This window comes from Eulemur rufifrons, chromosome 16 (genome assembly GCF_041146395.1).
Source record: "Eulemur rufifrons isolate Redbay chromosome 16, OSU_ERuf_1, whole genome shotgun sequence".
NCBI classification, from domain to species: Eukaryota; Metazoa; Chordata; class Mammalia; order Primates; family Lemuridae; genus Eulemur; species Eulemur rufifrons.
This window is the reverse complement of record NC_090998.1, coordinates 21,205,925-21,350,103: the sequence shown is the minus strand read 5'-3', so window position 1 is coordinate 21,350,103 and position 144,179 is coordinate 21,205,925.

Below are 144,179 nucleotides of genomic sequence, written 5' to 3'. Positions count from 1 at the left end.
ACAGGTTTGCTGAGAGTCTGACACCCTTAAAGATCTGAATAAAAACATTTCCCTGAGGGCTGTTATCAACACGTCCACCTTGCCAGCCAGGCTTCCTTTCTCCCTCCCATAATCTGTTCACCAAAAACAAAAAACAAACAAACAAAAATCCTTGTTTTGTCATTTTCCAAGCCCCTCCATTATTCAAAAGAAGACCCCTGTACCTCCTTGGGGAGCGGCTGGCAGTGCTGTGTGGCTCAGTTCTCAGGGTCAGTTCTCCTTATGGCATAATGAATTTTTTGGGGGGCTGGGGGGGGTCCTGAGATTTTTATTTTTCCTTTACAAAGTAAATATAAAAAAGGAAATAATAAAAATAAGAGTGGAATTGGAGAGAAAAGACAATAGAGAATATCGACAAGGCCAGAATGTGAATCTGATTATTTGAAAAAATTAATAAAAACAATGGACCTTAGCAAGATTTGTCGGGTTGATAATCTTGTCTGTTCTTGGTTCTTAGTATGCTCTTGGCCAAAGAATGACGAGACACACCAAAAACAGGGCAAGCATGAAACGAAGTTTATTGAGGAAGGGCAAGATAGGTTTACAGAGCAAGAGCAAAATGGAGGCTTATAGAGTAAACAAGATACATTTGCCACAGAAGGATGAATCGCCCTCTCTGTTGTAACAAAAGGGGCTCTGATTATGGTCTAGGGTCTTGTTTTATAGTATCTGGATTAGGCTCTCCTCTTGGTTCAGACATTACCACTGAACCACTTTGATGGACAGTTAAGGACATGATAATTATTGTGCCTGGGCTGCCTGGCCTATGGGCTGGGGAATTCCCTGCATTCTTTCGCAGATTAGCAGGGGTTCCTCCTTCCCTTAGGTGTGGCAGTTGCTTGGGGTGGGATTAAAGTGAGGCAGCACTAAAATGGGGTGCCTGCCCTTCTCCTTCTTCCCAGGTGGGGCAATTGCTCAAGACAGCACTAAGGCAAGGCACCCACCTTTGTCCCTATGAAAGCCAGAATCCCTATCTACTTAACAGATTAACTATGAAAAATAAGAAAATATTAGAAATAAAACATGGAACATTACCATAGATTCTGAAGATATTAAATAGATGCTGATAAAACGCTATGAACAACTTAATGCCAAAAAGTGCTATTGTTTAGGAAAAATGGACAATTTCCCTGAAAGATGAAAATTACCAAAACTGACTAAGATAAAATATAAAATATAAGTAGTATTTTATTAAAGAAATGGAATTCGTAATTAAACACTTTCCCACATAGGAAATTCCAGGTCCCTATGGTTTCCTTGGTTATTTTTATCATTAAAGAAGAAATGTTACCAATTGTAAACAAATTCCTTTAGAAAATAGTGGAGGCAGGAATAATTCCAATACATTTTTTTGAGGCCAGTATAACTCTAATTGAAAAATTGGCCAAGATATAGGAAAAAAAAATTATAGACCAATATTTCCCATGAAAAAAGATGAAAAAAATTTAACCAAAATTTTAACAAAATGAATTTATCAATATATACAGAGATAATACACTATGATCAATTTGAGTGTATCCCAGGAATCCAGGATCAATTTAGCATCTGAAAATCAATATATTTAACCACGTTAACAAATTAAATAGAAAAAAAATTATCTTGATAGAAGCACAAGAAAACACTTAACAAAATTCGATATCCATTCATAAAATTATCAGCAAATTAAGAAAAGAAGACAACTCCTATCGTATTTAGACTATGTTAAGAATACTGCAATTCAATAACAAAAAGGCAAACAACCCAAGAAAAAAATTTGTGAAAGATTTAAACAGACACCTGAGAAAAGAATATACGCAAATGGCTAATAAGCACATGAAAGGTGCTTAATATCTTTACTCATCAAGACATTGCAAATTAAATATATCTTGAGATATCTACCAACATACCTACCAGAATGGCAAGTTATCAAATCAAAAAGAGTGAAAACACCAAATTTTTCAGAGAATATAGAACAGCTGGAACTCACATATGTTGGAAATGTAAAATGGTACCATTTTAGAAAACTGTCAGTTTCTAAAAAAGTTAAATACCCATCTACCCTATGATTCAGCAATTTTATTCCTAGATATAGATTCAAGGGAAATGAAAATACTGTCCACAATAAGCTTTGTACAGAAAAGTTCACAACAGCTTTATTCATCATAGCCAAAAAACTAGAAACAGGCTGGGTGAGGTACCTCATGCCTATAATCCTAGCACTCTGGGAGGCCGAGGCGGGAGGATCGCTTGAGGTCAGGAGTTTGAGACCAGCCTGAGCAAGAGCGAGACGCCGTCTCTACTGAAAAATAGAAAAAAATTAGCCGGACAACTAAAAATAGAAAAAATTAGCTAGGTGTGGTGGCACACACCTGTAGTCCCAGCTACTCGGAAGGCTGAGGCAGGGGAATGGTTTGAGCCCAGGAGTTTGAGGTTGCTGTGAGCTAGGCTGACACCACGGTAAACGCAGTTAATGAGGTTTCTACGAAAATTTTCCACAGAAATTTCTACCAAAATTCTGATCATGATGACGTAAGTAATCTCTAAGAAGTTTTGGACTTTCTCTTTTCCCTTTCTTCCTCCAAGCCCTCACCAGACTTGCCCTTAATGTTCCATTCACAGCAATATAGGCTTTTTTTCCCTGCTCCTCTAAACTCTTCCAGCCTCTGCTCATTACCCTGTTACGAAACCACTTCTGCATTTTCAGGTATTTTTTATAGCTACATCCCACTCTCTGGTACCAATTTTCTGTCTTAGTTTGTTTTGTGTTGCTCTAATAGAGTATCACAGACTGGGTAATTTATAACGAAGAAAAATTTATTGGTTCATGGTTCTGGAGCCTGGCAAATCCAAGATCAAGGTGTCAGCATCTGGAGAGAGCATTCTTACTGCCATTCCTCCATGGAGGAAGGGCAAAGAGAAGATGAGAGAGAGAGAGAGAGAGAGAAAGAGAGAGAGAGGGAGGGAGAAAGAGGTGGAGTTCAGCCTTTTATATCAAGCCCACTCCTGCAACAATAGCCTTAATCCATTCATAAGGGTGAAGTCCTCATGGCCTAATCACTTCTTAAAAATCCTACCTCTTAACATTGTTACATTGGAGATTAAGTTTCCAACACACGTTTTTTGGGGGACACATGCAAACCATAGCAATATACATTCATGAAAACTGAATTATACACTTAGGATCTGAGTATTCATTATATGTAATTTGTGCATCAATTTAAAAAATGATAATAACATTATTTACCTTATGAAAGTCACTGTTCTAAGTGTTATTAGTGAGATACCATTACAGAGAATAGAAAAGATCCTTGGTTTTGATAAACAAATAAATCAAATAAAAAGGTCACTACTGAGCATTAAGAAATAAAATAACTGGGATGGTGAATGGTATTCATTTTGATATAATAGACCCCTGGGAAGGTAATGTTTTAGCTGAATTCTGGAGAATGACAAGAAATAATCCATGGAATGTGTTGGGTAAAGCACTTTTTAGGCAGAGACTCTAAAGTGGTTGGGGTATGTCAAAAAAAGGAAAGAGGTCAGGGTATCAGCAATATACTGAGATAGAAAGTGGTATGAAATTATGGAGAGCTAGGCAGGCATCAGATTAATAGGTCCGTTTAGGCTACAATAAAAAGTGTAGATTTTAATCAACATAGCCAGCACTTCTGCTTCTGATGGAATGGCAAGTACTAGATTTACTTTTTTAACTTAAGCAACTATACTACCAAGAAACATACATGAAACAATAGTTTTCAGCATTAGATAATAGGCAAAACAAGACTATACTTCCTGAAAAAGTAGGAAAAAGGAAATAAGCCCTATAATTTTCCATTGCAAGAAACAGAAATTAACACAGTCCCTGTTAGTCTTGCCAAGTAAGAGACAGAAATTGGAGTTTGGGGACACCAAAGTGGATGGAATATTTTTGGCATAGAATATCAAAAAGGAGCGGGCTACACTAAGAGAAAGCAGCATGGACTATAAGAGAGAGATTCTGCAAACCTTTAGTTGTGTACTAATATACATTTTTTTCAAGAGTTCGTGGACTATTCACTAAAATAGACAACATATGGCGAGGGAAAATTGTCTTAGGTCAAGTCAATTGTTTGACCCACCAGAAAGCAGTAGGTCAAACAATTTCTGGAACTCATAATGCACAGGACACAGTGTAGAGTCCTCTGAAGAACAATATCTTAGGTAAAGGGCCGAAATTGGCCCAAGATTAAGGCTGCTTTGGAATCACTTTAACAAAGCTTGAAAGCAAGCCTCAGAAGTATCAAACTTATTCCAAGTAAATTAAGTGAATACCATGAAAAATTCCAATCTATGTAAAGAACAATAGTAAAATCCAGTACCTTTTAAATAAAAATATTTAGCATCCAATAAAAAATAGCTAGATAGGCAAAGAGACCAGAAATTACAAACCATTGTCAGGCAGAAAATCAATAAATAGAAATTCAGAAATAACAGAGATAAAAGGACTTGGCAAAAAAACAAAAAAATTAAAACACTGACTATACATATGCTAAATCAACTCAAGTTGGAAGAGAAAATAAATTAATATGATGAGGATGGAAATGTAAAATGTAATAAAAAACTAAATGGAATGTCTAGAATTAAAATAATATATTTCAAATAAAAAATGAACTACATGGATTTAATAGCAGATTAAGTGCTTCAGAAGAAAATATCTGTGAATTTGAAAACATAAGAATAAAAAAAAATTTGCCAAAATGAAGCACAGAGAGATAAGGACTCAACAAATGAACAGATCATCATGAACTATAGTACATCAAAGTGGAGTGAGAAAGGGGAGAATGGGGAGAAACAAAAAAGAAGAAATATATTAAAAATTTTCCAAATTTGAAAAAAACTATAAGCCTCAGATAAAGAAAACTAATTAAACCCAAGTAACGAAAACCACATAAATAAAAATCATAATAAAATTGCTGAAAACCAGGGATTGAGTAAAAAGTTGTAAAGCAGCCAACTAAAACAATATAATTGTCCAAATGATCAAAGATAAGAATGACAGATTTCTTCTCATGATGTATGCAAGGTAGAAGAAAATAAATAAAGTACTGAAAGACAAAAAGTCAGTCTACAATTTGATACTCAGTGAAATATCTTTCACAACTTAAGGGTAAATAATGACTTTTTTAAGAAAAAAGAAACTGAGGTAATTCATAGCCAGAAGATTTAAACTAGAGATATTTTAAAGGAAGTTCTTCATGAAAAAGGAAATATTAACAAACAGATGGAAACTTGGATTTCACAAAGAAATTATAAACACTATAATAGAAAGTATGTAGAAAATTAGAAGAAAAAATTTTAGGCACAAAAACCTCTTGAAAAGATAATTTATTGTTTAAACTAAAATCAATAACAATGTGTATGGCTTCAATAGCATAGGTAAGTTAATACATGACAAACACACACACACACTTCCCCTCAAAACAAAAACCAGAAGTGAAAATATGAAAGTACATATGAAATGGTATAATATTTGAAAGTATATTGTCATATTAAAAACATTAAACCTAAACCCAAGAACAATAACTAAAATATAAGTAAATTAAAAAAAAGAGTTTATCTGGTAAACCAATGATGGAGGTAAAATGGTATCAGAAAGAAAAACTCAACTGAAAAGAAAGAAGAAAAGGGAAATAAAGAACAGATGGCACAAATAGAAAACAAATAACAATATGATAGAATTAAACCTATAATATTATTAATTAAATTACATTTTAATAATCTAAACACTATACTAACACAATACAGCATAGATTGTCTGATTGGATTAAAAAAAGCAAGACCCAACTATATGCTGTCTTTAAGAAACCAATATTAAATATCAAAACACAGGTAAGAAGGAAAATGATGGAGAAAGATATACTATGCTAGCACTAATTTTAAAAAAAAGCTTAGAAGGGCTATGTTAATAGCAGACAAAATAAATTGCAAGACAAAGATTATTTTCAGGGTTAAAGAGGAGCATTCCATTATAATAAAGAAACCATTTATCAAAAGAATGAAAATATGGTAGATATGTATTCACCAAACAACAGAGCTTAAGCACATAGAAAGACAGAACTAATAACAAATAAAATAAAAAAGAAAAACAAAGAAATCCAAAATAATAGTTGGGAATTTCAACATGCTTATCTTAGTATGTGATAGAACAATTACATAGAATATCAGTAATGGTAAGAAAACTGGAACAACACTTTAAAATACCCTAAACAAACGTATATTTATAGACCAATCTATCCAAAAACAGCAGAATATACATTCTTTTCAAGTGTTCATGGATTATTCACTAAAATAGACAGCATGTGGGCAATATAACATGCCCCAATAAATTTAAAAGTATGTCCAGTAACCATAACAGAATTAAACCTGAAATTAATAACAGAAAAATATCTGTAAAATCCTCACATATTTAGAAATTTAAAAAAGTATTTTTAAACAACTCAAAGATGAAATCATAAGTGAAATTAGAAGTATTGTACTAAATGAAAATAAAAACACAATCTATTAAATTTTTTGTATGCAGCATGGAAGGAATTTTATAACATTAAATGCTCATATTTTTAAAATAATTATATAAGCTAGAAACAAGAAAGAGTTAGACAACTTAGGGCAGAAACCTTGAAGGATACAACTATCAAAGCTCACTCAGGAAGAATTAGATCACCTAAATAGTCCCTACATCTATTGAATTTGTAATTATAAATCTCACGAAAAATTATAGGCTCAAATGGCTTTACTGTTGAGTTCTACTAAATATTTAAGGAAGAATTAATACCAATTTTATACAAACTCTTTCAGAAAATAGAAGAGCAGGGATCATTTGCCAGTACATTTTATGATGCCAGGATTATCCTGATGGAATAACCAGGGGGAGAATCACATGAAAGGAAACTATAGAAAAAGAACCCTTATGAACATAGATGCAAAAATCTGTAACACACGTTTAATCAATTGAATACAGCAATACATGTTAAAGGATTCAACACAATTGAGTTGGGTTTAACTAAAAAAATGCAAGCTTGATTTAACATCTAGAAATCACTTAATGCAACCCACCTAATAGCAAACTAAAAACAAAACACCAAAAATAAAAACTCAGTTAGATAAGAAAAATGCATTAGACAAAACACAGTATCTATTCACATTAGAGATTCTCTGCATACTAGGAATAGAAGGGCACTTCTTTGACCTAATAAAGAGCATCTAAAGAAAACCGGCTATCATCATACTTAATTAGGAAAGATCGAATATTATCCTTTCACAACTGAAAAAAAAATGGCAAGAAAAATCATTTACCACCTAAAGATGCTGGAAATGAGAAAACAGCTTTATTTTTGAACCCAGCAAGTTGTGGCTTATTTGTATTATATCTAAGAGGTTTTTGCTTTGTTTGTTTTGTTTTGTTTGTGTGTGTGTATTTTTTCTCCTCTTTCTCCACTCTCATTTTATTATAGGCAGCTAGAGAAGCTAGGAAGAAGCAACTTCAACATTCTGCCTGGAAACTTCTTTAGCTAAATCGTCTAGTTCATTAGATACATTTCTATTTTTCATATTAGTGCAAGCAACAGTGTTGCTAAAATATCTGCTGCTATGTAGCAGGTGTCTTTCCTTCAATTTCCAATAACTTTTTCCTCACTTTCCTTTAATCCCTCACCAACAGCCTCCTCAAGGCCCTTCTAGCATCTGCCTACAGTTCCTTCCTAAAGCCAATGCCACATGCTTCAGTTATTGTTACAATTGCACTCCAGTTTCAGGTGGTAAAATCTTTTTAGTTATCTACTGTTTTGTTGTCCAATTTATTTCAAGTAATCAATTATTCCAAATATAATTGTGTAAAATAATATTTATCATCATCATCATCATGATTTCATGGCTTTGGGGTTAACTGAACTAAGCTAGGTATGTCTTACTAAGATTTCTCATGTAAATGAAATCAGACAGTGGCTGGGACTGGAGTCATCTCAGAGACTTCACACATAGGTCTAGTTTGTTGATACTAACTGTCAGGTGGGACCTCAGCGGGGATTATTGACCAAGAAACTTTACCTGACCTCTCCATGTGATCTGGCCTTCACAGCATAGAGGGTAGTTTTTAAGAACAAGAGTTCCAAACAGAGCCACAAGGAATCTGTACCACCCTGTCTATAGTAGCCTAGGAAATCATGCAGTGTCACTCCTTTCTGCATTCCAGTTTTTAGAAGCAAGTCTCTTAAGGCCCTCATATTCAGGGGGAGAGGAATTAGGATCCATCTCTCTCTTTTTTTTTTTTTTATTTCAGCTTATTATGGGGGTACAAAAGTTCAGGTTATATATATTGCCCATGTACCACCCATTCCCCCGAGTCTGAGCTTCAAGCGTGTCCATTCCCCAGACAGTGGGCATCGCACTCATCACGTAGGTGTCTCTTGATAGAAGGAGTATGACAGAGTTTGAGGGCAGTTTTAAAACAACCACTCTCCAGCATAAATTAGAAAGGTTGCAACTGAAAAACAGTACTGGGAACCTGAACATTACACATATGCTCCTTCATCTACTGCTACAAACCTGGGATCCAGAAAGAACTGAGGACAATACTACAGTAGAGGGGGCACCATAAGGACTTCCTCATGGCTCCAGTTCCTATGCCAGCTCCAGTTTACATCTGTGTACTATCTGGCTCCCTACATCCTATATCTGTCTTTTCCCATCCTCACTGTCATAAGTCCTCACAACAAATCTCTGCTATAATCTCCGTGCCCCTTGGTCCTTGAATAGGAGAAATTAAAGCATCTCCAGTTCTGGGGCTTTACATTAAGTTTGCCCTCTTTCTGGCCCCTCTCTGATCCTGAATATTTATGTCCCTGTTTCCCAGTGTCTAGGCCCAGCTTTGTACCTTGGCTACAGGAATGAGGTCCTTGTCTTCCCTCTCATTTCTTGCCTGTTTTCCTGCCTCCCAGCCCCAGTTGTTGTAAAGACAAAAGTCTCCATCTGACTCCACCTGAGTCCCGTGCCTGGGACTCTGTTTGCTACCACCGACATGCCTTGGTCCTGTGCTCTGCCCATCTGCCAGGGAGCCCCTACGGCTCACCTCTGGCCCTTCTATATGCCAAGCACCTGCCTGCCTGGACCTTCAGCTTCTACCTGTTGCCAAACTCCCTGAACAGCAGATTCTGCCATCATTTTGGACTTCCCCAGCTGCTGGGACCTCCTCCAAAAGACTGTTTATTCTCCAGGTCTGGCCTTTTCCCACCATATTCCTAGTTCTGATGTGTACCAGAGAGCATTTGACTTTCTCTCTGGCTGCCACTGCCTTCTTGTCACACCTATGATCCATGTCCAGTGAGATCTATGGAAGCACCTAGAAAAAAAATATTCATTGTGTCAGAATCAGTCTGACGTCACTCCTTCTGTTAAAAACTGATATGCAATTAGTTCTATTTAGCCATCATACAACGTGTACATATTTCAAGACATCATCGTGTACATGATACATATATACAATTTTTACTTGTCAATTAAAAACATTAATTAATTAACTAATTAAAAAATGTATATGGTCTCCAACTGCACCACTTCCTCTATTGTTTAATCTCTAAGAAAATTGTCTGCTCTGACCTTCCTTGACTGGTCCTTGGTCTTCCTCTCCTTTGGCTCGCTCTTGTCCACCAAGACCTGCAAACGCCATGCATATGGCCTAATGCCCTGGATTTCAAATCCTGGTTTATCTCACAGTTTAGTAGTTATCTGGTCCTCAACACTCGGATTTCAACATGTGTACTCAGCTTTCTGGTCCCTGCCTAGCCAGTCCTACTAGCTGTCACTTCTAGTTGGGTTTTCTTATTACAGCTGGAGAAGGGAGGAGCAAGTGAAATTAATTTGCTTCTATAATATAAACTCTGTTTATGTTCTTTGTATATAATTTAGATTTAACATGCATAATAGAAAATAAAACATTCACTAAATTTTCCTTGACTCCATTCCACTTAAGGGAAGCTTGAGAATTTGATTCTAGATTTATTATATGTTACGTTTTTTTTTTTTCCTAAGACTGCTCAAAACTGGCATGAATTCTTGATGGGGGGAATAATATAGTTAGCATGTTTATAAATTAACAGTCAAGGAGGTGTACAAACCTGAAATTATTCCCACAGGAAGCAAGTTGCTGGCTCTGACATCTTCTCTTTCTTAGCATGCCAGAAACAGATGTTGACAGTTCTCTCATTTGGGGAATATATCCAGAAGGATGAATATTACCCTTGAGAAACACAATATACTGTACATGACTTCTTCTAAGCAAAGAAGTAGTTTATTTAAGCTTAGAGAAAGTACATACTGACAACCTGTGCAAAGAAAGGAAAGAATGCCATAAAGCAATCTAAAAGCTTAGCCAGGACTCAACTTCATGGAAGTTTTCTAGGCCAGTTGAAAGGGGGAATTGATATAATGCTTAGAGGGCCGCAGATGGAATCAGACCTAAGAGACCAAAGTTCTTTCCACACAAAGCCAGTATTCTCTTGAAAGTAAAAAATATCAGTCATCCAGCTGGCTGTTTTGCCCACGTTTCACAAAGAAATCCAATTTCCTTTAACAAATTAAAAAACTATAATTAACCTGTTTTCACTTAAATCAAAAGGTATTTACCAGGAACTTCTCGTATATGAAACATTTTATAGGCTATGTTTGCAGATATGCATAAAAATGGTATATGACCGTTCCTATTTTCAAGGATTTCAAAATATAAATTGCTAGATTGTGAAAAATAAGTCTGAAAAATAAGAAGTCTGAAAAATGAAACTAGTTTGGCTAATTTGTCTACTGCTGCCAGAAAATCTAGCCTACATTTTAATTATAAGGCATTCTTAGAATAGATAGCTTTTTTTTTCTTTTAATGTAGCATTCTGATTTTGCTGGGGGTTGGATATCTGACACGCGACTCACAGAAATGTGTCTGCGTTGTTGAATGAATGGAACCATATACATATTGGGAAAGAAATGAAACAGCTCAGAGATTCCAATAGATGGGGACAGGGCCGAAGCCGCCAGAGCCCAGTGGTATGCAGCAATCAGAGATGGGACGACTCCCTTTGAACAAAAATGTCACGCTGACCTGGTGGAGGAGATGGCAGGATGCAAACCCTGCAAGTGGTATCTGGCAGCTGCTCTCAAAAGGACAGAGTCAATGTATAATCAGGGTGACCTGAAACCGCCAATCACACACCACTGTCTTCAGGGACACAAGGCTCCTGCGTTTTCAAATATGCAATACTGCCCTTCTCTGCTCATCAAGCAGGAGAAACTTGGGCATCCTGGTGTCAGTGGGCATCTTCACATAACCACTTCAGGGCCGCTGAGCTGCTGGTCTGTGTGGCTTTGATGCCTGTGGACAGAACCCTACCTGGCATTTGGTCTTGACATTTGATAGTCATTAAGGCATGTGTCATATTTGTTCCAAATATATCATATATTGCAAGTTTAAAACCCTATTCTGACCAGTAGTTTTGACAACTTTATTGCTTTACAGAGAATTCACTGAGTTAAGAATAGGATCTGCTTAATATTTGCAACTGCCAATGACTTAGTTAAGGGTCACCTCAGAGTCAATATTGTTGATTGCGCTTGTCAAAATATCTGAAAAAAGGAAAACCTTATTTCATAAAATCTTGGATATGGTTTAACTGAGTAATTCTGTTTCTGTGAATCTGTTGAGGAAATAAACATGATGTAGCAAAAATTATGTAAAAAGTTGTTTGTGAAAATTATTTATAATAGTAAAAAATTACATGAAATGTAAATGGTTATATAAATGAGGAGTACTGTATGAGGAAAGTTTTAAAAATAAGAATCATATTTTCAGAAAGATTCTCGCAGTATAATGTTAAACTATAAAAGCAGATCACAAACTTGTATTCATTCAACAAATATTTATTGAACGCCCACCGACTAGCATCGTTCTAGGTCTAAGAGTGTGATACCAGGGGCAAAACCAACCAACCAAACAAAACCCCCAAAACCTCTTCTGTTGTGAAGCTTAGATTCCCCAAGGAATGTAATATTTTTTATAATGTTCTTTCAATTCAATAAACAAACAGGAAAAATAAGCAAGCATAGAGAAAAAGCAAAAGGAACAGTAGCGGATACTCCATCCACATCCCTCAGGTCTTACCACCATTTTTGTGCACACACCCGGTGTGCTTTCCCTCCCCAAACCAGCACCTGCGTCTCCACTGAGAGGCTGCTCTCAGGCTGGCTGCAGAGCCTGCTTTGCCAGAAGTGCCTGGGAATGTACGTGCCCCCGGGGCAGCCTTTAACCAATGATTTATGGAAATGCGGCATAAAGACTCCATCTCCCTTTCCCCTACCGGGACATCTCTCTTTGTCTCCTATGGATCAAGCCAGAGTTACCCTCTGTATGACCTTGTTCGCTATCATACCTTTGCTGCTAGGAAGTCAAACTAAGGCTAACATAGGAACCAAGATGGCACACTAATAATAAGCATAGCTTACCTTTATGGAGTGGCTCTTACGTTTCAGATTTTAACATAAATTATCTCCCTTAATTTTCACAGCAATCCTTTGAGATAAGTATTATTATTATCCTTACAGTATAGATGGATGTAAGGCTGTGAGTGTTTTCTTTTTCTTCCTTATATTTTTATGTTCTCTCCAATTTTCTATCAAGATATGTATTACTTTCACAAGCATAGGTCCCACAAGCACTCGCTTTCTGGAAGGCTGGCTTTAGTAGCTGCAGTGGAGTGTGTTCTTCTGGCTTTAGAACATTACTACACTTACATTTGAATGCAATTCTTTGTCAATCAACAAATGGTGAAATGAACATGTCATCATCAAGAATGTCTCTTAATCTCTGTCAATAAATTTCCTATGGAAATGAGCAGAAATTTAAGGATTTCTGCTATTGCTTTTGAAATTTGCTTCATTATCTGGGAGTTTTTGTTCAGTCTAATTGAATCTTCCATAGCCACTGTATTTAAAAATATTATCTTTTTACTATTCTTCTAATTTTCCCTCAAATATCCAAATTTAGTTCCTTAACTTACAATAATGAATTGCTCTTGTCTTAATGCCACACTTGCATTCAGGTTTAACATTTTCTAAGACAATTGCATTTTCATAAGAATTTTACTAAGCCAACCTCCATTTGTCAAAACTCATTACAGATTACCTTCTAACCATAATCTCTTTTGCTCTTTACCCCTTCCGTTGGGCCAAAAGGCAGAAAGGCCTACAAGTGATGCTGAACCACTGATATGTTAGTATGTGTGGCTTATCTGTACTGACTTACAATAAGAACACAGTCAGCTAGGAAAGTGGTTCTCTACGTTATTTCACAGTAGAAGTGCTGGACTTGGACCAGAGCAACTTTCTTCTCATTAGTGCCATACTTTGTATGGGTAGAAGTTCCTAAAGATCCATGTTATTTGGATTTTGGTTACATAAGACAGAAACCTAACTCTAAATAGTTTAAGCAAAAGGATTTTTTAAAGACTGGTGAAATTTAAGGAAGACCAAACCAAAGGGATAAGAGGGATGTGTCTGGGCCTCAGGAATGCACCTTGACCAGGAAGGAAATCTACAATGACATATCCAACATTCCTAAAAGCAGTGTTGGCTTGGTATATGGCATTTTCTTTTAACATATCTATGTCTTTATTTTTATTATTTTTTTTTATTTTTTTTATTTTTATTTTTTTATTTTTATTTTTTTTGAGACAGAGTCTCACTCTGTTGCCCAGGCTAGAGTGAGTGCCGTGGCGTCAGCCTAGCTCACAGCAACCTCAAACTCCTGAGCTCAAGCGATCCTCCTGTCTCAGCCTCCCGAGTAGCTGGGACTACAGGCATGAGCCACCATGCCCGGCTAATTTTTTCTATATATATTTTTAGCTGTCCATATAATTTCTTTCTATTTTTAGTAGAGATGGGGTCTCGCTCTTGCTCAGGCTGGTCTCGAACTCCTGAGCTCAAACGATCCGCCCACCTCGGCCTCCCAGAGTGCTAGGATTACAGGCGTGAGCCACCGCGCCCGGCCTTTATTTTTAAAGTGTATTTCTTATAGGTAATGTATAGTTTGGCCTTACTTTATTATCCATTAAACAATTCCTTCTTTCTCTTTTTTTTCTTTTTCTTTTTTTTGAGACAGTGTCTCACTCTGTTGCCCCGGGCAGAGTGCAGTGACATCATCACAGCTCACTGCAACCTCAAACTCCTGGGCTTAAACAATCCTCCTGCCTTAGCCTCCCAAGTAGCTGGGACTACAGGAGCATGCCACTATGTCCAGTTAATTTTCCTATTTTTAGTAGAGACAGGGTCTCGTTCTTGCTCAGGCTGGTCTTGAACTCCTGACCTCAAGCGATCCGCCCACCTTGGTCTCCCAAAGTGCTAGGATTAGAGGCATGAGCCACTGTATCTGGCCAATTCCTTCTTTTTAACGGTAGAGTTTACACTGTATATATTTAACCTAATATCAAATTGGCTGGTTTATAAATCTGCCTTTCTGCTTTTTCTTTTTTTCCAATCTGTTCTTTGTTACTTTTTTCTTTTTTTCCTGTCCCCCATTTTTTAATTAATTATTTTTAGGGTTCCATTATATTTTCTCTATTTTCTTAATTTCTATGTCATTTTGGCTTATTGCCAGTGACTTCTTCTGAGTTTACAATATATATCTTTAACTTATCACAGTCAACATTTTTAAGAATATTTAATACCATTTCAGAAACAAACCTTAAGTACTTTCATTTTGTACCTCTCATCTTTTGTGCTATTTTGGTCATATAGTTGACATCTAGGGGTGTTACAAACCCCAAAACACATTATTATTTTTGTTTTATGTAGTCATTTATTTTTTTAAAACATTGAAATTGAGAAACATCTCTTTTGTATTTATTCACATATTTATCAATTCTAGCCTTCTTCATATCTTTTTGTTGATTTAATTTTCCATCTGGTTGCATTTTCCTTCAGCATGAAGAATTTCCTTGAACATTTCTTTGAATGCAGATCTGCTGGCAATCAATTCTCTCAATTTTCTTTTTTTTTTTTTTGAGTGAAAATTTATGTATTTTACCTTCATTTTTGAAAGACATTTTTACTGGATATATAATTTCAGGTTCATGAATTTTTTCTTACATAGTAAAATTGCTGTTCTATTGTCCTCTGGCTTGCATTGTTTTCAGGGTTAAATTAACAATCATTCTTGCCTTTGTTGATCTGTATGCAAGGTATTTGTTTCCTCTGATTTCTATCATAATTTTCTTAGTGTCATTGGTGGTTACATCAGTCTGATTCTGACATCCTTTGGGATGGTTTTCTTTATGTTTATCCTGCTTGGTATTTGCTGACATCTAGAATCTGTTGGTTTATAGTTTTTATCAAAATTGAAAACTTTTCAGGTATCATTTCTCCAAATATTTTTTATAGCCTCTGTTTACCACTTTTAAAGATACAGTTACATGTATATTAGGCTATTTACTATTGTTCCATAGGTCACTGATTTCTGTTTGTGCTGTGTGTGTTTGTGTGTGTATGCACACCTGCCTTTTTTCTTTTTCCCTGTGCTTCAGTTGGATAGTTTCTAATGATATGTGTTCAAGTTCATTGTTCTTTCCCTCTATTCAATTTATTGTTAAGGCCCTCAATAAATCTTTAATTCTCAGTTTTGTATATTTCAACTCCAGAATTCCCATTTGGTAGTTTTTATTGCTTTAATTTAACCTCTTAGATATATTTTTCTTTAAATTGTTAAGCATAATTATATTGGCTGTTTTAAAGTTCTTGTCGCTTAATACCATTATTTCTGTCTCACCTTTGACATTTCTGGACCTGTTTCTATTTATTTATTTATTTATTTATCTTTTAGTTAACGTACACATTTTCCTGCTTCCTTGTATGTATAGAAATTTTAAAATTTTGTTTAGTGTCTTAATTTTTTTAAATTTTTTTTTTGCTTTAAAATGTATTGAAGTTTATTTTGGCAAATGGTTAAGTTACATTTAGATCAGCTTAATCATCTGAGGCTTGTGTGTAAGCTTTGCCAGAATGACTCTAGTGTAGTTTTCACTGTCGGGGTAGTTTAGCCGTATGAGTAAGGAGTGACATTCTGGTGTCTCTGCTGAAGGCCTTGGGTGTTCAGGAGGGTCTCTTCAATTTGGCTTGTGAGAACACAAGCTGCTATTGTCTGCTTGGGTTCCACCTCCTTTCACCATGGTCTGGAAGTTCTTCCAAGCAAAACTTTAACACCTTGTTTGTTTTTCTATTCTCAAGGATCAGAATCTTGTTCTGCCTGTTGTCTAATTTTTGCAAACTGAAGTTTTCTAAATATTGTTCCATTTTCTAGTTGTATATGATGAGAGGCTGTCTGGTGTCAGTTACTCCAGTGTGGCCTAAGGCAGAAGTCCCACTACTGTAAGGTTTTTCAGCAAGGGAAAAATATGATTAAGTATAGTAATGTCATTTAGGAAGATCACTATAGCAGAAATTTTGACTATAGATTGAAAGAGGTTAGAATGAGGAAGGAGTATTAATTAAGAAATATACTGGCCGGGCGCGGTGGCTCATGCCTGTAATCCTGGCACTCTGGTAGGCTGAGGCCGGAGGATTGCTTGAGCTCAGGAGTTCGAGACCAGCCTGAGCAAGAGCGAGACCCCATCTCTACTAAAGATAGAAAGAAATTAGCCAAACAACTAAAAATAGAAAAAATTAGCCCGCCATGGTGGTGCGTGTCTGTAGTCCCAGCTACCTGGGAGGCTGAGGCAGGAGGATTGCTTGAGCCCAGGAGTTTGAGGTTGCTGTGAGCTAGGCTGATGCCACAGCACTCTAGCCCAGGCAACAGAGTGAGACTCTGTCTCAAAGAAACAAAACAAAACAAAACAAAACCAAAAAAAAAAAAAAAAAAACCAAATATCATTAATCAAGGAAAGAAATGATCTAAGGCATCAAAAACCAGAAAAAGATCGAAAATCAGAGGTTCAAAGTCAGCAATGGTGAGGGGGCTTCAAAATGTTGACTAGAGACGTTGGACAACAGTTCTCCCTAGAAAGAAGAACCAAAATTATGACTAGATAATCATACTTCAAACAGAATATCAAGGAGAGAACACTAAACCCCGACAGAGAACTCAAGGGAAGAACTTGAGTCACAGAAAAAGAAGAAAGCAAGAGGCCTACCTGGCTGAGATCGGGTAGGAGCCTGTGGGGACTTAATGTTGCAAGGAAGGGGTAAGTGGGAGTGTTTTGACAGTCTTCATCCCTGCTGCAGACTGCCAGGATCCAAACTGTGGGAGAGCTCTCCTGCCTTCATGAACCCCGACACTAGCATGGGCAGTGATTTGGAGACCCTTGAGGGCATTGCACCAGACTGGGAACTCAGGCTGGGTCACTCACTCTCCCCCCATACTCAAGCAGCTGCAGTGGGGTGCCATTGTGGGAGCACAGCCATCAGGGGACTGTATCCTACTCTGGGAACAAAAGCCCTTGTGTCTCTACATCCTGGGAGTTCCTGCTAACACTCCCCAGTGCCCGCTTGGAGGGCTGCAGCAACACAATGCTAGCTGGACCCCAAGGAGCTGCAGATTCCCAGTTATCTAGCCCTCAGGGAGTGCTGCTCCTGGAGGAAAGGAGAGTATGGTGCACGAAAAAGGCCAGCTCTGGGACAAAGGGAACTAAAGTGCATGCTTTCCAGAGATGGAGAGTTCCTTGCTTGAGACTGTGAAAGTGACTCTGTTTACATCAGGGGCACAAATTCTGTGCTCAGCTCTGCAAGCAAAGAGTGAAACCCCCTCCTGCCAGCTGAGCAGCCCCTGTGCCTCAGCCCAGGTATAGAGAAGGAGACCTCTCCCCCTCTCTACACACCGCTGCAGGCACAGCCACTACTGCCACAGGAAGTTGGTGCAGGCGAGCAAGAGAGCTGCCTTTCTCAGGCTGTGAATCTCTCTCAGGCTGTGAGTGATGGCTGAGACCTCACTGGTAATATGGCCTCTGGTCCCAGGCTAAAAGGAAAGGTTCCTCCACCCTGGATCCTCCACCCCTGCCCGCTGCATCTCTCTCTCTCTCTCTCTTGCTCTCTGCAGCAGAGAACAGGAGAGCCTGACAGCTCCCTTGTTCGGGGCTCCGAAGGGTGACTGCCTTCAGCAGTGGCATGGACTCTGTGTTGGACATTGCAGGTGAAGAGTGAAATCTCCTCCCACTGGCCAAGCGGCCTCTGTGCCCACTTGGGCTCACAAGCAAAGAGTGAGACTCCTTTGTCCCCTCCACACACCTCTGCAGGTACAGCCTCTCCTACTGTCCCAGGAGACTGGGGTGAGTAAGCTGGAAGACAGCCTATCTGGGGCTGTGAGAGGCAACTGCAATCCCACTGGCGGTGTGGCCTCTGGGCCGGGCTGCTGCTCCCTCTCCGCATGGAGATGCAGTACTGCTTATGCAGAAAGTAGGAGGGCCTGAAAGCTGAGTGTTTTTGGCTGTGGGTGCAGACTTTGCACTCCAACCACTGCCAACCACCACAGGGGTTTAGTGTCGAGCCACTGGGCTGGCATCTCCTATGGCCCTGGGCTATATTGCAGCCTAGAAGCAACCTGCAGAGTCTAACATAACTGAATATCTTGAATGCCAGAACAGGGGAATAAGGGGGAGGCAGATCCTATTCTTCCCTGTCAAGGTCTGGCACTGGGGCTTCCTTTCCCTCCCCATGCAGAGACCTCAGTGTGGCATCGATGCCCATGGCCGAACTATTTTGCTAGGGACCTGAGGACCCCCCACTACCTCTGTCAGGGCTGATGTTTGCTCCTGCCACTGGCAAGCCTGAGTGCAGGCTTCCCCAGTCCAGCTCCACCCATCTTTGCCACTGTTTCCTAGACTGAGGGTGGGACCCAGGCCCTTGAGTGCTCCAGGGCTCAACCCACCAACAGGGACAATAAAGCACTACTCAGCATTAACAAATGTCAAGCATACTCTGACTTGGGGGGAAAGGCGGTACATGGGCAATGTATGTAACCTGCAATTCTGTATCCCCCATAACAATAAGATGAAATAAAAAAAAAAAAAAGTCAAGCATAAACTCCACTGCTATCACCACAGTTGGCTTTTACTTGTAAACACCACCTACTAGACTGGAGGTCAACTTGTACAGTCCATTACAATATCCGCTGACACAAGTGTACAGCACTTGGGAATGAGACAAGCTTCCTGCAATCATAAATGACCTCTGCAATCACCACACCACCCTGGCCACCCAGGAGGCCATGAGCCTACTTACCTGCCAAGTACACCACCACTAGAACAAGCATTTGAGACAGCCACCACATTAAGGCTATTTTTGACCAAGGAAATCATACAGTCTTTGCCAATGAATGCACCCAGAAGCAAAGCCAAATGGCCTTACTCAATATACATCATAGTCATATCCTGAATAATAATAATAAAAGTTCTGCCCAAATGATAGTAAATTAGAAAGTAAGAATAGGTGACCATTTCTCCAGATGTCAAGAAATCTGCATAATAATGCTGGACATATGAGAAAGCAAGATGTTTAACACTCTCAAAAGAACACAGTAATTATCTAATAACGAATCCTAACCCAAAAGAAATATTCAAAATGTCAGAAAAAGAATTCAAAATATTGATTTTAAACAATCTCAATGAGTTTCAAGGGAAATCTGAAAACTGATAAAAAGAAATCAGAAAATCAATTCAAAATATAAATGAGAAATTTACCAAGGAGATAGAGATCTTAAAAAAAAACCCAAGCATAACTTCTAGAAATGAAAACATTCATTGAAGGAATTACAAAATACAGTTGAAAGCTTCAACAATAGACTAGATCAAGCAGAAGAGAGACTCTCAGAACTTGAAGATGGACCTTTTGAATTTATTTAAACAGACAAAAATAAAGTAAAAAGAATAAAAAGAATAAACAAAGGCTTTGAGAAGTGTGAAACTACATAAAGTGACCAAATTTAAAAATCATTGGTATTTTCAAGGGAAAAGAAAAATCTAAAAAGTTTAGAAAATTTATTTAAGAAAATAATTGACAAAACTTCCCTAGTCTAGCAAGAGATGTGGACATCCAGATAACAAGAGGCCCAATGAACACCAGGAAAATACACTGTAAGACAGACTTCACCATAACATATAGTCATCAGACAGTTTGAAGTCAAGGAAAAATTCTAAAATCAGTAAGAGAAAAGTGTTTAGTCACCTATAAAGGAAACTCCATCAGACTAACAATGGATTTCTCAGCAGAAACCTTATAAACCATAAAAGATTGGGATGCTATTTCCAAGGTGACTAAAAAGAAGACTTCCGACCACAAATTTTATATTCTGCCAGAGTAAGCTTCATAAATGAACAGGAAATAAAGTCTTTCCCAGACAAGTAAATGTTGAGGGAATTTGTCACCAAACAGCCCTATAAGAGCTCAAAAAGTTCTAAACATAGAAAGAAAAGGTCAATATTTGCCATCATAAAAACACAAAAGTATAAAACTCACAGGTCTTATAAAACAATTACACAAAAGAGGAGGAGAAAGCAATCAAGTGGCAACATAAAAGAATTCCACCAAACCACAAGACCAACAGACAGAAAAAATAAGAAACAAGAATCCAGAAAACAACTAGATAACAATTAACATTGTAACAGGAAAAAAACCTCACATATCTATATTAACTTTGAACATAAGTGGGTTATATGCTCCACTTAAAAGATATAGATTGGTTAAATGGATAAAAAAACATAAACTATATGCTGCTTACAAGAAATGCCTTACTGATAAGGATACTTATAGACTGATGGTAAAGGGATGACCCACACAAATGGAAGCCAAAAGAGAGTGGGAGTAGCTATACTTATATCAGATAAAACAGATTTTAAATAAAAAAGAGTAAAAAAAGATGAAGAAGGGCATTATATAATGACAAAGAGATCACTTCAACAAGAGAATATAACAATCCTAAATACATATGCACCCAACCTTTGAGCACCTAGATTCATAAAACAAATATTACTAGACCTAAAGAAAGAGATGAAGAGCAATATAATAATAGTGTGGGGCTTTAACAGCCCACTTACAACATTAGACAGATCATCAAGATAGAAAAAGAAAAAAGAAATACTGGACTTAAATTGGACTTTAGACCAAATGTATGTAACAGATATGTGCAGAATATTCTACCCACAACTATAGAATATACATTCTCATTAGCACATGGAACATTCTCCAAGATAGACCATATGTTAGGCCACAAAACAAGTCTCAATAAATTAAAAAAAATCAAAAGCATATCAAGTATCTTCTCTGATCATAGCAGAATAAAACTAGGAATCAATAACAAGAAGAACTTTCAAAACTATAGCAATACATGGAAATTAGACAGTAGTCTTCTGAATGAAGTTTGGGTCAACAATGAAATTAAGATGAAAATTTAAAAAATTTTGAAACAAATGAAATTGGAGACACAACTTACCAAAATCTCTGGGACACAGCAAAAACAGTGGTAAGAGGGAAATTTCTAGCACTAAATGCCTACATTAAAAAGGAAGAAAGACCACAAATTAACAACCTAATGCCATACCTCAAGGAATTAGAAAAACAAGGACAAACCAAACCCAAAGCTAGCAGAAGAAAAGAAATAGCAAAGATCAGATAGAACTAAGTGAAATTGAAACCCCAAAAAACAATATGAAGGAGCAACAAAGTGAAAAGTTGGTTCTTTGAAAAGATAAACAAAATTGATAAACCACTAACTAGACTAACCAAGAAAAGAAAGGAGAGGAGCCAAAGAAACATAATCAGAAATGACAAAGGAGACATTACAATTGATACCACAGAAATACGAAAGATTATCAGAGACTATTATGAATAACTATAGGCTCACAAACTAGAAAACCTAGAGGAAATGGATGAATTCCTGAAAACATACCATCTCCGAAGACTGGTGAAAGAAATTGAACCAGGAAATTGAACCAGGAAGAAATTGAACTCCTGAATAAACCAATAACAAGCAGTGACATTGACTCAGTAAGATAAAATCTCCCAACCAAAGACAGCTCATGACCAGAAGGATTCACAGTTAAATTCTGCCAGACATACCAAGAATAACTGGTACCAATCATCCTGAAATTGTTCCAAAAGACCTAGAAGGAGAGAATCCTCCCTGATTAATTCTATGAAGCCAGTATTAGCCTGATACCAAAGCCAGCAAAGGATGCAACAAAAAAAGAAAACAGACCAATATAGCTAATGAACACAGATGCAAAAATCCTCAGCAAAATACTAGCAAACCAAACATCATATCAAAAAGATAATATACCATGGTCAAGTGAGTTTTATTTCAGGAGTGGTTCAACATATGCAAATCAATAAATGTGATTCATTACATAAACAGTATTAAGGAAAAAAACTTTATTATCATCTCAATAGATGCAGAAAGAGCATTGATAAAATGTCACATCCCTTCATGATAAAAATCCTCAATAAACCAGGCATGGAAGGAACATACCTCAAAACAATAAAAGCCATATATGACAAACTCACAGCCAATACCATACTGAGTGAGGAAAAGTTGAAAACAATCCCTCTAAGAACTGGAACAATCAAGGAGGCAATCTCATTTACAATAGCTAAAAAAATAAAATAAAATAAAATAAAATACTTAGGAATATATTTAACCAAAGAGGTGAAAGATCTCTATAAGGAAAACTATAAAATACTGATGAAATAAATTGTATATGGCACAAACAAATGGAAAAATATTGTATGCTCAAGGATTGGAAGAATTAATATCATTGAAATGATCATATTGCCCAGAGCAATCTATAGATTCAATGCAATTCCTATCAAAATGCCAATGTCATTTTTCACAGAATTGGAAAAAAACAATGCTAAAATTCATATGGAACCAAAAAAAAAAAAAAAAAAAGTCAGAACAGGCAAAGCATTCCTAAGCAAAAAAAACAAAGCTGAAGACATCATAGTACCTTACCTCAAATTATATTACAAGGCTATGGTAATCAAAGCAACATGGTACTGATATAAAAATAGACACAAATATCAATGGAACAGATTAGACAACCCAGAAATAAAGCCACATATCTACAGCCAACTGATCTTTGACAAGACAATGCAAATATACACTGGGAAAAAAACACCTTTTTCAATAAATGGTGCTGGTAAAATTGGATAGCTATATGCAGAAGAATGAAACTGGACCCCTATCTCTCACCATATGCAAAAATTAACTCAAGATGGATTAAAGACTTAAATGTAAGACCTGAAACTATTAAAATACTGGAAGAAAACCAATAAAAAACTCTTCTGGACATTGATGTAGGCAAAGAATTCATAACTAAGTCCCCCAAAGCACAGGTAACAATAACAGAAATAGACAAATGGGACTTAAACTAAAAAGCTTCTGCATAGAAGAAGACAACCTGAAGAATGGGGGAAAATATTTACAAACTATGCATCTGACAGCAGACTGATATCCAGAATTTACAAGAAATTCAATCAACTCGACAACAAAAAACAAATAATTTCATTAAAATTGGGCAAAGAACATGAATAGAGATTTTTCAAAAGAAGATACACAAACAACCAATAAGCACATGAAAAAAGGCTCAACAGGACTAATCATCAGAGAAATGTAAATTAAAACCACAGTGAGATATTATTTTACACCAGTCAGAATGGCTATTATTAAAAATTCAAAAAAAAAAACAAACAAAAAATGATGTTGGCAAGGATGCAAAGAAAAAGGAACACTTTATACATTGTTGGTGGGAATGTAAATTAGTGCAATCACTATGGAAAACAGCATAGAAATTTCTCAAAAAGGTAAAAATAGAACTAGCATTTGATCCAACAATTGCACTACTGGGTATCTACCCAGAGGAAAAATAATCATTATAACAAAAAGATACCTGTACTCATATGTTCATTGCAGCACTATTCACTCAATAGCAAAGATATGGAATCAACCTAAATCTGTTAACCAATGACTGAATGAAGAAAATGTGGTGTGTGAATACTATTCAGCCATACAAAAGACTAAATCATATCCTTTGCAGCAACATGGATAGAACTGGAGGCCATGATCTTCAGTGAAACAACTCAGAAACAGAAAGTCAAATACCACATCTTCTCATTTGTAAGTGGGAGCTAAATAATATGTACACAGGGATGTAGAGCGTAGAATAATAGACATTGGAGACTCAGAAGGGTGGGTGCCTGGGAGGGGGTGAGGGATGAAAAATTACGTAATGGGTACCATGTACATTGTTTGGGTGATGGTTACACTAAAAGCTCATATTTCACCACTACACAATATATCCATGTAACAAAAATGCACTTGTACCACTTAAATTTATACAAATTAAAAAAAAGTCTTCAATGTTTTAGGTAATTATTCATTAAATCCCTCTATTAATAAATATTTGCCCACTATATAATCCATTTTTTTATTTATCTATTCAATCAACAATCACTTACTGACTACCTGTTATGTGCTAAGCTCTGTGATACACATGAGAAAGGCTGTCTGCCCCACAATGGGAACTCCGTAGACCAGTGCTATCCAATAGATAGCTTCCTTCAGTGGTCGAAATAGTAGCCACTGTCCACAAGTGGATAGTAGAACTGAGGAACCATGTTTTTAATTTTACTTAATTTTAATAAATTAAAATTTAATTCAAATAAAAGCCTAACATGTGAATAGCTAGTGACAACAACACTGGACATTGCAGTTCTTGAGGGATCCTAATACACACACAGACACGCACAATTATTAACTAAATCTATTAGTACTAAATGTAGGGGTTTTTAAGTTCCTATCAGGGAGTACCTAACCCTTTTGAGATTAAGAAGGAAGGGGAGAACATAAGGAAGTTGTTTATATTTTAGCCAATTTTTGCAAGAAAACAATAAATACTACAGAACGGTAGCAGAGAATGTGTGTTCTTGGCACAGGGAAAGGATTTGGAGAACTGGAAGTAGTATTTTTTAGGCCAGAGCACAAGCTATTTATGAGGAAATAATGAAATGGAAACTAAAGGTACCTGGGAAGGATATATAAAGCTGGTTATGCTATAATGTTTGAACTTTTTGTAGGATGCTATTAACCAGAATGATAAGACAATTTTTGATGTTTTATATTTAGCTTGAAGATAGACATGTTTAAGAGGCTATCAGAACTTATCTAGAGCTTAGAAAAGGCTTAGGCAGAGATATAACTTAAAGAGAATGGGTCCAAAATAAAGGAAAGAGGGCCAGGAAAGAGGGAAACCTTCATCTGGGCTGATTTTATGACTTATCAAGTACCCTAAGAAATTATTTTTCTTTGACAAGAATCATTTGAAGACCTAGATCTTTTATGCTATGACTCAGAAATGCTAAGTGAAAGTTTCTGAATCCGCATAAGCCTAACTCAAAAGTAACTTCATAGGTCAGAGTTCAGGTAGGGGTCCCTGGCTCATGGGGAAGTGGGGACGGTGGGAGGGACATTATCCTTCTTGACAGTTGAGTCCTTCTTCCCATGCTCTGACTGGGGGCTGGTATGCAGGACTGGCAGATAGACCTATCAACACTGTGCAGCCTTGGCATAGATGTTCCCGGTGGACTGCAGCAGGGGTGATGTGCTAAAAGAAGGGATTCAGAGGAAAAGCTCTTATTCCAAAGGTGGATTCTCCATGTCTTCGACACTATTACTAGGTTACTTTCATTGGGATTGTAAAACAACTTTATATAGGTCATCTAGGAGAAGTGAGCTTTCAGGGTGTTGTCTTAGAAGCTAAAAATAAAATTAGATTAGTAATTAGTGAAGTGGGCATAATTGCTTACCTTTGGCTGTAATCATTTCCCAAAGTGGTTTTTCTCTTGATTTGACTTTCCCTTGCATTATATTCCCTTGTTGAAAGAAAATATGCATTCTGTATTCCCTACAAAGGCAATTTTAAGGGAAGTACAGTAAACATAAACTAATGTAATGATGGGCTACATAAAAGATCTGTTTTCATGAAATAAAGTACTAAAAATACTCCTCATAGTAACAATGCAAAGTAGTAATATTGTAGATCTAAACAATTCCAAGCTATTATTTTATTTTGCAAGATGTTGTTGGCAGAATCTAGTCTCAATAATTACTTTTTTAAGAAGAGGAAAGAAACCAATGTAATGCACTCCAATGCAGACTCTAAAAATATCAGAGAACCAAGTATACAGGGATCAGCCTATTAATAGCTTGAAACACTGTCAGTTGGTGGGATGGGACACATTTTTTTTTTTTTAAGATTGTGAGCCAAAAATCTAGATTTTACTTGCTGAGATATATACTTTGAATCTGTAGCACGCTTAAAGGTGAGAAAAGGCTGTAAGTGATTAAAACCCCTTGTTTCGCAACACCCTGTAGGAGACATTACTTCTTCCAAGAGATGTTACAAATACTCTCAGAAATCCTCAGATGCTGATTGATTCAATTATAATTAATTTAAGATCAGACGTATAATACAGCACTTTTGCAAGATTGATAAGAATCATACTCAAACCAAATTATGATTTACACTATAATTCCAAAGATGTATGAATCCTTGAACTAAGCATTAGCACCAGTTGTCCAAATATAGTATGAAATGGGATGAAATTTCAACAAATATGACACAATTCTGAGGAGGCCCTTTCAGCTGCTGTAGATATTGGTTTAACTGGCACCTTCTATATTTTATTCAGACCCACTATACATTCAGGGTAACTATTTAAAGAAAGACCATTTCCTTGATACTATTTTTCATTATAAAATTGAAAAACTCCAAACCCCATGAATCTGACATTGAGTAAGATGATTAGAAGGCCTTTATGTTTATGAAGAGAAGTTGAGTGACTTAATAGAAGAGTAGGTGAGAGTCAGGTGTCTGTACCAGAAAGGGAAGTCTATTGGCAATCTGTCCTTGGATGCTTTGGGGAAAAGGCACTGAAGTATGTAATAACTCAGCAAGTTTCTATAGAGAGTTCTATAGCAAGTGTACATTCATGCATTCCTTTCCTTTAACTCCTAACAACACATATTTTTTCATTTTTATTGAGCTATAGTTTACATAAAGTGTATAAATCTTACTGGTACAACTCAATGAAGTTTTGCATATGTATTTATCCACATATCAACCACCCAAATCAAGATATAGAGTATATCTGGAATCTTAGCCAACTTTCATAGGCCTCTGCCCAGTTGATAAACCCCATTATTCTGACATCTAGTACCCTAGATTTGTTTAATATGTTTTTAAATTTTATTTGATGAAATAATGTGTGATAGAATGGCTAGCATCTTGATTTTGTTCACTCAACAAAAGGCCTATGAGATTCACAGTTGGTGCATGTACTCATTAATTTTCACTGTTGTATAGTATTACATTGTATAAATATAGCATAATTTATCTATTGTATTTTTAATGGACATTTGGGTTTTTTCCAGATTTTTACATCATTAATAATACTGCTATAAACATTCTTATACATATCTTTTGGTGAACATAAACACATATTTTTCTGGGATACATAGCTAGGAGTGGAATTTTTGGGATGTAGAGCAGCATATATTTAGTTTTAGCAGATACTGTCAAATAATTTTCTGAAGTGGCTGTACCAACTTACACTCCCAGCAGTAATGTATGAAGGTCCCTGTTATTTCACATTCTCGCTTAATACTTGGTATTGTCAGTTCTAATTTTTTAATTTTAGCTCTTCTGGTTTAGGTGTAGTGGTATCTTACTATAATTTTGATTTGCATTTCTCTGCTGGGTAATAATGATGAACATCTTTTTTTTTTTTTTTTTTGAGACAGAATCTTGCTCTGTTGCCCTGGCTAGGGTGCTGTGGCATCAGCCTAGTGCACAGCAACCTCAAACTCCTGGGCTTAAGCAATCCTTCTGCCTCAGCCCCCCAAGTAGCTGGGACTACAAGCATGCGCCAGCATGCCTGGCTAATTTTTTCTATATATTTTTAGTTGTCCGGCTAATTTCTGTCTATTTTTAGTAGAGACGGGGTCTCGCTCTTGCTCAGGCTGGTCTTGAACTCCTGACCTCAAGCGATCCACCCGCCTCGGCCTCCCAGAGTGCTAGCATTACAGGCGTGAGCCACCGCGCCTGGCCAGCGATGAACATCTTTGCATGTGCTTACTGTCTACTTAGATATCTTCTTTTGCAAAGTCCCAGTTCACATCTTTTGCCATATTTTTAAATAAGGAAAACTTTAAAAAGTCACTGACCAAAAAAGAAAAGATTGATAAAATATTTTTATTAAAATTATGAACTTCTTTTCATTAAAGACAATGTTAAGAGACTAAAGACACAAGTCAAGTAAAAGAAGAAATGTGTATATTTGGAATCTGATTAGGGGTAAACATTTTTTCACTTTCCATAGATGATGAAGACAAGGGCTGAATGTGTTACTTTCCCAGAGCTGCACATGGCCCTTCGCATAGAGTATGTGCTAAAAGAATATCTGTAAATGAATGCATGGATGCTCAAGTGAATGAATGAATGGGAGGACCCTATTTAAAAGCATATAGGTTAACAACATCTGATGCACTATTTGCTTTTCCTAAAGTTAAGAGGAAGATCAATCTCAGCAAGAACAGGGACTCTGAGTGTGACTCAATACCAATGTGAAAGCTGGCCCAGTGAAAACTGGTCCTTAGAGCTGATGTACAAATTCCAGTTGAGTGATGTCTGTCCCCATAGTCATCTTTTATTGATGGCCTGGGTCATAAGTGATATGGCCATGGCACTGTGGCAGTGGGTAGAGACTGCTTGAGGGCCTCCTGGTCTCCTGGAAAGAGAGTAATACTGATTTCTGAATACCTGGACATTGCCACGAATGGGCAGCAAATAAATAACTTCTAATTTTTGGTTTCAGTTTCCCCAGTTGTAAAATAAAAAGGATCATCTATGGGCTCTCTGAACTCTACTTGCTATGACATTTTGTCCCTGGAGAGCCTAGAGAAAACAGCTTTTATGGCAGAAACAGTACTAGTCATCCCCAGAGGTCAAGATGACCTGAACAATGTATTTTCCCCAAGTCCCAGAAGGCTCACTTTCCCTTTATACTTGATCCAAAAAGGCAGTCTTTTAAGTTGTCCCAGCACCTAACTACTCTCTTCTGTAGGCTGAGATGAAAAAAATTCCAGACTTCTTTGGAAAGGGAGCTTAAACCCAAAACAACAATGCTCCTTGGATACAAGTAACATTTTCTTCTAGAAATAGAAAATGTCCTCTAGCTTAGTTATAATTTCTACAATCTGTTCTGCCAATTTTTTTTTTTTTTTTTTTTTTTGGTTTGTAGAACTGCTATTCAGAGTTCTTTTGGCCGAAATGAAAATCTAACTTGTTTCTATTAGCCTGATAATTTTCATGGGATGGCCCATTTAAGAACTGATGAAGAGTTCTCATTATAAAGGAGCTAACTCTAATCATTCACTTATTTAAAAACTATCTATGGGCTATCTTCTATTTAAAAGAAAAATATTGAAATAGTTCATCATTCTACCAACATTTTGTCCTTTCTCACTTGAAAATAAATCTTTATTTTCATCTTAAAGAGCAATTATCCAAGTACACATGATGTGTAATAGAGCATGTTAGTTAATTTAACTCTAAAAATCTTAGCTCCTCTATTATCACTCACCAAATTTAGTAGTAGAGGAGATCCACTGGCCTGTATGATAAACCAATTTAGTCTCTCTGCAAGAAAACCGGAAAGATATATGAATGACATGCCAGTAACCAATCAAAACCAAGATATTAATAGTAACATCCTGGCCTATAAAAAAGCGCATTTGTGTAATGGACTTAAAATGTGACTGACAGCAATCAAAATAACTCCATCATGAGAAGGGAAGTGGGGGAGTTGATGCCCACCAAAATGAAAAAAAGTGCTCAAAATTTGTGTTATGCTTGATGATAATCTTAAATTTAAAAAAAAAAAAAAAACCTTTTGCATGCTTGTGTAAGCTCCCAGGAAAGGATGCCACAGTGAAATAAGAGCGTACTTCAAATTGTTCATGGAAAAATTGAGTTAAAATATAAAAATAAAAAATATAAACTTTATTTCTCATCATAAGCTTTGTCAAGGTCAAGACACTTTTGTAAGCAATGATACCAGCGATTTAGTCTATTCTAAAAGAACTGAGGGTCCTGGAAATTTAACCTTGTCCATGCAATCTTTTTCACACTATTAACTGAAGAAAAAATGGGTGCCCGTTAAAGATTTTGTAAGAGTAGAAAACAAAAGGAAGTCAGGAGGAGCCAAATCAGAACTGTAAGGCGGAGGCCTAATGATTTTCCATTGAAACTCTCACAAAATTGCCCTTGTTCAGTGAGAGGAATGAACAGGAGCATTGTCATGGTGGAAAAGGACTCTCTGATGAAAGCTTCTTAGGCTTTTTTTGCTAAAGCTTTGGCTATCTCAAAACACTGTCATAATAAACAGCTATTATCATTCTTTGGCCTTCCAGAGAGTCAACAAGCAAAATACCCTGAGCATTCAAAAAAGCTGTTGCCATGACCTTTTCTCTTGACAGGTCTACTTTTCTTTGACTGGACCACATCCGCCCCTTGGTGGCCAGTGCTATGATTGTGCCTTGTCTTCAGGGTCTTGCTGGTAAAGCCATGTTCCATCTCCTGTTATGATTCTTCAAAGAAATGCTTCCGGATCTTGATTCTACATGTTTAAAATGTAATTGAAAGCTCTACTCTTGTCTGCAGCTGATCTGGGCACAATGGTTATGGTACCCATTGGATGGAAAGTTTGCTCAATTTTAATTTTTCAGTCAGAATTGGGTATGCTGAGCCAATTGAAATGTCTATGATGTTGGCTATTGTTTGCGGTGTTAACCATTGGTCCTCTTCAGTTAGAACAGGAAAAAGATGAATTTTTTCCTTGCAAATTGATGTGCATGGGCTGCTATAACGGGCTTCACCTTTAACATTGTCTCATCCCATCTTAAAATGAGTTATCTATTTGTAAACAGCTGATTTCTTTGGGGCATTGTTCCCATAAACTTATTAGAAAGCATTAATGATTTCACTATTCTTCCACTCAAGCTTTACTATAAATTTGATATTTGTTCTTGCTTCAATTTTCAAACTGATGCCATATGCATCTTAGTCTCAAACTAGATCCTCTTTGGACATGTTCATAACAAGTTAATGTAAGTTTATTTTGGTGCAAAAAGAAATTTTGAATACCATGTTTAGTTTTTTTCATAATATGCATCTTCCATGAACTTTTTGAGGACCTCCTAGTACGCTTGTCATGTGACATCATCCTTATACCCATATTATGATAATCATGGTAGATAATATTTGCCAGTAACTGAACCAAGTACTTTGTAATGCATTGTTATTCTCAAACCATCCAATTTTATAGGTACTATATTGTCACCACTTTATAAATGAAGATGCTGAGGCACAGAAGAGTTAAGAAATTTACTGAACACTGAGAGGGAATAAATGTCTAGATTAAGGAACACAAACGGTCCAGTCCTTAACTATTTCGTCTATGCCACTTTTGGAGAGATGCCAAGAGGCTCTATGGTGCACTCAAAATGGCTGCAAACTCTTTGCTGTATGGACTCTAATCTCCCTCCTCTAGAATCTGGGGGGCGGGGGGGCTTGGTAACTTTCTCGATCAATAGAATGTGGTGAAAATGACATTCTGGAACTTCTGAGGTCAGGCAACAGAAAGTCATGCAGTTTCATTCTCTAGACTCTCCCTCTCGGAACCCAGCTGGCCTGCTCTGAGAAGCCCAAGCCACATGGAGTGGCCATGCTCTGGCAACATCCCCAGCTCAGCTGCCAGATGATGGCCAGTGTCAACTGTGAGACATTTGAGTGAGCCATCTAAGACATCTAGCTTAGTTGAGCCTCCAGATGACCGCAGTCCTGGCTGCAACGGCATGACACATCCCCAGGCAAGAACCACCAAACTGAGCAGACAGCTCGCAGAACCATGAGAGATAACAAAAACATTTCTTTGGTGCCACAAAGTATTACAGAGCAAAAGATAAATGAAAGAGCTCTGTATTTACAGATGAGTTGTATTTTTAAAAAAACACTTATAAATTGACTATTTGAAACTCACAACACATCTCCCCATAGTAACAGTGTTATAAATAAGTTGTAAGCTTTCTAGACCAGGTCACAAAAGTCTATTTAACTCACAATGTAGCTGAAATTTGCAATGAAAATAGTAACAAACAATATTGTTACAAGACTAGTAATTAAACAAAACAGATTAAACATGTGAGAAAAATTAGTATGAAGTAGGCTCTTAAAAATTTACGCTAAATGTATTGTGTTTGAGGGGAATTTAATTATAAGAGAGAGATGATTCCCTCTTGCAGCTTCTGATAGGTATCGTTCAAGACCTCGATAAATGGATGGCATCTCCCTGTATTAAGCCTAATTCCTCTATAAATTTATGGTTTTTCTCAAATCCAAATCAACCATAATTAGGGGAATAAAAGAGGCTGTGTATTAAACATAAGAAGAGAGACCAAAGGGGATTTTGTTATTGTTGTTCAATAACAATGGGAGACAAAAGAGAAGAATGGGCATTAAGGGAATATAGTGGGTGTTTATAGTTTTTGTCACATAGCATCCAGTTACCCTTTCCCAGAAAAAAGTACCCTGACTTTCCTTTGAGAATCATCTTTCCCTCCACTCTAAGCCCAGATCACATGGTTGTCAAGGGCATCACATTCACCTTCTGGGGCACCTGATGGGAGCTAGTATCAGCCTCTTACCCACCCGTGACCTGCAAAAGTGGTTGAGTCAAAGTGGGGCCAGGTCAGGCCAGGAAAGCAGGCCCAGCATGAAAAGGAAGCCATGAGATTGTGAATTCTGCAGCTCCTGCAGCCATCAGGGAATGGAGAAGGAGAGCCCAAGAAAGCGAACAGTACAAAGAGGGGAACAGAACCTAATCAAGCCAAGACACAGGGAGATTCGTGTTTGGTGACAGTGAGATTCTGCGTCAAGCAGTACCTAAAAGGATGCCCTGCCCCTGGCCTTTTAGTTCATCAATTCCATTTGGCTTAAGCCGGTTTAGGTTGGGTTGTCTGACACTTGCACCTGAACATGTTCTAACTCATTGTATTATTCAAGGCAAATACTGCCTGCTGCTGAGAGACAGCCCTCCCAAATTCACTGGCTTTGCAGGAGACATTTCCCATTCACGTCTAATGCCAGTTGGTGGGAGGACTCTGCTCTGGGCAGTCCTTCAAAGACTCTGGTTTTGTTTTTATGTTGTGTGGTGAGACTCTTCTGGGTCGTTGTGGTTTTCTCCATTCAGGTGGGAGATGGATAAAGAGAATGAGGTTTAACTGGTTTGTATAGGCCAGGCCTGGAAGCGTCCATATCACTTTCATTCATATTCCATTGGTCAGAACTCAGTCCCACCAAACTGCAGGAAAGACTAGAAATTACAATCCAGTTGTGTACCAGGAAGTGGAGGAAAATACACACTTACAGGCACTCACAGTATCTGCCACAGTCTAACCTTCTGGTCACAAGGTATCTTTCAGCTCCCTTCTGCTCATACACTAAACATGCTCATCCCCCTGCAAAAGACGGCAGCCACTGCATGCAGCCCGGGACCTCCTAGTGATGCTCTCAGTTACCTCTGTCAAGCCTGAACACGGCTGGCTACATTCATCTGCTGACTGGGAACTAAAAAGACAAGTACTCTGGCGTCTCCTCCTCCACCCAAACCCAGTTTATAAGGTGGAAAAGAGGCAGGAAAACAACAATGAAAATTCCCATTCGAAGACAGAAAGGATGGGAAACATTTTTAAACCCTGCGGGGCACATATTTGAAGGTCTCTGCCCTCTGGATAGGACAATTTCTTTGATTAGACTCTGGTTCTGCTCTTTAGGAAGGACTCTCATGTTAGTTTTTCTTCCCATGGCCTCTAGATGCACCTTCCATAAGTTTTTCCTTGTCTCTCATCCTCCGCAGTCACGAGGGAGGCTATTGAGCAGGGTACCTGGGGGAGGATGCCCTGGTCAGTATGTCACCAGAAAGCAGATGGTGGGCTCAAATGAGGATCATTTAAGGGGATTTACTTACAAAGGACTATGTACAGAGGGGTCGGAAGGGGAAGAAAAGCAACAAGGGCAATGCAACCCCCACGCTTAGTCACTGTGGAGCTTTTTAGACCGGTAGGGTATGAGAGAAGAGAGTGATTCCCGCAATCTGGAAAAAGAGTCTCATAGAGCAGGCCATTCTGCAAGAAGCGGTAGAAGCCCTTGCGGCAGTTGCACATCCAGCCTAAGACAACCTTGCAGCTCGGGAACCAGGGCAATAAGCACCTGACCTCTCTCTCCCCCTCCCTCCAGGCTCCTGCTGGCAGGGCACTTATGCCCAGGCTGCCGTCCTTCTCTTTTCTTCTTCCTCTTCCTTCTCTCACCGTATATTGCTCTAGAAGCGCGTGTAAGAACCAGGAAAGAGGCATGTTATAGGATGATGGAGCACAGGGCCATTCTACTTTTAATTCCAAAAAAATATTATAGATTAATCTTAGAGTAAAGAGATTGTCTAAATATAAAATACTAAAAAATGAATTCAAAGGGAAAAACAGATGTAATATTCCAGGACTTGACTATGGGATGAAAATATGGTGTGAAGCTAAGTGTTCACATGGAGAAGCTGAGAGTTTTCAGACAGGGCCTTTGTTTTGGAGATACACTGAATGGGCCACCAACTGATTGTTTTAATCCTGCTTCTCTTTTGTTAGCTACATACACATACTTCAGGTCACACCTAACCTCTCACAAAAAAGACATAGATTGTGATTCATCTACTTCCAATTAGCATATTTATTTCTGCTAGCTGAAACACTTCTGACACCCTGTGAAAAGGAAATTCTTGAAAAATCTTTGCACATAGCAAGTCTGTCCACTTGGAAACACATTTGCGTACTTCATATTTTTATATGTTTTTCAATTTAAAGTGCTTTACACATATAGTTTCAATTAATCTTCCCAACACTGTAGTGTTATTGGTGTCATTTCCATTTGCACTAAAATGAAAGTGAGGTTTTGAGCGGTTATGTTACCAACCCAAGGGTCTGGAAGGGGGTTGAAGATACAGGCCTCCCCTGTACTTTCATATAATGGTATCAAACTTTATTGTAAGCAGCACAAACCTGTCTCATTGTCCAGAATGCATGATGCCTCTTAAGATACAGAAATGTCCTTAGAATTAGGATAGCAGCCTGCCCCAGCCCACGCAATCAGCATTAGAGTTGCTAACATTTGCCTGTCTTAATTCTTACTTCTGTGGATGCTGCTAGACATGCTTCTTGGTCTTCCTGTCAGCCAGCAAAGAAACAAATCACATTGTCACTTCTTTAGTGCCATGCACATGGTATTCTTTCAGTAAACGCCATTAAATTGAGCTTAAAATTCCCATGGAAAAGTTAGTGCAGAGCAAGAATTTTGCAAAGAGCATCTCTCTCTCTCTCTCCGGCTCTGTCTCTGTCTCTGTCTCTCTCCCTCTCTTGCTTACACTTATCCTAATTATTGAACCCCTCAAAAAATTTTATCCTCCTTTATTGTATAAAGGATAGTCCAAAAATGTTAGCTTTATATTTAATACTCGTTCAAACCTTTCTTTCCAGCTTTAATTTTTACCCTTTCTAGGAACATCTTCTGCTCTAGCCAAATGTCTTCCAACCATACCATACACATCCTTCACTCCCGGACTTTGCTAATTGCATGCTTCTTGCAGGAACGTACTCTCCCTCTGAATTCTACCAGAATGCCTCGATCTCTCCATGGACCGGGGACAGTTACCATGTTCTCTCCTTGTATCAGTCAGAGTTCAGCCCAGGAAACAGAAACCACCCCGGATATTTTGAGCATAAAAGGGATTCAATTCAAGGAAATAGTTGGAAGAGATGGAAGATCAGGAGATTGTCACTCATCCATTGATTGTAAGGTCACACCATTTTAGTTGCAATCCAGGAGTAATAGCCTCTTACAGTCACCAAACTGGTGACTATACATTCAAAAGCAAAGTAAAGACTGATTAAATCAATGAATAAATGACATTAACCTTTTGCGGACTAATTATGCACCAGTGGATTTGAGAGACTATCTAAGTTTGATTCTTTATGTTTAAAAATATTTTAATAACAAAAGTAATATATTATAGATTGAGAAAATATTCGAACAATGTGGAAATTTATAATTTAAGGACCTCCCCATTGAAGTCCACACCCCTGGGGTAACCACTGTGCACAGTGGCTTTCCAGCTTTCAAACCTTTTTAAGGGAATATACTACAAATACACACCCCCCCATACATACACACACACATATAGTACTTTTCCCCTAAATGGGATCATATTTTAAACATGACATTGACAACTGGATTTTTTACATAATTACATATGACTTCTGTCTGTTTCACCATACATTTTAAGGGCAGTGTAGTATTCTGTTCTGTGTGGTACTTTACATTCAATTTCTCATTTTTGGTATTATAATTTATATTTGCATAACATCTTCAGATTCGTCACCTCATGCTCAAAAATATTTGTTCTACAACTTTATGCTCTATTCATTAAAAAAAGAAGGAATCGACAGTCACTTTTCACATTAGTACTCTATATAAACATGACCTAAGAACCCAGAGGGGCTTACTAGTGTGGTCTGAATTTGTTGGTGTTTTAAAACATCTTTTTGAGTGACTCAATCAGTGGGAGAGCAAATGGAAATAAGGATTCAATTTGTTTCTGTTTCTGCTGTGATCCCAGTGAGTTTCTGAGTACCAGTGATGAGGGTAGATTGAATTAGGCAGCCTTAAGTTTGACTAGGAGGACTAAATTTCCCCTGGTGACTTCATCTGAGCTGTGACACTTTCCCTGATTTCATAGGGAACTCCTTGGGGGCTGAAAGAGAGTTGAAAAGCTGGCTTAGTGTTTGTGAAAGTAAATCTACTTTATGAGGCAGCTAGATGGGGGAGGGGAATGTTATTTTAACACCTCTCCTCCTCAGTGCTAGAGTGGAATGCTCAAGGTCCCTGCCTCTTTTTGTACTATTTAAGCACAAACTTATTTTCTACCAGGAAGACACATCTCCCATAGAAATGACTATTCCTTATATTGCTGTATCCTGTACCAGAGATACTTAAGGTCCTCCCATGGTTCAGATGCAAAGTACCCAATCGTCTACTCAGTAGTACCATGTGACCCTCTCTTAAATACCCTGGTGTTTAATTTCAAGCTATCCAACATGGCTTGAAATTTATACCATTAGAGGAGGCAAAAGCCCTAAAAGCCTTTTGTCACACTTTTAACACGCTGACTGCCACACTAGAAAAAAATTTTTTTTTCCTTGGGGCCACGGTATTTTATTGAAGAAACAGAATAAAAAACTTTGAAATCCTTTCTAATTTAATGAAAAATTTGTTATTCTGTATTGTTTTCTGTGCCTGAGTTATATGCAACTTGAAAAATAGCTCACACAGCTCCCGAGGTAGAGATGTGTGAGTTACATATGCTTCAGGAGGCCCCGGGCTCAAAACTATCCTGAGTTAAATACAACTCACATGTCAGTTACTGTGTTAAAACACACCTGGGATAGAGGAAGGGGCTCTCTTTATCTCCTCTAGCTTCTTCCCATTGGTCCTATAGCATGCAGCACTGCGACACTGGCCCGCCCTCCCAGGCTGTAGTTCTCAATGAAGTTTTCCCAGTGAGATCAATTATCCAAAAGTCCTATTCCTGCCTGCATACATGTGAGACTTCTCATCAACATTCTCACTGTGGCAAATGTCCACACCCAAACATTTGAAGAGCCCGGAAAGGGATTTGTCAAATGGGCACACAAACTATTCTGCCATCGTCAGTCACCAGATACTTCGAGCTGCTCTCTCCGGCCCCCATGTCCTTACTTGACGTCCACTTCCTGGAAGCTGCTTGGTGGTCACCCCTGCTGAAGGAATGAAGTGTGAGAACTCTGCTGAGCTGCCCCCCGGGTGTTACCTCCTGACCAGCCAACACTCACAAGGAGACATCTGGGTAGCAATGTTCTCAACAAATTTGAGCTTGGGACATTAAGAAACATTATATCTAGAAGGACATAGAAGCTTTCTGGAAATATAACATAACTCTTTCCTATTCTGTCCCCATCTCTTGTCCTTCTTTCTAGGGGCTACAACCCAGTCCCAAGGGCTAGGAATGGAAAGAATATCATATCACTCACTTCATTTTCTTAATCTGTCCCCTCTCTCTAACCCCTCACCCCAAATCAAAATTAAACAGAAAAACCTCCTACCTTCTCTTTTAGCAAATAATAGAAGCCCCCATGCCTTAGAACTCCTTCATATTTTTATTCATCCATTTAATTAGCAAGGCAACAAGTGACAGACAAGCCACAGAATGGCACACCAGACAAAGACATGGTCCTCTAGGTTTAGATTTGGGTGGAGATTTGAGTGGAGGAAGAAAGTTCTATTCCCCAACCCTGCATGTAGAAGCCTCCAAATCCAAATTATGGCTCAGCCAAGACCTCCACTTATACCAGTTTTTCAGAGTACTTAATTTTCGCTAAGGAAAACGCAGAGTCTGACCTAATGAGATGAGCTTCAGCACAGAGAGGTATTGAAACATTGAAAGGAAAACAGAAAATTCAGTGTGGCCAATGATTATCAGAGAATATTCCAGGCCCTTTACCTGGGAGCAAGGGCCAGACAAATGAAGTGAGTGAATATCAAAAGAAGGGAGAGAGGAAAGACAAACTCTGGTGGCAGCTTTGACGATGGCTTCACAATCCCTAAGATTACATGTGCACGTGTGTGCACATGCGTATCCATGTGTTACATCTGTGTTGGAAATGGCAGAATTGTGTGTGAAACACTTGTCTCTGTAGCAACCTCGCGACATCTCAGGGGGACAGGACTTGAATTGTTTCACTTTGACTAAATGTGCAGAAGAGAAAGCTGCCTGGCGAATACTGTATTACACACAGCGGTGAGGACGGGCTCTGCAGAAAGGTAGGACGTGTGATAGATGGGCGAAGCCCCGGTGGCGTTTGGCCAGCTCGCGATAAGTACGTGGCACATCTGCAGCATCACCAAGCGGTCTCTGATTTAGCAAAAGCATCATAAAGATATTCGGTGTCATAAAAGTAACACTTTATTTAACCTTCCTGTACAAACTTTAGGAGCATTAATCTGTCACAGTAGGCTCTGTCTTGTACATGTAAATGGATAAGACTCTGTAATCAAATCCTAAATGTGTATTTGCAGCAATACGGCTTTTCAGAAGACTGTGTGATGGGAAGCAACAGACGGAGCAGGGGACAATTAAAGAGAGAGCACCGTGCTCGGCGAGACCTTTCACTCCCTGAATGGAGTTTCCCGGGACTGCGCTGATTTCTGAATTTTCCTGTTTATTTACCAGCCAGCACAACTTTATTGGGATCCCACAAGGCCTCTCCTACTCTATCACCTGCAAAGGAGACTCATTTAGACAGAGAGAAACCTTGCAAGGATGTGATTCCAGGGGCATTCTAATTTCCTTTCAACACCAGTTCCAATTACGGGTGGCAGCTCTGTGTTCAAAATAGTTTGAGTCTGAGAACAGTCCTAAAGAGAAAACGCTTTGTGATTCTTAGACTTGAAAAGGGCAGGCCTCGGCTACAGGTCTTGGGATTTCCGCTCAGTGCTGTTCCCACCCAGATTGTCCCAGAGAGGCATTTGCAGGGGCTGCCAGGCCCGTTGGATATTTGCCAGTCTGTTTGGAGCTTATGATTTATTGGGACTTAAATTTCAGTGACCAGAAACAAATTCCTCTTGACCAAACCCAGAAATCTTAGATTGCTTGTGTATAAAATATTCATTGTCAAGGGTTGGGGTAGAGAAGGAAGGAGAAGCTTTAGTTTTGACTTCAGCTCAGAAGAACCAGGATACATTAAATGATATTGATGTGAATAATATCAGCACATTTTCTTCTTAAAAATCTTTGCAAGATTTGCATATGTATTTATTGTGCAAAGCATATGCATCTTGCCTGGAATATATTTCATTGTGTAGCATATGGTTCCTTTCAGCAAAGGATCTTAAATGACTTTAACAGAAAGAATTCCTCCTTTCATTCACTCCCAGAGAGTAAGGTGCTATTTAAGAGGCAATAACTCTTTCCTAAGGGCTCCACTTAGGCCCTTAGTAACCAACTTGTAAGTTGCACGCCCATCAGTGTTTCTTCCTTCACTCTCTCTTGTCAGAGCAGGCGGGGCTTAGCTGCCCTGGGCAACCCAGGCTGTGCAGATCCATAATAGAAAGCAGAAATGTCTCTTGCTCACAGTCTAGATGTGGGGTTCCTGAAGGAAAATCCAGAGGAATTATAACCTAGGACAGCACCGTCCAATAGAACTATAATGTGAGCCACAAATGTGAGCAACATATGTAACTTCAAATTTTCTAGTACCTACATTAAAAAGGGTAGAAAGAAACCGGGGTAGTTAATTTTAATAATATGCTTCCTGCAACCCACTATATTAAAGATATTATAATTTTAACATATAATCCAAATAAAAGTTATTAATGACATATTTTACATACCTTATTTTGGAGTGAGTCTTCCAAATCCAGCACATATTATATTCTTATAGCACATCCTGGTTTGGACCAGCTATACTTCAAGTTCTCAGGAGCCACGTGACTGGTGGCTGCTCTATGGTATAGCCTGGTTCTAGGGAGGAGGCTAAGGGTGAACCAGAGAATTATACCCTAGTGAATATTATTGTGTAGACCAAGAGGCAGGTATCAGGGACTGCAATGATGATGATGATGATGATAGCTTACACTTACTTTTTATTTTTTCTACTATTTTCTACTTCTATTACTATTGTGGGCTATTTGAATGTTTTACATGTATTTATTCAATTCTCAAAAAAACACTAACTAGTAGGCAACATTATTGTTTCCTTTTATAGATGAGGCGCACACATAGATGTTGAAAGAATGTGGAAGAGCCTTGCGGATGAGAGCGAGGAGCAGCAGATGGCGACAACACGTGAACAGGGGCACGGTCTAAATTCAGCAGGTGAATAGCTCTGTGTTTTCACGCACTCTTAGTGTTGAGCTGGTTGAAGGTTAGGGCCATTGCATCAGCTCTGCTCCACCACATGCCCCCCGAGCCACTGTAATTTTAATGCATCTCCCTAGGCATAAGGTTTAGAATTTACTGCCATAAAAGGTAAGTTGGTAGACAAATCAAAGATAAAAAGTGTTAAGAGCAAGTTTACACAAATGAAGAAAAAAGTATATTTGGAGATAATATCCTCCATTCTCGGTCTTAAATGTAAATATTCTGTGACAATCTGTGCCAAGGCCACCAGTGGGCAACTTTCTCACATACACCGTGATGCGAGTTATGGCTCCTGGAGTTGTGCCCCAAGCAACACTGCCCTGGGCTCATCTCCAGGCTGTTCCAGTCTGGGAAAATAAAGATTACTCCGAATGAGTAAGGCATAGACCCCCGTGGTCCCCTGTAGCGGGAAGACAGAATCTGTGCCATCTAGTTCTAATACAATGTGGTAGGAGTGTATCTAAGACCTGCAAGCAGCAGAAAAGAAGTCGGGGAGAAAGTTGGGGAGAAGGCTCAGTGTTGGGAGCCAGGCGGGCAGGAGTTGACAAAGAACAGCAGTTCTTAGGGGGCCGAGGGGTTCTCCCTGAGGCAAAGTGGGAGAGGCATCCCAGAGATGCTGTCTGTCCTCCTTCTTCATCTTATACATGGTGCTGACGGCACACCAGCACCTTAAAACTGAGCAACATGAACACACATCCAGTCAAAAACTGAGTCATTTGGCATTAACAACATGTTCACGTGCTAAAACATGCCTGACCGACACCACTCTTTTGCACACCAAATATAATGTATATTCACTCTAAGAAACAATGAGAAGTGGTAAACTTTCTCTTCTTCTTTCAACAGCAGCACCCTGGCCTCACACCCAGCATTCTGTGCAGCTTATACCTGGGGAAGATTAGAAAGGTCATGTGACATCAGTCCAGCCCACACATTGGAAGTCTGCAAATTGCAGACTGTTAATCCTGCAAAATTAATTGAGATGGGAACACTGACCTGGGAGAAGGTGTTTTGTTGTTTTTGCAATGCCATTTTGAGATATGACGTGAATATCCCAAAGTACACATTTAAGAATGTGAATTGGAAACTCAACAGAGAAGAAGGCAGAGAAACAGGTTGAGTGGAGGAAAGGGAAAAGACAGCATGCTATTCTTTAAGACGTGACTCTTAGCACTTCTGTTTCCTTCCCAGAAAGCACTGAGTGTTGATAACAATTGTGAAGACTCTGAGTCCTTGCAATATTTTGGAGATTATTTTGCAAAGCAAACTTTAGTCATGTAAAATGGGTAAACATGATGTGAAATGTATTAACACATTTGGTGAATTCTGCAAATATATTTTTACACAATTAGCCTAATTATTTAGATACATATTAAACCTTGCTTGCCTCAAGCAATTTAACATGGAATGTAATTTCACATATTATCACAAGAAAAACACATTTATAGAAAATCTGCATCTCTCTTCATTCTGACACTTCCACCCATCATTATTTGAGATATAAATAGATAGTTTACATTGCAAGGATGATGAACAGTGTATATTTCCAGAGAAAAAAAGTGTCTCCTAACCTAGTGAACCAGCGATATTACATCCCACAGTCCCGAGTACTGGTCTGTTCATTTGCTGTATTGAAGTAGACCTTGGTACTGCTCCATCAGCGATATTGTAACAATATCCAAAATAGGGTACCCCGCCCCATTGAGAAATTTAAAGATTTGCTTTATTTTGTAGGGACTTTAAAGTGCAGAGCAGATGGAACTAATTCAAAAAAAAAAATTGCAAAGAAGGCAGGGATAATTGTGGTTCTGCATATTTCCATAAGGCAATAGTAGTTACTTCTACTTTGAAATTCCTGCCCAATAGCCATTTTTATTGTCATTTCATTAATATCTTCTAAGAACTGTGTGTAGTGTTACTTCCTGAGAGTGCAAATTATATTTGGAAGTCCCGCGTTTTAGTCATCTTCCCAAAAGAAGAAAAAAAAAGAGCATTAATGATAGAAATACTTTGTGTGTGTATGGGGATTAGAAGATTTTTAGAGAGCTTCCACATAATTTCATTATGAAACAACTCGATGATCTAGGCAGTGTTGAGTATCGGCAATTTGCATTTGGAAAAACTCCATTTTACAAAGGGAGAAAATAAATCATAGAAGTAACTTGCCATAGTCACTTAAACTGTGACCACACAGACAGAAGTATTTTTATCTAATATGTTTTTGGCATTTTACTCTATGACAAGCAATAGCATTCTGAAGAAAAGCATACATATATGCATGTACACACACACACACGCACACATCTTCCCAAAATTATCCTTTTAATTCCTGGTTATGTAGATTTGATCTCAAAAGCCATCGCTTTTTCTACATTATGTAACCGAAGAGCTTCTGGGGGTTGTAGTATGAGGAAATTCTCTGCCTGAGGAAGGGGTGTTCAAAGGGAACAGCAGAATGGTAGCGTCCCAGGCTGAGACCACTGTGACCTAAATAGCACCCTGCAGGCCTTAAAAGGTTTTCTTTGGGGGGTAGAAACCAATCATACAGGGAGAAAGACCCTTGACTCCATTTGTGTTACTTTTCATTTAGAACCAAACTAAAGGGGATGAGAAAAATGTCTCTCCAGCTCCTCTGGGTCTGTGGCTAGTCATGACTCAAGGAGCCAGGCAGGACTCTGTTAGGGGCAGCTGAGGGAGGCCCGCGGCCGCCAGGATGAAGAAATTTACCGCACAGACGTGTTCCCAGCCCAGGTTGGCATTCATGTCGGTTTAAATCCTTTTTCACTCGACAGCCGAGCCTTGAGAAGGGGCTTTAGCTGCCAGTCTGACCGAGGGTTGACGCCTCAATTAGAAAAGCTTCCATTCGGCGAGGATCCAGGGGAGGAAGGAGGAGGAGGCCACTGGCTGTCACACGCCCAGGGGCGTCGAGCCCACGCTCTCTCCGGAGGACAAGTCAGGGCCGCGGACCCTTTACATTCTCATCTTCAATGTGCTCGTTTCCTATGAACCTGAGGCCCCGTGACTTGAGCTCTTTGTAACATGTTTAAAGCCCAATTTTAAATCATGTTCATCTGAAGGGAAAAGTTCCTTCATCAGTGAATGAATCTAGGTGACAGCCCAGGATACACTCCTCACTATGAGTTAGTTACTCTTTCCTCCTCATCCAGGTACAGTATCTCAGAGGAAGAATTTTTTCTTTAAGCCCTCTTGGTGAAAAATGGCCATTGTGTGTGTGTGTGTGTGTGGGTGGGTGGGTGCGCGCGTGGAGGGGTTGGGGGGCAGCCGCTGTAATCTTCCCTAGATAGTCTGTGTGTTCTCTTGCAGTTAGGCAGGGCCGTGTGACTGATCTGATGAAACGTGTGTATAAATGACACGTCACTTCTGGGCTGCAGCATGAACAGCTGCAGGGGGATTCTCGGTTCCCTCTCTTCCCCTTCTGTGGCACCTGAGGAAGGCTTGTGCCTCCGGGGGTGCAGCTACAAGATGGCTGAACTTCTGTCAGGATGGGTCCCTGCGTGACCTTGTGGAGCTGAGCTGCTCACTAACTCACACTGAATATGTCCTGTAAGTGGGAATAAGCCACTACGATTTTAACACTATTTGTTACTTCAGGATAGCCTCACCTTTCCTAACTAATGCGATAGAAGAGCTAAAACGTTGGTAATACTCTAAAGCACTTAAATGATGCAATGAAAGTCCACATCAGGAGCCTATAAAAATATACCTGTGGTTGCAGATTTGATGTTTGGCCTTTTCTGTTGTAGCTTCTGACGGAAAGGACGTCACAGTGAAGAGACAGGCTGAAATTAAACGTTCATTAGCAGTGCCTTTTGGAAGACTCACAACATCTAATTGGTTGCCAAGTTTTTCAACTACTAAACATGACACAGATCTGTCCATTCTCCCTAATTCTACTGGCACTAGACTGAAGCCACCTTGTTTCCTCCAGGCGTGGCATCCACTCTAGCCACCCCCTAATCCACTGTCCTCATTTCAGCACAATTTCTTTTCACTCGCCCGTTAGAATGCATTACGAAGTTCCCATTGCGCTCCAAATGAAGTGCACAATACTGAAGATGGCCCCAAAGACCCTGTGTGATCGGATGATAGGGATGAGAGACAGGAAGATGGTCCCACTTAACTGACCCTGAGGACACAAATGGACTCCTAGGGCACATTTGTCTGTGGCCTAATCAGCTACTCTAGGTTCAAAACAGAATGTTTGACAAAAAGCTGCTTAGTGTCTACCAACATGCATTCCAAAATTGAGGCTGGGGGAAGTGGCAAGAGATAAAGATTTGATTACAATGAAATGGATTAGCTAGCATTCATTTAGGACTCATGCCTCTATAAACTTCAGCCTTTTGGTCAAAATTGTTTTCCAAAAACTCATTTGGATCTTGTGATTCTCCTTTTAAGACTCTCTGCTAGTCCTTCCATGCCGTTCAAGGGTCTGCATGATCTGGCCCAGGCATTTCTCTTTGTCTCCCAAATGCATCATGCTCTCTCATAGCTTCATGCATTTGCATGTGTGTTTGGGGGTGTGGTGGTGGGAAATGGGAGATCATTTCCCCCTATTTATTTTCTACTAGCTTCATCACTTTCAAGGCCCAACCCCAATGTTACCTTCTTGTGAACTCTTCCCTGACTCTCTCAGAGAGTTAACTGAGCTTTCACAGTAATTGGTTAATAGTTCTGTACCAGGATTGACCATGTAATATTATCATTGATATCATTATCATTATATCATATCATTGTCATTGTACGCATATCACATACTATGTTATGCCATATCATTATATGTGTTATGTGATATCACTATATATCCATCATGTTATGTCATTTTATGTTTCTTTCTTCCTAGACTGTAGGTTGCATGAGGATAGGAATTCCATATTGTCTAGTTCAGTATCTTGCTCTCTTCTTCAAACCCAGAATATTGAATTCACATGTAAACTCTTAAAAAATACTCTTTTCCTACCTTCCTTTGGATATTATTAAGAAAGTATAAGCTATTGAAATATATATTAATATTTTTTCTTTTTTTTTACTGTTATCCCAAATGATTACATCACAAAAGCTTAATAGTAGACATCACTTACAAATGACTTATTCCTAATAAAAAAAAGAAAAAAAAAATGATTACTTCACTCATGGTGCTATTCTGAGGTTCCCCAAGATCCTTGAATGCCAGGAAGAGTCAAAGGACAAAGTGCTGCTGGGTACCCATCTGAGCAATAAAAATGGTGCATCTGCCATCTAGTGGTCACGATGTGTAAATGCACCTGGACTTGATAAAAGAAGTCTCGGGGGCCAACCTACAGTGAACAGGGAGTAAAACTAATACCTAACATGTATTGACTTCCTACTGTGTTCCAGGCACTGTGTTAAGTGATTTACATGGATTATATTATTTAATGTTCAAGACACTTGTGTGAAGTAGACCCTATTTTTACACCCATTCTAGAGATGAAAAGTTTGAGGCACTGAAAAGGTTTCTAACCCTGGTAGCCAGACTTCAGAACCCAAATCCTTAGAAACTACACTATAATAAATGGCAGTAAACCGAACTAAGCTCTGTGCAGAAACATCAATTTCTGTGTTAATAGATGTAGTAATTATTAAAATGCATTTATAATTTTAGAGTTGGAAAAATATGTTCGCAATTCTTTTTTGCCTTTATGACAACCCCATTACCAATATCCTTGTATTACAGATGAAGAAATTCTATCTCAAGAGAAATGAAATAATCACTTAATGTACCAAAGCCAGAAACTGACAGAAGTGAATTCAAACTCGGGTTTTACCCTAAACTCCATATTGTATCCACTTCATTGTATTTCAAGTATAGTGATAACAAAATGTCACAAAAGTGTTTTATAAGCTTATTTTTTTTCAAAAAGAAAAGGTTTTCATTCTTCAAATATTTGGTGCCCCAGCTTCCTTGAAGGTTGAGTAAATATGGCGCTTGAAGAAGAGCCTGGGAATACCAGGACACAAACAACATTGAGTTGCCAACTCTCTTGTCTCCCAGATACTCTCCTGTGCTAAGCGTGCCCCCTGCCAGAACATTCTGTCTACCCACAAATCAAATAACCAGCACCAGATTCCAGACCCAAGGAAAAATATGTCACTCTCTAAGCTTGGCTCACTTACCCAGTTTGAAATATAATGTTTTAGTTGTCTTGATAACCATGAAATCACTGATTGCCACTTTTTCCCAACATTCCGAGTCTCTTAGAGAATCTGCTTAGACAGTGCTATGGTCGGTCAATGGGGAAGCTCTGAGTGTCTCCTATGCCTACTGGTGCTCAGATCGAGACCCTATGTAAGCTTTGTAATACAAATCTCAGCTTCTAGTTTTAGAATATGTTTTTTCCCTTCATTGAAATGCTCTCTCTATTTTGGCCACATTTCAAGCTTCCATCCTTTGTCTGTTCAATACATCATCTATTTCCCTTTAAAATATTTACTAAAATCCTATTGTGTGGTCCCTAGCCTCAGAGAGCTTGCAACCTAGTAGAATGATATATACAAATTAAATTAATAGACAATGCCAGGTGTGGTGGTTCTTACCTGTAATGCCATCTTCTTGGGAGGCTGAGGAAGGAGCATGACTTGAGCCCAGGATTTTGAGGCCAGCCTGGGCAACATAGTGAGACCCTGTCTCTAAAAATATATAGGTAAATTAAATACTTAATAGGCAAGATAATTATAGATTGGGGTAAGTCACAGGAAGGAAATAAATAGCTGATGTGTTGGACAGTAACAGTGCTGGAGCAAACCTGTATTTCTGCATTTCTGGCATTTGAGCTGAGATCTGAATGAGTAAAGGGAGGGGAAGTGGGTAAATCGCAATGATTAGGACTGGCTGCTTGAGCTGTGCTCAGATTTACCTCCACGGACTGTTGTCTCTGCACTTGTGCCTCTGACCTCCTTCCTACCTTCGCATCTTCCCCTCTGTCCTCCTGACCTCTTGGCATCTGCAGTCTATCAGTACATATCCTTACAAACATTTGCACAACCCTGCCCCGTGGGTGCTGTGCAGCATGCTTACATGTAAGCTCCTTAAAACCCTGTTTTCTAAATTCTTTATATCTATACCTCTCTTGACTGCCTTGGTGTGTCAGGGTGGGTGAGAGGAAAATAGCAGTGAAAATACCTGAAAGAACTGATTCTGGATAGACAATGCATGTGAACATAGATGGCTGAGGGCTGGTTATAGGTTATATGTTATATGATCACAACACTGGCAAGTAAAATGGTCAGAAGAGTAAGAGTTTCAAGTGGTACGAAACTCTGTTCTCTTAGCACACGGATGATTTTGAATGACTTGCATTTTGTGACATCAGAAGAGAATTAAACTCTTAAATATTTTGCTTCCCATAGAAACCACCCTTCATGACAGCAGAGACAAGCGTGTGGATTGTTCTTTAGTGAGGCGCAGGCAGCCTCAGTTACCGCCCCTTGATAGAGAATGGGTTATGTGAAGAAGGATTCAAAGTGTCTCTACAAAAGCAGAATTTTCTCACTCAATAATTCTGTGCTCTGTGTGTTTTCAAGTCCCTTTCTAATCCCTCCCAAAATATACAAACATTTTTAAAAGACCAAAAAAATACTCATTTTTCTTTATTCTTCCTAGGCTAGCGGAGTCAGAAAATCCTTCACAGAAGAGACGAGCTAGATTATATTCAACCTCACGCACCCTCAACGCAGTTGTCAGCCGGGTAGCCTATTCATTACAGCGACGGTGTAAGAAGCAAAGTGAACACAGCTGGATTTTCAGATCTCAGGCTGAGTCTGCGGGGCTGACTGTTAGAAACATCATCTTTTCACTTATACACTGAGAAAATTTGATCTGGAAGTCATTGAGGAAGAATATAGAAGCCCCATGATGTCACTCTTACTGAGTGACTTTTCTATTTCTGCGCTTTGGTTCAATACAACCAGCAACATAAGCAAAATGATTATTAAAATAATATTTATAGACATACAATTACATAATGTTGGGAATTTTATAGCAGATATATTTCTTTCAGATAATTCATAGACCTACAGTATTTTTCAAAATAATTAATTCCACACTTTAAAATTTTTATATATTCTTTCCTCTTCATTATCACCAAAAAAAAAAAAAAAATGCCAGTGTTTTTCTTATATGGAAAACCACTGTAGCTAAACAAAACTCACCATGAAAGAAATGCAATTAATAGTTATAATAACAGCAGTAAAACAATTACTCTAATTGTTTGTCTTTTATGGATCTTTGGTTAAGGATTGAATTTTATTGTGTTTGTTTTTAAATGCCATATTTAGAATTATTTTGTTTGAGATCTTAAATAAGTGGACCTTTGTTTCTGTTCCAGAAGTTATTGAAATGCAAGCCAAGGTATTCCATATGCTTCTTTTTTACTTAACTGCTTAATTAAACCATTCTACTGAAGAAAGAAGATAGTTTCATTCATTCTTTACTGCCTACTTAATTAATTGATTTCTCTTTGTAGAAGACATGGAATTGATGTTTTGAGGTTAGTTTCCTGGAAGAAGAATAAATATAACATCTGCATATATGTCTCTTTCCATCACTCCCACATCCTTCTCTCCCTCCTATAATATAATGTTATGAACAGCTGGTACTTAACCAGCAACATCACAAAACACACTTGTTATATTCTGGACACCTAGATCAAAGTAGAGAGTCTCTGGCTTGTTTCTTGAAATCTCTAAATGTTTCAATACTCCATTTGATGATGTAGACTTTTCAAGTCCTCTAACTCCCAGTGCTACATAATGGAAACATTCTTGGAGAAACATATTCTAAAACTGCGGTCCCCAACAGCCGGGGCCACAGACTGGTACGGGTCCAAGGCCTGTTAGGAACCAGGCCACACAGCAGGAGGTGAGTGGTGGGTGAACAAGAGAAGCTTCATCTGTATTTACAGCCGCTCCCCACTGCTCACATCACCACCTGAGCTCCGCCTCCTGTCAGATCAGTGGTGGCCTTAGTTTCAGGAAAACAAGTTCAGGACTCCCACTGATTTTGCATTATGGTGAGTTGCATGATTATTTCATTATATATTACAATGTGTATAAAGTACACAGTAAATGTAATATGCTTGAATCATCCTGAACTACCCCATCCCCACCCCACTCTGCTGCCTCCACCCTCTGTGGAAAAAATTGTCTTCCATGAAACCAGTCCCTAGTGCCAAAAAGGTTGAAGACTGCTGTTCTAAAACATCCATGCTCATTTCTCATATAACAGACCAACTAACTGAATCTTTCACCTTGAGCTACTGTATCCAATTCAGCCATTTTCAGTTTATTAAAAGAGAAAATTTCTTTAACATATTTCCAATCTCCTGGCCTGCTTTATTATTTTTTTCTTCATTGAGTTCCTGTATTTGTGCAAATCATTATGAACCTTAATTAGGACATTAAAATTCTACACAACGATTCTCTTTTGTCACTGGAATAGAAGAGCTATCTCTTGCCACTTCCCCCACACTGTCCTTTAAAATACTTAAAGGCAAAAAACCGCATGCTCAGCTTATGCAATGTGCTTTATCTTTGCTGAATCATTATATAAGGGGCCAAATCTTCATATACTGTAAACTGTAAAACAGCTACAATATCTGGTAAGTCCACTTGCGTCAGTTGTCTATTTTAGAAGTTTGAAATGAAGATGCTTTAAAATACTCAGCCATGCATTGCCAAAAGATTAAGAAAACAGACTCAGAGAAGAAATGTACTGCATCCAACAAAATAGAATATGTGACCCTTTTGATTTCTATTAGGCCTAGCCAGTCTGTTCTGTCCATGTGATTTTACTGCCTGGGGCCAGCCAGTCACTTACCTTAGGAGTTCCCCTCTCTCTCTCTCTCTCTCTCTCACACACACACACACACACACACACACACAAGTCAACAAGCTTCCTGCTCAAAGTTTCTGGAATCTGTGTCCCCAAGTGGTCACCAAATGTTCCAGCTGATGCTGCAACTCAGAATGTCAGGGGAATGAATGCCTCATGTGTGAACCCTGACCTAGGAGTCAGGAGCTGGGGAGCTGGGTAGGTATTCTCCGTCCTTTATCCACTTCATGAACTGCTCTGAGGTTTTGCCATACAGCCTGTTCAGAGAAGCATCACGTGTGCCTCTGAGCAGATGTACCTGCTAAGTGAGCTCGTGGGTCTCTGCAACTCACCACGAAGCAGAGGCTGAGCAGTTCTCTGCCACACTGAACGGCTCTCTGTCCTTTCTGCTGCTTCTTCCTATTTTCTCATTCTCATTTCCTTGGGTTTGTACCTTCCAAGAAGGCATCAGCACTTAATCCTTGACTTGGGGGCTGCCCCTTTTTAGGAAGCCTAGGCAAAAAGAAATCCAATAAAAGCAATAGGCATATTTCTCTTTGACAATTTGAGAGTTTATGAAAATTACGGAGAAATTTTAATATCCAGTCGCACCTCAACCCTACATTTATGAGTTTCAAAGTTTGACTTACTATTCTCACCTAGAACCTGATTTCATTTACTATTCATATTTGGAATGTTAAAAGATCTATGTTTTTGTTTATGGTTTTAACAGATAATATTTTTAAATATGTATTTTTAACTGATGTCACCTGGAAAAAAATGATACCTTTATAGTAGAGAATCCTGGCAGACATCAATTTAATCAAGTGATACAACTTAACACCATCGATGTTGAAATAATCCAGAAACATCAAGTTCCTTCTAACATGGCGAAGAATAGCACATCACTATTGTGTTATTTCTGACCAAAATACATTATATAAATATAATCATGAGCAAAAACAGACAAACCCAAATGTAGGGACATAGTCTAAAAAGCAGCTGAGCTATATGCCAAGAAAAATAAAGAAAGGCTGAGGAGCCATTTCTAATTTAAGGAGGCTAAAAAGATGTGGCAACTAAATGCAGTGCATGCTCCTTCCTTGGATCCTGGAGCAGGGGAAAATCCTACGGAGGATAACATTGGAACAACTGATGAAATTTTAGTGTGAACTGTGGATTCTATAATAAAACCGTATCGATGTTAAATCATACCCAAAGAAGGAAGATTGGGTAGAGCAGATCTCAGGAGAGGCAGAGGGTTGAAGAAAGAACAGAATGTTTGTGTGTTTACCACCTAGGCTAACACTAACTGCTATAACAAACTAAAAATTTTCAGAGGCTTACAAAACAATAGCTTGTTTCTTGGTCATGGAACAACCCATGTAGCTGCTTCTGATTGGTGGACAGCTTTCCTCCAGGTGGCGATTCAGGCTCCCAGCCCTTTCCATCTGTGGCTCCAACAGCCCCTAGCGTGTCACAGTGCTTTCTATTCAGCAGCGCTGGGTGGGAAGGAAGAGAGAGGATAAAGCATGATTGCTTCTAAAGTCTAAAGTAGATAAGGTACTCCCATTTGCATTCACTGGCAAAAGTTAGCACACAACACACCTGGATACAGGTGAAACTGAGAAATGTGGTTATTGGTTGTGCACCTGCCTTCTCCCAGTGACAAAACTCTACGGAAGGTGGAGCATAGATTTTTGGTGGATGGGGTAACAGAGGGAAAAAATTTTCCTTTTGCAATAAAATAACTAACATTTCTGCAGCACTGACTATGTGTCAGACAAAATGCTAAAATTTTTACGTGTCATTCACACAAAATTCCCATGGAATAAGAATCGTTGTCTCCATTCTACAAATAAAAACCAGAAGCTTTGAGATGTGGAAAGCATCTTGCCCAAAGGCACACAGCTAGTGAATGGTATTTTAAAGTTTGCCTTGCTCCCACACCCCTGTAGGGATCACACACATGAATTTAGGGTGGACAGTCTATTGTTCAAATCTTGGCTTTGACATTTTAGTTCCATGACCTTTGGCAAGTTACTTCATCTTTGTAAGCTGCGATTTTCCCATCTATAAGTGGGAATAATGCTGACCTCACAGGGCTTTTATTTTTTTTTAAGTAATGATAATGCTCATAACGTTTCAAAGTATAGGGGATGCAAATATTAGGCAAACCCTCATTGAGGTCCAATACCTCTGCTGCTTAGTCCTGGGGCTGTTCTCTCTCTCACCCTCTACTTCCTTACCTGTCAAAATCAAGGGATGGCTGTTAAAATTAAATGGCTTAAAATATAAAGTGATTAGCTCAGTATGTGTCACATAGCAAGCATTTAATAAGTGTTTGTATTAGTTTTCCATTTCTGCTGTAAGAAATGACCACACATGTAGTGGCTGTAAACAACATCAATTCATTTTCTTACAGTTCCAGAGGTCAAAAGTCCAAGATCAGTCTCTCTGGGCGAAAGTTAAAATGTCAGCAGCTGATGCCTTCTCGATCTTTAGGGAACAATCTGTTTCCTTGCCTTTTCTAGGTTCTAGAGGCGGCTTGCATTCCTTGGCTCCTGGTCCCTTCCTCCATCTTCAAATTGATCAGCACACTTCTCTTCTCTCTGACCTCTGCTTCCGTTCTCACGTCTCTCTCTGGCTCTCACTTCTCCCTGTCTCCATTCTATAAGGACCACTGTGATGACTTTAGGCCCATCCAGATAATCCAGGGTAACGCCCCCATCTCTGGTTCCTTAATTTCATCACATGTGCAAAGTCCCTTTTGACATATGAATTTACATATCACAGGTTGTGGGGATTAGAATGTAGACATCTTTGAGGGCCATTATTCAATCTACCATAGTGTTAGCAGTAGTACTTATATAAATCAGAAGTTATTCCAAATTAAATAAGGTAACACATAAATATAACTAGTACAATGCCTGGTATTCAGTAAGAACTTTATAAGGTTTAGATTCCTCAACTCTTGAAAAAAATCCTTGACAACCTCTCATGCTTAAAGACACCATCTTGTTTCCCCGAGACAAAATAAAAAGAATCAAAGCAATTATCCAGCCAATTCCATTCAAGAGAATAAAATCCTAATAAGAAAACAAGCAAATCAACATAGCTGATGTGTCCATGTTAGTATAAAAATTCTGGAGGAAATTGAGATTTTTTTTTAAATTTTTTTTTTGGTTGGTTATTTTTTGAAAAATCTGAATATTTTAGCCTTAATCTATTTTTGTGTTGAAGACCTGGCTCGTCTCCTTTGTGTTTTCTTATAGTTCAGCCAGAGCTATTTCCTCCATGGCTTTTTCTGTTGTGCAGTGAGCCTTCTGGAAGATATTGGAAGACTGTGGGCCCTTACAAGCCCTAAAGAGAGCTCACCCTTGCATCTCCCCTGGGAGAAGTCATAAAGACACAGCAGGACTAGGCATTTTTAGAAACTTCCATGTACAAGGGAGGATCCTCACTGAAAGAATAATAATTTTTTAAAAAGCCAAATTGTTCAGCTGAACCTACAGATGATCTGACTTTTAGTTCCTTGAAGGTATATTTTATGACATTAGAAACATGAGAACATGTGTTATCTGGCCTGGGGGGAAAAGCAGCACCCCTAAATTCTAATCATTTCTTTCACCAATCCAAAGGAAATCTCTTAAGGCTTTAAAAGGTTGGGTTAACAACACTGAAAATATTTTTATTTTTCACACTCCTCTGCTTTTCTTGGTTCCATCTGGGACCAGAAGCCAGCATGTTGAAATACCAGGAGAAAGGCAGTCCTCAAACATTCCCAGCCTGACGAGAGGCAGGAAATAGCAGAAAGCTCAGAAGGGCAGATTTTCTTTTCTGCCTACAAGATTTCCAGGCTAATTTCACATGTTAACAAGTTTGCATAGGTATTACTCGATGGGACTTGGGAATACCCAAGTTTTGAAACCTGTTGGGGTTTTTGTGTTTCATAAATGAATATTCATCTTTATCGTCATGTTATTAACATTGAATATAAGTTATATCATTTTAATTTATGTAATGTGTTTGTGTGGGAACTCTGACATATTTAAATAACATGATGGTGAAAATTATTTGTCCTCAAAAGGTCTCATTAAGAGATCAGTGTGGAGATGAAGAGTTATGATTTGGTTTAAAAGATAAGCATGATGTTGGTTTCAGTTCACTGACAAATGAAGCTAAGTCTTTATTTAGTTATATGAATAAATGCAAGAAAAAGTAGGAGGAGTACCAATTGTTTTTTTTTTTTAAACCAAAATGATTTAGCAAAGAATGTAAAAAAATCTCAATATTTTCTGCACATAAGTAAACTCACCAACTCTAAGTTCTCCAAATATGGTTCCAGAATGCTTTGGAGGAGCGAGAGCCAACTCTCATGAGTCAACAAAATAAAAATACCTTCAGGGAATGATTTAATAGCTACTTCCCATTCCTGGTTGTAATAGAATAGGCCTAATTTATTAAAAAAAAAAATCTACAAGACACTGTGAAATTGGGCTTTGTTTGATGCTTGGACCTTTTCATATACTGAACAATGTGGGAGACTCCAGGGAAAAGAAAAATTGCAGCAGCAGCTCTTGGTCATAAGGGACTTAGAGATCCTGGAGATCAGGGAGACTGAGCTTTCACACGTTTCCAAAACAGTCCCAGAAGCACAGTGGGTTTAATTCATACTAAGCACGCGTTCCTGTGAAATTTGTCTGTACTGATTTTTTAGACCATTAACAAGCCAAAGGCGGGGCCTGTGTCTGTAATGTGTCTTCTACAGCATCTCCAGGAGGTTCTAGTCACCATTCAGCATTTGTGGAGTGGCCAGTCCCAGGTACCAGAAACAGGGTTCCATTAGGTTAGAACAAGGGCTTCCTGGCCATTTATGATGACATGACTGATTTACTGATATCATCATCAAACGTGCATTGACTTCTGACTATACACCATGGACTATACTCTGCTTTACATATTGAATGATCACTGTCTTTGTGGAACTTATAGTGTCATGACAGAATATAGACAATGAGTGAGTTGATGAACAAATGTGAAATCAGAAATTTTCAGAAGTGCTGCAAAAGGAAGGAACAGGAAACAAAGTGCGTGAGGAGAGGTCAGGAAAAGCCTATTTCTTTAAACGATAATTACTGCGCAGTCTGAATCCATTGGAAGAACTGGTACACGAGGTAGCTCCAAGGTAGCACGAGACACACCCATGTTGCAGGCTAGAGAGTGATCTGGCCAGATCAGCCCCTGGCCCATTGATCAGAGCAACAGCAAAAGAGCATTCTCCATCTTCTGACCTGAACCTACTTGGCTTCTCCGAGAACATTTTTCAGGCCCCTTAACTCAGCCTTGCCATGACTCACTCTCTCCCTAATCTCTCCCTCCACCACCCTGCCCTAGGGAAAAGTCGAGCTACGTGTTGTAGCCAGCATTAGGTGCCTTCCCCACTGCCTCAACGATGCAGCCTCCCAAGCCCATGTTTGTAGGATGCTATCTTTTCCCGTCATTTCTAAGTCTCCTTGTAATTTCAACAGGCATAGTTACCTTTTTTTCTAATAAAGCCATGACAAAAATTAACAAGTCTGGATGGAGTGTTTGAGGGGTGACGGAGTTCTCTTTCCCAGTACCCCTTTGTTCATCCTACGCCCAATGTTCCCAATTCATTTATGGTTCAATTCTCTTACCCTTGAAATTGTGTAGGTAACCAAGGAGACAACAAGGCTGAACCCAGGCAGGATAATGGTCGAGGAGCTGACCATGGGGTCTGCAGGAAAAATAAGACTATGCCCCAAAACTGCAAGTACATGGGATCCACAGGTCCACGAAGGTCCACAGGTCCACAAAGGGAAGAAAAGATGGAATTATGCTGAGGTTGAGATTGTGTTTATAGCCAAATGAAAGAATGAAATTAGGTTTTTGAACTTCTAGCTTTCTTGTCAATGCATCATTCTTTGTAAACTTGCTTCGACAACCTAGGCTAGGATTTCAAGAACGAAAACACTTCATGTAACTCTGGAATTTAATTTTCAATAATGTTAAACCAATAATTAAAAATAACATTTGTGATCAACTTTGAGTTTTTGACCTGCCAACTAATTTTAGGGCCAAGTTTTACTTGTAAGGCAATAAATCGAATTAGGATTAATATGCCATATTAGGGAAACACCTGCCTCATTTAGACAGGGGAAATAAGCAATTGTAACTGAATTATAATGCATCTCTGAAAAGTTGGCACCAAAGAAGGAGGTAGAAAAATCTTTAAGAAATTGTGCTTGTCCAATCCTCTGATCTCAGTCAAGTTCTTTTTTTTCATTGACTACACCCTGAAAGCACTAAAGTGTTTCTCAAAAAAGGGTAGCCAAGCTAGTTAGTGACCTCACCCATCCACAAGAGTTGGTTGAATTCTTTCCCTTGTATATAGTTCCTTTGTGAAAAACATTTATAGTTATGCCTTTTAAGGCTTAGAAATAACCAGCTGTTTCTGCCTTTTTGCAGAACTCTTGTAAATATTTATATGGTTTAATATCTCAGTTCTAGACCCTGAATTTTTGGTATGAGGACTTTATCCATCCAAAAGGTACGTATTTTTAGGTGATTGATCATTCTCTAGCCCTGGGAAAAGGATACAGAATCTTATCCTTCATGGGCATCAGTCCCAGAATTCCCTGAAAGAAAAAAGTTTAATTTTATGACCTTCTAGTTCCATTACTTATTTTTTTTTTTTTTTTTTTTTTGCTATTGAAGGTTGTTATATTTAGCTTTGTTTTGTGGACAGGTAGTAACTAAGGCTGTGTCAATAAGGGTAAACATTCACTCTTTATTTAACAAGCTTGTCTGCTCAGAGCTAGAGATACCAAGATAAATAACTCGCAGGCCCTGCCCTTCGGACACTCACGACTAGTGGGAGGAGAGGCGAGGAAACTCAGATGCTGTGAGTGAAATGGAGGGTGACAGAGAAAGTTTCCCAGACTACATGGTCCTTGGCCAGAGTTCCAATGGATGAATAGGGATATAATAGGCAGAACGGAAAAAAGAAAAAAAAAAGTGAAGAACATTTCAAGGGGAAGAAATAGCATCATAAAGGAATGGAAGAATGAAAGAATATGGCTTATTAAGGAAAACGAAAGAGTGGTGTGGAGATAAAAGATGGAGTCCATGTGGGGAAATATCTAGAGATAATGGGCAGGTCATGAAATCTGTGTGATGAGGCTAAGGCGCTTGGGTGTTTTAATGAAGCCACTGGAGAGTCATAGAAGGACTTGGGGAAGGAGAGCAATATGGTCAGATTTCTGTTTCAGAAGGATGCCCCTGGTGGCAACGTGGAGGAGTGACTAGGGCAGCCCAACTAGGCAGGTATTGAACTAGGCTGGAGGGAAGGGGTTCAGGATGGAACCTAGGCTGGGGCAGCAGGAATGGAGAGGAGAAATGCCACGGTATCGCTGGGATCTGGTGACTGGCCGGATATAAGGTTGAGGGAGTTGGCGGGGTCTAGGGAAACTCCCAGAAGCTTGGGAGTCACCTTGGATGTAGAAGATCATGGAGCAATTTGTCAGTGGGTGCAATCTGTATTATGGCCAAAGTGGGGAATTAGAGCAATGCCCAAACTCCTTGCCAGTTTACAGTAATTGCTAACAGGCGGGGTGGGCTGGCTCTGTGCCAGGCACTGGTCTCACTGTGCTCTGTGTGTATAGGGTAAGGATGGAGAACACAGAATCAGGATCCAGACGATCTGAATTCACATCCCACAGTTGCCACTTCCTGATTATATCACCTTGGGCAAGTTACTTAATCCATCCATAGCTCAGTTTCCTCATCCATAAAGTGGGATGATAATAACACCAACCTCATAATGCACTCGTAAGGATTAAATAACTTAATATAAATAATTCACTTAGATGAGTGATTGGCATGTAGAAAATTTTTGTTGAATGTGATTATTATTCTTGTTACCACGTGTATTAGCTAATTTAAATCTCACAAAATCTATAGAGATAGTTAGTGTTATTTACATTTTTCAGGGAAGGAAATCGAGGCACAGAGAAATGGTAGAGCAAGCAGCCAGACTCCAGAGCTTTCACTCTTAACTTCTTCACAATAGTTCTCTGTGGAGTGTCTTGGGAGCACAACTGAAGGGCATTAACTAGAAGGGTCTGTCTTAGGTAGGGGTGGAGAGAAGTAGGCATGGTATGAGGAAAGCCGTCTCTGCACTCGCCATTCTAGTCAAGCAATACCTGAATTTGACACTTCCCTGGAAGTGCTGACACCCTAATAGTCACGTCATTGTGCTAAATTCAGGAATCATGCACGCAATCCTTCCTAGGAGGGAGACAGACATCACTCTGCCCTGCTCTTTGACTGTTCGGCTGATTCCTGCTTCCTCGCACCTTGCTCCATGACTGCCCAGGCAAAAAAGGTGTCGCTCAGACCACTGCTAGACATTAGCTTAATTTGTTCCACTTTCACTGCTATTTTCTCTGTCTAAACAAGTAATAGCCTTTGCTAAATTTGGAGTTTTCAAACTATTTTTATGAAAAGAGGCAGTTTAGTATAGTGGGTAAGAATTTTGGCTTGGGAATAAAAATGACCTGTTTGGCTTTGCTAACAACTAGCCAAATTGATCAAATAAAAGTGTTGGACACTGAGGTAAATTTGCTTTTCAGATAAACAATGGATAAATTTTTTTTAGTATATTAGCATGCAATCAGCCCGCGTCTTTAGATTCAACCCACTGAGAATTAAAAACATTTTTTAAAAAACCCAATAAAAAGTAACAAAATAACAACATGACAATGAAAAATAATGCAAATAAAAAATAAAGTACAACAACTGTACATAGCATTTACATTGTACTAGGTATTATAAGTAATCTAGAGATGACAAAGTACATAAAAGGATGTGGGTAGGTTATATGCAAATGCTATGTCATTTTATATCAGGGACTTGAGCATCCTAGAAGTTTGGTATCCTTAGGGGTATTGAACCATCATCTGTGGGTACCAAGGGATGACTGTATTTAGTATATTCCCTGGGGCATACTTTACTAAAAAAAGTATCTATTGTGTAATTTGAAATTCAAATTTAACTGGGCATCTTGTAATTTATCTGGCATCCTTTTATGGGATTTAACTTCTTGGTGCCTCTGTTTTCTCACCTATAAAACAGGGAAATAAAATATAGTAATAGTGACCATGATGGAGATTTGTTGTAAAGATTAAACGAGATGATGTGTGTTAAGCACGTAGGAAATGCTCAATATGTATTCACTGGTGTCATTTTTATACTGTGCTGGGGTTATGGAAAACCAGCATAAAGTATGGGGGACTCTTTCAGCACTAGTTCTTTCAGTAACATTTTAAAAACCTTTATAATTGGGAGTGAGCTATGTTCTGTTCAAGATATCTTTGTGTGTCTGAAAAACAGAAATATAAATACAACTTGATTTTTCTGTTTTTCAAGAGAAGCTGGGCAAAAAACTCTAATTTCCCAACATAATTTTCATATTTTCTCCTAACTCTTTTGCTCATAAGATACCTGCCAAGCTAACTTTATAAAGAAGATGAGGTTCCAGGCTCTGAGGCCTTTATCATTAAAAATAAAGTGGAAGCAACATGAGGTAGTGTTCATTAATCTTCCCTTATTTCCTTGGGAAGAATTTGGCAAAAAAACAGATTCTACAAACTCAGCCAGCCATCTTTGAAGGTTATTTGCCGTGGGCCAATTATATATTACCTGATAAGTATACCCAATAATTAACTAATGAATTGGTTTCTTTGGAAAATGATCAGAAGTGTCAGGGATTGAAGAATATTTAGATTGTCTCTGAGTCTTGCTGAAGAAACATCTGGTTCTTTTTTCTTCAATCAACGTGCACCCTGAAGGGTCCCAAATTCAAAAATGATTATATTTCATGTCATTTATGTGCCTTACAGTTTGACAAATTTAACTTGTAAGAATAAGTGATTCCATGTTCAATTTACGTTGATCCCATTTTCATCCAAACATCCAAAGAGAGAGAACCATTATAGATTGATAAAAGCTGCTGATTGATCTATTGATTTCCAGACCTTAAATCTCCTAGGGAAGTCTTTGTAAAGTTCTTGTTCATAAAATTCTTGTTCTGCCACAAAAGCTCCCAGTGGATTGTGTTTCTCAACTACAAGGAAAATCATCAGGGACAAACCCAGAAAATGTTTCTTTAGTATACACTAGGCAGGAGGGCCTTCCAAATTCAGTCTCAATCTGGTTTCTTCAAAGGTTTATTTTTATTTCATTTTTGAAAACTTTTAATTTGAAGAGGGGGGAAAAAGCCCTTTAAAGCATAACAACCCGCAGTGATGTAAGTGCCTTTCTGTCTCATATATAATCATGTCTGTTTGGACGTGCTGGGTGTCATGTCCAGGGCTATGGTGCCACATTGAGAACAATATTGAACTAAATAGTTTTGACAGAACAGCCAGACCTTTTCTTGGGGCTTCTGCTATATTGCATATCTGCTTCTTTGTACACAACGGGGTGAGCGAGTGATGGAAAGCAGAGAGTTCAATTGTGGTTAGAGTCCGCAAAAGAGCCATCAATGGAACCTCTTTACTGATTTGCAGTATCGCCTGGGAGACAGAGTACAGATGACTATATTTTCCAGGTTATCAGGTATAAGAAAAAGCAAGATCATTTTTCTAAAATGTGTACTCTAGTATAATAAATACTGTGAGTTATATCCATGCAGATTAGCGTCGGCCTATGTAGGCAGGTGGAAAGAACTTCGTTAATCTCAGCTCCTCTTTTCTGTTGTTTTATTATTTAAAGAGTAGTTTATGGGCATTGGGGTGTGTGAGTGAACTCAAGGCGCATTTGTCTCTAGGCAGAGTGTTGTGTGTATTTATTGACAAGGAGTTTATCATTCTGATTGTGTGACTTACTGAGATAATTTATTGACATTGTAACTCAGTAATATAATATTAAATGTTAATGCCCTCCTCCGAGATCCTCCACCCCAGAGGGTGGCTCAGCTTGTAGTTCTGTGTGTCCCAGGGTAGACATAAAAGGCTTTGTTTTCAGAAAGAGCTGAGGGGAGAATCTACCCAAACTGGTTTCTCAGAAGACAGAGAAAGAGGATGGGTTCTGCAGCCTTCATGAGTAATGGAAAGATCTGTATCGGGTTCCCAAAATGGAGCCCTGAAATAGGTAAACCTCTACTGGGGGGGATGCCGATGGAACCTCACTCTGAGGACGCTGTCCTTTGAGCCTCCCTGCAGCATCATGGTGCCCGTGCTTGGCATGGAAGGGAGGACCTGCTGACTTTGTATTGGCCACGCAGGCTTATGCACTGACCACATGGGTTTACTGAATTACTACAGTGGACTGAAGACTAAGTCCTATTCCACAGATAGCAGCACTCATCTTCCCCCAAAGGTTATTTGATTCTGTCACCTTTTTCAGAAATCTTATTGTCACTAGGAAAATTGGAAGTTCTTCATTCAGGGTCTGAGGTCTTCCCAGCAAATACAGTGATTAAAAAAATTTAAATTAGAAGTTGCTAATTGGTGGTGGCTCTTGGATACGTTCAGCCAGTAGTTATATTTTGTTTAGCATAGTGTTATTCAAATGTGAATAGCTTTACTTTTTCAAATCAGACGATTTTTTTAATAAAAATCTGGATTTCTGGTTCTTTTTGCAAAAAATCAGGTAATCTGGCATGCATTCCCACTGTTTCTATCTTCCAGAGCTGGATGGTGAATCTGACATGAGCTCTCCAATTTATTACAGTTCTTTCCACTCCCCTGTCTACCTACCCAGGTCTGCTTCCCTTGTTAGCAGTTGTTGTCTAGTCCTTGTAGACATATTTGTTTACCATATCCTTAAACTGAATAAAAACAGATGGGTAAACTGGAATCAGGGATAAAGTTCAAGGACATAAATGTGAAAAATCAAAATTTCAAGCAAAGACCATGACAAGTTAAGTTTAGATACTAATTGGAGCTAAAGAATGGAGATCAGAATCTAAGCAGAAGGAGATGCAGCAGTGTATGTATACACTAGTCTCCTGCTAAGGGTGACAAATTACCCCAACACTTAGTCACTGAAATCCACAACAATATGAGAGGAACTTGGATCAGTTCTGGCTTGGGGTCCCTCCTGAGGCTGCAATCAGACAGCAGCTGGGGATGGGGTCCTCTCAAAGGCTTCTCCACTAAGGAGTCTGGAGCCTGGGAGATGCCCTCAGCTGGGACAGATAGGGCTCCTGGGGCGTGGATCTCTACTTCCAAGTGATCTCTCCTCATGGGCTCCCCAGCATAGTGTTCAGGGCTCCCAAGCCACGTATCTTGAAGGAGACAGGCAGGTGGAAGTTGCAGAGTTCAATCGCGGTTCAAGTCCACAAAAGAGCCTCCAAAATCCCATAACCTCACTTCTGCCCCATTGTGTGGGTGGGAGCAATCACAGCCCCCACCCAGTTTGGAGGGAAGGGAACATGGACCCCTGCCTCCTGGAGGAGGGACATGGGTCACATTGTACACAGAGCATGGCGGGTGAGAGCCATACATTGGTGTTTCTGTCTTTGGAAAATGCAGTTTGTCACGAACAGAAAATGAGAAATAAGATCAAGAATCCAGAAATTCTAAATGATATAAAAGCAAATAAGGGCCGGGCGCGGTGGCTCACGCCTGTAATCCTAGCACTCTGGGAGGCCGAGGTGGGCGGATCGTTTGAGCTCAGGAGTTTGAGACCAGCCTGAGCAAGAGCGAGACCCCATCTCTACTAAAAATAGAAAGAAATTATATGGACAGCTAAAAATATATATAGAAAACATTAGCCGGGCATGGTGGTGCATGCCTGTAGTCCCAGCTACTCGGGAGGCTGAGACAGGAGGATCGCTTGAGCTCAGGAGTTTGAGGTTGCTGTGAGCTAGGCTGATGCCATGGCACTCACTCTAGCCTGGGCAACAGAGTGAGACTCTGTCTCAAAAAAAAAAAAAGCAAATAAGAATTCAGATTGCCCAAGAAGAACAGCAAAGAGAAGAACAGGAAATTCGTATCCCTTTTTAAAACAGTGAATAGCTTTTAAAAATTATTATTCCTCTTTTCTCTCCGTGTAAATAGAAAGTTTGACACAGAAGGAACCTCCATTTTCTCATTTGCATGGAGAAACAGAAGCCACGGCAGGTAAGGAGCCTGTCCGGGCTGACAAAGCTAGAAGGTGGCAGAGAGGGGCACAGCCCGCCCCTCCCAACATGTGGTTTACAGCTCCTTTTGCTACCCGGGGGTCAGAATGGGTGAGCAGCCCACAGGCCTGCACAAGCCTGGCCAACAGATGTGTCTTGTGTGGCTAGCACACGGTGTTTTGTTTTGTTTTTAAGCCTTTACGTAGGGCATGAACTCTACAGTTCTCTGCAGACTCCGCTAATTTCTGTCACCAAATCATTTGCATATTTCACTACCTGTCTGGCCTCTGAAGGCATTTGAGTTTATGCACCGCCTTCCCTATCCGCACCATGACTTCCTAAAGGGTAGAATTTTACCCAAGAATCATAGCTGACCCTTGTTGATAATTTACATGCATTGACCTATTTAATACTCACAGCTCCTCTAGCATTACCTCCATTTTATAGATGAGAACACTGAGTCACAGAGAGGTTAAGAAATGTGTCTACAATCTAACACACAGTAAAGACTGAGAGCTGGACAACAGAGATCATAATCTCAACCCCTCTGCTGAAGAAAGTCTAGATAGACAAAATGCAGCAATAATGAATTTGGGTGGATCCAATTTTCTGAAGTAGTCATTATATTTTCAGATTCATAAAATCTATCTACTAGTTTATATTTGAAAGAGCATGATGATAGAGCATTCGTGCCCTAATGTGGCTCATATTCAAAATGAAATATTGCCCATGCACCGTGAAAGGTGAATTTTGCTACCTCAAAAATGTCTACCATCTGGGTTTGATTTTTCAAGCTAAAACTCAAAATTTTAAGCATTTTAACCAAATCACCATCTTCATCTTTATTTTAGTCTCCAAATGTCTTTGTGGCTAGTGTAAAGATGAATGGAATTCGAAAGTAGCCATTAAGATTACTACCGCATGATGAAACTAGAGTCAACTATATAAATCTAAATCCCTCCATAAATTTAAGGAAAGATTTACTATTCAAAAATAAAAATATAAATCATTTTCATTTTCTAAATCATTGCTGCTGATGATCATACCCAGCATGGTGAGAGATCACTATATTATTCTGGATATCGTACTACGTTTAAATTTACCAAGAAGTCTCAACTGCCCAGGGGATTTACTACTTCATGTTCTTGCCAAGATAGAAGGTATTTCTGCATAATTCCTGCAGCTGAACATTATTGATGCTTTAAATGCACGGAACATTTAATATGTGTAGCAAGTCCAGCAGGATCCGTTATTGAAATGAATTACGATTTTTACACCAAACCACTGAAGGCCCAATTAGAAAATTGATCACTTTTGAGGAGACTGTCTCCTTCATCTCTCCTGTTTACAGAACAGGATTCAGGTGCAGGAGCAATTCATAGTAGGGTCAGATTGTGGCGGGTTTTGAAAACCAGACTAAACCCTCACAGATAACAGAGAATCATTTAAGGTATTTTGAACAAAGTGAGTGACATGATCAAAGAAGTATTTGGGGAAGGTTAATCTGGCAGTGGTGTGTAGAATGTTCTCCACCAGGTGGTGACAAGAAAATGGACGTGAGGACAGAAAACAGTGAATTAACTCATGTCAGAGTCCAAAGAACAAACCGAGTTCAACGGCTATCAATCCAGACCAACGTGCGGGTCCATTGCCCCGAATGCTCTGATCACTTTCAAATCATAAGCTGTAAAACTCTGGATCGCGACCGACTGATGGACTCTGCAGATTGTATCTGGAGGTCTGGGGAGAGAAAGAGGAGGAAGGAAACCTGAGAAGCTGTGATACAGTTAGAGGAACACCTCGTATGTCACAGCAATTGGCATACAGGAGGACCAGCGAGCCACAGTAAGTCTGACTTTATTGGTGACCTTTTCCTGGGTCCTTGGACTGCTTCTGACTTCCTGTTTCCCTGAGCCATGCCACTGCTTTCCAGTTCCAACCCTTTCTTTCCTTGTGCCTTCTACAGCAGATTCTCAGCCATTCAGGCAGTTCTGATTGCTTTATACACTGGTACAACCTGGGCAGGCGCCCGCTCTAGTGACAGCTGTGTAGGTGGCACTTCTCACGTTAACCCACTTCTCGATTCTCAAGACACAAGAGGAGTCACCTTCTGCCATGCCACCCACAATGCACAATAGTTGACAAATCACTCCTCCAAAATATTTTTCTAACAAGTTTGGGTAATAATATTTTATTATTATTGTATGTATTGCTACTGCTACTATTATTATTTATTTGATTAATAATGCTCCATTGTTTTAAAAAATTCAACAGAACTGGGAACTGCTCCCACATTAAAAATCCCTGATGTTTATACATATATTGTAGCATGGAGATAGATCTGTCTTAAATAGGGGGCGAGGAAACTTTTGTTCTCAGGACAGACCCACCTTGAGATTTCTACTGTATCCCAACTCTAACATGGCCTGTCAAGAGACTTGAATAACCTATCTAGAAAATAAACAGGCTGGGAAGCCGAAACACTTCTTACCTAATGCTTATCTCAGAATAATATGAGTCTCTCTCCCTCTCTCACCTCACTTTTCTCTCTATGAACTTTCCCTCTCTTGCGCATTTATTCAACAAATAGTCATTAAAAATATCTAGGTATGCCAGATAGTGCACTATCTGTTTGAGAGGCAGCAATGAGGAAGAGAGCAAGGTACCAGTCTTATTAAACAGATAAACAGCTGAATACAGAATTAGAAATTATGACAAGCGCCATGGAGGAAAAGAAAGAGGATGGGTAAGAGACAGATACTCAGGGCAAACCTACTGGAGATCATCTGGTCAGAGAAAAGTGCTTTGAAAATGTATGTTTACCCTAAAGCCCAAAGGATTAACATGAACTATTAATAGTTGGGTAAAGAAGTTGAGGAGGAAAGGCATGACTGACAGAGGGAATAGGATGTGCAAAGTCCCTGTGGAAGAAAAGAAAAGCGTTGCTGCTATGTGCAAGGGACTAAATGACTGAGTCTCTTTCTTTCTCTCTCTCTCTCTCTCTTTCCCCCTCCCCCGCTTCATTGTTTCTGTTTTTCCCTTGTTACCAACATTTATCACATTCTTTTCTATCATAGTCTTTTTGTTACTACTGTTTTCTCATAAATTATTATATAAAACACAAACACACTTTTAGGGAGTTGGGGCCAGAATTCCAACTTGTGTTTGCTATTTGGAAGTCAGGCGACACTTCTTGGAGGTCCTCTGTATGATAGAGGCCACTGAGGGAAAGGGTTATTCCCTGATTTTAAGTATTCTGGAACATCATAGGAAATACATCCACTCATTAATGAACACAAAGATCCAGTGGGATGTCTGATAAACAAAGGGTCACAGATAGAAGCAGCCGCATTACAAAGAGGAACAATGGAGCCTCCGCGAGGAAACCATCAAAAGAGAAGAGGGATGAACTGGACACTTAAATGGAGAACTTGAATGCTAGAGAAAACCGTGGTTTATGTAAATATGAGACTCTACGAGAACTTACTCTAAATCAGGCGTCCATGATGCCTCTCTGCCCTGGGAATATGGGGCCAGCTTGAAAGATTGCTAGTTATCTGCTCAATATCCATTGTCTCCTGCCTTCATGTGAAACACCAGTTTTGCTTGGGGTGGTGTTGTGCCCAGCTAAAGACTAAATCCCAGCCTCTTTGGTAGCTAGGTGTGACTATGTAACTAAATTCTGGCCAAGCAGGAGTGTTGCATGGATGAATCCTTAAAGGAAGCTGGCTCATCCAGGAGGCATGCCTCTTTTGCTCTTTCCTCAACTTCTTTCTTGGGGGCTGGAATGTGGCTGTGATAGCTGGAGCTCCAGCAGTTATATTAGGTCATGAGGTGACCTTAGAATAAAAACTGCCTGTTAAGAGAGTGGAGCAGAAAGAAGAAGCTTTGAGGCCTGATGTCAATAAAACCTCTATACTATCCCTGAACTACTTACCTTGACATTTCTGTTACATGAAGAAGAAATATACTGTCATGTAATGGAAAGTAGTGTTTGTTGTGGTTTCCTTTGTTTTATGCATGAAGGGTAGTTTCCAAAGTATGCAACGAAGCCTAACCTTGATTCAGGGTTGTATGCTTATTTCAGTGACCTACTGCAGACAACCCTAATTTATTAGTCCACATGATTCTGTGGGTCAGGAATTTGGCAGGACACAGCTGCACAGTTCTGAGGCTTCATGTGATCCCAGCTGGAGTCACTCATGTAGCTGCATTCATCTGAGAGCTTAGCTAGTGCTGGAACATCCATGATGGTCTTTCAGTCTTCAGAACTTCTCTCTACGTGGCCCCTAATCACGTGGTAGTTTTGCTTGGACTTCTTTGCAGTATGTCAGTTGGGTCTCAAGAAGAAGCAAAGAGAGCTGGTAGATTTCCTAAGCCTGTTCCCGTAAGTCCCAGAACATCAAGTCTATCATGTTCTATTGGTCAAAACAAGCCACAAGTGCAGACGAGATTCAAGAGGAGAGGAAATAGAGTTCACCTCCATTAGGAGCAGTGCGCAAGAACAAGAATGGCTGTAATAACTGGTGGCCATATTTGGGGACTATCCACCAATTAGTAACAGAACACTGTGTCACCAGCCATTTGAGCCTCTCTGCTACAAAATTGCCCACGGAGAGCCAGGGAGAAAACTGAAAACCTATCAGGAGGACACTATGGAGTTGGTGACAACAGAGCTGCAAGATATGACAGAGTGTCTCCCTGGAGGAGATGAAAGGAGGTCACCGCCACCAACAGTGCAACCCAGGGTGTTTGCAGGTGGAACAAGAGACAGCTGTGGATAATGAGAATAAGAGCTAGACCAAAAGATTCCAGAGTCACTGGGATGGGTTCAAATTATATATGGAAGCTTCCTCCTGCCTTTCTCCCTTCTTACTTTCATCTCAGGGCTCAGCACAGACTCCTGAAGAAACTGAAGAGTTTGCTTCCTCTATTTGGAAGATGATCAGGTGCATCCAGCAATATAAACTGTTAAAATGACCTCCTTAAGATGTCTAAAAGACATTCAAGTTGCATAAGGGTACAATATTTGCGTATTCTTCCTTGTTGATTTAAATGAAAATTATTATGTATTTTTCTTATGTATACTTAAACATATACTATACCTAAACATACACTTAAACATAAAGATATGTAATTAACTATTTCATGTTTCTCTGAGAAAAAAGTAAAGTTCCTTCTCACTTACAAGTGGGCTTTAATTAATCATCTTACAGCACACTGGTAGTCATCCTTGCTAGGAAGGGTCCTCAGTCTTGCTTCAGATCTGCTCGGTGTAATAGTAACACTCCTGCACAAAGATTCACAATCCCAGGATACATATCTTAGGTGTTTCAATGCCAAAGATTAAAGAAATTTCAAAGGAACAACCCGAAGGTTGAATTATTGAAATGCTAATGAAGACACGTCCTCAGAGGAAATTGCAGGGAGTCTTCACAGTTTTTAAGGCTTCATCTGCAAGACCTTTGCAGAATAAACATGGTATTCAATTTATGTTTCTCAAAAGGGCTGCTGGAATTTGAACTGGTGCTCCCAGAGAGTATTTTAAAAGCACACATTAGAACACTAACCAGTATAATTTCCATTTGGCATCCACATGATCCATATGTTCAAAATAAGAATTTTTATTTAATTTCAAAACAAATTAATTCACTTAAGTAGTCTATAGACGTATAGGATGTTGAATGGAGTGGGTTGGCCAGAGCAGGAGGAATAATATACTGCTAGGAAATGTTACAATATATTTACATAGAATGTTGGCATTTCTACATTTAAATGAATAGTGCTTTTAAAAGATGTCACCTCCCAAGGAAGTTAAGCTTTTGTGTGTTTACTACCTAACTCTTAAACGTCTGTGGCAAAGGCGATTATATGTCTCCTCCTTTCTTTAAAAAGCCCATAGAGAACCACCAGACATAGTCAAATGACTGCAAAGTTACCTCTATATATATTTAAAATATTATATATATGTGCATATGACTTTGTGTGTGTCCGTATAGACAGATGGAAGGAAGTATGGATGGATGAATAGATGAGGTAGGTAGATATTGATAGATATTCTATACACAATATGCATAAATGTACACAGGCTTTTAAGAAACACATTTATTAGGCAAAAAAAAATGCTACCCATAACTTTAATTAAAATGTCTCCTTATAGATTAAAAATCATGCAGATTTTTCATGTTCTCTTATTAGTTTGACCTCTAAAATTGTTTGAATGCCATGATGTAACAATCAGAGAAAAAATTCAACCTTTTTGTGTGACTTTGTGTCACTCCTGGAACACCAGAGAAGAGAGATCAAATGCTTTGACCCTCATTACTGATAGTTTTCATGTATAATTAAATGATTTTCTAAAAAAGTCGTCCTGATTAGAAATGTGAACATGGCAGCCTGATTCACACGTGGTGTACTTGGGAATTCACATGTTGTCGCACACACATATCTATGCTGTAGCCTACAATCAATTCTACAATGGAAAACTCTTGAAACACTTTAAAGGAAAAACAGGAGGAATTATAATGAAATTAGAATCCCATTAACCACCTAAGGGGAAAAAACGGCTAGTGCAAATGCAATGCATAGGGTTTCTTATAGTTTGCTGTGTTTTGTGCTGATTCAATGACCACACAACATAAAATTGTTTGTGGAACAGACTGTCATGTACACGGTATGGAACATACGTTTTCTCAACCTTTTAGACTAAAGTGCATCCCCAAGTCCCAAGTTAGAACTGAAATGATACTGATTTCTTAACATGATTCTTTATCCAACACAAACTCAGAAAACCCATTTCTAGTCTTGCTGAATGAGTAGTTTCCATAATTTTGTTCTTAGTTCTGTTATGGTTAGATTATTGTGATAAACAAGTAGCAATTAGAGAGAAACTGACAACACAGTTTGTGCAAAAACTCTGTTGATAAGATTCTTTGATCTAAATTTATAGATTCGATATATGTTTCCATGGCAACTAAAGTTTAATAGCAGGATGACCACACGTATAATAACCACAAGGTTCTGACAGCTTGATATTTTGAGTTTTAAGGCATTATATTCCAGAGAAGAGAAAACAAATGTTGTTATTTCAGCATGCAGAGAATATGAAGCAATAGGATACCAAGTCTTATCCAAAGACTCACTCAAATCTTATGTGTTGGCAATTTCTCCAGCTCTTCATTTGTTTATTGATTCATTCATCCATCAAGCATAACATTGAGCTCTGAGCTAGACAGAGACTTTAGTGAGCCCAGTGAAGGATACAATGAAATAGAAAACAAAACCTGTACACTATAGCTGTTCACTACTAGTGCAGGCAACCATGTAGTAAATACTGAGATATGTACTGGTGCTCTGACAGCCAGTGGAGAGAACAACCTAAATTTGCCTGGAAGAGCTGGGAATGGTCTCAGAGTAGTGACGTTTAAAATGGGACATACAGAATGAGTAGAAGTTCACCAAAGAAGGGTGCAAGAAGGGCATTCCAGGTGCAGAAACAGCAGAAACGTGGATGTTTGAAAGAAAACAGAAGGAAGAGAACAATTAACAAAGTGTACCTAGGAAGAAAGGTAAAGGACATGGAAGTAGAAAGGAGCTACTTAAATTTATTTGGACCCAAGTGGTATAGAGTAATTTAAAAGATGATAGCAAAATGTCATTTGGGGCTTCATGATAAAGACTATTGCACATCACTGAGTTTTTCACTCCTTGTAAGGTAGATAGATGCATTACAGATGTGTTGAGATATCAGTCTCCCCAGCCCTCCTTGGGTCAGCTAGCAGAGCCTGGGTTGTCACCTCTGCTGGGACCCCAGGTCCATCACCTCTGGCTGAGAACAGTCTCTTTCATTTTACAAAGTGCACTCTAAAAATATCATCATCTTCTATAGCTGTCATGAGGTGGAAAAGACTGCAAACCACTGGCGTAGAAGCTTAAGAGTAAGCGTTCCGTTCCAGGCAATAGGGAACTCCCCCCTCCAAGGTGTTATGCAGGAATGTGGTGGTAGGGGGCATCACGGGAGGTCAGAAGCAGACCTCAGAGGCTACTGCAGTAGCCAAGAGAAAAGAAGGTGAAAATCTCAGAAGCTTCTTAATGGAGTCACTCTTGAGCTTCTTTCATGTCATTCTATGGAACAGAACTCATGTGTAGCAAGGCTTAGCTTAGAGACATAGAGACTCTGGGATATCAGAGGACAAACTGATTGTTGTAAAGAGGCCTCTGATTGGGATAAAAGAGAATATTTAGGTCTAACAATCAGGCTCTGGTCCTTAATATTACTACAATGAACAAAGAGCCAAGCCTCTTCCCAACCCTTTGGGGTTAGAGCATGTTTCAAACAGTCAGTTTCCTGATGACTGAGAGCCCCACTGACATATGTCTCAGCCTGTGGTCCAGCTGGTTATCCAGAGACCAGAACGTAAACTCCATGATGGTAGAAAGTTGGTCTGTCTGGTTCACTGGTCCCCACTACCTAGACTAGTCCTGTCAGTTTCAGGCGTTAAATAGGTAATTGTTGAATGAGGGAATGACACTACTATGTTGGGTGTTGACATGTAAATATCCTCCAGCTCAATTTCTGGGAAATGTGTTTGTGTTTTCGCAGAAAGGATTATAAACTCAAAGGATAGGCAAGCTGGAATAAGTGTGGCACTTTTTATTTTATATAAATACATATATACATACTTTTACATATATCTAGAGAGAGAGAGACAGAGATAGAGGCAGGCGCAGACACACACACACACACACACACACACACACACGCACACAAAGACACACACAGAGATCGATTTTATTTACTTAGACTGAAACACCTAAGGAATGAGAGGAACAATAGAACTCAATCCTACTTCGCTGATGGCCGTGGCTGTCTCTGAAGACGTGTCTGGGAATGAAAACATCAGCTAAGGAGTGACTCAGTGACAGGCAGGAATGATGAAATCCAGGAGGCATACTACCAGCACAGCCTTTGGCAGCAGCAGAGCCACACAACACATTTTCTAGGTAGATTGTAAGCTCTTGGCATCCCCAAGTTGGGCAAGGACTTGAGGCTGGGAGGAAGGTGGGAATCCAGGAATAACAATGCAATAATGGGTGAGGACTCCTAAAATTGTTATTATCCTTCACGCTCACAGCTATTCTCTGAAACTGCTGGCATGGTTCGGAGAAACAAGGGTTACACGTGCATTCACAGTGATCTGAATCTGCTGCGCTCCAGCTGTACCAACACAGAGCCAGGGAAATGGACCATAGTATGGAAAATATAGTGTGTGATTTACTTCTGTCAACTTGTAAAGCCGCAGCAGATTTCTGCAGCTGCATTGGACAAGCCGAGATCCATTGAGCTCATTAAGATGTCAATGACCAATCGTGTGGACTGTGTTTTTCTAGTTCCACAACTCTATCCACAATTCTAAAGTCCAGAACCTTCTAGAAATCCAATTAAAAAAAATTTTTTTTTTTACAAATTTGGTGATTGAGCAGATAGAAGGCTATTTTCAATTTTTCTCTCACTGTGAATAGCCATAAGTTTTGCTACTGAAACTTAATGATCGAGTGCTGCCCCAGACACTACTGGAGGTGTTGCAGAATGTATGGGACAGGTATTAAATTACCTTTCTAAAATTCCAAACTTTTTGAAATCTGAGCCTATCTGGCCTCAGGGGCTTTAGATAGGGGTTATTTACCTGTGTTCCATTTTTCTCCCATACAGACAGTCTTATTTTGTGCTTAGAAGCATTTTGTAGTAATCCTTCTTTTTATTGAACCTTTCCAAACATAGAGTTGTGTTTCTATTTTTAAACTCATTTGTAATCAAACATTTCCATACCATTCCAAAATAAAAAAGTAACAATAACACTAGCTAACATCAAGTGCTTACTCTGCGCAAGAGACCCTATGCTAAGAGCTTCGGATTTCTCTTCTTTTTCTTCTTTCTTCCAGACATGTTATTATTATTATTTTTTTTTTTTTGCCTTTTTCTCTTTTTTTTATTTCAGCATATTATGTGGGTACAAATGTTTAGGTTACATATATTGCCTTTGCCCCACCCAAGTCAGAGCTTCAAGCATGTCCATCCCCCAGACAGTGCGCACCTCACCCATTAGGTGTGTATATACCCATCCCCTCCTCCTCCCATCTGCCTGATACGCGATGAATGTTATTACAATATGTGCACTTCAGTGTTGATCAGTTAATACCAATTTGATGGTGAGTACATGTGATGCTTGTTTTTCCATTCTTGTGATACTTTACTTAGTAGAATGGGCTCCAGCTCTACCCAGGATAGTACAAGAGGTGCTAGATCAGCACTGTTTTTTGTGGCTGAATACATATACCACATTTCATTAATCCACTCCTGATTTATTTTCTCTTAGTGACAGTGTAATTGGCCCTAGGCCCTGGCATCTTACTAGAAGTACCAACGACACATGCTTATGTTCTTCTTGGTCCCTCGCTGACTCCTGTCACTGAACCTTCTCTAAACCTTCGCCTTAGTGTCGCTGGATACCTCCAACAGCTCCTGTAGAGACTCAAACCCGACTCTGTGGGATTCCTGAGCACCTCTCACAGCACCCTGTCCTTTCCCTTCATAGCATTTATGGCATTTGTGTTTGTGTTGTTTCTCTGTATAATGCCATTTTCCACAGCCCCCCCACTTAGGCCCCCATGAGGTGAGGGCCATGTCTACTTTAGTCACCCTGGTGTCTGGTGTATAATAAGCAGTTTCAGTTCATTATTGCTATGTAATAATGCACCACCCCAAAATTTAGTGACTTAAAAGTATATTATTTTCACCATTCTATGGGTAGTTGGGCATCTCCTCTGCTGGCTTCACTTGAGTCCACTTATCCAGCCAGACAGTCATCTGGGCTGGAAAGCCCAAGGTGGCCTCACTTATGTGTCTGGCAGTCAGTGCTGGATGCTGGATGCCGCCTGCAGTGGCTTCTTGTGTGATGGTCTCGGGGTTCCAAGAAAGCAACAGTGGAAGGAACTGTCAAGGCCTCTTGAGGCCCAGGCTTCAGAGCTCACACCTGTCTCTTCTGCCACGTTCTGTTGGTCAAAGCAAGTCACAAAGGCAGTCCAGATTGAAAGGGATGCAGAAATAGATTTTGTCCCTGGATGACAGAGGCAGCCAAGAGGCATGTGTCCTAGGAGGGTTAGAATTTGAGGCTATTAAACAACTTACCACATTCCACTCTCTGGCCACAAATGACTCACAATTTTTCCACGTGGAAAATATGCTTATTCTTGTCCTAGTACCTGTGAAAGTCTCATTCCAGGTATTGCATCAGACTTGAAATGCACAAGTTTGTGCTTCATCCCTAGTCCAGATATGAATGAGGTTTCTCTGGGGAGCCCCCCAGTTCTTGTGATCCAGAGATCTGTGAACCAAAACTATAAGGTATCTGCCCTCTCTCACGCAAATATCTAACATAAAATGGTGAGACAAAGAAAAGATAATTACAATGAATACTCCTCTAAAAAATAAATAGCTGGAAGCTCTTGGCAGTCACTGGTCTGTAACAATTGAGAAATCCAAGCAGACAAGTACACAGCCAGGGACAGGGAGTTTTCCCTAACTAGGGCCTATTCCTTATCCCTTGGAGTGGGACTCTAGTCCATTTTGTTCCTTGATTTTGGGTCCACACTCTGGCCTGCTTGCTTAGGCCCTCTGAGAGGTCCTTCCTTTTTATAAGAGATAGTCCATGGTTGCATCTAAGTGGTTCTCTCAGTCTACTTTTTGCTTATAGGAAGTTGATGGCCTAGCGTCTTCTTGAGTTGTCTCTGTCCCTTTTAATCCAAGTCAATATGGTTCCTTTAAAATTCTTTATGGGAATTTCTATGGATCAAATTAAAGTCTACTCTATTAGACAACAGCCAGGCTCACTGTTCTTATCGAGACAGGCCTCTCTCTAAGTTGGATGGTGTGTCAGATTTGGATGATGTGTCTGGATTCATAGAAGATCATTGGCTTAGGTGAGAGATCCACCGGGCACGACCTTAAATCATTCTGAGGTCTTACGACAGGGTCTTACAGCCATGTCCTTCTAATATAATCTTGCCCCCTGAGGCCACATTGTACTGAATGCATACTAGAATTAATTTTTTACCTACAGATAATCTTTCCCAACCTAACACATCCTGGGTCTTCTACATTTTCTCTAAATTCTGCTTGCAAATTAAAAATGTTGTTCCTTTAATCTTTTTCTTCCTATATTTTATTATACACAGCTATAAAAAGCTGATTCACACTTGTAGCATTCTTCCTGGAAATCTCCTGGCCAGATCTACTCATTTGTTAGGAAAAATCTGCACCTCCCAAATTGTAGCAGGTAACAATTTTGCCAGTTGTTTGCCTACTATATAACAAGGGGGTCCATTTTCCACCCTTCAATAGCAATTTCCTTATTCATCTCCAAGCATCTACTAATCATTTCCTCACTACCTCCTTAGCCACCAATCACTCCATCACCAAAGCCAATGCCACAGACTTAAAATTTTTGTTATGACAGCACCTCTTCTCTATGTAGCAATTTCTGTGTTAGTTAGATATTTCTGGTAACAAATCATCCTAAAACCCAGAGGCTCAAACAACAATGATTTCGTATTTCCTGTATAGTTCTGCAGGTTGGCTTGGATATTCCTCTGCTGGCTTCATGCACTTATTCAGGCTGGAGGGTCATCTGAACTGGGAGGTTCAAAACAGCCTCACTCACGTGTCTGATGACTGGGATTGACTATTGTCTGGGGAGTCTCCATTCTCTTTGATGTGGTCTCTCATCCCCTTGTAGGCAGACTGGCTTTTCTTAATGGTGGGCTCAGGACATCACTCTAGAAGAAAAAGGACATAATCTCCAAGACATCTTGAGATCCAGGAGCTGGAACTTGTACAATGTCACTTCAGCCACATTTTGTTGGTCGGAGAGAGTCACAAGGCCAGTCCAGATTTAAGGAAGTGAAGAAACAGATCCGACTCTGGATGGAAGAAGAGCAAAGTTACATTGCAGAGGGATATGTGTACTGGAATCGGGGGGACTTGTGGCCATCAAACAACCTATCAGACTATGTGTCTATTGAATGAGGGGATGCTTGTTATTTGGAGTGTGAACTTGACCTTAGTTTCTGATGTCTACTTCTTGACTCTGCCTACAACTCCATGGTAGTATATCAGTGCTGAGCTGTGATATCATACTCATAATATGAGATTTCCCAAACGACTGTGTATTCTCTGATCTCCCCACTTGCTTAATCCTTGTCAACAATGGGGCGTAGAGTCTCCCACTCCTGCTGGTTTCTGTGTCATATCTTAGCCCAATCTAAGGAACAGATGGACCTGGTTTTGAATCTTGGCTTTGCCATTTAGCTATTGTGTGACCTTGAAAAGGTTATTTAAATTGTTTGAAATATCTGCCTCATCATATTCATAGTACTAAATGGTATAATGTATTAAATTTTCTGGCATATAGTAGTGGGTTAATGAATGTCAGTTTTCTTCCTTCTTTGGTATCACCAGATGGTAAAGGATATATTAATACATTATAATAATATATAATATATAACAATATAAGATTAGAATCATGAATTTAGGGGTAATGTTTGGCCTTTGAAAGTATGTAAACTAGGAATTTACAAAAATATAAGTGGTTGGGGAATTCAATTATCAGCTATACGTGACTTCCACATTATACTATATTTTTCCACATTATACGTATAATTTCTGAGTTTGTTAAGAGGTATATTACTATCATCCCCACACAGTGAATAGATTATCCAATTAACCTCTAAAGATGTGTTTAGGACACTAGAAAATTAGAGCATTGAACAAAAATTTAAAAATTTTAATATTTCATATTTGATGTTTTTTAAAAAAGGACATTAAGATAGTCATCAGAAAAAAAAAACAACCTGAAACTTTGTCAGAGTTTCCCATACATATTTCTTTTAATTTTGCGTTGCTCTTATTTTTAAATACGTGATGCAGAAGATACTGTTGTCTTCCCAGTGCTTCGTGCTGCTGAGCCTTTCCCCCACATACCAAATAAAATCTGAAGCTCAAAGTAGTGATACTAGACGAGAAATGGAGACTAAATATGAAACACATTTCATAATAAGAATAAATGATAGATCTTGGTTGTTCGTGGATTGTTAAGATGGATGGCGAGGGAAAAGTCAAAGATCTCACTACAACCATCGTTCCACAAGGATTGCACACCACCCAAATCCTGTATGCTAGGTTAAATAAATTAAATGGCTTGCCCTATCTTCGTAGATTCTGTTTTACAATGTATTATATATTGATTTTTCTCTCCTCTGCTTCACATTTTTAGCACTAAGTCTATTTTAAACATATTCTATTTCATCCTCCAATATTTGAAGAAAATGGCAGATAATAATAATAATAAATGCTGCCATGAATGATGCAATTGTCCCAATCTGCCACATTTCTCCACCTCTTTCCTAACCTCCATCACACTCTGTCCCCAACCCTTGAAGAGGCCGGGAAAGACTGAGTCTCTGGGGACAGGGATTGAGTTCCGCAGGGTCAGGATTAGGAAGAACCTGGCAGGTGGCGACAGCAGAATCAGGGAGTTGTGAATGCAGAGACCTGGAGAAACAACAGAGTCTGAGGCATGAACGTGTAAACACTGGGTCCTGAGGGTTGCAGCAGGGATAACAATAAGACCACAGAATTAGGAGTTTGGAGGCAGGTGGAAGCACAAAGGAAGCAAAAACAGCCCTAAGAAGCAAGGTTGGCCCAGGTTATTTTTGGTTAATATATGTAGCTCCGTCTTATAGCAGAGGGGTGGAGCATGCTGGGTCAGATCCGCAAAGCTCAGGGTAAATCCAGAACAGAAATTCAACAGATACATTTTTCTCCTACCATGCTTGACATTGTGTGGCTCTAGGCTTTGAAGACTTTTATGAAATTTTCTGTGTCATCCTTTAAGATACTTCTACATTAGTAAAACTCAAGGGTCAGCCCTGAGCTCACAGCAAAATTAAAGGTCTTTTCAGTTACTTATTTGATAGTTTGGACACATGCCCATAAAGGCAGTGGGAAGAATGAGCTAGTCCCTTGGAGAGTCATGACTCAAGTGAATTTAACTATATGGCAGAAGTAAGATTCAAATGTTAAGATTTGCAATGAAACCCTGGAGAAAATTCTATAAAATGAAAAGCAAACAACTATGAGCCAGGTGCATCTAGAATTCTCTAGATAAGATATACAGTTTAACTTTCTATAAGGCATTTTATCCAAGTGAAATACATCAGTGTGGTCCCCCAGTTTGAGCTGCATATATTCATTCAAGTAGTAGTGTCCTCACCTAAGAGTAATATCATCAAAGTGGTGTTTTTCTTTTACACATTTTTGAGGCCAGGAAACCTTTCAGCAGTGTTTTGAATGCCCCAGAACTCCAAAACCTGTGGGACCTGAAGCTAATGGAGCAGATACAAATGAAACATGTCCTCTGTGACCATACTTTTCTTTCAAAAACCCCTAGAGATTTGAAACACGGTTTGAAAACCAGTGGACTAAGACAAAGAATTAAAACATCTCTTCTTTTCTCTTGAGATGTGGATTTAACTCTAGTGTAGGAATCCAAGGGAGACAGTGTCAACTGGTCTTTAGATATTTACTGCAAGTTTTTTATTTTTCCAAAGAGCAGATGAGTTTACGGAAAAGGCACGAAATCCCTCCCAATGTCTACACTCTGGCAAGTTGCTTATTCTTCTGGACCTTTCTCTGGTAAACTATACACTGTTGAAATAAAAGTACGATGTGAGCTGAAACCATATCATAGCCATGCTATTTATCCCAGGAATGACAAACTTTTAGGCTATCTGTCTTTTAAAAAAACCTGATCATTATTTCATTCTTCTTCAGATAGTTCATCTACAAATATATCTTTTGGGGTGCAGGTAGTATTCTGAGGCATATCAGTTTTAATGTAACACAGACAAATTTCTTCTCTAATATGAAGCTCAGCCTTGGATCCCAACAGTAATTCAGCAGTAAGAATCCAGCATAAGAGTTATTAAGTGGGCCACAGAAACCTCCTGTCGATAATTGCTACCTCTTCTTCCTCTATGCCTTGATAGAAGAGCATGAGAAGGTCCTGTACTTTGCAATTTGAGGCAATCAACAAATGTGTATATGACCTATTTAACTCTGAATTTAAAGCAATATTCTACATTGTTTTCCTAGGGTTTCATATCCAGATATATTAACACTTTTTAATTGACCTTATGAAACTCAACAAAAGCTATTATGCTTGTTTTTAAAAGAAAAAAAGAGAGAAAGAAAATCCTCCAGTGAACATGTAATAGTGAGTTCTAGAAAGCCAGATAATTTCTTTGCTTAATAATAGTTTTCTTTCCTCTTGGCTGCAGATTCTCATAACTAGCACCATGCCAAACATTCGAAGATTGGATTATGGCCTGTCGTACTTGATTATTTTTGTCAGCATGCTGACCCGGGGTGCCCTTTTCTTGTGTTGTTCCTTCTGTTTCCATTTTTCATGTCATCCAGCTTTTCATCTTGTCAATCAGCTTTTGACTTCCTGATTAAAGTGTCTGTCACAGGAGCAGCCTGGTCTCCAGTCAGTTGTTTAATTTGTTCCTCATGGCATCCAATTGAGTTATTCATCTGGCCCAGCTGTTCCCAAGTGCTTCCAGCATCACTTTTTCATGTGTTTGGGTTTAACCTCTATATCTATGTACAACAGTGTGAATTGTTCCATTCATACTGTTGACTGGGGATTGCTTTGCCTTCCTAATGCTTTGACGCTACTAGGCTGGCTGCTACAGTGTGGCCAAACCAACTGAGGAGAAGCAATATTTCAATCTGATGTTATGGTAACGAGTACAACTAAACAGACTAGTTTTCAAGAATTATAGCAGACCCGCTTTTTAACAATTAGGACGATGTAATGGAAACTCTGGACTGTTCAGATTCAGATCCACCCAAAAATAATGTTGATGGTGCTTGGCAGAGGAGAGGAAACATTTGTCTGCCAACATTGCGGATATTGCCACGAATGCTCCGGGATCTATTTGTTGCATTAGGTGTCATGAGATACTCTCTTGGCCTGAGCTGATGCAGATACCCAACTGGAAAAATGAAATGAAGTAAATCTGCTGAGTTTGCAATGCTAAAGCTTGTCTTCTAGTGGTAAGATGATTTATATTATGCAACATTCAAGAAGCCACATAATGCAACAGGAAACTGGAGGGAAAGAAAACTAGGGTACATTTCCCCACTCTTCCATTTTAGCCACTCAAACCTAATCAAGTCAAAATTCCAGTAGATTGTTTATGAGGGAGCCATTCCTTCTTGCTATTCCTATCATGTTTCTCCCTACCTCCTACAAACTTGAAATGGTAATTCCATTACAGCAGTCATGAAAACAGCCAGAGACTATGTGCCTAGGACTCAAAAGAATGTTGAATGAGTCTAATGAGAATCAGGCAGCAAACTTCACACAACTTCACAACCTACCTCCCATTTTGGTTTGGTTTTGTGGAAATATTTGTAAAGAATTTGGCTGCTCCTATAAGCATATGCATTTATTTCCTTAGATTAAAAATATAGGATATAGTAAAATGATGTAGAAGTCCTGGATGAAACAAAAAGTTTGTAGCATGATGTCTGGGGAAGGCTATTGCCAAGTAAGCAGAGTAAATAAAAATAGTTCTTCTGACTACAGGTTTTTCAAAATATTTTTCATTTTCTCTGCGAAATATTATACATTTACTAATTCATATTGTTAACAATGACAATGAAACTTACAGAAGTTTAATATATTTTCTTTTTAATTAGGAAAACTATTACATGTAAATTTTGACTTTAACTGGTAAAAATAATAAAATGTTTAGGGGTCATAAATCATAGATAATAATGTAGTTTGAAATGTGTATTTCTGGTTTCATTCTGGTCAATAGGTCCCCCAATGAAGGTTTTTCTACGAAGAATTTCATAGGAAAATAGTTTTTTTAATCTCTTTCCTGGTAGGTTTCCCTTATTGTCTTGGGTGGATTCACTTTTCCAATTTTTCCAAATTCACATTTCTGAAGGAATGTCCCCCATGAGTCTTTCCATTACTATCCTCAGTGAAATGAATACAGTGAATTTGTACTCAATATCCATTCCTTTCTACTTCTAGTGCGCTTTTCTGTGCTGCAGAGGCCATGAAGTTAAAAATCACATGTGTTAGACTCCTTTGCAGCTAGGGATCCAGGTACGCTTAGGTTTGTCACATCACCTATACTTTTGAGAGTTTCAGAAAGTGGAAATAAGGCAAACATCACTATTTTAACATTTCTATTGACTATGTTGGCAAGCTCAGCCCTGGGGATACTGGGTTTTTCTGTAGCAGTGTTAGCAGATGTGCTTGGTGTAAAGAGGCACGATGAGCACTGATCATTGTGTGCTGGGAAAGCATGATTATGAAGCCAACAACTGTAGATGCAACTCCTTGACCTAAAATGTGTGCCCCTGGAGCTGCAGTCTGGGTGGTGGATTCCTGGTTCCCTGCCTTTCTGCTGTGGCTCCCTGGTAGGCCAGTGCTATGCTATTGCTCTGTGAGTTTTTCCTAGAGTTCTAACTGACAGCCTGCTCTTGTAGTCCTTCCAAACTCTTATTGCAAACTCCTAATTCCCTGTATTAAATCCCTTTCTGATTTAAAAAAAAAAAATTTTTAACTGAAAATTCATTCTCATTGATGAGATTTCTTTCCACTTTTTCAAAAACCCCTTACTTCATTATCAGTGGTGTAGTGCAAAGACTGGATGCTTTGTAGTCAAATACATCATTAGTTATATGACCTTGGATATATTTATGAACTTACCTGATCCTCAGTTCTCTATTCTTACAAAATGAGTAATAATATCTAAATGCACAGTTGATATAAGGATAACATGAGATAATATATGTCTAGTGCCTGGAACAGTGATGGGACCCTTGTTTAAATTTGAATAGTCAGTTCTTGACAGAGTATTTCCCACTAAGCCAGTCAAAGATGGTATTTAGTGAAGAAAACAAAGGCTCTGGGACAATATTTTTATTTCTTTAAAGGCACATTCCTGTGTCAATGTGGATCCAGTTAACCAACTACTTGTGAATACCGGTACTGAGTTTTCCACAGGGAACCAAAACCACTGAGATTCCCAAGTTGCTATACTCAACTTTTTGGAAAATCCAATAGCTTAAAATTTTATATATATTCCCTGGAAGTAAAGAGTATCAGGTGCTACATATGTACATGCCATGAAAAAAAAATGAGGTGATCTTTAATCCAAGGAAGATCAGATTAAAGATTATAGTAGAAGTTTAACCCTACCTCCTCACCTAACCCTAGGGGCATTTTTGGATCAGTAATCAGTAAATCAGCACTCTCATTCTTACAGACAAAATAACTGGATTCTTATCTGTCATTTCCATTCAGAAGGAATCCATTTTAGCTGCACGAGGCACTAAGCTATTCCAGAATCTTTCTCAGTCTTCCCACAGAGGAAAGGTGAGGAAAAATACATAGATGCACTCAAACACGCAAAAAGAGAAATATCCAGATGCTAGAAGTAAAAAGGGACCTAAAATCCAGCAGGTACATGTGTTAGAAGAAACTGTTGTGGCCTGGAAATCAGGGGATTGAGTTTAAGATGCAAGAAATGTCATGAAAAGAGATGAAACTTTGGGTGCACTTGAGTAGAAAGGTAGAAATGAGAATCCTACAGACCATCAAGACCTTTATCCTCAGTGAAAAGAGATACTGGAAATACATACCCATTGACCCAGGGAAATGATAAGGAACCTTGCCTCTGTTTGGAGATATGGGCCCAGAAAAAAAATTTCCGTCAAAAATTGATACCATGAACCATGAACAAATGGAGCTTGACTTTGCACATTATGGAGGATCATGGAAACTATCAAACCAGGACATATACAGAAAAAAAATTCATCCCAGGCACCTTGCATAAATGAATGCAAATTCAAGTGTCTCTCTCTCTCTCTCTCTCTTTCACACACATGCACAATTCTTACTGCTGATGATCTCACAATCAAATATTTTGAAGAAAATACAGAGGAATGATCTCTTATTGTCAAGATTAAATAAATATAACCCCAAACTTGAGATTACAGAAAAATCTGGAAAATATATAAAAATAAATATGTTTAACGTGATAACAAAAGGAATAGAGATCATAAGGCAAGAATGAGACACTATGAAAAAAGCAAATGAAAAAAAACCAATGATGTCAACAAGTAATACAAATAGTTACTGAAATTAAAAACTCAATAGACAGGTCTAAAAGCAGATCAGATATCAGTCAAAAAAATTATTAAAATGGAAACTAGACCTGATGATCTCATGGATAATTTGCACAGAGACAGATACAAAAATAGAAATTATAAAATGTTAAGATATATGAAGAATAAATTAAGGTTAAAAAAAAGACACCTAATACAAGTTCTGGGACAGATTAGAGATAATGGTAGCAGGACATTTTTTTAAAATAAAAGTAGTTAGAACCTTTTGTTAATGATGTATATCCTCAGATTCAACAATGATGACTAATGAGAAGGACAATAACAACAAACAATAACAATTCTCCTCTGTACAAGACACTGGAATGCTCTGCCCATGTTCTCTTGATTCCCCCATCCCCATATTGACTCTAGATGTGCCTTCAATTCCCAACTCCAATACTTGCGACTTTTGGGCAAAGGGCTTTCCTCATGTTATAGAGCCTCATTCCCTCTGTTCATGAGGACCAGAGTACCAGGAAATTCACATCCTATCCCTTTAAAGAAAACCCTTAACCTGTCACTAATGGTTAGGCATGTAGAAATATTAATAGGATCTCCACCATGCATCATGATTGAGACAACACTGAGGTTTGACCCAAACTGATTCCCATGGAAAAATAATTCCTGGGTGATTGAGCCTAAATTACCCTCTCTGGAACTTTGCTAGAAGTTACACGTTTTCTTGGCATCCATCTCCTTCTTGTACTGCAATTTTACTCCCCTATCCATTTTTCCTGGGAATATTCCTTTAAAATAAGATAGAACACTACCACACAAATCCATACCTCCATCTCTGCTTCTGGGGAATCCAATCTAGATACAGCCTAGACACATTGTAATAAAACTGCAAAACTTTAAAGACAAGGATAACATCATCATGAACAATGACAATTATATTTCTTATATTACCAACACAGAAACAATTAGACTAAGAGCAGACTTCTTTCCAAAAGACCCCGAAGGAATGATATCTGCTAAAAGAAAATAATTCTCAACCTAGAATCTAATACCCAGTTAAAATAAGAACAGGGATAAAATACAGCTATTTTATAAGAAAAAGAATGATAGAGTGTATAAATCACAATTAGTTACAGAAAGGAATGTTAACTGCATTTTTTATGAAGAAGGAAATTGAAATAAGAAGGAAAGGATCTAAGCAACAATAAATAGTGCACACACATACACACACACACACACCCCAAACAAGAAGCCTGTAGGTAAAACTAAATATAAGTTAATCACATAAAATAAATAATAATGATTAATTGAACATATACATACAATAAGGAACTAGACTTCTGTAGAAAAATACAGTCTAAGATCCTGGGAATGGAGTGGACTGAAGTGGGTATAACTTGTGATGATTGTGATGGGATTAAAACATTCTAAGATTCTTGTATTGATTGGGAGGAGGAGAAAGATACTGATGAACTTTAGACTTTCTAGGTCAAGTATAGAAACTAAAATTCAGAAACTGCAGTGGGTATAGAAAAAGAATGGATATTTAACATATGAATCAACAAAGCAGAAAGGATAATAAGATAAAATCTGATCAATTCAATAAAAATCAAGGAGAGAATGCAATAAAGAAGCAAAGAAAATCGTAGGAAATAGAAAAACTACATAAAAATGTAAAAATATATTTTGATGTATCAGAAATCATAATAAATGTAATTATTGCTGGATTAACCCTGCCAGGCAAAAGAAGATGGCTCCCAGACAGGTGGTGCTTTTCAAACCTAACTGTGTGTTTTTTACTGAGTCATATATGAATCATAATAATACAGCAAAGCTAAAAGAAGAAAACATAGAAATAGTCCCAAACTAATATTAAAAAAGCCCAGAATAGTCACATTTATATAAGACAAAACATATTTTGAGAAAAAAATTGCTAGCAATAAAGAGTATTACTTCCTAATTATCAAGGAAAGATTTTCTAGGACTATATAATTCTGAATGTATATAATACTTACCAACAAATGTCAAACGTATAATGCAATGATTTCAAAGATCACAGGGAAAATTAACAAGTTACTTGTGTAGTGTTCAATTTTGACAGACTCTCATTAATAAATCAAGAAGATAAAAGATTAATAACAATATAAAATATAAATGCAACCTAATTCACAATTTTAGTCTAAAAGACACATATAGAATCCTACCAGAAAAGTAGTGAATATAATTTAAAATATGTTTAAAATTAGAGAATATTCTTTTTTTTTTTCAAGTATACATGGAACCATATGAAAATTGGACACAAAGATAGAAAAACCAAATTATTTCATGAAATAACACATCAGTAAAACATAGACCCCATTCTTTTAGTGTAATTAAAATACGTTGAGATGTATTTTTAAAAATAAGTTGGAGGGAACAATACTACTAACCTTTCAGGGAAAAAAGGATTCGAAGGGAATATCATGAACAATCATATACCAAAAAATTAGACAGTCTCAATGAGACGGGCAAATTCTTAGAAAAATACACACTGTTGAAACTGACTCATGAAGAAATAAAAATTCTGAACAGAACTATAAAAAGTTAAGAGACTGGATCAAAACAATAAACAAAAGAATTTCCACAAAGAAAAATCCCAAGACCAAGTGACTTTACTGGTGAATTCTCCTAAACACTTAAAGGAGAATTAACACTGATACTTCACAAACTTCCCCAAAACAGAGGAAGGATCACTTCCCAACTCATTCTGTGAGGCCAGTATCAACCTAATACCAAAACTGGACAAACACAACATAAGAAAAGAAAACTTCTGACTAATATCCTTTAAAATTAGAGATTAAAAAATGCTAAACAATATACTACCAAACTGAATAGAGCAAGATATAAAAAGAATTATACACCATAACCAAGTGGAATTTATCCCAAGAATGCAAGGTTAGTTGAACATACAAAAATCTATCCATGTGAAACACTGTAATAATAGAATAAGGACAAAAACCCCAAATAATTCTCTCAATAGCTGCAGAAAGAGCATTTGATGAGATGCAACACTCTTTCGTGATAAAAGCACTTGGAAAACTAGGAATAGAATGGAACCTCCTCAACAAGAATGTTCCTCAACAGAATATTTATGAAAAATCCACAACTAACCAAAATTAATGATGGAAGATTAAAAACTTTCTCTCTAAGATCAAGAACAAAATAAGGATATCTACTCTTGTCATCTGTCTTTAACATTATGCTGGAGGATCAAGCCAAGGCTATTAGGTTAGAAAAAAATAAAATAGGCCAGGCGTGATGACTCATGCCTGTAATCCTAGCACTTTGGGAGGCTGAGGAGGGAGAATTGCTTGAGTTCAGGAGTTTGAGACCAGTCTGAGCAAGAACAAGACCCATCTCTACTAAAAACAGAAAAATTATCTGGGTATGGTGGCACTCTCCTATAGTCCCAGGTACTCGGGAGGCTCAGGCAAAAGGATCACTTGAGCCGAGGACTTTGAGGTTACAGTGAGCTATGATGATGCCACTGCACTCTAGCCCAGAGTGATGGAGCAAGACTCTGTCTCAAAAAAAAAAAAAAAAAATATATATATATATATATGGTAAATAAAATAAAAGGTATCCAGATTGGAGAGAAAGCAGTAAAACTATATTTGCAAATGGTGTGATCTTTTATATAGAAAATCCTAAAGAATCCAATTAAAAATATTAGAACTAATGAACAAGTTCAACAGGTTGCAGAATACAGGACCAATACACATAAATCAATTTTATTTCTGCACACTAGCAATTAGAAAACTGGAAATGAAACTTTAAAAATCCTGTAACATTAGTGCTATGGTTTGGATATGGTTTGTTTGTCCTCACTAAATCTCATGTCGAAATTTGATCCCCAGTGTGGGGCCTGGTGGGAGGTGTTTGGGTGATCGGGGTGGATCCCTCATGAAAGGCTCGGTGCCACTGTCATGGAAGTGAGTTCTCACTCTTAGTTCCTGTGAGAACTGGTTGTTGAAAAGAACCTAGTACCTCTTCCTCTCTTTTTCTCTCTCTTGCTTCTTCTTTCACCATGTGACTTCTGTATAAGCCAGTTTTCCTTCACCTTCCACCATGAATGAAAGCAGTCTGAGGCCCTCCCCAGGAGCAGATGCTGCTGCCATGCTTCCTGTACAGCTTGCAAACCCACAACCAAATAAAGTTATTTTCTTTATGAATTACGCAGTATCAGATTTTTATATATATATACACACACACACATATGTATGTGTGTATATACATATATATATATCTCACCACAAAAGAACTAAGATAATGAACATCAAGAAGAATAAGATATTTAGAAATAAATTTTAAAAAGAAGTGCAAGTCTTTACACTAAAAACTAAAAATGAAATTGTTGGAAGAAATTAAAAATAACAAATACGTGGAAAGACATTCTATTTTAATCAATTGGGAGACTTAATTTTGTTAAGATGGCAATACTCTACAAAATGATCTGCGGATTCCAGACATTCCCTATTACAATACCAGTTGCTTTTTTTGCAGAACTTGGCATGGCAAACCTAAAATTTATATGAACATGCAAGAAAACCAAAATAACCAAAATAATCTTGAAGAAGAGTACAGTTAGAGGACTCACACTTTGTGATTTCAAAACTTACTACGAAGCTATAATACTCAAAACATTGTGATACTGTCATTTGGACAGACACTTAAACAAATGTAAATGAATACAGAGTCTAGAAATAACCTCTTACATATATGGCCAAGTGATTTTTGAGAAGAGTATCAAAACTATTCAATGGGGGAAAGGATAATTTTTTTTTAAATAGATACCCTCATAGAAAAGAATGAAATTGAACTCTTACCTCACACCATATACAAAAATTAACTCCAAATGGATCAAACACCTTAATGTAAGAACAAAAACTGTAAAACTCTTAGCGAAAACATAGTTGTAAATTTTCTTGATTTTGGATTAGACAGTAGTTTCTTAGAATGGCATCTCAATCACAAATACCCAAAGAGGAAAAAAATAGATAAATTGCACTTTATCAAAATCAACAAACTTTGTGTTTCAAAAGACACCATTAAGAAAATAAAAAGAGCCAGGCGCAGTGACTCACACCTGTAATCCCAGCACTTTTGGAGGCTGAGACAGGAGGACTGCTTGAGCCCAGAGGTTTGAGACCAACTTGGGCAGCATAGTAAGGCCATATCTTCACAAAAAAATAAAAAAGGAAAAAGACAACGTAGAATTTTGCAATTCATAATCTGATAAGAGACATATCTAGATACCTAGATGGTATAAGGAAATATTACAACTCAACAATAAAAATAAAAATAACCCAATTAAAAACTGGGCAAAAGGTATGAATAATATTTCTCCAAAGAAGATATATAAATGGCCAAATAAGCACATGAAAAAATGTTCAACATCATTAGTCATTGGGGAAATTAAAACCACAATGAAATACTACTTCACAGACACTAGGGTAGCTGTAATAAAACAATGGATAGTATAAAGTGTTGGCAAGAATATGGAGAAATTGGAAACCTCATACATTGCTGGTGGGAATGTATACTAGTGCAGCCACTTGGGAAAGCAATTTGGCAGATCCACAAAAAGATAATCATGAAGTTACCATTTGACAACAATTCCACTCTTATATACCCAAGAGATTAGAAACATATTTTCACACAAAAGCATGTACATGAATATTTAGAGCAGCATTATATATTGTAACCCCAAAGTAGAAATAACACACATGTCCATCATGAATAAACACATTTTGTGTATTCATACAATGGAATATTATTTAGCCATAAAAAGGAATGAAGTACTAATACATGTTGCACTATGGATGAACTTGAGAATGTTATGCAAAGTGAAAGAAGCTAGACACAAAATGCCACATAATGTATAATCCCTTTTTCATGAAATGTCCAAGATAGACAAATACAGAGACACAGAAAGTAGATTAGTGTTTCTTCTAGGTAGAAGGAGAAAGGGGAATGACTGTTAATGGATGTGGGGTTTATTTTGGGGGTACTGAAATTAAATATTGGTGAGCTATATAATCTTGAAAATATACTAAAAATCACTGAATTGTACATTTTAAAAGAGTGAATTTTAGGTTATGTGCATCATATCTTAATGAAAAATCAGAAAAAACAAAGAAACTATATAATATTAGAAATTTTAAAGCATTTAAAAATAATTTATGGATCTCAATAAAATAATCATGGAAATTAGAATGGTACTTAGAACTAAGCAACAATGTTTTTACTTGAGGAATAGACCTTAACTGTATTTATAGGAAAATATACAGCCTTCAAGGAAAATATTAGAAAAGACTGAAAATTAATGAGCTAAGCATTCAACTAAAGAAATTAATTATTCAATAACATTGCAAAAGCAAAGACAGTAAAAAGAAAGAAATAGTAAGGCTGAAAAAAATGAAATAGAAAACAAAGAAACAAAAGTAAAATAAATAAATACAAAACTATAAAATATAAACTTGAAAGTTGCTTTTGGGGAAAAATTAATAAAATAGAAAATCTTTTTGCAAGACTGTTAAAAAAATACAAATAGTCCTGAGAAAAGAGATTTAAAAAAAGATTTAAAATTTACCAATATTTAAAAAAATACTAAGAGCATACCATGAATGTCTTTATGGAATAAGTTTATAAAGACTTTAAATAAATTGAAAATTTCATAGAGAATTATAATTTATAATAACTGACTCAAAAATGAATGGAAACCTTGGGTAACTCTATAACTAGAAAATAAATGGAATGACTAAGGTTTTTTCGTTTCTTTTATCTACTTAGAAATACAGACAAAATGAGATTTTTATATTATGGCCATGATGGAGTAACTGGTAGCAGGCTCTCCCACCTAGTAAACAACTAGAAATCAACTTCTTTCATGCATTGTGCAATGAGCAGTGCAGGATCATATCCACGAGAGAAGGGAAAGTTAGCCTAGTTTTCTTCCTATGGATGGTCTGTGGACCACAGTGCATGGAGGATAAATGTAAGCAGAGTACGGCAGTCATGGGGAGTTAAGCAGACAGCAATTGGAGGTGGAGGAGGGTGAGTTGGCTGGAGTTTTGAGACAGACATCTTTAGAAGCCTGCGTAGGAGTTCCCTTGAGACTTTGCCGAATACTAAACTGTAAATGCATATATGAAATTCCACAAAGCCAGACAAACTATAGCTACTTGAAAGTAACCTTAAAAAAATCCTAAGACTGGGGAAATGTTCAAGCTCTGTCCAGCCAAAGAAACGAGACTTTAGTAAATACCTGGGACATTAGGTAGAGACCACAAAAAGGCCATGTCTTAGCAGTGGGACTAAAGTAATCCTAAGGTAAAGGATATTCTACACCCATCCTAGCAAAGCTCTATAAAGCAGGCCTTAAAAGAATCAAGCTGATCTGCAAGAAACTTAACTGCCTAAGCCTTCCAAATAGAGCTGGAGCCCATTCTACTAAGTGAAGTATCACAAGCATGGAAAAATAAGCACCACATGTACTCACCATCAAATTGGTATTAACTGATCAACACTTATGTGCACATACAGTAGTAGTACTCATCAGGTGTCAGGCAGGTGGGAGTGGGGAGGAGGGTATGGGTATATTCACACCTAATGGGTACAGTACGCACCATCTGGGGGATGGACATGCTTGAAGTTCTGGCTCAGGTGGAGCAAAGGCAATATATATAACCTAAACATTTGTACCCCCATAATATGCTGAAATAAAAATAAATAAAGAGAAGAACAAAATACAAACAAAGCAACAACAAAAACCATTATACACACTTTAAAGCAAGACAATAAAATTCAGACATTTACCTATGTAACAAATCACAATGTCTACCATTCAAATAAAAATCACAACAAATCAGAAGCAAAAAACATGACCAATAACTGAGTAAAAATTAGGTCAATAGGAGCAGACTCTAAAATGACAGAGATTATGGAATTGGCATACAAAGACTTTAAAATAACTCTTATAAATGTACTCAAGAAGTTCAAGGAAGACTTGAACATAATAAGGTTGGAAAGAAAAATAAAAGGACAACAAGCTCATTTAGAACTGAATTATAAAATATCCAAAATCAAAACTCACTACATACGCTTAAAAGCACATAACGAAGAAAATAAAGCACATAAATACTTTAAATAAATAGACAATTTCACAGAGAATTATAATTTATAATAACTGACTCTTCATATAGAAGAAAAGATCAATGAACTTGAAGCCACAAAAGAAATTATGAGAATGACGTGGGGGCGGGAGCTACAGAAAAGATAAAGGCAATTAGCAAAAGGACTGAGTCTCAGAGAACAGTGAGACAACATCAGATGACTTAACATAACTGCAAGTGGAGTCAAGAAAAGGGACAGGAGGATATTTTAAGAAGGAATGCCCAAAATAATGGTACCAAATTTTCCATTTTGATGAAAACTATAATCTACGTCTCCAAGAAGCTCAGAAAACAGCAAGCAGAATAAATCCAAATAAAGCCACTCAAGGCACAACTTAAAGGCAAACCTTCAAAGCAGTTAGAGAAATAAAAAGACATACAGTATTAAATATAGGGAATCAAAGACAAGAATTACCACTGACTTCTTGTCAATAAATAACACAAACCAAAGGACACCAAATGATGTTTTTAAAGCGGTGGAAAAAAAAAAAATCTGTCCAACCAGAATTCTACCCCCTGCAAACTATATTTTTCAACATGAAGGTAAAATACTTTTTTTCTCCAGACAAACAAAAGCTGATAGAATTCACCACCATCAGACTTGCACTACGGTTGAAGAATGATAGTTAACGGAAATTCAGAATCACACATAACAATGAAGATCACTGAAAATGGTTAATATAAATTATAATACTTTTTTCCCCATGAAGGAGGCACTTCTCAGGGTCAGGCAAGCACAGGGTCAGCACCCGAGAGTGAGTGCCTCCTTAAATTTTACTACCCAGGTCCCTTCTTGCTCATTCTAGTGCTGATCCTTAGTCATTAATTGAGTAATCCTGGGGCAGGCGTGATAACTCACCTGCATTTCTGGCCTGCCATGCTCATAGGTTAAAGCAGGCTTTTTGCAGAAATAATATATCTGAAAATACATAGACACTGACAGAACTCAAGGAGCATTTGAAGCAATAGTTTGTAGTAAGACCCAAGGAGATATAGGTGGGACACTAACTGTGTCTGCTACACCTGGTGAGTAAGAAGTAGTAGCAAGGTCCTTGGACTCTCTACAAAGACACATGTTCCAGAGGGAGGGAGGAAAGGTCTGACTTGCTCATTAGTTGACTCAGAAGGCTCCCTAGTTTTCAGTAGGTTCCGAACAGAAGAAGACTCTGCAGGAGGTGCAGACTATGTTACAAGCTGCCTCGACACTCGGGCCACATGACCCAGAACATCCCGGGATGTTAGACATATCTGTGGTAGATAAGGATGTTGTGCTCAGTTACTAGAAAGACTTAGTGCAGAGAACTAGTCACTGTTTGAAAAGCTTCTCCTGGTATATTATGGAGCCATTGTAGACACTGGCATCAAATGTATGTAACTGTCGCTGCTTACCATGAGCTGGGCATTGTCAGATCCATAAAGCCATGCTATTAGGCAGGGACAGCAGAAATTCATAGTAAAATGGATTTAGGATTTGGGCCCAGGCAGGTAACTGGTGGGAGTTTGTGTATAAATCACCCAGCACTTTCATTAAGGTGCTGTAACGCACTGGCTCCCAGAGAGATTACACTCCTGTTACCAACAATGGTGGTAATATCTTGCTTATTACCTTCTTTCCTCCTCTGTCTCTTTTCCCCATTCCTCTACCCATCTTTCTGGAATCACTTCCCAAATAAACTAATAGATCTTGAAACCCCATCTCAGGGTATTCTTCTGGGGAACCCCAAACTAAGACACAGATGTGGTTAGCATCATGTTATCAATATAGTAGACCAGCATGATATTCTGTGTAATGCCAGGATGTTGAAGTCCCTGAGGATTATATTGTGAATGAGCAACACAGTTAATACAGTGCTTAGTCAACACTATGAATATGCTCTGCTATCTGTCCCAGGGAAATGGAAACTACTTTTGATCCTCCTTCTTGATGGGCATTAAAGTCTACCCATTCACCAGATCAGTTGCTGCATACAAAGTTGTTGAGGCTGGACAGATCTGCTTTAGTAAAGATACCACCTCCAGCAGAGCAGCTATGATTGTAGCTACATTTGACTAGGTTTACGGTAGTATGTTTCACCTACAATGATTCATACAGTTTTTGCTGGAGTCGTATTGGTGAATTAAATGAGGAAATAATGAACATCACCATTCCTACATCCTTTGTCTTTTAGAGTGGCGATAAACTCTACCATTCCACCCAGGATATAACATTGCTTTTAAATTATCATCTTGCCTAAGGAGAGTGGGGACATTTGTGAGCTTCCACCTGGCCTTTCCTACCATATGTCTGTTACTCCACAGGCCAGGGAATGATGTTAGGGTTCTGCCAGAGAGATATACTCTGTGTCCGTACTATGCACTAGGCAGTTGGGGAAATGATCATAGGATGTGACCAGGGACCCCCTGGGCCAGTGAGAGGTGAACTTGGGCCAGGATTTAATTTATCATTTAGCCTCTGTATTTACACTGTCCATCAGCAACACCAGGATGACATTATGGGTCCCATGTTATCAGTGTCAGGTTATACACTGTGTGAGAGATCATAGTTTTCCATTACAGTGGCTGATAGATGTCTACCCATCAGTTTTTAATTAATTAATTAATTAATTTTTGGCTTATATAAATTAAGCCATCACCTCATTGTGTGGCCATCGATCTTGCCCCTGGGAACAACATGGTGTGTTAGCCATTGCCACAAATCCCAGAGGGTCCACGCATCTTGGCTGCCTTTTTGGCCTTGCTGTCTGTTGCAGAAATTATGTCCACTTGTCTCTAAAAGTTAAGTGCTACTATGTGGCCTCTGCAGCTACAAACTTCTCTCATCCCCTCTGAAATTGAGAGTGACGTTCTAGAGCAGCATCTGCTGTCGTTAACCTCAGCCTACAGAGGACAGTCGCACCTGAGGTTGTCAACGATGTCTGTGTCATTTTCACTAGCAGAGCAAGAATCCTCTGGGTCCTCCTAGGGAAACTTCTGCTGGGAGCCCTGTAAGAATTATTAGAACATGTCTGAGAAATGTCCTACCAAACAGTGAAGAAACTGAGAGTATTTTCTACAATTCTCATCTCCCATTAGTTACAAAAGAATTGAAAGCAGAGTCTTGAAGAGACATTTGTACACCTATGTCCATAGTAGCATTTTTCGCAATATCTAAAACACATACACAACCCAGTGTCCGTCAATGAATACATAGATGAGAGCACTGAAATATTACAATGGAATATGATTCAATGGACTAATACAATGGAGTACTATTCAGCCTTAAATAGGAAGGAAATTCTGCAATATGCTACGACATGGCTGAACCTTGAGGACAGTATGCTAAGTAAAATAAGCCAGTCAGACAAGGACAAATACTGTATGACTCCACTTATGTGAGGTACTCAGAGTCGTCAAAATCATAGAGAAAGAAAGTAGAACAGTAGTTGCCAGGGCTGGGGGAGGGCAAAATGGAAGGTTATTATTTAATGGATATAGAGTTAATAGTTTTACAGATGGAAAAAGTCATGGAGATGGAAGGTGGTGATGGTTGCAGGGCTCTGTGAGTGTATTTATACCACTGAACTGTATCCTTAAAAATGGTTAAGATGGTAAATTTTATATTATGTATATTTTACCAAAATTTTAAAAATGGAAAAAAATATTCATGCCTGGATCTGACCCAAGGAAAATCAACTTCAGCAGCTTTGAGACAGGGTCCTAGAATATTTTAAAAAGTTCCTTGGGTAATTTTGATCCATATTCAGCTTTGAGAACCACTGCCTTGAGATACATTTCTTTTCTCTAGGAAATGTAAATTACACCTCAGTTTTTGGTTCTATGATTAGAAGTTAAGCAATTCACTTGTAAATTTTTTTACCAGGTTATAGCACTTTATTTTTGCCCTTTATTTTTGAAACAACAAAGAAATCTTTGGGATTTTCTGTACAACCATTGCTGAGTACATGTCAATTGTGTTATTCATTATCATTTATAAACTGTATCTTGTATGAAATTACATTCATACTTTAGTGCCAAGAAAAAAAAAATCTGTCTTTCTGAATAACTGATATTTTTCCTCTTATCAGTTAATAATTGTTGTATCCGGAATTATAGATAAATTTTTGCCTGGGAAAAAACTCAGAATGAAATTGAATACTTTCTGTTTTTAAAAAATTCTTATTCCTATTCTAATGGCTTCCATGTAGTCGTGTCTTTTAATGAAAGCCACCTCAAAAATTTGTAAAACCAGGTTTGATGTGCATAAATAATGATGAATATGATGATGATGAGAGCTACATTTTGAAGGCTTTCACTGTGTGATTGCATAAACTTAGTGTTTTAAAAAATTTAGTCCTCAGTTCAACCTCATAAGGTAGAAATTATGGTCATTTTACAGAAAATAAGTTAATTAACAACATAGCTTTTCTTCACTGATTATTATAAAAAATTATAATTACCAAAAGAAGGAGAACTTACAAATGCAGACAATAAATTACTTCTCCATGAATCTACCTAATGACTTCCACTAGTCTGTAGTGGATAGTTTTTTTTTTTTTATGACAGCAATTCTCAGTTGTACACTCTTTAAACACAGGAGATAGGTAACGCTTCAAGGATTCCCTGCAGTTTAACGTGGTCTAAGTCATGAAATTTGTAAGGTTGACTCAAAGGTTGACTTTAAGGACTCAGTTGAAAGAGCGAGACATTGAATCAACAGAAGTGAGAAAAATTAAATGTAGGATTTCTCAGAAGCAGAAAAGAAATGGGATCCAAAAAAAAAAAAATCTGGAATTATTAACCTTAAAAGAAGGCTAGATGTGGAGGGGATAGATTTGGTAGGCTATTTGCTTGGCTTTAGAAAGATGAAGGAGTTCCCACCTGCTACGGAATGGCAGGAAATAAGGGAAATAAGGTTGAGGACCACAGAGAATGTTGTAAAAAATAATTTCAGGGATTAAGTGTGAGTTAACCAAAGAAATGTTGCGAGACTGCCAAGCAATGGAGTTTCCTTTTTGCTGATCCTGAATTTCTGGTGAAACTGATCTGTCCTATTGTGTGAATTTCCCCAGCACTGTCCAGTTGCCAGTGTGCAGGTCCAAAGAAAGCAGGTTTATCCTTTTTAAGGATTTTCTAGATCCTTGAGGTCACAGAGTAATGATGATGGTGATAACTGAACTGATTGTTTAAATCAGAGATTTGAGAAGCAGAGCAGTTGTAAGTGCTGACAAGAGTTAGTGATTTGGGCCAAAAGGAGAGGTAACTAAAGTGTGGTAGGAGAGAAGGTCATGGGGATGAGACATCCAAGGGTTTAAGAGGCTATTGGGTCAGCAGGGCCATTCATGCAGATATCTAAACCATCCTCCTTGAATACAGGGCTTACTTACTCTTTCACTGTAGAAATTATAGCTCCTTCTTTTCTCTACTTCTACTTCATCTGCTGCCATTGACACATTCTCTCTGTTTCTTATTGTTCTTGAAGAGGAGCTGTTTGGTTCAGTCAGTCATCATCCAGTTTGAGGTTCCCTGTTTGAGAACCATCCTGGCCTAGATCACTGGCCAGACTGTAGAGGTTGTCTTTGAGTTAGCCCTGGTCTAGTATGTCCAGATTAGGTTATATAGAGCAGGAAGACCCAGGCAAAGCCTTCGAAAGGAAGCTGTGCACGTGATGAATGCAGTAATCATCGTGTGTGTGTGTGTGTGTGTGTGTGTGTGTGTGTGATGTGATTATATCACATGCCATTTCTCCGTATACACTTATGTGTATACATGTCAATTCATACAAGTTAAATTCAATGGAAATACCTTTTAACTTCTTCCTAAAGGTACTCACTGATATCTTTCCACTGGAAAACCCAGGGGAAGGAGTAGTAATAGCTGAGGGCACTTCAAGCCTGCAAGTCTTGAGAATTACCAGTTAGCAATCACACAAAGCAAGCACACCTTCCTTTCAAAGGTGTCCAGGATCCAGGGACTGTGGGCACATTGAAGAGCAGAGGGTAGGGCCTGGTAAAACAAGGGAAGCTATGTGTATAGTTGGCCAGAGCTGTGGTTAGATGCCCAGTGGCACTTATTCAGGGCATGAGGCACCTACCTATATGCATGACTGATTTAACTAATATAAAAAGTTCTTTCTTATTTTTGCACCTTAAGTGCCATGAAAAAAAGAGGCAAAAGAAATCCAAAATAAATGAATAAAGTCAATATTATTTTTTTTTGCTGGAAAATACGAGCGAACTATGCAGTAAAGCCTCACAATATTTCCATCTGCTAGGTAGATGAATCAAGAATAGTTCTACATTTATAATTACAGAAGGAAAGTGTGAAAGACCCTTATTCCTTTTTTTCCTTCTCTTAAAAATGGTGAATAGGTCCTTTAGTACTCAATCTTAAATGAATGTTGTATATTTTGGCATGGTGTCAAAATGTTAACAGAACTTGTACTATGGTCTTCTGAGGGGAAAAAAACAAATAGTTTAACACTGAGGTATTTTGAAGCAGGTGCTCTGGACAATTAAAGAACTTTGTGGCTTTTGAAGGCACCCTTCCAAGAACTAGAAATCTGAAAAATGAATACCACACTGTCACTTTGATAAAATATCTGGGTTTTGCTTCTTTTGGGGAAAGAAATCAGAACTCAAAGAGCACAGAGAAAAGTTATGTTTAGTAAGGTCTGATGCACAAGATGCTTCTTGAAAGCTGCCAATGGCCCCAGAAAAAACAGTACACGTTCCTCAGTTATTTGGGTCCAACAATAAAACACCAATACTTTAGCTACTCTTCAGCTTTCAACTTATTATCATCATAACATGGACAGGAATGTATAAAAATTTCAATTTGGGGTAGATGAGGCTATGACCGAAACTAAAATTTTGCAACATAAAGCAAGGAAGAAATAAGCATAAGAGAACAAATGACATAGAATTAAAGGAAAATAGGAGAAGAAAAGGAGAATGAGAGAAAACTAAGTGGGGGAGGGGGGAACCAGGGAACCTGTAGGACAAAACGTTAAGTGAAAGAAAATGGAAAGAGGCATCACTTGGTTTGCTTAACAAAACCCAGGTTCCAGGCCTGGGTATTCTCAATAGAATTTGGCCTATTATTCACAATAAAGAGGAGTTTTAAAGACTTTAGGGAATGCACTCAGTGTTTGGGAACATCAGTTCATTTTATTATCCATAGGTTGAAATCATAACCTCTGCTCTGTATATCGTACGTGACTTTAGTGAGGCTCAAATGAGAAAATAATTGCTAAAGCTCTACACAAATACCAAGTGGATATTTTTGTGATGGTTCAGCACAGAATCCTGTGAAAGGAGGCAAACAGTAGTCTAGAGCAGCACATCGAAACTCTGGTGGACTGTGACCTAAGAAAAAGGAAATCATAACAGCCCAGCAAACGATGCACAGTTCCCCTGGGGGGAAAGCTCTGAGCTGTGACTCATTCTTAAAATGAGGGGAATAATGGCCTCAGGCTGTCCTACTTCCTTCTGAATTTGGAAGATGACACAGTTGGATTAGTAACTTATCCCAACTGCAATGCCTCACTGTGGCCCAAGGAAGTCTTGGTCCTATGGGTACATAGATTATCCTTAACTGGATAGATAATGGTGCAAATATCTATTTCCATTGCAGTATAGATAAAGCCTTTAAGTCATTCAACCCACTGGACTTGCAATAACTACTATAGCAAGGAGAGCATTTTTAAAAATTTTTTTAGATTAGAAATTTCAGTATCCATGGTCTTAGCTAAAAATTAGGGGAGAAGTACTAAATGCATTGCTGAAATTCATCTGGAAATTAGAGTTTAAATGTATTTTTACAGACACATGCATTTTATTATTTTTTATTAATTTCAATCCCTAAGAAGCTTTCTGGAGGTTTATTTCATTTTGTAACTTATTCTCTCTGTTTCAATTAAGCATTTGCATATTTATCTTCATTATCATATAATTATATTATATAACATTTATAAGCTTAACTTTTCTCTATGAAACTCAAAGCAGTTAATGGGTTTTGTATCATTTATCTTCCTCTCACCCCACCTAAGACATTGGAAAGCATTGCGTAGCCCCCAATTTACTGATCAGGGGTCGGCTTACTTCTTTCTCAAATGCTGGTCAAGACTCCATGTAACCTGAGATCTTGTTTTCCAAGACCAGTGGTTCCTAACCCTGGCTTCACCGAATCACCTGGTGAGCCATGGCCCGTGTCCTACCTCAGACCAGTTGAATCAGGACCTCAGATGGTGGGTGGATCTGAGCATCAGTATTCTTTCTAAACTCCTGTGTGATCCTAAAGGACAGCCAAGGTGCAAAGCCATTCTCTAAATCAGTGCCTTTAAAACTTTAATGTGAGTAGAAATTCTAAGAGCATATTGTGGAAATACTGACTCTAACCCAGGAGGTCTAAGTGGCCCCTGAGATTCTGCATTTTGAACACACTCCCAGGTGATGCTACTGCATTAGAACCCAGAAAAGTATCTGAGTGACCATTTTCTCAAGTTGTCTGACAACAAGGACCATTCTCAGTCCATTGGAGTGAAGTTAGTTCATCACATACAATGGACTGCTTAGGACATTAGCAGAGAAATTCTTACAAGATCTGAGTTGAGAAAGGCTGCTTTATCGTGGACAGAAATAGAATAATAAAGATTATTCAGTGCTTTTCATACCTTGATAGCACATCTTGGTCACGTTTACCTTTATAACGTCCACTAATTAATTGGCTAACCTGGAATTTTCTAGATTCACAGGGCATCAATACTTCTTTCATCCAATTCCACATTGGCAACCCACATCTACTCAAATTCCATTCACTTCTCAGATCCCTAAAATGTAGCCTCTGCCCCATGACCTCACTGAAATCACTTCCTCCAAGATCAACAACGACTTCTTTGGCTAAATCAAATAAACCCTTCTAGCTCCATCTTATTTGGATTCTTTTTCATACTCTTTTTTATACTGTGGACGACCTCACATTTGAAAGCTCTCCTTCCTTGGTTTCTGTGCCGCTGAAATCCACTCCCACCTCTCAGCTCACTCTTTCTCCCTTTGTCCTGTCTTCCTATTTCTCTCTTGTGCTCTACCTCTTAAGTGTTTGCAGTCCTTGAGGTTTTATCCTTCTCACCTGATTCACTGTCCCTGAGGTATCTTGCCTAATCCCATGGGCTTCGTCAATATGCTAGTGCAGGAGTGGGGAACCTTTTCCTGTTGGAAGCCTGCATTAATTTAGCTGTAATCAAATAAGGCTGCATTCAAGAAACTCCAATTAGATATACATAAAAGTGGACATCATTTTGTCAAAATCTAACTACTATGTACTTAATAATTTCAACAATGAAAACTATTTGTTAGTTTTAAAGTCAACCAACCTTTTAAGGACCTTGTTGTGTCTGCTTTTTGTTGGAAAGCGTTTGAATATTTGGTTGCAACATGGAGGTCTGCAGTTTCAGTTGATCCTCTAGATGGGTATCAGTCATTGGTAAACGTAAGGGAGTCTTGATTTGGGTTAGGTAGGAGAACGTAGATTTGCAGCAATAAGTGGTTGAAAAACAAGAAAGCATTTTTCGGGCATGTTGCCAAAGGTGTGTGTATTCTGCATTTTTCCATATTTCAATTGGATCTTCCTTAGCACCAAACAATGACTTTAAAATGTCATCTGCTGGGAGCTCAATCAATTCCATCTGCAGTTCCTGAGGTGCCTTGGTGATATCAACTAGGTGAGGCTGAAATGCTAATTTGAGGGTGATGTCATGATTCTCAAAGTCAGTGAACCTTTCATTGTATTCTCCAATTAATAGGTCTATAACAGCTGTGTATTCTTCAAATGATTCGTATATATCATCTTGCTCATCAATGACCTTTGCTAACTGGGCAAAATGTTCATCTGAAATTTCCTTTTAAAGATAGCTTCTTTCAAAATACTTGTATTTTTTTGCCACATATCATATATAGATTTAGTTTTATTAATACATTGCAAAGAAATATTCAAGTCTTTTTGATTTGACATGGTATAACACAAAAATGCTGCATTCCTATAGAAATCTTCTCTGAGGAATTCATATTTCTGTTTCTGTTCTTCATAAAATTTAACTATCTCTTCTCACAGAGATAAGATTTTGGCTAACACATGTCCCTGCAATAGCCAATGCACTTTAGAATGGTATGACAAATCCACACTGAAGACCTCATTCTTCAAATTTGGCATGTTATGAAACTGACAATATCCTGTTGCATTTGCATGAATATAGTTAACAATACTTATAACTTGTTGCAAAGCGTCACTTAAAATAGTAGCTTTAGCAAAGAGATTTTGCTAATGCAAGATACAATGAAAAGAAATGAGAGCATCTGGATCTGTTAATATCTTTTTTTCTGTGTAAGAAACCCTTCATGCTTTCCTGTCATGAAAGGTGCACTGTCTGCATATACACTCACTGAATTGACCAAATTTAGTCCAACTTCATGCCATTTATCTTGAAAGTTGTTGAAGATATCTATTCCCCATGTTCTGTTGCAAGAGTACGCAAAGTGAGTAACTCTTCCTAGCAAAGGAAATCTTTTGTTATGACCCGAATGAAGTATAAAACCTATGCTGAGTCAGTAGTATCAGTTGACTCATCCAAAGCCATTGAATAATATGTATTTTCCTTTTGAAGAATTGCTTAAAGTCATTCTGTTAAGTTGAAGGGTAATTCATGCTATTGATCAGTTACAGTTCTCCTTGAAAGAAGCAGTTGTTTGTACTTTGAAACGTTACCAGGGTCTAAGCATCCTGCAAGTTCTACAATGCATTCTTTCACAATTTCTATGTCACTGAATGGCTTCCCTTTTTCTCCAAGCTGCTTCAGTGGCATTATTTCTAGGTCTTATTGCTGCTTGAAAGAATTGGCTTTGCTTTTGCTTTTCACCTTTTAATTTCTGCAATACAACCTTTTGCACCTCTCTCTCTAATTTAAAATATTTATGGTCCTTATGAGTCTTATAATGCTGAGGAGCATTGAATTTCTTTAATGTTGACATTGCAATATCACAAAGCAAGCAAATCATCTTATCTTTAGCAGAAACAAGATAATATTGTCATTCTCAATCCTCATTAAAAAATCTGTTTTCTTCCTTTAGTGTTCTCTTGGTCTTTTTTGACATGATGATCTGTTAAGCAGACAGAATTCAAAAATACTGTTGAGCTGTGCAACTATTCACAACTTCCACTTCAAAAAGAAACACAGTGTACTGTTGTCAAAAGCTGATAACAGACTGGTATACTCAACCCCCATAAACTCTCACTAACCAGCCTCATGTGGTAGTGGCTCCAGTCAAGCGGCGGAAGTTAGAACTAAATCATGAGGGTAGCAGCCGTCAATTTAGCCCTTATGGCTTATGAATGCCCTAATTGTGACTGTCAATCTGGGAGGGTTATTTTTCATTGAAACTTCTTTTATTTCATGGTATTTTAAATATGTTCATTTTAAAAATAAAATAAAAATATAAAAGATGATCAAAAATATATTAATAAAAATAAAGGTTTTGTGTAAAATTTGGATTCAGTCAAAAGGCCACACTTAGGGACACAGAAGGCCACATGTGGCCTTAAGGTTTCCAGTTCCCCACCCCTGTGCTAGTGACTTTCAAGTCCATGTCTCCAGCCCAGAGTAATTTCTAGATTCATGTTGCTTGTTACATCTCTTGGTCTGAATATCAAATCCTTCATTACCCAACCTCAACCCCTACCAACATCCACAACTCCCTTTCTGGGATCCTATATAGGTAATATTGTAAATACTACAAATAAAAAATAAGTGAGAAACAACAGAGAGGTTTTGTCACCTGGGGAAGGATAGGTAGTCATTCAGTTAAGCTCTATCAGGGAGGTCATACCTTATGAGTTTCCCAAAGTCCAAATTCTGACCTTACAGTTCAGGGGCTGCCTCACCAAAACCAATATCATCAAATCCATGTATCAACTCTGTAAGCCCAGTTATTTTAATAAATTATAGCTCTACCATTCCCATCAATATGACCAGGACAGACTTTCCCTATAGAAATACCTACATGAAAAATAAAACTATAACAAAATGTTTGCTTGATAAACATGGAAATAGTGCAGAGGAGTTGTTAGTTAATTCAAATGTATAATAGATTCAGGCTAAGATTCAGGACTTCATTCATTCTACAAATAATTGAACATAGTGTCTGAAGTCTTGCTATAGATTATAATTCTTTAAGTTTGTCATCCAATAACCCCTCACCCAGGAAGCTGCTCAGAGTGGCTTTGGTGACACTTCTTTTTCTTGTCTTGTGGCATTGATCAACCCTCTCCTCTACCTCTACCTCCACCCATACTGCCTGGGTTATGTGTTCTTGCTTTTAATCTGCATTTAAGTTCCAACTATAGCAACTTGCTTATCCCTCATCTTTTCTAAGATTGCTGCTATAACATCTATCTGGCTCCCTGCTTTCAGTATAGAACCCCTTCAACTCATTCTCCACAAATCTTCCAAAACTTAGAAGAAAATGCTATTGTAGGGATTATCCCTCCAGGCAACAATAGCTAATCCTAAAGCTGCTGGATCTAACACAGTGGTTCTCAATCAGGGGTTATAGGCAATGTCTGAAGACATTTTTGGTTACTGAAACTTGGGTGACACTAGTGGCATCTAATGGGTAGAGGCCAAGGATGACGTTAAATATCCCACAATGCATAGGACTGTCTTATTGTGTGGAAGAGTAGTAGATGAATACTCAACCAAGATAAAACAGTGCCAGTTAGCATGTGCTCCCAGATCAATGACCCAATATCATCAATAAGATTCACTTTTCATTTTCAGTTCTCTTTCTGCTAGACATAAACTCATTGAACACAGGGCTCTATCTTATGTTTTAGACACGCTTAACTCCCAATATAGTGCCTCTCAGAGTGGACTCTCAATGTTTGTAGGATGAATGAATTACAGTGAGAAAAGCCTCCCTTTTTACGTAGCTTTGATAGGTAATATTGAGGGACACCATCTACAGATTTGTAGTCATTAACAACCACTCTCATATAGCTGCCATGTTTATTTTCTAAAGATTACACCAATGGAAATTTTTGTAAAATAAGATTCCTCACTCAATGGTGAAAACACTGCCACTTAGAAATCCCAAAGAAAATTTTTTTCTCTGTATCTTAGTATAGAAATATGAAACTCTATTATATGACAATCTTTAGCTACAAATAATTTGTTGTTAAGGAAATTATTGTAAATAAACAATTTCAAATAAAATCATAAGCAATATATATTTAGAACCTTTAAGAAGATGCTTACATGGCCCTTTTCTACTTCTTATGTTGACAAGGCACAAACTGTGGTTGAATCATATAGATTAATAACTAAAGCAAGTCCTGACCCATGTTTCTTTTGTTAAAATCAAAGGTAGAATATTGGAAAGAATTTCAAAAAACAAGAGTTTTGAAAATGTTCACTTAAAAATAATATGTTACATTTTTCTAAGTTCTTGTGTCTTTTTACAGCAATATCTTAAGTGGATTATATTGACTTCTGTGGCTGGTAAACAAATGTCACATATCTTCATTTAGGCATAACTATTTTAAATGATGAGTGATGTACATATACACAGTAAGACAGAGTGTTGATAAGTTGATTCTTTGGAATGAAAGTCATCATTTAAGTTCTGTGATTAGAAATTCCCTATTGAATTTTCATTTCAGATCATTTGAATAATACTTTCTATCATGATCAAATTAAAAGTTCTGTCATTAATATGTTAAATCCCTAATTTATTCTAGCCCTCAATGTCAGTATTGGATTTAAAAATTTTAAGTAAAGGGTAAAAAAAAAAAAAAAAAAAAAAACTGAAATGATCTCCTGATTGTGTTTTCACAATTAGGGTCTACTCTATCCTGCCCAAAATTATTGAACTATCTTCTTCATTACAAGTAATTCTTTACCCCACTGCCTTCTTCCTGATACATTTATTAGGGGAAAAAGTGACAGTAACCATTAATTATTTTATTTAACAAATATTTGTTTTCTATGTTCTAGACTTCAAAGATACAATAAATGAGAAAAACAAAAATAGACAAAATCACTGCTGAAATGGAATTCATATTTAACTGGAAATATTTGAAACAGGAAAGAAGCCAATATAAATAAAGAATCAGTAATAAAAGTGCCAAGAGGAAAAATAGGACATGTAAGAGGATAGAAAGTGATGATGATGGCTTCTCTAAGGGAGTAAAACTTGATCAGATACCTGAATGAATTAAAGAAACAAGGTGTGTGAATATCTTGGGAAAAGTGTTTCAGCAAAGGGACCCACACTACAAAGGCTTAGGGCAGAAACATGTTTGATGTCCTCCAGGTAGAGTAAGAAACCCAACAGGGCTGGAGCAGTGTGTCGGGGGGTGGTCAGTAAGGCCAGGTCAGAGACAGACAGAGGACATAATGAAGGGTCTCCCCCAGCCCCGGGGCAACTGTGATAGGACATTGAATTTTACTCAATGTTGAGAGGAAGCCATTGGAAGATAGAGTAAAGGAGTGACAAGACATGATTTTGGTTTAAAAAGGCTCACTCTGGCTGCTGTGTGACGATTGGACTGTTTTGGGTGGAGGGAGAGAAAGCAGAGACACTAGTCAGTTGGAAAGCTGCTTGCAGTCATCCACATGAGAACAATTACACCTTGGATGAATGTGGGTATATTATTCAGGGTTCTTCAGATAAACAATACCGATATAAGAGGAAATTTATTATGGAAATTGGTTCATGCAATCAATTATGGAGACTGAGAAGTCACAAAAAATATCATCTGTAAACTGAAGAACCAGAAAAACCAGTGTTGAAATTCTGTAATCCTGTTGTACCTGAATCTGAGTCTGAAGTTCTGAGTGCCAGGTGAGTTGATGATCTAAGTCCTGGAGTCTAAAGGCCCCAAAACCTGCAGTTCTAATGTCTGAGGGCAGGAGAAGATGGATGTCTCAGCTCAAGAGGAAAGGAAATTTGCACTCCCTCTGTCTGTTTGCTCTGTCTAGACCCTCAAGGGATGGATGGGGTGGTGCCTGCCCACATTGGTGAGGGCAGATCTTCTTTACTTAGCCCACTGATTAAAATACTAATCACTCTCACAGACATACCTAGGAATAATGTTTTACCAGCTATTTGAGAATCTCTTAACCTAGTCAAGTCAACACCTAAAATTAACCATCACAGCGGGAGAGGTGTTAAGTAAGGGGTGGGGAACCTGCAGGCTTAAGACCACATGTGGCCTTCTAGGTCCTTAAGTGCAGCCTTTTGACTTAAACCAAATTTTACAGAATAAACCCTTTTATTTTTATTAGTACATTTTTGTCCATCTTTTATATTTTTATTTCATTTTTAAAATGAACGTATTTAAAATGCCAAAACATAAAATGAGCATCAACAAAATAAACCTCCCAGATTGACTGGCATAATTAGGACATTAGGAAGCCATGAGGGCTAAATTGAAGGCTGCTACCCTCATGATTTAGTTCTAACTTCCACCACCTTTACTGGCACCAATACCACATGAAAGTGTTTGGTCAGAGTTTATGTGGGTTGAGTACACCAGTCTGTTATCAGCTTTTGAGAATGGTGCATTGCATTTCTGTTTGAAGTGGAATTTGTGAATAGTTGCACAGCTAGACAGTATTTTTGAATTCTATCTGTTTAACAGCCCATCATGTCAAAGAAGATCAAGAGAACGCTGATGGAAGAAAACATATTTTTTAATGAGGATTGAGAATGGCAATATTATCTTGTTTCTGCTAAAGATAAGATGATTTGCTTGCTTTGTGATATTGCAATGTCAACATTTCAATGCTCATCAGCATTATAAGACTCATAAGGACCGTAAATATTTTAAATTAGAGGGAGAGGCGCAAAAGGTTGTATTGCAGAAATTAAAAGATGAAAAGCAAAAGCAAAGCCAATTCTTTCAAGCAGCAATAAGACCTGGAAATAATGCCACTGAACAGCTTATATACTTAGGGGGGAAAGGGAAGCCATTCAGTGATATAGAAACTGTGAAAGAACACACTGTCAAAGTTATAGGATGCTTAAATCCCTGATAATGTTCCAAAGCACAAACAACTGCCTCTTTCAAGGTGAAGCATAACTGATCAGCAGATGAATTAGCCTTCTACTTAACAGAACAACTTCATGCAATACTTCAAAGGGAAAATATATATTATTTAATTGCTTTGGATGAATCAACTGACACTACTGACTTGGCACAGGTTTTATACTTCATTTGGATCATAACAGAAGATTTTCTTAGCTAAGAAGAGTGCTTTGGGCACTCTTGCAAACAGAACACAGGGAATAGATATCTTCAACAACTTTCAAGATAAATGTGAAGTTGGATTGATTTGGTGAATTCAGTGAGTGCATGTACAGGCAGTGCACCTTCCATGACAGGAAAACATGGAGGGTTTATTGCACAGATAAAAAGATATTAACAGATCCAGATGCTCTCATTTCTTTTCATCATATCTTGCATCAGCAAAATCTCTGTGCTAAAGCTACTATTTTAAATGACACTTTGCAACAAGTTATAAATATTGTTAACTATATTCATGCAAATGCAACAGGGCATTGTCAGTTTCATAACAGCCAAAGTTGAAGGATGACGTACTCAGTGTGAATTTGCCCTATCATTCTGAAGTGAGTGGGCTAACACCTGCTAGCCAAAATTTTCTCTCTGCAAGAACAATAGTTAAATTTTATGAAGAACAAAGTCAGCAATGTGAACCATTAAAAGAAGATTTCTATAGGAATGCAGCATTTCTGTGTGATATCGCATCAAATCAAAATGACTTGAATGTTTCTTTGCAAGATGAAACTAAATCTATATATGATATGTGGCCAAAAATCCAAGCATTTTGAAAAAAGCTATCTTTTTTCAAAACACCTCTTCTTTAAAAGGAAATTTTGGATGAACATTTTCCCCAGTTAGCAAAGGTCACTGATGAGCAGGATGATATATATGAATCATATGAAGAATACACAGCTGTTATAGACCTATTAATTGGAGAATACAATGAAAGGCTCACTGACTTTGAGAATCATGACATCACCCTCAAATTAGCATTTCAGCCTCACCTAGTTGATATCACCAAGGCAACTCAGGAACTGCAGATGGAATTGATTGAGCTCCCAGCAGATGACATTTTAAAGTCATTGTTTGATGCTAAGGAAGATCCAATTGAAATATGGAAAAATGCAGTAGAATACACACACCTGCGGCAACATACCTGAAAATGTTTCTTTCTTTTCAACCACTTATTGCTGTGAATCTACATTCCCCTACCTAACCCAAATCAAGATGCCCTATAAGGTCACAAATGATTGATACCCATAGAGAGAATCAAATGAAACTGCGGTTCTCCATGCTGCAACCAAATATTCAAATACATGTCAACAAAAGCAGACAGAACAAAGTCTTTAAAAGGTCAGTTAACTTTAAAATTAACAAATAGTTTTCATGTTTTGAAATGATTAAGTATATTGTAGTTAGATTTTTACAAAACAATGGACTTTTTAATTATATCTAATCGGAGTTTCTTGAATGTGGCCTTACTTGATTATAGCTAAAATAATGCAGCTTTCCAATATGAAAAGGCCCTTCCCCTGTGTTAAGTGGTTAGAGATGATCTAGCTCGAATATTTTAAAAATAACCCTGACATGGCTTCTGATAGATTGGATGCAATGTGTGAAAGAGACATGTCAAGGTTATTTTCAACTGGTGTTATTTACTGAGAAGGGAAACACCGGTGGAAGAGCAGGTTTTGAGGTAAGAAAGAGCAGGATACGTTGAAGACTTAATGCTGACACAAAACTGATGTGTGACATCACGCCACAGATTCAGGAAGCACAATGAACCTTTAGCAAGACATACAAAGATCACTTTCAGGTACATCAGAGTTAAAAGAAAAATCTTAAAATTTGGTAAAATGAGTAAAAAAGATTATTGTCAAAAGAACAATGTTTATACTGACTGCTGCCTTCTCAACAGAAACAAAGCTGGAAAAAAATGTAATAGTATCTTTAAAAGCCAGAAAAAAATATCCCCTCATCCTAAAATTTTATACTGAGCAAAAATATACCTTGAGAATACAGGTAAAATACATATATTTTCAAAGAAATAAATCTAAAAGCATTTGGCATCAGAAGAATCACATTAAAACATATCTTTAGACAAAAAGAAAATGATCCCAGAAGGAAATCTGAAGATGAAGGAAAAACTAAAAAGCAACAAAAAGAGTAAAGGTAAATAAAATGGATATGAGCTATAAAATAAACAATAATAATGTCTTACGCAGTGTAATGTACACAGAATTTTTAAAAAGTGACAACAATGTCATATAAGTTAAAAAAGAATAGATTGAGTTAAGATATTTTAAGTTTTTGTGTTATGTGGGAAGAGGTTAAAAGTATCATGTAACAAAATATTTTGATACAAAAAAGATGCACTTAATAACAGGATAACCATAAAAAATAGTAACATTACATAACTTCCAAGTAAAATGAGAAGGGAGGAACAGAATAATAAAGATTTACAATCATTCCAAATGCAGGCAAGCAAGGAAAGTGAAAAAAACATTGGAACAGGTAAGACAAACAGAAAAAAATATATAAATATTTAAATTAAATGTAAATGAACTAAATATTCCAATTAAAAGGTTGAATTTTTAAAGGTGCAGTTTGAAAGATACATATCTAAAAAGTAAGTATACAGGAAGAAACAGAAGAAAGTAAGCATTCCTATAACTATTAAGGAAATTGAATCCATAGTGTAAAACTGACCATAAGGAAAATTCCAGACCTAATGGAATCACCTGTGAATTCTGCCAAATGTTTAAGGAAGGAATGCTGTCAAATGTACCCAAACTCTCAGTGGATAGAAAAAGTGGAAACACTCCTAATATGTTTTATGAGGCCAATATAAACTTGATATCAAAAATCTGATGAGGATATTTTAAGAAAGAAATGCTTCAGTCCAATATCACTCATGAACATAAATGAAGCAGTACTAAACAAATACTAGCATACAAATATAATAATGTGAAAAGAGAAAAATAAAACTTGACAAAGGATTTATTTCATGAAGGAAAATTTCATTTAACATTAGAAATTCAATATTTCACCATATTAATAAAATAAAAGATATACAATACCCTTCCATGGGAAAATTCTGGCAAAATAAAAGTTTTTTTTTCTTAACCTGATAAAAAATATCTATAAAACACTTAGAGCAGATGTTACACTTGATATTTGATGAAAACTTTCCCTATGAGAATGGGGAATTCAGCATGATTGACATTTTGAAAACTCTCCCTCTGAAATTAGGAAAAAGATAAAGATGTCTACTTACTGCCCTTTCTTATACCATGCAGTAAGACATAATAAAAAATATATAAGGACTATAATAGAAGAAAAATTATTTTCTTATTTTTCAGATGGAATGACTGAATATACATAAAATTCAAATGAATCTACAGATAATTTTTTAGAAATAATATTTTAGCTTAATAAGGTGGCTGAACTAACGGTGGTCAGAAAATGATGTTTTTTAAAAAATGCCATTTACAATAAAACTTGCAAAGAAAATATCTAGGAATAAATCTAACAAAAGATGTGTAAAATTCTTATGCAGAATTTCACAAAATACTGTTGAGAGAAATTAAAGAAAACTTAAATAAATATTTGTGGACTGGAAGACTCAATTGATCTATAAATTTAATGTAATCCCATTAAAAATCTCAAGAAGTTAGTGTGTGTGTGTGTGTGTGTGTGTTTGTGTGATTTGACAAGTTGATTCTCACGTGTATGTAAATTGAAAGAATCAAGATTAATTAGTCACTATTGAAAAAGAAAAACATAGTAGGAAAACTTGCACTACTAGATGTCAATTTAAAGCTACAATAATTAATACAATGTGGTATTCTTGCAAGAATAGACAGATCAATGGAATAGATTAGAGACATGCATTATGAACTATTAATTTATCAAAAGGGTAACAAAAGGCCAGAGCAGTGAGAAAGAGAAAAAATGTGACTGAGATAAAAAATACTGACCATCATTCCTACTCAAGTTATCTGCAAAAATCAAATCCACAAAGATTATAGATCTAAATAGGAAGGGAAATTAATATAGTTCCTTGAAGATAACATAGAAAAGTATTATTATTCTCTTATTGTGGGAAAATAATTCTTAAACAGGATGCACACAAAGGTCCTAACCACAAAGGAAAAGATTATTAAATTAGACTATAGTAAGAGTAGAAATTTCAGTCACAAAAAGACACCAACAAAGAGTGAAACCACAGAATGGGAAGAGTTATTTATAACACATTTATCTTATAACAGACTTAGGTCTAGAATAGATGAAGAATTTCCACAAATCAATAAGACAAAAAAAAAATCCAATAAATGGGTCAGAGGCTTGAATAGTGCTTCACAAAAGAAGATATTAAATGGCTGTAAAGGTATGAAAAGGTACTCACTTGTCAGGAAAATGGAAATTAAAACCAAAGTAAAATATACTACAAAGTCAAAGTGCCTAAAATTAAACAGGCTGGTAGTGACAATGTTGGCAGGAATTTAGGTCGAACCGAACTTGATGTTGTGATATAATAAGAAATATTATATTTGCTCTCTGCCCTTGGTTTCTGACGTTGAGCTCCTAAAACCTCCTAGACAGAAATACTAGGAGAATCTTTTGTTCTAATATTTGGTTTTTGGCCCCACCTCCTGAAACAGAGCTCTTAAAGTAAGACCTTTGTAATTTCCTAAGTGCTAGGAGCATCTGACACAGTGTCCCTAAATCCCTTGAAATTTCCTGGGTATTACAAGCATCTTCTGTTCTAAGGAGGCAACCCTTGGTGGACTCCTGGATAGTCTCAGGGTGGGGACTGGTTGCCAGGAGACACAACCGTGTGATTAGAGGGTTGGAACTTTCAGCCCCACCCCCTGACCTCTGAGGAGAAGAGAGGGGAGGGGCTGAAGGTTGAGTTGATCACCAATGGCTGATGATGCAATCAATCATGCCTAAGTAATGAAGCTTCTAGAAAAACCCAACAGGACAGAGTTTGGGTGAGTTTCCAGATAGTGGAACACATGTGTGTCCTAGAGGGCACTGATGCTCCTCTCTCTCCACCCCCAATACCGTGTCCTATCCATCTCTTCATCTGGCTGTTCATGTATTCTTTGTAATCCTTTATAATAAACTGATAAATGTAAGCAAATGTTTCCCTGAGTTCTGTGCGCCATCCTAGCATATTAATCAAACCCAAGGAGGGGATAGCCGAAACTCCGATTTATAGCTGGCAGGTCAGAAGTATAGGTGACAACTTACTACTTGTGACTGGCATCTGAAGTGGGGGGCAGTCTTGTGGGACTGAGCCCCTCACATGTGAAATATGACTCTAACTCCAAGTAGAAAGTGTCAAAATTGAATTAAATTAGAGGATGTCCAGCTGGTGTCCCTGGAGAACTGACTGTCAGTGGGGAGAAATTTTGGTGACCAGAGGTGAAGTATTGTATTCTGCAGTGAGTGGTGTGGGACTGGGAAAAACACTTTGGTTTTTCCTATTTCTTATAAGAATGTGCATACATTGCCGGTGGGAGTGTAAATTGATACAAACACTGGAAATAATATTGTATCAGTTAAGTCAGGCCACAATAAAGCCGTGTGTCAATCAAAACTATCTTAAGGGACATACCAAAACGCACTGATTTAGCTCACACGTCTGGAGGCTGGGCTCACGCTATCTAGGCTGGGCTCTGCTGCATTGTTGCAATCAGGGCAGGACTCAGCGCCTTGTCTGCAGGTGAGTTAGGAATCAGTTGATCTGTGCTGGGCTTAGTTGGGACAGTTCACCTGCTTGGTTCTGGTTCCACTGTCTCTCCTCCTTCTGAGAGTATTATCTTTCCTAGCGAAATTTATGTTTGTCCAGCGAGCCTATTGAGGGAAGATTTAAGTTTGTACTAGGAGCAAATAGCAATTTGTGTTGGCTGAATATAGTTATTTGAAGAAAGTATAATCTCAGTTCTTTAGAGCTATTACAAAATATTTGACAGATTTTCCAGAAAAAAAAGGGGGGGGCAGACAAAGGAATAAAGATTAATCATTCTTATTTTTGGTAAAAGAATGTTAAATACTTGGCCTTTTCCTCTTCCTTCTAGAAAAGGAATAAATAAATATTACATCCTTTTTTGTTCCAAGTCCTTCCCTCCTCCCTACTGTTTACCCATTTACTGTGAATTTTCTAAATTTTCTAAAAGTGTTTGAAGGGAGGACAGGATGGGTATATTTGCACCTAATGGGTACAGTGCTCACCATCTGGGGGATGGACACGCTTGAAGCTCTGACTCCGATGGAGCAAAAGCAATATATGTAACCTAAACATTTGTACCCCCGCAATATGCTGAAATAAAAAAAAAAAATAAAAGTGTTTGAGTACTTTCTTGAGATTTTACACACATTTTATCCTTTCTCTAAGGTATATCTCTCTTACTCATTTCACTGTAATTACCAAAGTGCATAACTACAGCCAAAGTTTTTGCGAGTTAATTTTCTTCAACCTCTTTTTCTCAGTCTTCCAGGAAAGATGGAGAAAGCGGGAGGAAGGTGAGAGCTTGTGGCTCAGCCTGGCTCTTACTCTGTTCTAGTGATGTCTGAGGTTTTAAGCTTGTCTTCCCTTTTAATCTAGGTAATGATAATGGGCTGTTTTTCAATATTGTGTCAGCTTCATTAACATGTCTGCTGTCTGCTGTAATTTCTTTTTCATTCTAACCGTGCTTTGAAGCTAACTTTATAAGCCTCGCTCCTGCTTCAGGCCAAACTTTGACTTCCTTTTTAACTCTCACTTGTTTTCTCTCCACTTATCCCCTATGTCTTGTTTTATATCTCACTGTGGCCCCTCGATCTTCTATTTGCTGCTCTAGTACTGTTCTTCCTAATCACCCACATTTTGTGTTTTCTGTCTTTCAATATCTCATTTCATGCTTATGAAAACTTTGTAGTGGACTTTAACAATAGTAATTCTCAATTAGGTATTTATTCAAGTCCCACTTACAAGTGCCTATCCTGTGGCTGGCACTGGCCTAAGACTACCTTGCTTGCTGCCCGGATGACCCAGTTACCCCTGCCTCACATGAATGAAGGGTTCGAGGAAATCACACTGATGTCCACCTTTGCTGGGTACCTGGCACCCAAGCTCAACCTGCTTTCCCTCTGCACACCCTGCCCAAGCTGCCCTCATGCCCACAAAACCCCTCGTTGTCCCACATTCTCTAAAAGTAGAGCAGCAAGATTTTGGGATCTCTCTAGACCCCATTCTGTGCTGCATCAGCTGTGATCTACTCCCTGCATCTGCCTTGGTAAAATGCTGAGAGTGAGGTTTTCACAGATCATTGAGCCAATCATTTGCCTTTAAGTCTTCTTGATAAAGCTGGCTTTGTGCTTGCATCACGCACGGTAGGTGTTTGTCTTCACCTACAACCCCACAACATGGAACAAACCATGTGGACCAAAAATGTTCCTTCCTGTCTTCATGGAACCTCAATGGGTTAGAGATACTATGAAAATAGAGATCAAATTTGTTTTAGGTCTTCAAATATCATTTTTATTTTTAATTTTTGCATGGTAGACTTGTTTGCATACCTCTAGTTTATTCACATCCTGGTCTCCTCTTCCCATCCTGATTCTGTTCCATGATCATAGATGCCATCTCCTGCCAAGTCACCCACCTTGTGCACCTATAGGCACTGGAAGAAGCAAGTTAAGAAAGTAAATAAATTAACTCCAATTCACAAAACCATTGACTAATAAAATATCTGCTGCCAATAGTCAGTACCATCATCTCCTTACAGGAGAAGCAAAAGCTAGTATTTGCCTCACCTGCCTTCTTTTCTACCTAGTTTATGGGAATTATAAATGAGAAGAGGCAAAAGGGGTTCTAAAACTTTGATATATAGAAACTGATACATTTATAATTATTTATTATCAGGCTACTGTTTTCCAATATAATCTCCTAACTAAAATAATAAGCACAGAACAGGTGAGATTAACTATAAGTAAAAATCTTTTTAGGAGAACTAAGGTATTCATTCAATCACTTATTTATTCATTGATTCATTTGTTAAACAAATTTCAGAAAGAAACAACTGTATAAGCCAAAGCTGAAGGAACTGGGCGAGGGTAGAGTGAAGAAGCCGTAGTAGGAAGAACACAAAGATCAATGAAACACGTTTCCTGTCCTCAGAGAGTTCATAGCTTAGGCCAAGGTGCATAGAGGAAGCACATTACTTGTAGTACATTGTGACAAATGCCATAGTAGAACATGCAGTACATTTTTCCAGTTCTAGTACACCCTTTATGGGTTGTGGCCTCTCTTAGGTTAACAGGAAAAAAAAAAAACAGTAACAACAAACATCAATATAGGTTATATGTTTGTAAGATAAAACATTGATGGCAAGATGTTCCTCCACAGTATAAGCATAACTCTGAGTGGAAGTTTTATAGACATTTATTATAAAGCCCTTTCCTAGACTAGAACATCTCTCCATTCCATATTCAATTTGGTTGGCTCTACTCTCGTTGCAGTAATAATCTGCAACCCATAAACAGTACTGGTGCTTCCCTTGGTACCTTGTGTACACACCATGAAACTATCAGCATTGCAAAATTCCTCCTCTGGTGGAGGCTGGCCCTGCCATCTAGGTGTAGGAGTGAAAATACTCCACTTCCATCCTCTTAGGGTCCCAGCTGGGTCCATGAATTAAATTGGCATAACATAGATTAACAGGAGAAAAGCATAATGCAAGTTTTACATGCACAGAAGCCCTCATGAGAAAATGAAAGCTCAAAGAAACAGAGTCAGTTACCTATATACAGAATTGGACAAAGAATTGTCATGAAAAAGCAACTAAATTATATAGGGAGAGTTAAAAGATAAGAGTTGTTTTTAATAAGGTCTGTATAGCCTGCTCTTGGTTTTGACTTCACATCCTTGAGGATAAGAATGACGCATCTTTTTGGTATATGGAGGGCGTTTTTCACATGGGAATTTCATCTTCTGCATTTAAGAAACAGCACAAAGGTCAAAGTGATCTTTTTGCATCTGCTGCTTTTCAAGTGTCTTTAACTTAAATAGCCAATATGCCAGAATAGCATTTTTAACCCCTTCTCAAGCATAAGAGCTGTGTTAGATTCATTCCTGTCCATTGAATATCCTTTCTCCATCGTCAAAGTTAAAGCATCCCAAAGATTGTTCATAAGTCTTCATAGCAAGAGGAGTGTGAAGAATCTCGGCTCTGATTATCTAACTGCACTTCTGCTAAACATTCTTAGATAATACAGGATGCAAGATGATGAGGGTGTGGCTCTAATCACAGGAAAATGAATAAGAGATGCTAGAAAAATTATCACTTACCATAGAGGGTTCTGTCCAAAGGAACATAAAGGAGAGAAAAGTACACTTGAGAAGTAGAGAGGCAGAATTACCCTGATGCTAATGAAGCTTAAATTTCATGACCTCTCCCTGTCATAGGACCCTCCAGGGCCTTAGGAGGGGCTCTACCGGTGTGTTCACTTTGTCATATGGAAAAATTGCCAAGTTGTGATATTTTAGCAGCAATTGTTTAAGACTGCTATCTTTTTCTCTTGCGACTGCATCCTGCACACATTTCTCCATTCTCTGAGTGACTTTGGAGTGATTTCAGAGATTTGGAGGATCTGCCAAATGGGAAGTTGAGTTGGCATGCGTGGATTAGGTTTATAAGGTTCACGAGCCCTGCCGTGTATCTAAGTCACTGCTAGCCACCCTGGCATAGGGACGGTCCAGAAATACGAGGGCTGTCTGGAAAGTATCCATCCAGTAGCCATGATTTTCATAATTTTTCATATTACATGGCTGGGTACTTTCTGGGCAGCCCTTGTACTTCTGAGAGCCCCCTGGAGTGCTGCTCACCCAATATTGTAGAAAAGATAATCTCATTGGAGAAAACAGTACTTCAATAATACTTGAAGATGTTAGCCACTTTGGTATTTTGTAGCAGTTATGTTTTCTACTGGGTTCTTCTCATAGTGTGCTAATTCTAACCACACATGCCAATTTGAGTTTTTCTTAAGTGTGAAGAGATGGTCTGCCCCTGATAATGCCGTTCCAGCTTTGCGACAATGGGTAAAATGACATTTTAGGGGCTCTATAATATATTCAGAAGATTTTAAAGAGAGTGCCAGATATGAAATAGTTTGCAAAATTATAATTTAAGAAGTTTATAAAGCTTGAATACAACATTTTAACTGTAATTCAAAAAGGCATTTTGCAACATTTTAGTAAAATAAGTGAGAAATTTCAGGCTTCTGATTAGGATGTACATGAAGTATACCATCTTTCTCCTAAATTTAGAGAAAATTAAAATACAATAATTAATGAGCTAAGAACTAAAAGTGATAGATATAACTAATAAAAACTCTAGAAAATATTCTAATATAAAAAAGCAAATTTTAACACAAAATTTTTAAATCATTTCAAGGGCAATAACTTCTCAAGAAAAAGATAATTTTGGACAGAAGTAGAGTAGACTCTTGGATAGTTGCTAGTCCAGTTAATGAAGTGCTATGGATCATATGAATACATCAGAAAAATATGGAAATTTTTTCTGCAATGATACAAAGTACTGGCATTGATAAATTTATCATAAAAATTATGTCTATTAAACAAAGTTATCAAAGACAAACTGGTAAGTAAATGCTGTTAATTCGGAGTGTTTGAAATCAGTTACTGCTCAAAAGACCTTGAAGTGGCCTGAAATCTTAAGCTAACATGTGAAAAAACTTGACAGAGCTTTTGACAAAAATGACTGCAATCTTTCAAATGTATGAGATAAAACCAAACACTAGTTGTGAAGCTGAAAGGAATTTTTCCAAATGTTCAATAAAACAAATTCAAAATCAAGTTTAATCAACAATAACAGAAAAGATTATCTTTTTTCTCTATGTAAACTATATTTAAAATATTATGATATAAAATGTAATCAAAGAGTATACAGCAGAAAAATTAGAAAATAAAGTATTATAGAGGTATATAAGGCATTTAATAAAAACATTATATTTCAGTTCTGGCAGTGTTTGAGATACTTGTCAGCGTTTTAAAGCTTGTGAATTTTTTGTGATGTATTTTCTCATTCAAAATAAATATTCACTATTACACCAAATTTTGTATATGTGATTATGTATTCTACTTGTTAAAGAAGGCCCCCCTCCCTGCAAATTATATAAGCTTCAGACTTTGTGAAATCTTGTTCTGCCCCTAATGTGCTGTGCATTTGAGAACAAATGAAGCTGTGAGCTTCATTTGTTAGCCTGTCAAATGTTTGTTGCTATAAGAGAGGAAGCATGTGATTTTGTGCCCCTTGAGTTAAACCCTGAAGGATAAAACAAAGTTTCCTAGTTTGGGTGATTCTCAAATTTAAGCATGCATCAAAATCACCTGGAGTACTTTGTAAAATATAGATTGCTGGGCCCCACCTCAGAGAGTATGATTCTGTAGGTCTGTGGTGAGGCCCAGGGAATTTTCTAACAAGTTCTAACAATTTTCTAATAAGTTCCCAGGTAGCCAATACTGCTGGTCTGGGGCCCACACTTCGAGAACCACAGCCACAGTAAACCCAGCCCCTCCTACGTGGCGTTAGCCCCTCTACTTAGGCTCTTGGTCCCATGTCTCTCATTCACTGGGGGCTCCAAGAAGTCTCCCCACTCTCACAGTATCCATTTCTCTGTCTCTACTGAGTAATTCTCACTGGTTTGTAATCTTCACAACATGAAATCTAATAAGCTTTCATTGGTTCTCACACCATGTGGCCTAGCAGCAGAGAATTTGACCCTCTTGATGCCTCTCTCCTTCTAGAAACTCTGGATTTCTATGGCACCACGTGCCCTCAGTTACACTGCTAACTCAGGGGTCACTCACTGTTCTCCTTTGCTGTTTTCCTCCTACTCACCCCTAAAATGTGGAGTCCCAGGACTCCTCCCTTACATCTCTTCTCTTCTATAACATGCACTTTCTTCACTAGTGGTGTAATCCACGAATTTATATACCATATTCTTCAAACTCCCAAATTAATATCCCCAGTCTAGAATTTGTCCCTGATATTTAAATGCCTATATCCAAATACTTGCTCACCATATCTATTATAAAAGTTAAAACATCACAAACTGAACTCCTTGTCTTCCCTCTAAATATTTTTCATCTTCTCTCTTCTTTATCACAATTAGGGGCAGCTCCATCCCTCCACGTGCAGGTGAAAAGCCTTGGAGTGATCGCCTTTCATTCCTTAGAGTTCCTAAAGACACGTCCGGAATCTCACTACTCACCGCCTCCACTGCCCCAGCTCGGTGCCTGCCACTTTCATCTCTCCTGGAGCATCGCAAGTGCTTCCTGCCTGGCCTCTGCTGTTCTCAACAAAGCAGTCAAAGTGATCTTCAAAAAACTTAGATTTGACCATGTTATTTTCCTGCTCAAAACCCTTCGATGTTTTTAAACTTCGGTTAGGATAAAAGCCAAATACTTGGATTTTTAAGGTCCTATATAAGGGCCCCTCACTCCTCCAGCCTCATAACACATTACTTCTCAGTAGAAGATCTCATCTTCCACTGATTTTCTGCTCACTCATTTCTCTATAGCCCCTCCAGCCTCCTTGCTATCCCCTCGGCTGTATTGCTCTTCCCAAGTGGCTCATGTTCCGTTTCCTTCATGTTATTCCTCAAACGTCCTCTTTGCAACCTTCCCTGACTATCCAACTGAAATCTGCAAACCACTTCCCCAGCCCATTCTATGTCCTTATCTTGCTTTATTTTCTTCACAGTGTGCATAACCTTCTAATATACTAAATGATACACTTTGTTTATTATTCCTCTTTTCCTACTGAAATACCAGCTCCCTGAGGGCAGGTATTTTTATCTCTTTGTTCAGTGAGTTACATACAGACGTTGTAACAGTGCCAGGGATGTAGAGGGACAGAAAGATTGATAATATTTGTTGAATGTATGAATGGTCAGACAATTCTAGGTACAGGGAACAGTGCATAACCTTAGAGTATGTGTTATAAAGCCTAGGGTATTAAATGAATGGGAGGAAGTTCAGTGTCATTAAGGCATACTGAATGCAGAGCTGAAATTGGAGAGAGCAAAGAGTCAGGGGCCATGGAAATGTGGAGGTACAAAGCGGGAATAAACTGAGAGCACGCAGGAATCTGTGGATGGATTTTGAGAGTGTCACTCAGGCTCTATGGGGAGCTGGCCCCATAGCATATGGGTGGATCAACTGGAAATGAAGGTGTAGGGCTTGGTGCATGTGGTGGATAAAGGAAAACAGAAGAGGCTGTAAACACGGGCAGAGACAAGATCCTGAGCGTGGGTCCAGTGTAACTCAAGGTTCTGCTGCCTGGATAGCTCCAAATCATCAACCTTTAGGCATCATCCTTTCTTTAGAATTGATAACACAGCTCCAGCCTCCGGTTTCCATATGCAAGAAACCCAGCACTCTCTCGGGCACTCCATGGACACTCAGGAGGCTGAAGTTTAGCCCTGGTGACCACTGCTACTATTTTCTTGGAAATTCCTTTTCTTGATAGTGGAATTTCTTGGAATTTCCTTTTCTTGATAGTGAGGAAATTTTAAAGGACTTCAAGAGGATGGTAACATGATTTTTTTTTTTTTTGTAGTTATTAAGTTAATACTGGTTGAAGTGAGGAGAGAGGAGGATGGATTTTGAGGAGGTGAAACTGAAGGTAGGGGAATCATCTTGGATAAATGCTGCAAAGTCAAAACACGGAGAAGGTAATGTTGATGAACAAAAGAGCCCAGAAAGGGCCTGTAGCAAAGGAGGGAACACACATGCGTCATGTAAAGGAAACAGCTACCAAGTGGTCATGCACTTGAATGTGGCCAGCACTTGCTCCTGGAGTCACGCAGGACAAAGTATGCTCTGCCTTACCTGGAGGCCTAGTTCCAGCTAATTGTTGCCATGAAAAAAACACAAGTCCAGGGTTTCCAGGTACTCCAAATTTGCAACATTTCAGGACAACTGAACATCTGACATTTCATGGAAATCAATTTCTAAACAAAGGCAGCACATTCCATTTTTGCTAAGCTGTCAACAGTAGTTTCCAAACAAAACACTCCCTCCAGCTAGATTTGACCTGCTGGGCACCAGTCTGCCACCCCTGAGCTGGGACCTGCATGCAGCTATCCAGGTGAGAGATGATGGTGGCCAGATATGAGCTATGTTGGTGGGAGTAGAGTGCAGGGCCACAGGGAGCCACCAAGCAGGCTACCGCAGCTCCTAAATTCCTGCAAGAAACTGTGGTATCCCAAAGATGACTCCAATTCTTTATGGGACTAATGAGAAATGAGTTGTAACAGTGAACATTGTGCCAGGAAACAATGTCACCAAGCCTGAAACTTCCATTGGCCACCAAGCACTATTATTAAGCAGGGGTGCTTAGAATGTACTCATGTGTTTGCTCCACTGTCCAAGGGACTGAGTGGACTAACACACAACTGAGGAAGTGCTGGCCTGGAGAACAGGTTTCCCACATCGGCCATGGTGGATCAGGCACTTCTAGACACTCAGCTCAAATTTACTCTCATTCTATATTCACTAGGCAAGCGTTTTTATTATCTAAATTTGGTTTCCAAAGAGATTTTCATATGAGAAAGAAGTTACATTCACCAACTCACAAGGGAACTTCAAGATCACAATTCACATGTAATGAATGGTCATTCTGATTTATTTGTCATGTTATTTTAAATTTGGTTACCATGAGAAAGTGAAAGAAATTGAGTTCCTCCTTCTGCAAGTCTAGGGGTTAACAGTATAAACTGCATCCACGCTGCCTGGGTTGAATCCCAGCTTCTCTGTTCACTCGCTATCTGTCCTCACCAGGCAAATTTTATAACCTCTCTTTGCCTTAATTTCCTCATGTGTATAAGGGAAAATAGGAGTACTTACCACACGGAAATATTGGGAGAAAATGAGTTAATGTATGTAAAGTGCTAAGAAGAACACCTAGTACAGTAGCACTACAAATGTGCCAGCAATCCTGATGATTATTCTACATACCTCAAAGGATTGTTCAAGGGGTAAATAAGATAATGGACATAAATATACATGTCATGAGGGTAAGGGTTCTGCTGCCTTAAGGATCATGTTAGACCAACTGCTTAGCTCTTAGATGTGACAACACCCTAAAGTAATAAATTTCCCCCAAACCAGTTCTCTGTAGACCTGGCTAAATTTTTATCTGTACATCATACTGAGATAAAATTAAAATTTCTTCCAGCAACAGATTATATATCTGCATACACATTCAAACATACACATATACAGTATTACTCATAAACCCAGTAAGATGAAACATTATTTATCAGGACTTTTACGAAAGCCCATCTTGTTCTGTGATCCTTTTTGTTATGTCGTTGAGATCACATGAATCCAAGACTTGTGTTCAATATACCTATGTATGTGTTCCTTCATTTTTATAAAGTTTGAGTATTCAATGTGGCATAACTTAAAAAATATTTCCAGAATGCCCTCCTTTTTTGTACATTTTATTATTGTCCGTATTTCCTCTCTTTCAATTTTAACAGATTATTTCATATATTTGTTTCACATTTTACCAATAATATCAAACTTACTATGGAACAGTCTATATAATCTATTTGGTAAAGTTAGAATAGGTTTCTCTAGCTTTTTAATGAGTTCCACAATATGGATAAACTACTTTATTAATTTTTTTATATACTGATATGGATATGCATTAGAATTGATAATAATACACTGTTAAATGAACATGCTTTATGCTATTATTAAGTGGTCAGACCTGTATACCACAATTATTTTTTGCTTAGTAAAATTTGTTTTTTAATATCATTCCACTAATTTATAGGAAGACAATATTCTTTTTGATATCATTATTTTTCCATGATAAAATTTTTAGACAGCAATTTAAAAAAGTATAATGACCTGTAAAGTATGAGAAATATATATTATAAATGTGGTATTAACAATTTAAATACTTTAAGACTATTTGTAAGAATTTTAATAAAACTATAGGTTACTGAATGTCTAATACCTTCCTACACTATATTAGATACTATTCATTAATTCTTTCAACAACGCTATGAAGTAAATATTATCCCAGTTTTACAATGACATGTAAGTCATTGACACTCTGAAAAATTGAGCTAAATTTTTATTAATATCACTGAAATTAGATGAGGAAACTAAGGATTCAGAAAATGTAGTGATTTTCCCAAGACTGTGTGCTCAGCCCAGAGTAGCTCGAGATTCAAAGGGCTCCTGGACATCTGTGCTCTGAGTAGAGGTACTAAGATTTTATCCTTTAATTAGCAACCACCTATTATGAATTTATTGCATCTAGAATCTCTGGTGCCCTTGTTTTTATTTCCAGAAAATTTGCATTCATTGAATTCTTGGGAAACCCAATTATATTGTAGCAAACATATATTTCTACATTTAAAAAATCTGTACATGTATTTCTTTTCTAAACTCTTAAATCTGTAATACATAAGAAAACTCAACTCTATGTAGGGTTTTGGAGCCAAAGCAAAGGTTTGAATGATCTTCCTGGACTTTTGAGATTAGCCCTGATCTATACTCTCACATCATTCCAGCACCAGAAAAATCTCTGTTACAGATGTGGACACAGGAAAGATGAGGTTATGATGTTAATTGGAATACAGATGTTCAGTGGATAGAAAGTCTGCTGATGTGGATTGGATGCAGATAAAGGAAAGTCTAACTGTGCCTCACTCTACTAATTAGCTCCTCAAAGACCATTGGAGGTAGTGTGAAGAAGCCTACTCTGCTATTGCCTATGTTGGCTAATAAGAAGTGTTTGTAAAAGGTTAATAAAAAGGTTAATGGAGAAGCTAGTGAAGGTCTTTCATCATCAATTCAGAATAAAGTCTATAATATTAATTTTTTCTGATTTTTTTTTTCTGTTATAGGTGCACTTCCATATAACATAGATGAAAAAAGTCATAATTTGATGGTAAAAATATGTTTATTAGAAACTAACATTAAGTTCCCACATTATCTGTAGCTATTCTAATTGTCATCCCATTAAATATTTAAATGCCATTGAAATAATAAATTTTCTTCTCTTTAAAATGTGGCTTTTTAATTGAAAGAAAAATGTACAAAGGCATTGGGATATTTTATTAATGGCTATCCAACTTCATTGGAAGTTTAGAGCTTTATTTCTTATTTCTAACTTTCCTCAGTTCAGGAAGATGTAGATTTTCTTGGCAACAGTTGCTGTGTAAAATATTCTGAGATAGAATTTTTTATCATAATTAATAATAGATGAAAATTTCTGAGTTTTTGATGTTCTAAACTCTATGCTGTTTGATTTATGGTGTCTTTATAGTTGTTTTTCTAGTAATTCACAGCCTCTTCCTGTTGGTATAAAGGTTAGTCATCTTTTTCTTTTAGATGGATCTGATATATTTTTCCTTTTTTTCCCCATATCTTCATGTCTTACTTGTGTATATATTTTAATAACACAACCAATTCTACCATAATGAGACTAGACTGCAAGTTTTCTAAGTTTCAAGTGGAAGTTTTAGCATGTCAGTAGACAACTACCAAAACACTCTTGCTGTATGCATCCTTGTAATTTAAACACTACAGGGCACATCACAGGACTCTTAAAACTTAGTTCCAAAGTAGACACCCACTCTTGTGGCAATTATTAAAGTGAATATATAAACCTCACTAATTGTAAAGGGTTCAGCACAAGTCCTTGCACGATATTATCAGTACATTATCCTTTTCATTTATTTAATTTGGGGCAGTTATTTGGGGCCATTTAAAACGGGCAGTTGAGATATAGTTGCAATTCATATGATGCAGATGAGGATTTTGAAAAAGCTTTCCATTGAAAAGCAGTCATAGAGAATATGGCCCCTAAAATGTCTTTCTTTTTTTCCATGGAATATCTCTCTTTCCTGAAATATAGGCTCTCTAGCAGGCAGCAACAATGTAGGTTTTTATCACACGCCCTTCCCTGTGTCTTCTCCCTTGCTGATGTCTGCAATCTGACTGCCAATTTGCACCTCCGCGATGGAATAACTTTATTGTTTTGATGTCCAATTATCAATTTGCACTTATAAAGACATGCAATGTGTGTTACATTTATTGTTGTTCTTCTGTGCATTTCTATGGAAATGGATAGCTCTCTCAGCTTATACTGTAACTGCAACCCTGCAACCCTGAATCAAGGCAGAGCTTGTTTTTTTTTTCCCCCCAACTATCTACATCTCAATTTATAACACAGTGAATTTTGTTAAATATTTTGGTAAAAAGAGCCATGAGTCATAGCTAAGTATAGTTATTCTGATGAAACCTAGCATGACTGACCACTTTTATTCTTCATCATTACAACTTAATAAATAGCCACTTATTTTTCTTCTGATAACCTCAGGCAATAATATTCTTTTGTAAATTTGGCCTTGTAAAAACCATGCTTGGGTGGTCTATGATTACTGCTATATAGTCAGGCAATTCTCAGTTAGTCATTCTTTTTCAAGAATTAGAAAAATGTTTAGTGAGAAAATAGGTTCTTTGCAAACTGCTGCATTTCTGAATGTTCGTTGGGAAATAAAAAATTATGCCCACTGTAAATTGAGGCATTTCCATTCTCAAAATGTGCAAATCATTTTCCTGGAAGCCGAAATTGGCAAAGTAGTCACTACAGTTCCTGATACACAAATGTATTTCTTTGTAATTGTTGCTTATCCTGCAAATAGCTATTTTCACATCAGTATTTTTGGTTCAAGCACCTTTCACGGGAATGCTCTATCAGTCTTGAAAATCAAAGTTCCATAGTTAAAGACCATAACAAGGCAAAATGTGATGTGTCCATTCTTCCTAGTCTAAAGAGAGTGAGACCTTAAATAGTAGGTGAGGGCAGAAAAATTGAGTAAAGAACTAACATTAATTTTAAGGAAAGCATGGGCCCAACTCTGAATAATAGCAAAAGCCTTTACAATGTATATCGGGTGCCTGAACCTCCCAATGAGGAAGTAACTGGTGAATTGTGTGAGTGTGTATATAGGTGTATGCTTAAATACATCAGGGAGGAAAAAAAAACCACACAACAGATTGTTAACATGCAAAACACAGATCAAATACTTGATAGTTGTAAGAAATAATTGACAGCTTCTCTAAGATTTACTACTAAGCCAAAATAAATCAGTAAATGTTAATACTAAGAAATATAGTTCCCTGATATAGTCAGTCGACTTTTGAATTATTTAATTCAAGCTTTAATTTTTTGTTTACTTTATTAAATATATTGCATTGTTTATGTGTTTATCCTATACTTGTACCCTGTCACTGAGCTATTAGGAGCTTTTAAAAATACAATGTATAAGGAATAATATGAAAGTTTTCAAACATAAAACACAAATATTTTGTAAATGCTCATTATGAAGGCCCTCTAGATATGGTTAGAGATTGGGAATAACTTAATAAAAAGTATTTACTGATTGAAGTATTTAAGAAGATATGGTAAAGATTAGTAACTTCATTAAACTGTGAAAAGGGCAAGCACGTGTAAGGGTATGTGTCCCGGCCACACCACTAACCAACAGCATGATCCTGACAACTCTCTTTACCACCCTGAGGCTCTGCGCCGAAGCCGAATTTGAATGACAAGTTCCCTCCTCACTCTAATGTTCTGCTACCTGTTGGATCACAGTATACACGGAGGAAATGTGTTCTGATTAATAACTAAAGGCACGTTTAACATCAAAACACCATTTCGGCAGGTTAATTACTCTTCTTTCCAGCAGAACTCTCCTGGAGCTTCTCAAACCTCGTCTCTCGGGATTTCCCATTGCCTCAGTCAAGGCCAGAGAAGACTTGTCCACCCTAAGCCCCCGTGCCCGTGCTTTTACTCATACCTTTCCCCACAGCTAGTATATGGTTCATCCTTCTTCAAGAAGCCAGCTATAACTTCACCAAACCCAGGAAGCTACTCTGGAACCCAGCAAAACTAAAAGTTTCTTGACACTGTTGGACAGGTGTCACTAACCCATATTAGAAATTTATTCTAAAGTTGAGGAAGATTTTCCAGATATGAAGGACAGATTGAAGGCAGTTGCATGACCAAAAACAATCCTACTGGCCCTGTCCATCCCTGCTCAACTGGAGATTTCACTTGCTTTGTAGCATCTACGGTTACTATACCTAAACCATTCATGTAGAGTAGGGATGTGGAAAGAATTTTTACCTTCATTTAATCAACGAGGAAACAGAAACAAAATAGGCTCAGCAAAGGTCTCAGCAAAGGTCTCAGCCTGAGGTTCTGAGCTTCTGAGGTCCTATTGCTTGACCTTTTAGAACATGGAGCAAGAAATTGCCGTCTCTCTCTGTGGCCTAATTGTATAAAAACACATATATAGGCCAGGCTGATGATAGGAGAAAGAAATAAAAATTTAAAAAAAAAGAACAAAAAGAAAAACACATGTAAAAATCATGTGGTTCTCCAATTTAGCTAAGCATAAAAGGTACCCTATGACCTATTAGAATATGATAAAAGCCTTCTGTAAACACATTATTCAATTAATTCAGGATACATTTATGGGGCCTCTACAGCAAGGGAAACATTGCAACTCAGATATTGAGGGAAGGTAAATATAGAAGAGAAGCAAATCGCTCCTGGCAAGACTTTGGAAGATGCTCTAACTTATTTCACGTTGACTCAATTTATTACTCATACAACATCTTTATACTTACAACTTATAAAGTGTTTATTTACACATACTGTTATGCTGAAGAATGTAGGAAGCAATGCAGAAGGAAACTGTTCCTGCCCTTGAGAAGCTTTCAATATATGTTAATTTAATCCCACCTCTTCAACTTAAAATAAATATTTAAAACACCTAAATTGGATGAATTAGTCTGCATGCTCATAGCCCAATTATATTTTGTCAATGTATTTCTGTAAAACAATTTTAATCCAATCTACCATCATTGAATACACCATATAGAATGCTGTCCAAAATTTATGTTTTAAGCATAAATGTAGGTTTCTTGATTAACATATTTTTATTGTCTCTTATACTGCATAGCAGAGCTAATTTTTAAAATATATATAACTTGGAGTAAAAATTTACTGTATACATTACCTGAAAATATTGAACCAAGCCTTAAATAACTTGATTACCATAATACCATGTTTCTAAAGATTCTTTTCTTTAACATCTAAACCTATAAATGTCCTTGCTCTGTTAGCCCTCTTTTAAGAGAAACCGGCAAAAGTTGAAAATTTAATATGTGAAAAAAATTTAAATCTGCATGTCTGATAACTGTTCATATTTTAAATTTAATACATGCACTAGTTAGAAACACAAAAATTGGTCAATTAAAAAAGTGAATGTTCTTTGAAGTTCCTTTGTAAAAAAGACAGTCATTATTTCTGAAGAATTTAACCTGAAGTTATCTTCATTAAAGGCCAAAGACATACTCATCACACCTAATAATTATTGTTTCCTCTTTATCTTTAAAAAAATATCCTGGAGAAAGGAAGTATGTCAGGAGCACAGGAAGGAACAGGAAACTTGGCGGGGAAGGAACACACAGTCACTGGCACGGTTCTGAGGAGCATGTGGGCCACAGACAGGGAGGTGACTTACGAGAGTTGCTTCATATGTGAAGAAGTTGACGGGGTAGAGGTGAGACCAAGCATGTTTCAAATAACACCAGGTGTCTTTTTCTATCTGAAATAGGGCCCCCAAAAGTCAAGAATTCTCTATTTTCATTGTATCAATTTATATGCTACAAACAGAGAGCTCCTCAGAATTTGGGAATAAATTCAGCAAATGTCACCATCTGAAATTGAGGCAAATAAAAATCAACATAAAATGGATAGGCTTTGCCATCTGTAGAAGTAACTCATCTTGAATTCCTTCATCTTAAATTGCTGACAAGAGCAGGGGATTCCTCATTTCCCATTTTCCACTGTTGAGGTTCCAGCGTGTCATCCCTAACCCATCAAGGTGACCACGTCAGAAAGACATGGTAGACCTCCAGCATGGCTGGTGCTGGTCCCAGGCAGCTGGCTTCAGCAGTGGCCATGCTCAGGATTCACCTGCAATGACTTGTTTTACTTCAAGAACATAGAGGGTGGATTTTTCGATTGATCCCTTTGGTGCCTAACCAGATTGCAGAACGTGTACAAGCACGTACTACATGTATGGTGCTACGGCATCTATAGGACAGCCACAGCATGACTGGGCCAGCAATAGAGAGCACCTCACTGGCTGTTGCATTTAATTTTCCTCTATGATCTGAGGAAAGCACCCACCAGGGACATTGAGATGAAGTCCATAATACCATTACCTCATCCTCTGAGGCTTGAAGACACTAAGTGACCATAGACAGTGCTCTCAGGCAGATGCTCTAAGTATTTTATAGACAATATTATTTTCGTTGGATGATCTTAGAGCTCTATTAGGAGAAAAGTAATCATTTAGGTTTTACAGACTTCAGGAAAATACAGATTGTAAACTAATTTTTAAATCTCATTGTTTCCAATGAGCAATACTAAATATCTACTAAAACTGTTCATTGGCATAAAATTCAATTAAAAAGTGGCTAGGTAGAAAGGAAACATTTCACAATCACGGTTCATAATATTCATTCTATACTAGAAAAACTGGCCCCAATCTCCTTCTAGATTCTGTGCTTGAGAAGCACTTCTGCACATATATTTTTTAAAAATTTTGTATTGAACTGTTAATTAAAGCTTTAAAAGCATATTTGCAGGCTGGGTGTGGTAGCTCATGCCTATAATCCCAGCACTTTGGGAAGCCAAGGCAGGAGGATCATTTGAGGCCAGGAGTTCAAGACCATAGCATAGCGAGGCCTTGTCTCTGCAAAAAAAATCAAAAATTTGTAAAAATTGTCTGGGTGTGGTGGCATGTGCTGGTAATCCCAGCTACTCAGGAGGCTGAGGCGGAAGGATTGCTTGAGCCCAGGAGTTTGAGGTTACTGTGAGTTATGACTGGGCTGCTGCACTCCAGCCTGGGCAACAGAGCGAGACTCTGTCTCTCTAAAAAAACAAAACAAAAACAAAAAATTATATTTGCAATGTATAAATGTAAGATGTCTAACAAAATATATTGTGGACTCTAAAAAAAAGACATGACTAAAATGTTAAAGAAAGCCACACTCTGCATATATTTGGATGACAAATAAAGTAGATAATTTTATATTAAGAATTTTCCCTCTTTTTTTTTTTTTTTTAGGGGAAAATGTGCTCTTGACATTTACTCGATCAATTTTGGTACGTTAAGCAGAAATATTTTAGAAGTGAGAAAAACGACTCCAAGTAGACGTCTATCCCCACAGTTCCGACCATAGTTCTGTTCCAGTCACCAATGAGCTCAATCCTGCCAAATCAATTCCATGTCCAACCTCACTTAGACTATCCGCAGCACTCACCCTCCTCCCCCTTGAGGCATCTCCTTTTCTAAAATGCTGTGACACCCCACTCACCAGGTTTTTTCCACGTGACTGGGTACTTCATTTCATTTTCCCTTGCTGACTCCTTTACTGCTCAACCTCTGAATATCAAGATTCCCTGTGACTTGATATTTTGTCCCTTTTTTCCCCTGGTATCTATGTATTCTTTCTAACACGATCTCACTCAGAGCCATGGTTTTAAACACATCTCTATTCAGATGACATTCAATGTTACATTTCTAATACTGAGTTAAGGATATATAGATCCAACTGTCTATTTGACATTTCTGCTTAGATCAGTAATATGTATCTGAAAGTTAACATAACTGATAACAAAATTTTCATGCCCTAATCTGCTCCATCTCAGCACATGGACTTCTCAAGTGATCAAGTAATAAACTAAAGACACGGACTGTCTGTGTTGCACAGATACAGTCTGTTAGTCTAATTCCAAAGCATATCCTTAATCTGTCTACTCTCCACTCAAGCAATATCAGTCCACGCCACTGGGCTACTGCATAGGCCTTTGTAATTGGTCCCCACTTCCCTTCTGCCCCCCTCCAATTCTTGGAGATCTTTCAAATATAAACCAGATAATATCTCTTCCCTGCTTACCTCTCTATTGCCTTCCCATTGCAGTCAGAATGGAAACCCGGGACATACCTTGGCGTCTAGGATCCAGGTCCCAGAGAAATTCCACGACTTTATCTTGCATTGTTCTTCCCCTCCCTCACTAAATGTGGCCTTTTGCATTTTCAGTCATGCCTAGCTCATGCCTGATTTCTGGACTTTCTGCTTGCTGTCCTCTCTCCCAGTGGCATTCTGTCCCCAGATGATATCAACGTCCAACTTCTTTATATCATTTAGCTCTCATCTTCTCTCTATTTACTCCAGAAGGCTTTTCTTGACAACCCAGGCTGAAGTGGCCTTTCCCCCATCTGAGTCTCTCTCATCACATTACCATGTTTTGTTGTCTGCACATTTTATCATCATTTGAAATCATCTTCTTCATTTATCTAATTGCTTATTTTCCTTCTCCCTCTCTGTCATAAGCTCCACAAAAGCAAGGCCCTCTCCTGTCTTGTACATAGTTGTATCTGTCTTCTGGAATACATTCTGACATACAGTATAAAAGCTTTTCACATACTGTTTAATTAATTTCTTAATTATCTGGAATAATACATTTATGTACATAAATATATATCATATTTTACTATATATTGACTATATATTTACATAAATATATAGTAAATGTGTTTTATAATTAATGCATTTCATATATTATAAGATGATATATAAAAAAATCTACTATTCTCACCCAAACCTACAGGGGAAATGTTAAGTATATATACACATACACACAAATATGTATTTCAAAGAGGAGGACCCCAGAATCAGAGCAATTAGGAGTTCTGAAGTTGGCTTGTGAATGCATGTTGAGATTTAAACTCATGTTTTCAATAAAGATTATTATTCTACAGTGTCCTCTTAGAAAGTTAAACAAAAATCTAGACATTTTTATTTTGGTTAATATTAACTTAGTGAAAGTTAATTTATGTGACATAGTCCCTCATAGTCTCTTAATCTCTGGGTGGTCAAACAACTGTGTGTTTCTGGACCTGCAAAGTTGAGTCTAGGCTCTAGATGTGTTGTGACCCCACTTCCAAATCACCTTCCTAGAGGCCTGATCTCAATAGACGGCCAGGCTCTCACAAGCAGTGTTCTCAAAATTTCACTGGCTTTATCTCTTGTTGCCTCTCTGTAGCCCAGAAATTCTGACAAATCTAGGCTAAACATTGAAGATCAGCCTGAACATGTGAGAGAAACCCACAAGACAAAGACCTCAATACGAGAAAGCTTAAGTCTTTTGCAACAGAGAACAGCAATATGTCCTGTCTGCGGTCCTTAAGGCCACGGTAAAGATTCAGAGATGTATCTTCATTCCAGTGCTGCCTTACCTTTAGAAAGTGTCTAAGTCAGTGTAGAGGGGAGGGGAGATAATCCGGAAGGGGCCCTCTCTTGTTACAATGCCAAGTGCAGAGTACTTGAGAGCTGTAGCTTCTGAGAAATTGCTGAGAAGAAAGGGTAGTATTTATATTTTAAAGCCCTTGAAATAAATAATTTCTTAATTTAAATATGTCTTTTATAACATCTAATAGAGTGCCATGTTTACACGGAATGCCTAATGCGTACTTTAAAAAGATAAGGGAGAAATGGTGTGGTTGTCAGAGTTGATATATAATCTCATCTTTTACTTAAAGAATTGAACCAGACAAAATTATTGTTGGCTGAATAAAAGAGGGTAGAGAGGAAAGCAGAATGGAGAATCTCACAGCCAAAAATGTGGACTATGAGGCTCAGGCAAAGAGTGATAAAAGTCAGCGGTGGTTTTTAAAAGAGAATATTGTGATGACAGAAATTCAAGTGTTTTCAAAAGTGAATTGATAAGCTTCAGTCTGGAATTGTCATAGCCAAAGCATGCACATGTGTTACTTTCAAATAGTAACAATGGCCTTGGTGTGTAAATGAAGTTTTCAGTGTTTAGTTATGGATTTGTAAACATGTTATTATTAAGCTGATAAGACATTTCTTTATAAAAATAATAAAATTATGTACAGTTGAAAAAACTTACTTTTGCTTAGAATGAGCTTAATTGTAATAATATAATGATGAATCCCAAAAGTAATGAATATGTTATGGACTATTAAAAACTTATATTGGCATCATCTGAATTATATTATTAAACTATGTTATAAACATATAAAAAAAGAATCATAAATGCTTTAAAAATAAAACTTTAATATACACACAACAGTATTCACATGGTAATAATCCATTTTCATATTGAATTTTTTACCAAGGACAATTCAATGAGCTCAACATTGACACACAAATGTAGGCACATCCAGTACTATTTTTACTCTATTGTTAATTCATTTCAGTGATTAGATCATGTCTTTCCTTATATTAAGCATTGAATTAGCTCTTTCAGGCGACTAAAAGATGAGATGGAAAACTGAGGTAGAGTCTCTAAATAATACCAAATGCTATTAACTCTTGTAACCAAAATGTGACCCCAATTCACTAGAAAAATCAGACTTAGTGTACTCTTGACAAAAGCACAATCCAGTGCTATCTCAAATTGCAAGGAAATTGATGTAGTAGCCTCATCTTTGTTTAGTACTGATGTAAGAATCATAAGGTCGGGATTCATTTAGGTAGAATCGTAATGTTTGGCTATGTGACAATGCTATGCAACATATAGGACAGACCACCTTGACAAGACTCCCTTGATGAATGAATTACGTCCTTATTGGTTTTAAATATTTCTATGAAGAATATAAGATCCATGAGTTTAATGAGCTGGGGAGGATAAAGTCACAATCAAAATAACTTCTGTACAGTAAATTGAGTTTTATTCTTCTTTAAATTCCAGTGGCTAGGAGAACAGATCAGGGAGGAGAGCATCTTATCAATCAGACGATAGGACTTGCGCAGTGCCCTTCACGTAGGATGATCACAAGGCACTTAACTTTAAGGCAACTGGCTTTCCTGACTACAACAGAAGGGAGGCAGAATAAAACAAATTAGACTAAGACTCAAAAATGCCAAGGGCCCTATTAAGTATAAAAAGCTAATAGGGTACGTGCTTATTCCCACAAGTGTGTGCATGTGTCTCGGAGAGTGGAAGTGTAAAAAGAAATTAGCAGCACATGCTGCTTTAGCAAGACCATACAGAGTTTTCTTGATTCATAAAACCTGACTTACGAGCAAATCTCGTGCAAAACTAAGCAGCTTTAAAAGAGGAGCTCAGATGGAAAGACAACAGGGTTACTTAGACGTAGACATTACTTTTTTTACATCACCAAAGCAATTCATGTTATGTTTTGATGCTATATTAATGGAATACTGAAAACCAAAAAAAAAAAAAAAGAAAGAAAGAAAGAAAACAAAAACTCAAACCTTCTATGTATAAGTATTTTATGCATGAGGGGGACAAATTAGTTAGAAGAGAAGGTTAATTTTAGTAGCAAGATCAAGTGAAAGCTTGGTGACTGCATGCAATTTTACATCCTCCATTATTTTCCCTTTATTACTACTTCATTAGTCTGGTCTCTCTTTTTCTTGAAAAGGGTACCCTGTAATAAGGGCATCCCATGATTCCTTGGATACTTAAATGAAATCACTGATGGTGGCAGTTGCTGAAACTGTATGTAAAGGACAGGCTTTGAAATACATTGTGATGTGTTGAAACCATGTGAGTATAATCAAAATATAATCCTCTAGAAGGCCTGTTATGAAAGAAAAGGAGCTAGCCCCTTTGACATATGTGTTTCTTTTCTGTTAAATGCATAAAACATGAAAAAATAAAATAAAAACACATTACCTTTTTCCTTACAAATAATACTGTTTCAAATTTCCATTTTTTTAGAGTGAGAAATTCCAAAATGAGAGGCATTTGGGGATCTGTTTTAGTTAACAAGGGAACCAGAAGATCGTAATCTCAAAGGCTCAAGAGTATAAGCCAGCTTGACAAATAAATGTTCAATATGAATTTATCAATGTTTTCCAGGCTTCCCACTGTTATGGAAATGCCACCGTCATCATTCCGCAGCCAAGCCTCTGACCGAGGCTGACCTAGTCAAGGAAACATCCATGGGGAGAATGAGGCAGGCTGAGGGGCTCCCTCAGGACTCTCAGGCAATTTTCCTACTGAGAAAACCCTCCCCCGTAGTGTACACTCTAGACTCTCACAGTGATCATCTGTGACAAAAAATGTTCTATTTTACCATTTAAGGAAGTAGCTCATGTCTTAAGAATGGTCTGCCACCAATTGTTTAGATTCATCATTGCATTATCAAAATTGTTGAAATCCGCACCTATCCAAATCATTCTTAACAGTTATAATAATGGCTAAGATTCATCGGGCATTTGAAATTAGGTAGGCACCGCTGCAGTTTCCATTTTACAGAAGAAGAGTCAAAAACTAAGAGGTTGAATTAAATTCCAAGGTCATAGCTTTTATAATGGGTGAGCTGAGATTTGAACTCACATATATTTTATTCTAAAATTCCCATTTTTAACTACTCTTCCAAGTTAGGGTAACAATTATTTATTAAATCAAGCATACACTTTATCTATATTTGACTAAAACAAAGACAAATATACGAAGAAGAGGCTAAATTTAAAAGAACTCTCTCATTCACTTGCCTAAGAGACTATCAGCTTATCATACTGATTTAACCCATTCCATATCTTAATGCCAGAAACCTCCCAAAAGCTTGGTGTCAGCTCTCAAAAGCAGATACCTCTTTAGCAATAAACTGATCCCTGAAATCTTCTGAACTGAGCAAGGAGAAAAGGGGTGTGTGTGTGTGTGTGTGTGTGTGTGTGTGTGTTTTGTTTTTGTTGTTTTTCAACCTGTCTGGCTCCGTAATAATGCCCAAGTCTTTTCCTCCCATCTCCCTGCTAGAGGCTCAGCTTTTCATGAGCAGGGCAGAGGCCGAAGAGAAAGTGAGTCACAGTCGTTTGCTTCCCAAGCACCAACTCTCCATTGGAATGTTCCTCCATCACCGCCGGGGCTCTCTTTCCATTATATCCGCCCAACTTGGGAGGATTATTTCCCTACTCTCTAGGAATGAAGTAAAGTGATCTGCTTCCCTCTGCAATTAGTAATATACATGACTTACTCATTATTTTGTTTTAGAGGTGCCTTAGGGTACTATTTGAAGGCATTTTTTAAAGAAATAAGATGAAAACTTTGAACTAAAATGCAACATATTTTTAATTTGATTCGTATCTGTAAACTTCAACTTTTCCCCCAAAGATCACTCAGAAAGACTCCAAAAAGCACAAAAAGTACACACTTTTAATAGCCTGAATATTTGGTGCTGGTGAAAGTTATTAATTCCACTTAAAAGAACTACCATGATGAAGGTGAGTTTCCAAGATGTGGAATTTGCTTTCATGAACCTGACATTGGAGTCACACAATAGCAACATCCATGAAGGCAACTATGGCTCTTTCGGAACATAGCTTTTTGTTGACATCTCCCCAAAGTAAAAATTTTAAATGCAGAAGATCCTTGCATATGGAGATTTGCCATTTATGATTCTGGGTGTTCGTGAGTATTCCCAACAGTCTTGTATCATGTCATCATTTGTGCTTGTGGTCGAGGCGTGCATTTCAGTCAGGGTGAGCCGGTTTACCAAACTCATAACCAAGTCCTGCCAACCTCCCACATCAGCATCCGTCATGCTGGTCATACTCTCTACTTATTCCTGGGAACCATTACTGCAATTAAAGTAACATCCAAAGCTCTTAAAAGGCCCACAAATCCCTATATGATCTGCCCCTTTCCACCCCACCCAAATTTCTGGCTTCATTCCAAACTACCCTTCTCTCTCCTTCCTCTCCAGCCACACCAGTCCCCTCCTGAAACACAGAAGGGACACCTTGAGGTAAGTAAAGACCTTTGTGCTTACTCTGCCCTTTGCCTGGAGCACTCTTTTTTCCCCCTGGGACCTACCTGCTTGGAGTGCTCCCTCAGTTCTAGCCGGTGTCTGCTCTTAACATTTTATCGGGGGCCCCTTTTTTGATTGATTACATCAAAGATCAGTCCCCACACCCCAACACCAGTACTAATTTCCTCCCCTACCTTGCTCTTTGTTCTTCGTGCTATTTACCACTTTCCAAAATAGTCTATTTACATTTATTGGCTTATTTTCTCTTTGAACCCTTCATTCCCAGACCACACTGTCCTTCCTGCTTCTTCGTCCTCTGGGGCAACCTTACTTTTGACTGTTATCAAACCTCATTGCAGAGCTGGCTTCCAAGCCTCTGGGAGGCCCAGGATATCCTTCTAGTAAATTCTTTGCTTCTTAAGTTAGTCACAGTCTAACCACAATCAACTCATGCTAAGAATCTTTGACAGACATACTAGACCTCTGTTTTCTCATCCCTTAAATAAAAGGGGGTTGTTTACATTTCAAAAGTCCTTGTGCCATAAGAGAATTATTTTAAAATCGGTCTTTCTGGTTTTGAGGAGAAAACTATAATCCCTTTGGAAGGCAAATTGAAATAATTTTCTACTTACAATTAGATTCCACAATTTTTAAAGAAACAATAGTAATAGTGGTTACTGTACCAAATAAATTAATTAGTCAATTACCTGACAATGAAGTCCTGCCAGAAGGACATTCTGAAAATGAAAGTCCCACACCTGCAGGCCAGGATGCGGGTCCCTCGGCAATGTCACCTGCACTAAGGCAACCCCACCTCAGCGAGAAGTCCCTGTGAGAGAGATGAAGTCCCACGGGATGATGCTTCACCCCCAACTCCAGCCTGGACTGTTAAGGCTACTTTTGATAATCTTCTCCAGCCGCCTCAAGGCAGGAACATCAAAAGGGCACATCAAAGCTCCCAGTCACAGCAGAGAGGAGCCCTGCGAACCGGTGACGCTTTTTTCTTCAGGCTTCACAACAAATAACACGTCTTCAGGCCTTCCCCCAAGGAGGAGAGAGTAATTTTTTAAAATTCTGGGCTGCCTACCCTGAGGGAGGAGAGAGACACCATCAAGGCAGGTAGGGGATAAAGTCACTCCTCCCAAGCACACTTTTCTGAGAGTCGGAGGGCTGCGCTAACAACCGCCGCCACACAAAAACCAAGAAAAGTTTGACTCGTGCTTCACTGGTCTGAGTATTTTAAAATGCAAATAACAAAAGCTGAAAATGATGAAGTGAGCATGTGCTGTCTCCCTGACATGCAAGACAGGCAATTAATGAAACTCTGGGCCACGGTATCTGCTGCCTGCTGACTTCTGCAATTGAATTAAAACTATCATAAGAATAATACAAGGACTTGCCCTTGTCCTTCTTGTCTATGTGTTTATTTAATTTTCTGTCCAACTGACTCTCAAATAAATTGGAAACAGCTGCCATTTTTTGATTCAGTAGCTCCATTACCCCCTTGTGACATCATTCTGGGCACGAACACTAACAATAGGTCATTATGTAGCAATTACTTTATTGATTTATGGAAGTTTTTAAGCTCCATCAGGAATATGCACATTCAAGGGGAAAAAAGACCACTTCTGTGCTCTTGTTAAGGAGAAAAAAAACTGAACTGCAGTGGCTGGAATAATGTTGCTCAGATGGGACCTTCTTTACAAAGGAAAATATGGGAATAATTTTTGTTTTGTTGATTTTCTTTAACTAAAAGAGAATTGGGGAAAGACTATAAAGTTGAAAAGTTACAGCGCGCAAAATTGAATGAAGGAACTAAGTAAACAGATGACTCAAGTGCTGCTGTTAGGTAATAGGAGGACTTCGGTGGTATAACAGAAGTTGCTTAAAACAAATTAACAGTGTTCAAACCCCCATGATGAATGAACTTTCGGAGCTTACGCATAACATTTTAAAAATATCGCTGCATGAAAACACACTTTCTTTCTCAGTTCCAATGGATGTTGTAAGATTTCACATCTCAGTTGAATGCCTGCCCCACATCAGTCCCTGGACCACACTTGTAGCTGCTTGTCATTTCTTCCTGATCAGGCTGTTTACCTGGGCCCCTGTAAATATACAAGCGACAGTTCCCTCTCTGGTAAAGAGCTGACTTCCTTTCATATTCCTCTGGTTTGAGGAACTTCGGTCTAGACATAAAAAATAAAACAGGAATAGTGTGACCTCTGGGTAGTCACTTAACTTAGGATTCTAACCCGATGAGGTGAGCAACAGTCTGCTTACATTCTGAAGAAAATGATAGTTTTCCTCAAATTTTTCTGGCAATTCTCTCAACTTTCACTTTTAGGAAGAGGGACTTACTAAGGTTGATTGGAATCCGTGTCTGAGATTTGGCTCCTATTGGAGGTCAAGAGTTTAATATCCTGGCTCTTCTGTCAGTCCCCTGGTAGGGGAACCATCCTGAGCCCAACATCTGCCTTGGTTCAGGGCTGGAAGAACAGTTATGGGAGAGACATCGCCATGGGGACACAGGGTAGCTGTGGCCAGTCCTGGATCGGCAGCCCGAGGCTAAGCAAGGATGCTGCGACTTGCTTCTCCTGTTGATTCTTTTCTTTTCTTTTCTTTTCTTTTCTTTTCTTTTCTTTTCTTTTCTTTTTCTTAATTTTCACTTTTAATTTATTTTTATTTCATTTCATTTCATTTCATTTTATTTTTTCTAGCTCTGACCAGATGCTGAAAGAGAGATTTTAGGAAATAAAGTAGTAAGTGATACTGCTTAGGAAATGCATCTTCTTGACTCATGGCTAAGACAAATTTTAGGAGTCTCTGATAATTCACAAGTCTTGACACCTATATTCCAAAGATAAATCACCAAAAAGTGCTTTAGGGGAGGAAACCTCCCTTTCATTGTGATTCCGAAAACATTATTGTGAGTTTTCCAGGTAGAAAGTACAACTTGGGGGAAAGGGTGTCTAGTAAATGCTGATGCTGAATTCTCTCCCAGAAGGCTACTCTGGGGAAAGTAAAAGAAAGCAGAGGCGTGGCTCTTTACCCTGCAGCTGTTTTAAAACCAACACAGGTGAACTTATGAAATATAAAAAAAAGCTCTGTACTTTAGGAGACCTAGGATATAATCACAATTACGCTATTAATTAGATGTGAGACCTTGGATAAGTCACAACTTTCCAAGGACTCTATGTCCCTCTACTGTAAACTGGAGAAAGGGGGATAGATAACACCCAGGTCCCTTTTAGTCCTCACAAATCCCACAGTCACAGGAGAAATCATACATCACACGGTTTCTTGCCTGAGTTCATATGCTACGGTTTATGACTCTATTCCAGTTAACACCTGAACACAGTAAATGAGTCACAGTTTATAATTCAAAAAGCAAGAATACTTGACCTTGTTGCTTATACACATCGTTCACACATCTGAATGTCACAATTCTTGCATTCCTCACCAGACAGCCCGGATCAATTAACTCTTTAGCAGACAAATATGTGTAACCATGGTAAAAAGCATTTGTTGACATAAAGTCTTATGTATTGAAATATCATCTCTGACCCGCCAAATTGTGCTTCCCAGATAATTGTTCTTTAGAGTAATATTTATAGACTACAAGTGTTAGGAGAATATAAAGAGCACGTTTCATTTGAAATGATACAATTCATTGAGATCTTTCTGAAAGAGGTGAACATGGAGCCAGATCTTGAAGAAAGTTACAGAGATAAGGCATGACGGAAGAGAAAAGGAGAAGGACATTCCAAGGGACTTAAAGGAGAATGAGAAGGAAGTGGACATGGTGAGGACACTGAATTTGTGGGGTGGACTGGATGACTGTATTCGAGATAGATGGGGCTGGATGCACATGATGTTTAATGAATGAGAATTGAGACGCCATTAGCATAGATAAAAGGAATCTACTCCTTGGGGGAAGTGGCTAATTGAAGTAATGTCTAAAATAGTCTGTTTTGTTAGCTGTGTAGTGAGGAGGCTGGAGAATAGAAGGACAGGAAACAAAACTCAGAACTAGTTAACATAGTCAAGGAATGAAGCCATAAAACTCTGGACTGGGATAATGACTACAGAAATGTGGGTGGGAGGTGGGGGGGTGGGGCTCAAATCCAAAAAACCCAGCAAGAAAGAATGAATAGTTTATGATGACTGATTTGATATGAGAAGCCAAATAAGACAAAAAGGAAGCAGTAAAAATTAACTACCAGATGAATGTCCCGGAAAATTAATTGGACAGTTGAGTCATTGGGAAGGGAACACAGAAGGAGAGAGAAAGTTTATTTCATTAAATTCAGGGCATAAGTATCCCACAGGAAGTACAGCTAAACAAAAACATCTAGTTAATATCTAGCAATAGAAGAGTAGTGAAAAGTCAGAGTTTGAGCATTATTCTTTCATGCAGTAAACACTTATCAAATATTCATCAAGTACTTCTTATGAGTCAGGCACTGCGTATGATGCCAGGAATAAAGGGATAATGGCATAATCCCTGTCCTACCGAAATTTTGTCTTGTGTGAGAGGAAATTACCGAGCTACTTACAGCATCTTGCAATCAGAACTATAAAATACATAATCTACAATATTCAATATGAGCCAAGAGGAGACGCCCATAGTTCAGATGACTACGTGAGTTTGTAGAAGAAATCTGGAATCCCCCCAGAGCAGGGGATTTCTACTCACAGGACAAATAAGGAGGAAAACAAATCTAATGAGTATAGCATATGCATAGCTGGTAGGTGGATAAAATAAAAAATATTAACAAGAAGACAAGGGAGTCCATTATTATCCACTTCTATTCAATGTTGTACTAGAGAGCCTATCCTGTGAAACACGGCAAGTAAAGGAAATAAAATACATAAAAATAGTAAAAGAAAAGGAAAACAATCATTATTCATAGGGAGTACAATTCTGTATATAGAATAAACCAAAAGACTCTACATATAAAGTACTAAAATTACTAGGTCAATTTAGCAAGGTTACTATATTAAAAGTCAATATACCAAAGTAATGTATGTTTATATACTTGTAGCAGAAACTTTTAAAAACAATATTATTCAAAATTGCAATAAAATGCATCAATATATAGGAATAAATGTATTAAAATATGTGCAAGATCAGACATTTACATTGAAAGCCAAAAAACAATACTGAAAGAATTAAAGACCTAAATAATGATGAAATATACCAAGTTCCTAGATTGGACGAATCAGTGTTTTTAATACGACAATTCTCTATAGATCTACAAATTTAATATAGTCACAACCAAAATTTTAATGGGATGTTGCAGAAACTACTAAGCTAATTCTACAATTTACATGGAAATACAAAGGACCTAGAAAATTACAGCAGTCTTGAAGAAGAAGAAAAAACCTTGCCCTACCAGAACTCAAGACTTTTATAAATCTTAAGTAATTAGGACACTGTACGAGACTAGAATAATGGAACAAATTCTCAAAAGTCCATGAACA